We start from the raw sequence: 139,511 nt of genomic DNA on the forward strand, positions 1-139,511 counted from the left end.
TAAATACGGTAAAAGGGTTTTGTAATTGATTATGGTTTAGATGATTTTTATAAGAAATTGAGGGATTGTTAGAATTAAATTACAAGTTCTGTGCTTAGTGATAAAGAAATCAACATGGATTTGTAACTTATAGTTTATTTCATCAAATGTTAAATGTTAAAGGTACTTGGATGGAAAATTATGATAATACTCTAGTAGGGTAAAATTATGAAAATACCCTTAAGTTGTAAGACGTCAAGAATTGTCCATGGAAGTTGATTAATAACTCTGAAAGGATATATTGATATGATAAAACTACATATGTGCTTAAGAAATGCTAGATTTTGCTTACGAAATATGGATAACCGGTTTTTAACCCCTATAGGGTTTGTGCAAGATATTAGAATTCTATTAAGGAATCATTTCAAGATAAGAGAATGTTCGGGAAAGCAATTGATCATAGGATCTCTAAATTATAATTATTTTCGTTAAGAGCCAATATTGAAATTATCTGGTTAAGAAATTACGGAAATACCCTTGAGAGGTAAAATAGTCCTAGTTAACCCTAAATGAGAAAATACTTTGAGGATTCGTACTTAACTCAATTAAGTACGGATTTGATTGTTAAGATCCTGACTTAGTTCAAGAAAATTTCTGTTTTTTCGTTTGTAAAATTTGAGAAGGCACTTGACCTAGAAATATCCGAGTTATGAGTAAATACCTGAAGAATAATTTGTTGGGGTGTTCTGTTATCATAATTGTTCGAAAGGACTGAAATAAATGATAAGATTTAATTTAATAGTAAGATCGGACGGAAGGAAATGATTTAAATACGTTGAATCTGTAAAATAACCAAAATACCCCTGTAATGAAAATGATCCAAGAATATCACCAAGCTTAGGAATGATTGGATACCCTAAAGCTATGTCAATACCTGAATGGCATATATATTACTGGAATACGTATTCATCCTCTCAAGTTGGCTCGATGACAAATTTTGGAAGTATTCAGCTCAACTCAACTCTAGATCGCATTCAGTACTAGAAATTTGACGTTTGTTCGACAAATCAACCATGAAGACCAAATTGAATGGAACGAAAGTACAACATGTATCTAAAATTCAGTAACGTCTAAATTACTCTAAAAAAACCCCAAGATAACTGGAATGGACTTGACTGCTAAATAAGCTAAGTAACCTCAATGATTGAGGATTAAGTAAGTGAATTGGATAAGTCTGTAAATTCTGATGAGTTTATAAGATGTATTGTCCTTATGGAACATGAACTAAAAATCAAGCACGTCAGTATTTCATGATATCGTGGAAGCATGGAAATGAAATAAAGATCATTGGAAGATCTATTCAGCGATGATTCTGAAGATGATCTATGAACAAGAATTTGTGGTATTAAAAAGTAAATACCCTGGAAGGAAAATGAATTGACCAGTGGACATAAATTGTTAAGGTTTTGAATCTTCGTTCTCAAGTTGTTCGATTATCCGATCAATTGACATGGATGTAAAGGATTCTAAATACCCTTCTGATTACGTACAACTTCTGAAAATTGTCCGAATAAGATATGATCCTGATTATTCACATTCTGAATAACTGATGATTCCGTCAGTTATTAAACTTTTTACAATAGTGATTCTAAATTCTGACATTCTATCGGTATACTGAAAATCCGTGTTTCTCTAATTGCTAAGATTATCCAGTACCTCTGAATAATATTTGTAAAGTCTGGTGTGTTCCCTAATCATATAATTATTTTATCTGATTTCCGACTTAAATTCTGTTCTGATACATGACCTGAATTTTATTATGATTTCTGATCTGGATTCTGTTCTGAATTCTATTTTGATTTTTGATATCTCCGTTTAATGACGGAAAAATATTTTAATTGGGGGGTATTGTTGAAGGAAGAAGTTCTGCAGGTTCCTCGGCTTTGTGCTCTGGGCCTTATATGATGTGTTGGGTTGGGTGTATGGTTCTGGGGAACCTACACATTCTGATATGATGGGATGGGGGTATATATATATATATATATATGTTTTAAAAGATCTTTATCTTTTTATTGGTTTTACGGGAACACACTAAATAATCTATTCTGATCTCCTGAACTCAGTCATCCGAAATATTTCTCTGAACTGAAAGCTCATTGTCCGTTACCACCTAAAATATCAGTAGGAACTCTATTCAGCATAAAAGTCTGTAAATGTTCGGAAACAATAAGGATATATAAATATTTATCTGTATCTGCACGTTCATCAGCATCATCTGGTAGTTCTGTATTACTGAGCTTTCCAAAGTTCACTCTATTACTCATCTTTTCAGGCTAAAAGAATTGTACCAGCGCATCTATCGACTTTAGTAATGGAGTTCTTCCAGCGTTGTTGCGGAGTATGATACATGTGACTAGGGGGCATGCAATTGTATTTTGATTTATATACGAGTCTGGAAATCTGTTTTATTTTTAAATAGTGACAACTGATTTTATAAGTTACACGTTTCAATAAAAGTTTTAAATTTTCCGCTATTTTTACAGTAGGTCGCTCCGGTGGCCCAAGTGTGACACCTCGAATCGAATCTGATTACCCTTATCGGTCTTTGGGGGTTACATTTAGTGGTATCAGAGCCATTGTTTGAGTCAAAATTTTTCAAGATAGATCGGCCAGTCGAATGTCAAAATATGTCTGATCAGTACATGCCCCTAGACTGCATTCGTACCTCTCTGAGCCAGAACTCCAAGGTTGAGCCCCCTATATGTATCGAGTAAATCGAAGTTTCTATCCGTTATTCATCTGTCTAAACGTTTTAAAGTACCTCACGAGCCATTTGAGAGTTATTCATCTGAGAAATTCTGACTCGACTCCAAAAATGAAATTGGGATATGTTGCTGCTCTACGAGCCTATTCTCGTAACCAAGGCTGAATTGATTTCACAAGGATAAAGTTGTTTTGATAATTTACTTGGAATGAGAGAGATTTCTGATAAGAATGTATACTCAACTGGTTAAGGATTAGTGGATGATTCATATTTCTATAAGAGCTACATGAAAGATATAAAAAAACTGTTGGAAGTTTTATTTCTGTAATTATGTGATATGAGTGAATTTCGAGAACGAAATTCTTTTAAGGAGGGGAGAATTGTAACACCCCAATTTAGGGGCTAAATTTAAGAAATTGTAAAGTGGTGGATTTAATTGGTATTTTGAAAGAAACTGTAGATTAAATTGTAAATTTTCAAAGTTGACAGACCCGTTTTAAGAAGTGCATGAAGTTCAGTGGCTAAACTCATGATTTGACCATTTTTCTTTAGGAGTTAATATAACCCCCATTTCCCGTGCATTTTCTGTAAAAAATGCTCATAATTCCTCTCCCGATCACCAACTTTCAACTCCGATCTACTCACCGTCCGACCTCCGATTGACGAGTCGAAACCACCATCGTGTTCGTTGTCGAGCGAGGAACAAAACCCCTCAAACCTTTCGTCATGAATCGTCGTCATTCGTCGTTAATTTCAGTCGAAAGTATCGTCGGTAATAACCCGATTTCAGTTGGTTTTTCATCGATTCACGATGATCCGAGCATCTGTTTATGACACCTCCCGCACCATCGTGTTCCTTGCATCATTCCGAGTCTGCCGGTGTCATCCTTGGTCTCCGTCGACGGCGGCGCGTGAGGATGTGAAGCGGTCAAAGTTTTTGATTCGTTGAAATCGAGCTCTTCCCCGTTCAAAAATTTGAACCGAGCTTTGTAAGTATCTCGAAACCACTTAAAATAATTTTTAGGAATTTTTCCGGGAATTTAGCACTGTTCACGCGCTGCCACTGCGTGTGGGGAAGAAAAAATGACCAGTTTGACCGGTTTTGCTCTTGTTTTGACCGGTCATAACCCGACCCGACCCGTTGACCCGACCCGACCCGTTGACCGGTGTTGACCATTGTTGACCAAAACTTTGACATGCTTTGATCGGGCATTAAACGACCTTTGACTTTGGCCGAGTATACCTATCCTGACATTTTTCGACGTGCCAAATCTGATTCCTCAGTCCGTTTTTCAAAATTCAAACCAGAAGGCCTCGAAATTGCCGGTCAAACCCGTTGACTTTGAATTTGACCGAAAATTTCAAATTTCCGAAAAGTCATATTTTTTGCTTTCGACGTCCTGAATCCGAATCCGAAGTCCGTTTCACCAAATTTGAACCCTATAAGTTATTTTTCACTAATTTATCATCCGATTCGATCTGTTTATCGTAATTAAGCTCCGTTTTTAATAAAATTTATGTTAATATGTATCTAAGGAATTATTGGAAGTTTAATTGAAGATCAAAGGCGTTCAAATGGAATTTTTATGGTCGATCAGTATTGTACGGAAATTGAGGTAATACTTTACTACCTCTTTATGCTTTATGGAACATGTGAATATTGGTAAATGCACGATTAAGATAATGTTGGTCTCTTTTGTGTAGTTAATTAGTTTCTACACTCAATCTGAATACAGTAAAAGGGTTCAGTAATTGATTATGGTTCAGATGATTTTTATAAGAAATTGAGGGATTGTTAGAATTAAATTACAAGTTCTGTGCTTAGTGATAAAAAAATCAACATGGATTTGTAACTTATAGTTTATTTCATCAAAGGTTAAATGTTAAGGTACTTGGATGGAAATATGATAATACTCTGGTAGGGTAAAATTAAGAAAATACCCTTAAGTTGTAAGACGTCAAGAATTGTCCATGGAAGTTGATTAATAACTCTGAAAGGATATATTGATATGATAAAACTACATATGTGCTTAAGAATTGCTAGATTTTGCTTACGAAATACGGATAATCGGTTTTTAACTCCTAGAGGGTTTGTGCAAGATATTATAATTCTATTAAGGAATCATTTCAAGATAAGAGAATATTCGGGAAAACAATTGATCATAGGATCTCTAAATTATAATTATTTTCGTTAAGAGCCAATATTGAAATTATCTGGTTAAGAAATTACGGAAATACCCTTTAGAGGTAAAATAGTCTTAGTTAACCCTAAATGAGAAAATACTTTGAGGATTCATACTTAACTCGATTAAGTACGGATTTGATTGTTAAGATCCTGACTTAGTTCAAGAAAATTCCTGTTTTTCCATTTGTAAAATCTGAGAAGGCAGTTGACCCAGAAATATCCGAGTTATGAGTAAATACCTGAAGAATAATTTGTCGGGGTGTTCTGCTGTCAAAATTGTTCGAAAGGACTGAAATAAATGATAAGATTGAATTTAATAGTAAGATCGGACGGAAGGAAATGATTTAAATACGTTGAATCTGTAAAATGACCAAAATACCCCTGTAATAGAAATGATCCAAGAATATCACCAAGCTCAAGAATGATTGGATACCCTAAAGCTATGTCAAATCTTGAATGGCATATATATTACTGGAATACGTATTCGTCCTCTCAAGTTTGGCTCGATGACAAATTTTGGAAGTATTCAGCTCAGCTCAACTCTAGATCGCATTCAGTACTAGAAATTTGACGTTTGTTCGACAAATCAACCATGATGACCAAATTGAATGGAACGAAAGTATAACATGTATCTAAAATTCAGTAACGTCTAAATTACTCTAAAAAAACCTCAAGGTAACTGGAATGGACTTGACTGCTAAATAAGCTAAGTAACCTCAATGATTGAGGATTAAGTAAGTGAATTGGATAAGTCTGTAAATTCTGATGAGTTTATAAGATGTATTGTCCTTATGGAACATGAACTAAAAATCAAGCACGTCAGTATTTCATGATATCGTGGAAGCTTGGAAATGAAATAAAGATCATTGGAAGATCTATTCAGCGATGATTCTGAAGATGATCTATGAACAAGAATTTGTGGTATTAAAAAGTAAATACCCTGGAAGGAAAATGAATTGACCAGTGGACATAAATTGTTAAGGTTTTGAATCTTCGTTCTCAAGTTGTTCGATTATCTGATCAATTGACATGGATGTAAAGGATTCTAAATACCCTTCTGATTACGTACAACTTCTGAAAATTGTCCGAATAAGATATGATCCTGATTATTCACATTCTGAATAACTGATGATTCCGTCAGTTATTAAACTTTTTACAATAGTGATTCTAAATTATGACATTCTATCGGTATACTGAAAATCCGTGTTTCTCTAATTGCTAAGATTATCCAGTACCTCTGAATAATATTTGTAAAGTTTGGTGTGTTCCCTAATCATATAATTATTTTATCTGATTTCCGACTTAAGTTCTGTTCTGATACATGACCTGAATTTTATTATGATTTCTGATCTGGATTCTGTTCTGAATTCTATTTTGATTTTTGATATCTCCGTTTAATGATGGAAAAATATTTTAATTGGGGGGTATTGTTGAAGGAAGAAGTTCTGCAGGTTCCTCGGCTTTGTGCTCTGGGCCTTATATGATGTGTTGGGTTGGGTGTATGGTTCTGGGGAACCTACACATTCTGATATGATGGGATGGGGGTATATATATATATATATGTTTTAAAAGATCTTTATCTTTTTACTGGTTTTACGGGAACACACTAAATAATCTATTTTGATCTCCTGAACTCAGTCATCCGAAATATTTCTCTGAACTGAAAGCTCATTGTCCGTTACCACCTAAAATATCAGTAGGAACTCTATTCAGCATAAAAGTCTGTAAATGTTCGAAAACAATAAGGATATATAAATATTTATCTGTATCTGCACGTTCATCAGCATCATCTGGTAGTTCTGTATTACTGAGCTTTCCAAAGTTCACTCTATTACTCATCTTTTCAGGCTAAAAGAATTGTACCAGCGCATCTATCGACTTTAGTAATTGAGTTCTTCCAGCGTTGTTGCGGAGTATGATACATGTGACTAGGGGGCATGTAATTGTATTTTGATTTATATACGAGTCTGGAAATTTGTTTTATTTTTAAATAGTGACAACTGATTTTATAAGTTACACGTTTAAATAAAAGTTTTAAATTTTATGCTATTTTTATAGTGGGTCGCTCCGGTGGCCCAAGTGTGACACCCCGAATCGAATCTGATTACCCTTATCGGTCTTTGGGGGTTATATTTAGTGGTATCAGAGCCATTGTTTGAGTCAAAATTTTTCAAGATAGATCGGCCAGTCGAATGTCAAAATATGTCTGATCAGTACATGCCCCTAGACTGCATTCGTACCTCTCTGAGCCAGAACTCCAAGGTTGAGCCCCTATATGTATCGAGTAAATCGAAGTTTCTATCCGTTATTTATCTGTCTAAACGTTTTAAAGTACCTCACGAGCCATTTGAGAGTTATTCATCTGAGAAATTTTGACTCGACTCCAAAAATGAAATTGGGATATGCTGCTGCTCTACGAGCCTATTCTCGTAACCAAGGCTGAATTGATTTCACAAGGATAAAGTTGTTTTGATAATTTACTTGGAATGAGAGAGATTTCTGATAAGAAGGTATACTCAACTGGTTAAGGATTAGTGGATGATTCATATTTCTATAAGAGCTACATGAAAGATATAAAAAAAACTGTTGGAAGTTTTATTTCTGTAATTATGTGATATGAGTGAATTTCGAGAACGAAATTCTTTTAAGGAGGGGAGAATTGTAACACCCCAATTTAGGGGCTAAATTTAAGAAATTATAAAGTGGTGGATTTAATTGGTATTTTGAAAGAAACTGTAGATTAAATTGTAAATTTTCAAAGTTGACAGACCGTTTTAAGAAGTGCATGAAGTTCAGTGGCTAAACTCATGATTTGACCATTTTTCTTTAGGAGTTAATATAACCCCCATTTCCCGTGCATTTTCTGTAAAAAAATGCTCATAATTCCTCTCCCGATCACCAACTTTCAACTCCGATCTACTCACCGTCCGACCTCCGATTGACGAGTCGAAACCACCATCGTGTTCGTTGTCGAGCGAGGAACAAAACCCCTCAAACCTTTCGTCATGAATCGTCGTCGTTCGTCGTTAATTTCAGTCGAAATTATCGTCGGTAATAACCCGATTTCAGTTGGTTTTTCATCGATTCACGATGATCCGAGCATCCGTTTATGACACCTCCCGCACCATCGTGTTCCTTGCATCATTCCGAGTCTGCCGGTGTCATCCTTGGTCTCCGTCGACGACGGCGCGTGAGGATGTGAAGCGGTCAAAGTTTTTGATTCGTTGAAATCGAGCTCTTCCCCGTTCAAAAATTTGAACCGAGCTTTGTAAGTATCTCGAAACCACTTAAAATAATTTTTAGGAATTTTTCCGGGAATTTAGCACTGTTCACGCGCTGCCACTGCGTGTGGGGAAGAAAAAAATGACCAGTTTGACCGGTTTTGCTCTTGTTTTGACCGGTCATAACCCGACCCAACCCGTTGACCCGACCTGACCCGTTGACCGGCGTTGACCATTGTTGACCAAAACTTTGACATGCTTTGATCGAGCATTAAACGACCTTTGACTTTGACCGAGTATACCTATCCTGACATTTTTCGACGTGCCAAATCTGATTCCTCAGTCCGTTTTTCAAAATTCAAACCAGAAGGCCTTGAAATTGCCTGTCAAACCCGTTGACTTTGAATTTGACCAAAAATTTCAAATTTCCAAAAAGTCATATTTTTTGCTTTCGACGTCCTGAATCCGAATCCGAAGTCCGTTTCACCAAATTTGAACCTTATAAGCTATTTTTCACTAATTTATCATCTGATTCGATCTGTTTATCGTAATTAAGCTCCGTTTTTAATAAAATTTATGTTAATATGTATCTGAGGAATTATTGGAAGTTTAATTGAAGATCAAAGGCGTTCGAATGGAATTTTTATGGTCGATCAGTATTGTACGGAAATCGAGGTAATACTTTACTACCTCTTTATGCTTTATGGAACATGTGAATATTGGTAAATGCACGATTAAGATAATGTTGGTCTCTTTTGTGTAGTTAATTAGTTTCTACACTCAATCTGAATACAGTAAAAGGGTTCAGTAATTGATTATGGTTCAAATGATTTTTATAAGAAATTGAGGGATTGTTAGAATTAAATTACAAGTTATGTGCTTAGTGATAAAAAAATCAACATGGATTTGTAACTTATAGTTTATTTCATCAAAGGTTAAATGTTAAAGGTACTTGGATGGGAAATTATGATAATACTCTCGTAGGGTAAAATTAAGAAAATACCCTTAAGTTGTAAGACGTCAAGAATTGTCCATGGAAGTTGATTAATAACTCTGAAAGGATATATTGATATGATAAAACTACATATGTGCTTAAGAATTGCTAGATTTTGCTTACGAAATACGGATAATCGGTTTTTAACTCCTAGAGGGTTTGTGCAAGATATTATAATTCTATTAAGGAATCATTTCAAGATAAGAGAATATTCGGGAAAACAATTGATCATAGGATCTCTAAATTATAATTATTTTCGTTAAGAGCCAATATTGAAATTATCTGGTTAAGAAATTACGGAAATACCCTTTAGAGGTAAAATAGTCTTAGTTAACCCTAAATGAGAAAATACTTTGAGGATTCATACTTAACTTGATTAAGTACGGATTTGATTGTTAAGATCCTGACTTAGTTCAAGAAAATTCCTGTTTTTCCGTTTGTAAAATCTGAGAAGGCAGTTGACCCAGAAATATCCGAGTTATGAGTAAATACCTGAAGAATAATTTGTCGGGGTGTTCTGCTGTCAAAATTGTTCGAAAGGACTGAAATAAATGATAAGATTGAATTTAATAGTAAGATCGGACGGAAGGAAATGATTTAAATACGTTGAATCTGTAAAATGACCAAAATACCCCTGTAATAGAAATGATCCAAGAATATCACCAAGCTCAAGAATGATTGGATACCCTAAAGCTATGTCAAATCTTGAATGGCATATATATTACTGGAATACGTATTCGTCCTATCAAGTTTGGCTCGATGACAAATTTTGGAAGTATTCAACTCAACTCAACTCTAGATCGCATTCAGTACTAGGAATTGGATGTTTGTTCGACAAATCAACCATGAAGACCAAATTGAATGTAACGAAAGTACAACATGTATCTAAAATTCAGTAACGTCTAAATTACTCTGAAAAACCCCAAGGTAACTGGAATGGACTTGATTGCTAAATAAGCTAAGTAACCTCAATGATTGAGGATTAAGTAAGTGAATTGGATAAGTCTGGAAATTCTGATGAGTTTATAAGATGTACTGTCCTTATGGAACATGAACTAAAAATCAAGCACGTCAGTATTTCATGATATCGTAGAAGCTTGGAAATGAAATAAAAATAATTGGAAGATCTATTCAGCGATGATTCTGAAGATGATCTATGAACAAGAATTTGTGGTATTAAAAAGTAAATACCCTGGAAGGAAAATGAATTGACCAGTGGACATAAATTGTTAAGGTTCTGAATCTTCGTTCTCAAGTTGTTCGATTATCCGATCAATTGACATGGATGTAAAGGATTCTGAATACCCTTCTGATTACGTACAACTTCTGAAAATTGTCCGAATAAGATATGATCCTGATAATTCACATTCTGAATAACTGATGATTCCGTCAGTTATTGAACTTTTTACAATAGTGATTCTAAATTTCGACATTCTATCGGTATACTGAAAATCCGTGTTTCTCTACTTGCTAAGATTATCTAGTACCTCTAAATAATATTTATAAACTTTGGTGTGTTCGCTAATCATATAATTATTTTATCTGATTTTCGACTTGAATTCTGTTCTGATACATGACCTGAATTCTGTTCTGATTTCTGATCTGGATTCTGTTCTGATATCTGTTTTGAATTCTGTTTTGATTTCTGATATCTCCGTTTAATGACGGAAAATGTTTTAATTGGGGGGTATTGTTGAAGAAAGAAGTTCCGCAGGTTCTTCGACTTTGTGCTCAGGGCCTTATATGATGTGTTGGGTTGGGTGTATGGTTCTGGGGAACCTACACATTCTGATGTGATAGGATGGGGTATATATATATATATATATATATATATGTGTGTGTGTGTGTGTGTTTTAAAAGATCTGTATCTTTTTACTGGTTTTACGGGAACACACTAGATAACCTATTCTGATCTCCTGAACTCAGTCATCCGAAATATTTCTCTGAACTGAAAGCTCATTGTCCGTTACCACCCGAAATATCAGTAGGAACTCTATTCAGCATAAAAGTCTGTAAATGTTAGGAAACAATAAGGATATATAAATATTTATCTGTATCTGCACGTTCATCAGCATCATCTGGTAGTTCTGTATTACTGAGCTTTCCAAAGCTCACTCTATTACTCATATTTTCAAGCTAAAAGAATTATACCAGTGCATCTATCGACTTCAGTAATGGAGTTCTTCCGGCGTTGTTGTAGAGTATGGTACATGTGACTAGGGGGCATGCAATTGTATTTTGATTTATATACGAGTCTGGAAATCTGTTTTATTTTTAAATAGTGACAACTGATTTTATAAGTTACACGTTTCAATAAAAGTTTTAAATTTTCCGCTATTTTTACAGTAGGTCGCTCCGGTGGCCCAAGTGTGACACCCCGGATCGGATCCGGTTACCCTTATCGGTCTGTGGGGGTTGCAATGCGTTCCAACAATTAATTAGTGAGATAGGGTGAAATCTACAGTTCGAACGTATGTCACCAGGCGCTCCTGGCGACCAAGGAGGTCGTCATGCCGTCCCTACGAGCTGTGGTGAGCTGCTGCACTTTGCATGCTTGAAGATCGCCATGTACGCCATGCTGAAATGGAGGTCGCCATGTTTCAGATAAAAGCCTAATTACCGAAATAGGAAATCATTGTTACTTAGAGAAATTTAGGTAATCACCATGCATGAAGGTCGCCATGCAGACCCTGCTGAAATGGAGGTCGCCATGTGATCCCGACGACCAAACTGGCGATATTTTTAATTAGTTTAGGGTTTTAGGTAAAAGTCTAATTACCTATATAGGTAATGAAGCAGCTCACCATAGACGGCATGAAGTAGGACCAAATACCAATTCGACTTATTCAACTCTTTCAATAGATTTTGGAAAAGGAAATTATTTCGAATTATTATTTTTGGAGTATAAATTTGACTTAACCCGACTCGATATAAAATAAGAATATAATTAAAATAATAACATTTTTTTATAAAAAAATACATTATTATCTTCGGATCGGGTCAGATCAGAGTTTTTCACCCCATCCAGACCAGACCCGACCCGACCCGAACCTAATTTGTTTTTAAAAATTGATTTTATCGGATCGAATCGAATCGAAACTCATCTACTTCAAATCAAATTATCATTCCTAATCTATTTTGATAATTCTTCAATATTATAGTAAATTCGCCGAAACCACGAGTTTATAATTCATCGGGTTCATGGTTTAGATAGGTTGGGCTGGAAATTCGCCGAAACCAGCCTGTTAACTAAGTTTTTGAGAATGGTATAAATACCAGTATATTAATCGATAATTTTAAAATTTTAATTAATTTTAAGAAATTTAGAGTACAAATAGAACATAATTTAGATTAAAATAATTTTTTTATCGTAATCAAAACATTGGCCGCTACTACTTTCACCAATGTTTATTCGTTTAAATATATTTATTTTTTTAGAATAAAGTATAAATACATTAATACAGTCTATAACGACCAGTTTTGATAATGTATACATGAATGTATTTATAAATTTATTTGTATAGTGTTTTTATACAAATTATGAGAAACTCTCCAATCTCTAAACGAGAGAAGAATGTATATAATTAAACTTGAATTCATAATTCTTTAAATATTATGCTAACAATAATATTAATCATGTTAATTCTCGATGAACATCCCATTTACATATTTAATTTTAAGTTTTAATTTTATGAATTCGAATCATGACGTTTATAAATGGAGTAAATCGAGTTGAGATGGTCGTCCTTGTCTCTAATCTATAGTAGTTGATCCAGATTAGTCGATCAATAATAGGATACAAGTGGTTATAAAAGAATAAGGGTAAAATATTCAAACGGTCCCCTAACTATATGGTGATACTTTTTTGAGTCCTTAACTATTAAAAGTCATAAAATGGTCACTCGATTTTTAATTGTGTTCCAAACTTGTATGAGTTGAACGTTAACATGTTGATTATGATATAATAAAATATGATTACATAATCTCAAATAACTATAATATCCTAGTCATCATATTATCATCTAGTTCATATGACATTCAAATTTTAAACAAAAAATAAACAAAACAACATTCTATAATCAGAAAATCATTTTATAACTTTTAATATTTGAGAGATTTTGTGAAACAGTACGTTATAGTGTGAGGATCATTTGTGTACTTTACCCAAAATAAATAAACAAAAGGGTCTACTCTAATCAAGAAGACCCCACTTAAGATCCATGGAGCAGGATGTGAAATCTTTCAAAGAGAAGGATGGTGGTGATCCTTACCATAAGTGTCGCAGAAGATCCTGGCCCTATCTATAGGCATGACTAGATCAATCGGGATCACTTTCAGGATCTCGCCACGTATAAACCGCCAACAACCTCAAACATAGTAATAAACCATTGCCATTCACCCGCGTGGGTTGCGCGTGATGATAGACATCTTTCTTCTCCGTGGGCACGACCGTATTAAATCACCTTGCCGGTGGACCCCATGGACCTGATTTAAAGCAATCTGATTTTTTAATTTTTGATGGAAGTCGAACAGAGTTACGATTTTTTTGACACTGGGCATTTCGGTTTAGTGGACCGTTCTTCTCACACTGAACGCCGTCTTAACGGCGCAACCGACAGTCGGACGGAAAGAGAACGGAAAATCACACATGAAAATCTTAGGCATGACATGATTTTGGGTGGTGACATGCTGTATCACATTCAAATGGCTAAAATATCATCGAATTGCATTTGAAAGTCGTACAAAAATCGCACCTCTTTAGCGGTTATTATAAAATATAATTAAAACATTAATAATTAATGATTCACTTCTTCTAATTAAGATAAAATGATATGATTAATGTTAAAATCATCGTTAATCGATATTTTTATATTGTAAAAGGTTATCACTAGAAAAATGAAGAATTAAAAGACTTAACAAGGTCGGCAGTCGCATGTAGTTTCATTCTTTTTTTTAATTGAAGTATTTATAGTGATTTCTAATATGTGTTAACAATAAGATTATTGTGATTATTTATAAGTTAACAAATCAAATAAATTAAAAAAAAATTAAAAATTACATTTAAATGTATGAACGCTAAAAATACTCAAGCAGACCATAGAAAGGGCCATATCTTCACTTTTTTTAGTTTAACTTAAGTTAATAAATATTTGAGTAAATTATGTGTTTAGTACTTAAATTAATATTTTTGATTTGTTTAAGTATTTAAATTTTTTATTTTTTCAAAAACTATATCTAAATTTTATTCATTTTAGTACCCGTTAACAATTTTAATTTTTTGCTTCATTTTTAGTATCCGTTCAAAATTCGTTAAATTTTGAAAAAAATTTGAAAGTTCATGTGTTAAAACAGATCAAAACTAATAGTTTAGGCCGAAAACACATTAAGCTTTTAGTTGCGGGTTACTAAAATGAAATGAAAACTAAACATTAGGTATGATTTTAAAAAATTAAAAGTATAAGTACTAAAACAGAGTAAGACTAATAGTTTAAATACTAAATACGTAATTTATCATAAATATTTTTAAAATAATAATAAATAAAACGGTCCGTAGTTTTTTTAAAATTGACCGAAATGAAATTCTCACGATATATTGTCGGCGTATCAAACAATGCCAAAATCAGACGGCGATTGATGAACCTCCCACAGTCCCACTTTGCCGAGACGGCACCGTGTGCTCTTTCGCCACCGCAAAAATAATCGCCACAGTGGGGAGTGGCGCCCGCTTAGACACCAAACAACCTGGCATGCACTTAATGGTCAGATGTTTTGTAATCCCGTAGGACTTCACTCAACACCAAACCCTAGTCGACAAATATTCATCAAAAAGCTAAAATACAATTTAGACCCTTCAAATTTGGTACTTCATTTAAAAAGATCCGGACAAGTATTGATTTTCATTTCAAAATATAAATATGTAGTGATTTCAAGTGATAGTATTTATTCTAGAGATTTCAATCATTTAATAATAAACACTCAAATCCCTATATTCGTTAGTGCTCGAATCTAATATCTCTAAGAATTACAATCATCTCTTTTAATCAATTAAGTCACTTGGTTCGTGCTAAAAAAATTATGATACTGTGTCACATAAATATATGATAATTTGTTAACCCAGTACTCCAATGGTGATGTTATTTAATGAAAAAAAAATAAGTTGAGTGATATTTTTAGTAGTTTAACCATTTCAAAAATCTTCATTTATATCGTCGGGGGATTGGAATTTTTTTTTTTTAATTATGTGATTTTTTTCTTTTTTATATTAGTTCATCTGTGGGAGTGTATTTGTTGAGTTATTGAATTTGATTTTAGAATTTGAGGCGAAAAGGAAAATAGATTGGATCACGTTGATTGTTGAATATATATATATATATATATATGTTCGTTTGTTTTGCCTGAAATAAAAAAGAAAGAAGGGAAGTTGGTGCTGAAAATCAACCTGTATTGATGAAATTTGGAGGGAGGAAAGCGGATTCGTATTAGGGTAGGTATATTAGGAGGACAGTATAGATTGAGGTTGTTGCTGGAAATGTGCAGTGTTGACGGGATTGGGAAAAAGGGAGGGATGAGAATTGGAGTAATGAGAGGCGGCGGCGGCGGAGGAGGGGAGAGAATGAATAAGCTGAAAAAAGGTTCGAGAATGAAGCTGTGGATCATACGCGCCGCTATATCGGTGTTGCTTTGGACTTGCATCGTACGGTTAACGAGCTTGAGAGAGACATGGGGACCTAGCGTCCTTAAGGGTTGCCCTTCCTGTTTCTGTCATCAAGATTCTTCCGTTTCCGCCATTGAAGACAAAGTTCCTTCCGTTCCCGCCCGTGTAATTCCTCCCAAATGTAATTTCCCCTATTCTTCTTTTTAATAAACAATTTATCTCTGTTAATTTTGAACGTTGTTTTTGTTATTATACAATTTTGTTTGGTAAAATTAAGGAATAAATTGAGCTAATTCTCTTCTGGAAACATGGATTCAACCTTTGTAAGCAATGGGATTCACAGATTTTCGTCTCTTTGTTTAACGAATTTGCAAGCTCCAGAAGTGAATTTCTTTCGATATAGTGATGCGGTTTAAATTCATTTCAAATTTGATGTTTACCTAATGTTTCGATCAAGTGTCTTAGTTTTCTCGAATTATATGGTCTTCTTACATGTTTTGGACAAAGTTTGCTTGAAATTCGATATCTTCTTTCAGTTGCTTTTTACATATGGGATTCACTTTTATGCAGATAATTGTTGTCTTTACATGCATTCTTGTTTTTCATTCAAGTTTCAGGGATCATTAGTACGTGCTGTAAAAATTTCTGGTCATGGAATTTAGATCTTAAAATGATATGATGCTTGTATTTCTTGACTGTAGGGGTTTATAAGAACAATGGATACTTGATGGTTTCATGTAATGGAGGTCTCAATCAAATGCGAGCAGCAGTGAGTCTTCTAACAACTTACACTAAACATGGTTTTCCCCCCTTTTAGTTTCTTTCTAGATTGTCTAAGTTCATCAGTTGTTTTTGTGGTGTAAATCTATGTGGAAATTGATGTCTGTCTTCTGTTTTTTTTTTTGGATTTGCTTGACAGATTTGTGACATGGTTACCATTGCAAGATATTTGAATGTCACGCTTATAGTCCCGGAGCTGGATAAAATATCCTTCTGGGCTGATCCCAGGTGTGTTAACTAAGCTTTGTTCATATCATTGAAGATACTGGATTTATAGCTTTTGAAGGGATGTTCTAAAATATATTTCTGGAATTTTTTTGAACTCGGCTCATAGCTCTTACTTATTTCTAAATGTTCTTTACTTGGCATGCCAGTGAATTTCAAGATATATTTGATGTGAATCATTTCATTACATCACTGAGAGATGAGGTTTGGATATTAAAGGAGTTGCCTCCTAGGCTTAAGAGGAGAGTGGAAATGAGGATTGTGTATTCGATGCCGCCAATTAGCTGGTCGGAATTGTCCTACTATCATAACCAGGTTAATTCTTTGTCATTTACGGGTCATTTATTCAGCTTGAACTTTGTAGGCATACTATAACATAGCTTGGTTCTTTCTTCCCTTCTGTAAACGTTCTTATATTTTCCCAGTCTTTTACTTCCTAATATGACTTCTAAATTCGTATGCATCTATTCGTGCAGATTCTTCCTCTGATACGGAAGTATAAAGTTGTACATTTGAATAGAACTGATGCTCGACTTGCCAACAATGGACAGAGTTTAGATGTTCAGAAGCTGCGATGTCGTGTAAATTTTAATGCTTTAAGATTCACTCCTCAGATTGAGGAGTTAGGTAAACGAGTTGTTAAGCTTCTGAGGCAAAATGGACCTTTCATAGTACTTCACCTTCTATATGAAATGGATATGTTAGCCTTCTCTGGCTGTAACCAAGGTTGCAATGATGAAGAGGTGGACGAGTTGACAAGAATGAGGTGAGCTGTTTATACATCTTTGGCAATTTACTGACCCAGAGGCCTAAATTTAAACTTTAATCTCACTCATCACACTGTCATTTTGGCAGATATGCTTATCCCTGGTGGAAAGAAAAAATAATAAATTCGGACTTGAAAAGGAAATATGGTTTGTGCCCCTTGACGCCTGAGGAAACCACCCTTATTTTGAGGGCGCTGGACATTGATAATAGTTACCAAATCTATATTGCAGCTGGGGAAATATACGGTGGAAAGAGGAGATTGGCAGATCTTGCTGCTGCTTATCCAAAATTGGTATGTAACTAAAAATTCAACAAACTTGCTTGTTTTTCCCTGGTCACGTATCAATAATTTGCCTTTCGCTTGTTAAAACAGGTTAGAAAGGAGACTCAGTTGGAGCCGTCGGACCTTTGTTTTTTTTCAAAATCATTCATCCCAGATGGCTGCATTAGATTATCTTGTTTCATTGGAGAGTGATATTTTTATTCCTACGTATGATGGAAACATGGCTAAAGTTGTTCAAGGCCATCGCAGGTATTGCTTTGCTCTTAGTATGTTCAGAGAGGTTTTCTTGCAATTATTAAATGATTCGATGCTCATTTGTTTGTCAAAGGAGACGAGTAATTTGGAAAGTCTAACTTCAACTTCGTTTGAATATATCAATTTTTATATCTAGCATTAGAAAGGGATAATAGTTTGTTTCTAGCTCGAAATCATAGCCAAACTTTTTCGTTCTTCTTTTTCCGCCTATTTTGTTCTTAGATTTATGAATATGATATTGTTTGTGTTTGATATTGTTGAAGCATGAACTAAGACTAACCATTTTTAAGAATGCTTTTTCTACGGGTTTTCCGCCCTCGAATGATTATAGTTATAGAGTATGTTCTTGTTGTTCATAGCCGAAGCTATTTTCTGTAACTGTCACAATTTAGTGGTGAATGCTCCTACAGGCATCTGGGGTTCAAGCAGACAATTTTGTTGGACAGAAGGCTTTTGGTAGATTTGATAGATCAGTACAATAACGGATCTCTAAGTTGGGACGAATTCTCGGATGCCGTGAAGAAATCTCATGAAAATCGCAAGGGGCAACCGACGAAAAGGTCGGTGATCCCCGACAGGCCCAAAGAAGAGGATTACTTCTATTACAATCCAGAAGAATGCCTGCGACAACAATATGGTCAACTAAGTAGCTCGTGATCCCTCTCTCGTGGGATTTGTAATACTGAAGAGGATTACTTGTATGCGAATTCAGAAGAATGCTCGCGACAACAATACGGTCGACTAAGTAGCTCGTGATCTCTCTCTCCAGGGATAAGTTACATTTACGGGTGTTTTCTTTTTCTAGAGTGCATCATACCTGAAACTTAAAGGTAGTTTCTCTCCACGAGAATGACATCAATGAAGGTTTTCCTTCAAAGGAGGCGGTTGTGGAGAAGATCGGGGACGGAAGAGCTCGAAGGAACCTCGACACGGCTTTGCGAGGCCGATGGAGCACACAGATTTTAAGTACATGAAAATAATGCTGAGCGTGTATAGAAGAGGTGCAGTGCCATTATAGGGTAATATCAGTACAGATGAAAAGGTGTTTCTACACAAGAATGCAAGTATATATTTGGATTATGGAGGCTCCGGATTCATGGAAGGTTAGTCCCTTATACTTCATCTTGCATTAACAAGGCTTTTCTAAACGTTCTACTTAGATTATAGCATATATATGTACACGTGTCTATATATATATATATATATATATATATATATATATATATGGTATAAAATCTATTTACAATGTAAAATTCATTAACTTTACAAGAATGTGATTGCACCTTAGCACTTTGTTCGTTCCATGCAATTAATCTATATTATATTAAAATGATTTTAATTTTTTACATTTTTAAAAAAAACAAATTTTACTTTTTATATAATGGATCTTTTAAATTAAAATTTAATATATATTTAAACACAATTAAATTTAGGATAAAGTATATAAATGGTCCCTGACTATAGGTATTGTTTTATTGAGTCCCCTAATTAAAATGATCTCCTAATTATAAGATGTTGTTCTTTCGAGTCACTGACTATTAAAAATTACAAAATGGTATCTCGACTATTCATTATGTTTTAAACTCATTTTTTTTTGTTAAAAATGATGACAATTTGAGTTGAGCTTTACCTATTAACTGTGATATGATAGTCATTTTAGATTATGAGCAAGGATGGATTCAAGCGGGGTCAGTCGCCCTTTAAAATTTTAAAACTACCATATATTTTTGATTTTTTTTATATATTTTCTATTGAAAATATACTTTCGCCCCTTAAAATTTTATAAATTCAAGTTTGCCATCCCATAACTTTTATAAGTTCAAGTTCGCCCCAACATAAAATCTTATGTCCATCTTTAATTATGAGATCAAATTATATATTATATCAATCAGCAGGTTAATGTCCAACTCAAATTGTCATCATTTTTAACGAAAAAAGACGAGTTTAGAACGCAATTAATAATCGAGTGATCATTCAGACTTAAAAAAAAACAACCTCTTATAATCGAATGACCATGTATTTGATCCTTAAATTTATATTATCTTAAATATTATAAATAATAACAAATTAAAGACAACTTTATATTTTACTACGAAAGGACGGGTTGGCCTAACGATGACGTTTATGTTTTCCAATATTATTCTGCTTTCTCACCTAACATCCCAATCTAAAATTGCAGCGTTTAATTTACTTAGTCTAAATCATTTTTCATTATAATCAATCTTAGAATTTTGCAAGTAAAGTGCCAAAGGATAATAATTAATAAATCTTAATTAATAAATCTGAATTAATAAATAGTCAAATGTTTTTTAATGGTAAAAGAAAGATTGTACTCTTTACAAGTCTTGAATTCGAACAGCTACAAGAAATCTTGAATTCGAACAAATACATTTGTAGAGTGTATGCACTGTCAATATATCAAAAAAATCTAAATAAATAATATCACTAATATAAAATAACAACTAATAATTAGTCAATTTGTTGAGACAAAATACTAAATTCTGAAACAAGTTAACGATTGTAAATTAAACATATTAGATTAGAAAGGTTGTTAATTATAATAAATCTCTCGAAATTTAATTTAAATAATGTATTAATAAATTAAATAAAAAATTAAAACTTAATATTTACATATAGTAAAATTTTTGCAGTCAAGAGATTTTGAGGCATATGGTTTCCGGTAAGAGCTGAATCTCACTAAAATATCATGTTTGACAAATAATAATAATAACATGAAACTTGAGATGGTGGAAGCCTTCAAAGAAACCAGCAGCTTCTCAACATCCATACAACGAATTACGATAAATTATATATATTAGTAACATGTTTCAATGGGAATTCTATGCGTATAATATCAATATTCGTATGCGGCTCATATTCAGATATTTATTCAAATTATAAAAAAGATAAAAATAAAAATAAAATTGAATACCCTTATTGTATACATATTAGTATTGGACACTTACCATCTGAATCAAGGTAACATGTACACTACAGATCTTTTATCTTGACGACTGATTGATTAGGCGAGTGCACAATCCTTGAGCAAGGGCAGAGTAGCCCGCCAAAGAATAATTAATCTATCTTTTAATATAATCATCGATATCCGATTTATTAGTCGGTTAATTACCGAGGTAGATTAATAATAGTAATGAAAATTATAATAATAAAGAATATTGTAAACTTGTCAAGCTAGAAATGTTCATGTTTTAAGCTTCTTCTTTAGAGGTTGTTCAGAATCCTCACCCCATCCAACTCTAGGGCGTGTCTTCCCCGGATTTATGGAGGGAGCCGCCGTGTCCTAAGAGCAAAAATAGCAAAACAGTGAAAGTTTAGGCCGGATTTAGTGGTGTTTTCCGAGATGATATCAAAGTAATTATGCTAAAAATTGATGTTAAAAAATGTAAAATTTGTAGTAGCAATGGCTGACAACCTTAAGAGTGGACGCAGGAGCCGTCGGTTGACTGTTCGATCGCTTCCCAAGCTCAATTTGCACCGAGAGGCTGGCATGTGACAAATCTAATCCAGAAGTTTGTAGAGCTTGTGTTAGTGTACTCAACAACCTGTACAAACAGAGACAAATAACATATCCGAATATGTGTCAAACAGAAGTACGCCGAGAAAATTTGGAGCAGAAATAGAGGCCAATATGCTTAGAGCATGGTGCATTATGAAATGGGAAGGGGAAGCTTGATCTATATACGTTCTAAATGTGTTTTTCAGTTGAGGATCTCCATTCTGTATGCATTGGACAAGACACCATGATAGTTTCCAAATCATTTAACAGAAGAGATGCGTGAAAAAGAAACTCACTGTTGCGAATATGCACATGAGATGCTAATCGTTCCTCCTTCGATTGTCAGCTCTTGTTCTTTCGGCTTCTCGTTAGGAAGAGAACCGTTAGTAGTACATGATCTGGTATGACACGGTATAGTTTGAGGCTGAGATACACTGTTTTCTGCATCAGATGGCAACCTAGGTGCAATCTGAGTTGCTGGAACGGTGTTATGAGCAGAGTTGAAGAAGTTTGGCTGTAGTGACACGGGAAAGGGAATTGTTTTATCCATCATTCCCGGGCTAAGGTCCATTGCTCTGAATGTAGTTGTAGTAGCTCTGCTCGTATTAGGAGGTTCGATTGGGTTCTCTGCACTTTCATGCATGGTAGGGGTGACAGTGTTGTTTCCTTCATCCAACTTTGCGGGAAACACTACAGAAGGAGCAGACACACCGTTTATGGCTCGAGACTGATCAGCGTAATTTTCTGTAGGCCTCTGGTTGCTTCTCTGTTCCAGTTGAGGTGTATGATCGGTCAGTCATTGAAAAAATACCAATACTCGAAAATTACATCACCAAAACAAAATCATCTGTGCTATGTTTGCTCCAACGTCGATATATTTTCAGATGGTCAGACACATGCTCATATCCGAAACTCACTCAAACCTAAGTAACATAAAGTGGATGTGCAATTCTTAGCTAATAGAGCCAAATATAGAATTTACCCATGGTATCAACTTTGATGGAGCACTGCTCCATCCTTGATATGATCCTTCATACTTGTTTACTTTTTCTTGTAAAAACTGAATGTACTCAATAACCTATGGAAAGATCGAATCGAACAAACATGGTGTTAAAACTTCGAAATCGAAGATCCAGAAAACAATAACTATTACAAGGGATCTATGTACCTCTAATAAGAGCGAGGCTTTATCTCTCTTTTGGTCACTATTTGGAATGACATTTTTCAACATCTGAAATCTGCAGAAGAGTAGCTAGATTTTAGTATGTAATGGTGAAATTTGTAATATCAAAATCCAAAAAATGTGAAGCCGGTTAGTGTTAGGCTTGCCTGTTGTTAATTTTACTCCTCCTCCGTTGCTCGGTAGCAGAATGTTTCGACCTCGGCGTGTTGGCCTTCTGATCAGGTGCACTTTTTCCATCCACTTTCACTTTCAATTCTCCTGTAAAAATAATATTAGGAGATCTAATTACTATCAGAAGAAAAAAAAACACATTGCATTTTTATCCAAGTTTACTATGATTAACATTTTGGTGAAAATACAAGCGAATATGTTCGTGAACGTTAAACGAACCGAATGGGTTTGAAAATAAACAAATGAGCATGAACTAGACACAAACACCTTCAAAAATAAACAAATGAACACAAACACAATCTCATTTGTTCATTTACACCCCCTAATTACTTAGATCTAAAAGTAAGTGATGGATACATGAATGTTTTAGATATAGATATAAAGGGAAGATGATCGGATTACCTATATTATGGGTGGAGGTAGAACTCTCTTTCTTGAGAACAAAATCTTCATCTTCTTCAAAATCATCATCAAGTGAGTTACCCTTTGCTGATTTTATCATTTCCATGAAGCTTTGCATTTTCTGCTTCGATGACTGCCTGTTAATAAGATCCCAAATTCACCCTTTTGGTTAACTTATAACCCAGAAATAAGATAAATAAATAAACGCGAGCAAATAGTGACTAACTGAGAGGAAGAGAGACAGCTGAAACTCTTGGGATGGTTGTTGGTCGACGACTGTGACCCTTTGTCCAACGACGTCGTGGCCCACGGCCCCACCTTTCCCGCCGCTTCTGCCAGAAGTAGCCACCAAAGCTTATATAAAGTAAACGAGCATAACACCCTTTTTTGACGAATATGAAATCTTAATTCTGATTTGGCACATACAAGGAACAAAATGACTAGAACACATAAAATTCATCAACAATTAGAAACATATGTAACTAGCAGTGCATGCAAATACAAGGGACACATATTTAACATTATATTAGCATATATATATGCAAATACGACGGGATATAAATCGAATATAATCGTATCAAACATATATTTTTATGACACTCACTCTAAAATCGAAGAAGCACTAATACAAGCAGTGACTAGATCCTAACTCATGCATGACTATGTCAAAAAGAAATACCACTACTAGTAGAAAAGTAATGCATATATATGAAGTAAGAAACTTTTTACCTCTTACAAAGGATGTTTCTCCGGCATTCTCCTTCCTTGTCTTTCCCTTCTTTCCTGCAGATTCTTCCCACAAAGCGAAACCACTTCCAGTGTAAGAACTGCAGTTCGAGTTTTCGTCGTTTCTCTCCGTACTACTTCCTTCAGCAACAGTGAATACGGTTCCCTCTGCCTTTGGAACCCGAGGATTAAAATAGGAAATGTGACTTATACTGTAAGTTCCAATCCCTCCGGGGAGAATACGTTCCACCGACGGCGGCGGCGGTGGATTTTCAACACTCGCTGCCTCGACTGTTGTTTCCTTCCTGGCACTTTGATTCCCTTGTTGTTCAAGTTGTAAGAAATCATGAGTCTTAAGGTATGCACCTGCACATTTAGACTCAAAACAGACCTTATTCTATAGTTCATATATAATAAGACCCAAACATGATATTTTAGTAATTCTATGAACGATGACGACGATGATAATAATTGGAATTAAATTTCACGGATTACTTTGTCTTCTAGAAGAGATGTGCTACAAATGATATTAAGCACTTAAGATTTAATAATTGAAAAGAAGAGGAGTTCAAATTACAGGAAAAAAATGGATTAATTTAGAATTGTTGACCTACTCCATCTTCATCAACTTCACGAGAAAGTCATTCTCATCAAACTGTTTGGGTTGGTGTTGAATAATTATTCAAGCTCTCAATTAATAGATATTTATATGTATTAAATTCAATAATTACATTTCAATTAATAAAATACAATCTAAATCAATTCTACTTGATCAATAATTACTTTTTATCAAAATTTCAATATTCATTTTATAATAAAATAGTTCTTTTTTTTCTCGTAACGCGCGTGCAACGTATACAGGGACAGGTCGGTTGCGATGTGAATCATATGATTTGTCAAATCACCTACGGTATGAATTTTGTATTTTGATATATGATTATCATATTTAATAAATTAATAATTTGCATTAAATAAAATTTAAAATAATCAAAGTTTATATCTTATTTAAATTAAGTTTTAATATCAGCATCATATTTTTTTCATTTTTTTCATTTTTCTACATATTTTCCTAAAATTTAATTTCATACATGGACCTATTATTCGTGAGTAGAGAAAAAATAGTCACGTGCACTACTCTAAATCATGATCCCTAATACAACTCTACAGATGACCACGAAACAAACTTTAAAACATAACTGAAAATATATTCTATTCTATTTTTCTTATTTTTTTTATTATTTCTCCCATTTCAAATTTATGTAATGCAATACTTTTTTTTAGTATTAGAAATCAAATTTCATTAACTCAATTGAAAATAAATAAAACAAATAGTAATAGAAAATCGATTTGCTTGTTTCTATTTCTTTTTCGGGATATTAAATTTTTAAAAAATTACCTTGAGAAGGTGGCCTTGGATCTTGTTGGACACTTGAATGACTGTACAGTGACAGAAAGTCATGCGTTGGTTTTCTTCCTGTTTATCAGAAGAAAATTTATTTGAAAAGGCCTTCTAATTCATAATTTCTTTAAGTTTCAACAAATATCGATCAAGCAAATATTTCTACACTAATCTCTTTCGAATTTGCACTCTTAAAATAATAATACTAGTAACGAAAACGACGCAGTAATATATATGTTACCTTCAGCTCCGAAAGGCCGGGATTGAGGGAGCTCCATCGAAGATGGCAAGTCGGCACCGGATTTCTTTTGGATCAGAAACTATAATTACAATCTATGAAATCTACAGGAAGCTAAAATTCAAAAATTCTACGGCGATTTCAATGAATTCCGACGAGCTTGAAGCCGGAATTTCGAATTCTACCGATAGGTTCGGGAAAAAATTCTCCTCCTCAACAAAGTAAACATGGAGAGGTTATGAGACCAGGCGAGATTAACAAGCAACCGGATCGGAAACAGAAACCAAATCTAGCTGAGTGATGAGATGCAGAGAGCAGGAAACATATACCGAGCCATCCATAACTCAAAAAATCTCATAACTCGAGTAGAAACGTTCAAGTTTTAGGGTTTACCGTACTTAATTTCCAGTTCCCTTGAACTTGAAGTCAATAGAGGAAGAGGACTGGAGGAGGAGGAGGAGGAGGAGGAGGAGGATAAAATAGGAGGAAGAGGGAATAAAAACGGGATTTGTTTGGGGGAGATGGATTTGTATGTAATTTTCAAAACCACATTTCTTTTTAATATATATAATTTTATTTAGATAAAATATTAAGAAATTTAGTTTATTTATTATCAAACTAATTATTATATATTAATTAGTTTTGATTATGCGTAATTGATGAGAAATGCTTTATATTTTAATATGATCATAGTTTATACTCGCTAATATTTATTATATAAGAAGTAATTAAATAATATGTAAATATTTAATAATGAAAAATACTTGTGTTTTCATTATAGTTTTGAAATGGAAAATCCCTAAAAAAATAAAATAAACTACTCGTATTAATTAAATATTCCTCCTCAAACCATTATTGAACGCAAACTAACCATTACATAATAAAAATATAATCATTTATTAAAAGCGTTAAAAACTAATCAAACAATCTCAAAAAATATTAAAAACACAAACAAACTTTATTATTAATAGTAAAAGATAAATACCATAAATATTGATATGAAAATGAATATAACGATGATAACACGGTAATCATTGGTCTTATAACAATTCAAATGCGATCTAACTGTGATGATTTAGAAAATCATGAATTGGGTAAAACTAAATTTTCACTCACTGAATTGGCTTTAGTATAATATTCTTTCATCGTCACTTGACTCGGGTTTATGGAAACTTCACCTTACTTAAAACTCAACTCAATTTTTATGATAAAAATATGCTCTTAGCATGATATATATTTATCATTTATTTGGTAAAATGGTGACCTAATTTAAAAATTATAGAAATAGATATTATAGAAATTATCCTCAAATATATAAAGCTAATTATGCTATTATTTTCAAGTTAGGTCAGATTAGGTATATTATGACCTTAAACATGCACTTGACCTAACGTAACATTATCCTTCAAAAAATCTGACTCAAAATTTAAATTAAAAAAATGATCGTATAAGATCAATCGAATTATAAATCATCAAATTTGAGTCAAATATATATATCTAAAATTGATTATAAACATTTATCAGTGTAGAATTAGTCTGAAAATCTAAATCATTGATAAATCACTAAAATAGCCAAATGAATGTTATTTAAAGACATAATGTTAATTTTTTTAAAATATTTAAAAACAGACAAATATGTTAAAAAAACCAACTATCTTTATTATTAAAAGATTAACAAATTTATTAAATAAAATGATAGAAAATAAAATGTGTGGATAATTTATAAATACAAACGAAAATAAATTTTTTTCTTTTTTCAAATTAGTTAGGTACATATCCTAATTGACTAGATGTAATTATGTAATTTATTTATCTTATTAACTATAAATATAAATATTATATTTACTCGGGGAAATGAATACTTTGAATTTAACCTCTCGATAAAGTTTAATGACAGACTTAATATACGACTAAATAAATGTGTTATCAAAAATATTATTTTTTTAATATTTTCGGTAAAACGTTATTTAAAATATTATTTTTTTACCGAAAATATTAATATTGAGTACTACCTAAAATATTATTTTTACAGGTTTTTAAATAGGAAAATTAATATTTTCGATAAAAAAATAATATTTTAAATAATATTTTACCGAAAATATTAAAAAATAAAAATATTTTTAATAGTGTTTTTACTTAATAATATATTAAATTACCGTATGACAGAACTACCCGGGACAACAAAAAAGTAAAAACGTTTAGATAATGGGGTTAAAAAGTAATAATAAAATAAGCCGCATGCAATGCACTTAATTGTTAGGGAGTTGTTGGTACATCACATACTCGTAATAAAATATTTTTTATATTTTTATTACGATTATAAGTGAAAATGCTTTTAAAAATTTAATTATTTTATTATAAACATTTAAATATTTTATAACCTATTTGAAATCGTAATTTCTAAAGATAATAATTATTCTTTTAATCAATAAAATTATTTTGTTACTCTAATAAAATATTAAATAATATAACTTTTATAATATTAATATTTAAATATATATATATATATATATATATATATATATATATATAATCACGAGTCTAGCCATTAAGTGAACATTAATTAATATTTATATGAAAACTAGTTTAATTTCACTTATTTTAAAATATCATAACCGTATTTAATATATATTTTTATTTTTATTTATATTTATGCATTAATCATAATTAATGTAATTTCTTTGGGATTAGAGGTTAATTTGTCGAATAAAGAAGTATTAATGATTAATGGAGAACAGAGCGCATGAGGGGGGATTGTTGTTAACGTGAAAAAGTGATGTGCGGTCATCTTCATGGTTGTCGTCACAGATGATATAGGGTGGGCCACGTGAGTTGACCCACTCCGCTCACGTGCATTTTTCCTCGACCACATTTCGCTTCTTGCTTCCGACGATAAAAATAAATAAATAACAATATTTTTGTATTCGTATAACAAAGCTTTTGATATTTATGAAAAAAAAGTGAAGTTATTGTAATAATAAAGACGAGTAAATTATCATAAAATAATAAAAAATAAAGATAATAATATATAAATTTATGTAAAAATATTACATAATTATATGAAAAATAATTTTTTAATATAATCAATGCTAAGTTATAAAAATATTTAACAAAGATATATTAAATCTCAAAATCTTAACTAGTATATATAATTATACTAATACAATAATTTATTTTTTATTCAACAAATCGTATTATAGGTTTTTTTAGATTAAATCATAATAGATTAGAAAAAAACATTAGAGGTATGTGTATTTAAAAAAAAAGACTAATGCAATATTCATATTATTTTTTTCAATGTGACTCTCTAACTCATAAAATAAATAAATGTGACATTTTGACCAACGTTTTTTTGTCATTAACCGTTACAATATTAACGTGACAGTTCATGGTACTGACTTGGCAATTCACATTGATAACATGAAAGTTTAGGGTGACAAATTAACGTAATTGATCATATAACAAATTGACTAAACTGGATTGTCATGTCAGTACCATGGATCGTTACGTCAGTACAGTGAACTGTCACACCAGTACTGTAACAGTCAACAACGAAAAACATTAATCAAAATGTCACATTAAATTTATTTTGTGTTAAAGAATCACATCAAAATAAAAAAATAATACGAGGTGATTTTTTTTAGGTTAAGAGACCTTTGATGCTCTTTTCGATTAATAGACTTTGAGTAAATGAATGGGTGTACAAAGGGATTAACGTATCATTGACTACGAGGCTAATAATTACAATTAACTATATAGTTTTTATATATACATGTTATATTGCAGGGTTATCCATTACCATAAATTGGAATATTTTACATTATATATACAAAAATCAATTAACTATATAATTTTTATAATTTATTATGGGCATGCGAGTATGGACGACTACGTAAGGCCATTGAAGTACATCACATGAAGTAAACAACTTTTAAACAATAAATAAAGATCCCTAATTCAAGAGCCAGCACATAAGGTTCATGTATACATACATGCTTTAATTTTTATAATAAAAATAATGAATCATCTTATCAATTTTATTTAATAAATTAAATATCAATAAAAAAAATTATGGAATAAGCAAAAGTAAGCGCGCAAACAACGCAACCGGACAGTACTTAAATTGTCTTCTCCTTTTTTTTTTTTGGCCCACTTACTAAGTTGTCTTTAATTACATATTTTAACGAAAAACTTTGATTTTATTAACGCAGAGTTCCCCCCGTAACATGGACATTCCCTTAGCAAAGGAATCCGTTTAGGGATCAGTTAACAATGTTTTCTTCTTTCTCCTTTGTCTTAGGATACAATTTACTTATGATTAATCAATCGATGAATAATAAAACTCTTTTAATTTCAAGTAAAATATATAGATGGTCAATGACTATAAGATATTATTTTATTAAATTATTGAATTATTAAAAATTATAAAATAATCATATGGCTATTCACTATGTTCAAAACTCGTCTATTTTTCATTATAAATTTAACGATAGTCTAAGTTATACGTTAACCTGCTGACTAAAATATGATAAAATCTAAAATGACTATTATATCTTAGTTAAATTATTAACGTTCATGTTAGACTGTCGTTAAATTTTAAATGAAAATAGATGAGTTTGAAATATAGTAAATAATTATAAAACTATTTTATAACTTTTAATAGTCAAAATATTTAATAAAATAATTATTTATAGTCAAATGATATTTTTTAATAATTGATAAATTTAATAAAATAATATCTCACGGTCATGATCATTTGTGTAGTCTATCTTTATTTATTTTTATCCGCCTAAAATAATTGGGGCCGATGTTTTATTATTATTTTTTAGAAATGTGTTTTTGGAAACGAACAGATGTCAGTATCCCCGTGGAATACGCATCGTATCACGTGATTAAAAATGTCCGCCGTGCCTACTACCACACCTTCCTCATCTTCCCGAGTCACGTGGCCAACTCAGTATGTTATAATTGCGGGGCCCAACCCCACGATGTTACGCGATCCCGTTTTCTCTTTATCTCCGGATTTTTTTTTTTGGGTTCGGCCGAACATATCTACTCATTTTAGAAGAGGTGAGATAGGTTTGAAATTAAAAAAAGAAGAAGTTAAGTTTGAAATTTAGAGATGAGATTGTTGAAAAGAATAATTATAAATTACAAGAACGTGAATAATAAAATAAACGAAAAAAATAAAAAAAACGTTTTTTTAAAAAAGTCATGAATTTAAATATAATTTATAAATATTTTAAATTAAAACATAAATTAATTACGGTTGTAGTTCTTGGATTACATTGGTTGTAACCACGAGTATTGTTATAATTTTTTTTATTAAGGTAAGGTAATTATAATGTAGTGTTATAAATATTATTATTTATTTAACAATAAATGTTTAAGCATCTTTGTTGCATTCGTTGGTGTTCGAGTTCATGCAGTGGTAAATACAAAAAAAAATATTTATTGGATGGGTCAATATAAATATAAAAAATGGTATAAAATTAAAATTATCCCTAAAATTTAATTTTGGGATAAAATTCTGGTGTAAATAAAAATTATCAGTTAACAAATGATTAACGTCCTAAATTAAGATCCATTTTTAAAATAAAACATTTGATGCTTAAATACTCTATAAAAAAGGGAGAAAAATGATTATTTAGTCAAATGCTATAATCATTTTCTCTAAAATAAAACGTTGAGAGCTAAAATACTCAAAACAAAATATATAATAAAGACCAAAATGATCATTTTGATAAAATATTGGCGACTAATTTTTTATACCTAAAAATTTATCTAACATATATATATATATATATATATATATATATATATATATATATTATTGTAAAAATACAATAACTATATATTTAAAGTGTGTCTAGAAAAATATATCAATAAGACCAATATAATTTAACAATATAATTTATACATACTATTATTTAAATTAATAAATATTTAATAATATATATATATATATATATATATATATATATATATATATATATATATATATATATTGGGACATGAGGTGGGGTATGGCCTAAGTAAATCCACCCCTAGATACACCACAAACCACGTCCTCAAACAAATAATAATCATTCCTTTAATTATTTTAGTAATTCAATTGATACGAATATTATTATAATTGTATTTGTAACGGTTTAAAAAAATCTCAAAATAAAAATTATACTTAACGAATTTTAATATGACCCAATAAAATAAAAATATATATTTTTCGAATGAAAACAGAGTTCTGAATAGATGAGGTTTCTTTTTAAGAATGATTGAAAAGTCAAATTTGAGTTTTAAAATAATATTTTTTGCGTAATTATTATAGAAATATCAACTAGTGTTGATACAAATAGTTATAATTCAGAAATTTGAACTTGTAAGGTCACATTCTAATCCTACTATAATTACTCTTAGTGTGTAATCTGTAAATTCCTATATAAATTTCAATTGGATCTTAGGTATGTCATGGCCAAGTATTGAGGGAGTCACCCCTGACCTAAACTTTAATGTACCAAAATAATTATTATATAAATACTTATTTTACTTATCTATACATTATTACATAGAATTTTTTGAAGAAAAATCTAGGTATTAAATTATATTATATTTGAACTTTATGTTGTTAAATAATTTCATATTTTGTTTGATTATTTTTCTCTTAGAAAATTTTTGGAAAACTAAAAATTATATAAATTGTGTAAAATAAATTTTAATTAAATAATCTTTGTAAAATTGACTGAAAAGAGCTGTAGTAGCTTGGTGGAGAAGATCAAAATTTAGGTAACATAAGTTGCAGTTAATTGAGGTTGTTTTATTTAACGTGGCAAACTTTTGGTGTAGGCAATTGTTTTTGTCCTTTGCTGTGGTGAAAAGAGTGAAGCAGGTGTGCTCTAGGTTTTCTGGAATGGAAATGATGTCCCTGCCAGGGGTGTAGGGTGAGTTGAGACAATGTTTGTATTCCCAAATCTGAGGATGGACTAGGAATTAAGAGTTTACATGGTTGGACTAAGGTTTGCATGATCTCCTTAATTAAGAGCATTGTTGTTGGTAGTGGCTCTTTTTGGACTGCTTGAGTCCAGGTTTATGCTCTTAAATGAGTTGATTTTTGGCAAGTTGAATGTAAGTCTTGTTTAAACTGGGTTGAGGAAACTTATGAGTTTAAGGAGTGGTTCATCCTCTGTTTAGTGCTGGAAATTGAATGATGATTCAAGCTAGATGAATGTTTGATGACAAATCTTGATAGGTTGCCTAGTGCTGATAGGCTAAGCAGGATAGGCATTGTTGTGAATGAAGATCGTAGGAACTGTGGGAATGTGCAGGAGTCGAGAAATCATATATATTTTTGCTATATGTTTGTTAGAGAAATTTGGGAGATTGTTCTCAACCTGTGCAGGGTTCACCGCGACATTGAGGGACAAGATGAGGAGCTTGGATGGGCAGTGTTTGTTCTTAAGGACAATTCTTTGATTGTGTACATTCTAAAAAATAATTTTTTAATAATTTTAAAAACACATATTCAATTTACCGGGGTGGTTCTTACGCGTTTCGTGTAGCACGTGAGACGGGGTGTTTGAGAAATCGGCAATTACTCACGTGCGCCCATCACCTGTCGTTCAGCTGCCCTCATCACGTGCGGTGGGGTCCCCACTATCCCTTCGGGTTTTATCTTTAGTTGTGCCGTCGAGGGAATTGGGCAGCGGCACTTTACTCGACGTAATGATTTTTTCTTTGCATATTTTTATATATATTAACGGATTAAATAGTATCATATTTATAAAAATAATATTATATTTATAAAAATAATATTAAATAAAGTATTAATGTTTTATGTTCTAAGACTATCCGTTGATTTTAAATTTATATGTATGTTTATTGATATAATAAATAGAATACTATAAAATCAAATATATTTACATATTATTAATCATTAATTAATTCAGTACGATGGGATATTATGGGAAGGGGAAAAAAAGAAAAAGGAGGGTACGTGGAGAGCAAGTGGAGTGCGTCACTGGGGGGCTTTCATCTTTCTCGTGACGGCGTCACGTGGGGTGGTGGGAAAGAGGAATGTCTCATGGACCCCACTCTTTGAACCTTTCAACCACCTTAGTGGGGGGCATGTGCTATCCTCTCCCGACTCTCCTGTCGTTTATGTTTTTTTTTAATTACGCGTATAATATTTAAATTACTAATTTTAATCCATTTTAATATTTAATTTTTTATTTCTTTTAATATTATATTTAAAGTACACTTTTTATTTTATTTTAAGATTCCGTCATTAAAAATGTTAGTTTTTATTTAATTTTAATATATTGTACAAAATTTAACATTAAATTTTGAAAAAAATAAAAATTTAGGTATATAACGGACTAAAATTAATAGTTTAGAAACTAAACGTGTTAAATTTTTAACGGCGATATACTAAAATGAAGTGAAAAATAAACGTTAAATATAGTTTTAAAAAAATTAAAAATTTAGATACTAAAATAAATTAAAACTGATAATTTATATACTAAATACGTTGTTTACCTATTTTTGTTATCTTATCAGTTCAAATATTTTGTCATTATTAATTTGGATTGGCCAGTGTAACGTAATAATTCGAATTGGCCCATATAATATATATAATTTTAGTGTACGAGTCTCCTAATATAGATTTTCTACATATATAAAAACTCGAACACGAAATATACTTAAATAATATCAAATTATTTATTACATGAACTAACCTCCTTATTCTTCTCTCCCCCATTTCTTCCTCTATTTCCATCATTTTTAAATTATATAAGTTATTTAAAACATAAAAAAAATAGATCTCAAAGATTTCATAGCATAATTGCAGGCAAAACTTTCGAGATAATATTCTGGAAAAAATTAATTCACGATATAAAGCACTCTCAAGATTAATTGCTCAAATAAGGTGAAATCCACAGTGTTGGCCGTAGATCGCCATGTCTTCCCGGCGAGCTACAAGAGATTGCATGTGCCATGCACGTCCCAACACACTGGGCATCCGAGGCCATCCGACCGAGGCCATCCGAAAGCATCCGAGAGCATCCGAGGCCATCCGAATGAGCTATGCGAGGGAATCTGAGGGCAACCGAGCGAGGGTAGGTCGCCATGCACTCCGGGCGACCTACCCTCGCTCGGTTGCCCTTGGATTCCCTCGCATAGCTCGTTCGGATGGCCTCGGTCGGATGGCCTCGGTCGGATGAAGACATGGCGACCTAGTCGCCCGGAAGGCATGACGACCTACGACCAACACTGTGGATTTCACCCTATTTGAGCAATTAATTTTGGAAGTACATTAACTCATAAATTAATTTTTTTCAAAACATTATCTCAAAAATTTTGCCCATAATTACATTTATTGTAAAATAAAGGGATGCATGTTTTTTATTTATTGTAATATTTTATTATTTGAAAATTTAAATAAAAAATTCTTTAAAGAAAATCTACGTAATTTAAAAGGTTAGTCATAATTTACCCAAAGGGACAAGAGAAGGGAGGTCCCTGGTTTGCTTGTGTGTTTCTCTCACACGATGTGCTCCCGTGGTCCCCCTTTTGACTGGTTTTAACATACGAGACGTGGCCCCACTCTTTCTAGGACAAGTGTATATTTATCTTGGGGCTAAAATCTGATTCTCATGCGTCCTACTGTTTTTTATTTCATTTTTTTGATTAACAAAAATAAATAAACTCTTTTTTCTTTGGCACTTTTAGCATTTTGGGATTGTTGGCAAATCATTTCAAAATTACTAGATTTGTAATAAACCTTAGATCTTTAATTTTTATACTTTTTAGAAAATAAAATCAGTTTTTTTTTCAATTAGGGATGATCATGAGATTCGAACCCAGTAAATTTCAACTCAACCTGATTCGATCGGGTCAAATTTAAAAAAATATATTCGGATCATGTTTTTAAAGTTGTATTTCGGTTTGGGTGGGGCCAGGTTGGTATTTAGAGTGAAAAATACTCGATCCGAAAAAAATTATAATTTTACCTTATATATTTAGAAATAATTATAATAATATCCCTCTATATATTATTTTCTTTCGATTAAATCTATATTTTTATTGAATAAAAATAATATTTTTAATAAATATATTTTCGGGTCAGGTCGGGTGGAAGGGTATATTTTTTGGGTCGGATGAAAGATTAAAAATTTTCGAATCGAGACAAGTGGAAGGGTATATTTTTTTGTCGGATAGATGATTTAAAATTTTCGAATATGGTCGGGTAGACTGAAAATTCGACACGACCCAACCATGCCCATCCCTAATTACAATATCAAAGTTTTTTAGGTATGAACTAGATAAAATTTAACAAAATGAAAATCATTTTGAATGTATATACACTCTCATATTCTATGGTAATTATAGATCATCCATAATAACAAATTATGCTTCACAACTCATAAAATATTTGTTAAACTTTTCAAAATTTATTATTATTTTGACGTTATAAGTGATCATTTTGTAATCTTTAAAAAATTAAATAATAAATTTGGAACATTTAGAAAATTATTGAGAAAAAATATTTTATAGTATAATTCAATAATTCTGGTGTAGTTTACCCTCAAATTTAAAAATAAATAATAAAATAATATTAGTTGCAACTTGCCGCAACAGTAGGCTTGGCGGGAAATTCTGTAGTGAAAACTATTTCGAACTCGAGATAAGTGAGAAGCAATAACCCTAAAAAAAGCGGGAGGGGGGAGAGATTGTGAAAATGGAAGGCAGCAGAAGCGAAGAAATTTTCGATTCTTTGAACCTAAATCCACAGCTTTTCATCAATGAAACGCTGAACACAGTCGATGATCTACTCAACGATGCGTTCGATTTCTATCTCCAGTATATTTCTGCCTCTCTCCGTTTCTCTTCATCCTTTTATTACTTTTTCCCTCCGCGATTTCTGTCAAGTTGAAGGTTTGTAAAATTTTGGTGAAAACATGCAGAGAAGCTTCCAAAATTTTGAAAGTCGAAGGTACTGACCGTTCCCATGATCTAACTAAGGTAACCTGCAATCTTTTTTTTTCTTCATTTTGCAAAAGAGTTAAGTTATTGCTATTTTGATTTTTAGACTTATTGACTTAACAGAGCCGACAGTGATTTATAGGCTTGAGAATTTTGTTAATAATAGTTGCTGCACAAATTAATCTGCTTTAAGTTGAAAATTTAGATGAGTTAATTTCGTTAATCATGCATCACATGTTGATTGCTCTTTTTTAATTGAATTCAAGCTTGTGCTCATATTTTCCCCTAATATTCTTGAACGAAGACTACTTAAACATAGTTGTGGAGTACTAGGAAATGCAGGAAACGTAACAATTTTGTCATATTTGGAAGAGCGAGGAAGGTTGAGTCTGTTATAGTAGCAGTAAAAGACCTGACCCTTTTCCGACTGGCAGACTAATTTCTTGGCTTTTTGTTTCTCTTTTAGGGAGTTAATTATATTCGCAATATGATTCAATCAAGTTTGGACAAGCGGCTTGCTATGTGGGAGAAGTACTGTCTTCGCCACTGTTTTTCGGTTCCTGAAGGTTTTTCTTTACCAAAAAATGTAGGTTTTTGTTATGGTTCTGTTCAGCATAACTTGTATGCAAATCCTTACATGTTGAAAATTGGGTTTTATTGTAGCATCATGCATGTCAAGTTTATTACTTAAATAGTGTAAATGTATAGAATGCCAGACAAAACTGAGACTAAACTATTGGAGAGACATGGAGCTTTTCTTCTGTTTCTTTTTTATACTAGAGATGTGTAGATGTTTGTTATCATATAACATGTAACATAGATGGCATAGAATCATTTACAGAGTTGGAATTCACATTTAGGTTGCTCTGGGAACTTGAATTTCAAAATAGTGCAGTTCATGTAACAAAATACATGTAATTATAATATCCATAAACATGGATTTGTGAGATGCCTATTTAGCAGTTATTTGAAGTCCTTAGGGATATTTCTAATTCTGTAATTCATGTATGTGTGTCTAAAAAAACATAGAATTAGGAAAGTAGGGATAGTCGAGTTAAAAGTATACATGATATATATTTCATTCTCACAATTTATATAACAAATGAAATCTAAATCCAAATTCTCAAAAGTATTTTTCCAAACATAGAATTAGGAATAGTCAAGTTAATATTGTTGCAGAAAATTGCAATCTCAATGATCTGTCTTTTAGTAGGATTGGCAAGAGGCAACTACTAGACAATAACTATCTTCATAATAGCGAAGTTGAGAAAAAGATAAAAATGCGTATCATGAAAATCATCAGAAGCAAAAGATGTTGAAAAATTGCTATGTGCTAGCAAAATACAGAAGTCTAGAAAAAAAAGAAAAAAGATGGAAAACTCTTCATAAATGAACGCTTAGCTTGTTAGAAAAATTGTTGTACTTTATTTATACCTTGTTAAAATTTTCTTTATTTTAGTTATTACTGTAAATTCTCATGCGTTCTCCTTTCTAGGATGAGCTAATTGCTAGTTCTTCAATGATTCAAGATGCTCTATCTGAACCAGATGTGGATGCAGAGTTGGATTCATTAAGGAATAAACTTACATTGGTGAGAGGGATTCTTAATGTGTGTGTATATTTATATATCTATATGCCAATGTTGCCGGAATGTTTATTTGCATGAAAATTTTCCCCTCTATTGAATCTGTCTAAACGAAAACTTCTCCGTAGGTTGGGGTAGAGACTGATAGGCTCAACGGTGAACTTAAAGAATTGGAAAGACAGTCTGCTTCAAGAGTGCATTGCACTGAACTTATTAGCGAGACACTGCAATTATATGAAGACCCCTCTATGCATGACATGTTCCAAGGTACTTTAAGTTGCCTAGTACTGCATTACATCGGTCAGATAGTGCTTTCTGGTATTTGAACTGTTAAGTTTTCAGACTTTGAGCCCTAGTTGTTTGAGTTGATGATCCAACATCTCTAACCAACAGATTGTGCAGCTGTTGGCAAGTTAGTGCTTTGCTTGCACAAGAAACAGGATTCTCGTTTAGATGTTGTACGTGTGAAAATTAGGGGACAAGAAGTAGCATAGCTGTGTATAGAAACCTTTCTGCTTGCATCTTCTTTTCTTTGTTTACTTATTGTTTGTTCCGGAAATAATGTGCACATAAACTACTCAGGTTGCAATGAAGAGTGATGAGCGTTTTCGTCTTTATTTATCTTATTTTCATGCATGTTGGTATGCAAAATAAAGTTGCTCCTCATATTTTCCATATTCCCATCATCGTGGGATTCAATTAATCCTTTTGGATGATGTAAATCCTATCCATGGGTAAATAAGAAACTTTTCCCACCTAATATCATCCAAGCACCAAAGAAGCTCTCAAAATATATTGGTAACCGAGTTATATTGACTACTTTGATAGTTGTTTATGTTGCTTTGAATCTTCATTTTTCTTAAAATAATAATATCCAGCAATCGTGTCTGACATATCCTGGCATGGTTATTAGTATATGGCCATTAAATGACCGTATACATAGTCCAAGTAACAAAGGCAGATGATACCTAGAATGCTATTTGATGATTAGAGTTCTGTTCTTTGAGTTTCTTTTATGCATCAATTCTTGAATCAGCCTGAACACTGCCACAAGTTGCCTGATTATAGGGTTAGTTGTATTATGCAACCAGTCTGAGCCTTTAGTTAATCAAGAAAACTGTCACAAGCCTTTTAACTAATGACTTGGAAACTACTTTTGTTGCAAAGAGTGGTTTCATTACTCCGTTTCTCATCAGTTTCACATATGAGGTTTGATTTTTGAAGCATTAGTTTTCAAGTAAATTAACCTGCTCGTCATGATATTTTCTCTTTCTGCAGAAATGATGCAAACTGCGGCCGAACTCCGTGTTAAGATGTCGGGATTTAACTCCAGAAAGGCAGAAAAAATGGAACACGAAGGAGCGGAGAGTGTATGCAGCTCGCTTACCGATTACTTCACCGCAAATCCAAAGAACGGTACAATTTTTTTCTGTGTCAGCACGTGCACACTTACTAGATCCCTTTATTCCTCGACTGTCTTGTAAAGTAGTTTTCATGTTCTCTCATTGAAATGCAGCCCTTTTGAATGCGAAGTTGGATGATCTTGAAGAATTTCTAGCGGAACTGAAGAAGACTTAGACGTTATGCATATATATCTGTGTGTGCGCACGCGCGTGTGATAATATCTTGTTGCCTACCTGTGTATTGCTTCGACTCTTGACGATCACATGGCATATTGGGATATAAGCTTAAACCATATAAACCCTTACATATGGGAGAGAAAAGATCTTCTAACTCAGCTTTTTTTATTCAGATCTATACTCATTTACCTTAGCTAATTCGGGACACCATAACGACTCTTCAACTCATTCAAGTGATAATATTAGAGAATCTATGGGTGATAATATGATTTTAGAATTTATGTAGTAGTACTCATTCTAAGTCACTGGCCCAACTTAAATATAATACATGTGTTATGTGACCTAATTTAGATTTAAGAAGATTTCACTTTACTTGAAATCAGACCTAATTTATAAGTTAAAAATTTGCCTCCAACCTGACATATATACTTACATATAATTTATATTTTTATCGGATTAAATAGAAATTTAATTTTAAAAAATTATAGATAAAAAATATTATAGTAGTCATTTCTAAATATATAAATGTAAATTATACTACTATTATTTTTAGGGTAACTTATGAGTTTAGTACTTAAAATATTAATTTTGGTCTGTTTTAGTAGCTAAATTTTTAATTTTTATAAAAGCATACCTAAAGTTTAGGTTTTGTTTTATTTTAGTATCATGCCATTAAAAACTTTAGTTTTGTTTCATTTTAGTACATTGTTAAAAATTTAATGTTAAATTTTAAAAAAAAATTAAAAGTTTAGATACTTAAACGAACTAAAATTGATATTTTAGTGTTTAAACGCATTAAGTTTTTAAGAGTGGGTACTAAAATGAAATAAAAACTAAACATTAGGTATGATTTTAAAAAAATTGAAAGTTTAGGTACTAGATCGATCAAAATGAATAGTTTAGATACTAAATGGTAGTTTGCCCTATTTTTTAAATCGGATTGGGCATTTTTCATAATAAAATTGAATCCAACCCAAACCCAATGTAATCCTTCAAAATACCCGATTCGATTCAGCCCAAACCAAGCTTAAAAAAACTATCCTATAACTCGAATGTGATTAAAATCCATTAGGTTCATCCTTAAGAAAGTATAAATCCCCGAAAATCTCCTCTTCAGTCTTCATCTTGGCCGAGGGGTTTTGCGAAAATTTTAAGACAAGGGGGATTTCAAAGATGGCAAGCAGCAGTCTCCATGGGAGTTGTTCGATAAGGAAGCTGAGTAGTAGCATTTCCCGTGGCAGCAATTTCAAGCTTTCCTTTAATGGCTTTACCCACCTTCCATCTCCCAGAGCCGCCGCCATTCCTTCACTTAGTTTAATATCTGTACAACTGGTTACCGTTTTCCCTTTTTCTTTTTCCTTACTGGGTTTCTCGAATCTAACCAATTTTTTCTTGCAGAATCTCGCCATTCTCCTGTTCGTCGCGCTGTCAGTTTTCGTCCTTGCATTGATATTCACAAGGGGAAAGTGAAGCAAATTGTTGGGTCAACTCTTACAGATTCAAAGGAAGATGGATCAACCCTTGTAACCAATTTCGAATCGGATAAGTCGGCAGCCGAGTTTGCGGAGTTGTACAAAGATGGGCTAATGGGTGGTCATGTAATCATGCTTGGAGCTGATCCTCTAAGCCAAGCAGCAGCCATTGAAGCATTGCGTGCATGTCCTGGTAAAAACTTGCATTTAAGTTTCACATTCGGTGATCGGTTTATTCCGGTTATAGTACTTTGTTTGAAAATAGATGCTTTACCTCAATAGGAGCAGTCAGTTAATTGACAATACTAACTTGTTGGAACATTGTTTTCATTTGTTGTAAAAGCCAGGTTATTCTTAGGTAAATTGAGACCTTTAGATGCAGTGTTTTGCTTTATTTCGTACTAATTTTGGTATTCTTAGCTTAATACTGCAGACTAGTTCGGTGTCGGTACAAGCTGTTGAAATTTATCTTTTGAGTCCAATGTTCTTATACCTGCGGCTTAATTTTCTTTCTCTGGCCTAAACATGCTCGATATCATTGTGAAAACTTTGAAGGATAGATGTCAATCTTGGTTTATCGTATACCTTCTACTGGTTGTTCTGTAATCTCGAATGGAGTTTCTTGAGAGTGGCTGTCTCATCTTTGTTCTCTATCTTCGGTAATTTGTTTAATACTTACCGACTTTCCCTCTGTTGCACGTATTGCGGTGACCGGAAAAATCTAGGTGGCTTGCAAGTAGGAGGTGGGATCAATTTAGACAATTGTTTGCGTTACATTGACGAAGGAGCCAGCCATGTCATTGTTACTTCAGTATGTTTATCGAATTTTAACATTGCTAGTTGCAAGGCTTTGAATCCTGACATGTACGGGGTTCGCTTAGAGAAGACACCTTCGCCTAATCTCCTGTATATTTTCTTGTTGGATTTGTTACAGTATGTATTTAACAAAGGGCAAATGGACCTTCAAAGGCTCAAAAGTCTCGTCAATGTTGTCGGGAAGCAAAGACTCGTGTTGGACCTTAGCTGCAGAAAGGTGGGAAATATTTCTGTCGTCTGCAAATCTCTTTTGAATACGAGTATTTCCAGAAACATTCTATATCGTTCTCCTCCCTTACTTCAGACTGTCATCCGCTGAGTTGATAGAACGCTGGCTTTTGATTTTGGCTGTTGTTTAAACCATAAGATGCTGGTTTCAACTGCAGGATGACAAATATGCCATCGTCACCGACCGGTGGCAAAAATTCAGCGATATCTATCTTGATGAGGAAATATTGAACTTTCTTTCCGGATACGCGGATGAATTTTTGGTTCACGGTGTAGATGTAGAAGGGAAAAAGTAAGTCCTAACCGTGTTTATGCAAATTGCTCTTAATGCTAGTTCTTATGCTCTTGTAGTATTATACCTGGTTGCTCTTTAATTACAGGCTGGGAATAGACAAAGATCTCGTGGCCTTTTTAGGCAAGCATTCTCCGGTTGGTAGCTCATACATTTGCGTTTCGGGACGTATATTTCATTTGAAACATTCTGACATATTACGGTCTTGGTTTTGCAGATTCCGGTCACTTATGCTGGCGGTGTCACGGTAATGGATGATTTAGAGACAATCAAAGCGGCAGGGAAGGGATGTGTGGACGTTACCGTGGGAAGTGCCTTGGACATTTTCGGGGGCAACTTGGCTTACAACGATGTTGTAGCATGGCATGAGAATAACAGGAGAGGCATACCTTTGATGCTACGAATGATAGATGATGAGCGCAAGTATAAACTTTTGTATCAAGTAATAGAGTGAACATAAATTAATGTGTCGAGTATCGAATCTTACAGAGACCGTTGACAACATGATATTAAAATGTGTGCATATGTTGTGACAAAGATAATAAATGTTAAACAACCACATGCAATTTAACGATGCTATAGCAACTAAAGTAGCGTGTCGAACATTACTCAAACAAGTTATTCTTTTCTCAAAGTATTCACTACAATATAACAAAGTATGTATATATCTTTATACACTAACTAAACATGCTTTAAAAACTTTAAAAATAACTCTTTTATAGAGTTATCAACGTTAAACTTTTAGAGCTAATTGAGGCCTTTCTCCGGCGAACAGGCTAACAAGTTACCCGATGAGCAATCGGTGATAGTTGATAACTTCAATCAAGTTAGAATGTCGGATTTCGGAGGTTGCTTCCTGTTAAGAGCCAATCATTGATCAGTCCGACTTCTGAAGTTGCTTCCCGGATTCTCTTCTTCTCCGGTGGATGATTCTAGCTGTGTTGTGTTGTATAAACTTTTACAGGGAAATCCGAGGAATTGCACTCAAAATGTTCAGATGAACTTGATTCTTTCATAATGCAACAAGTGAATCCCAGCTGCATGATGTAGTCAACAATAAGCATTAAACATAGATCACAAACATTGACAATTAGAAGCATTAGTTACAAAATATACCAAAAATCATACATATTATAAGACTATATTGATAATTTATTTTTGGGTAAATTCACGCTTAGTACTTAAACTATTAGTTTTGGTTCGTTTTAGTATCTAAACTTTCATTTTTTTCAAAACGATACCTAAAGTTTAATTTTGTTTCATTTTAGTATATGCCGTTAAAAACTTTGGTTTTTCTTTCATTTTAGTACCCCGTTCAAAATTTAACGTTAACTATTGAAAAAATTGAAAGTTTAACTACTAAAACGGATAAAAACTAATAGTTTAGGTATAATTTTGAAAAAATTGAAACCTTAGGTGTTAAAACAGACAAAAACGGATAGTTTTAGTACTAAATGCGTAGTTTACCCTTTATTTTTTTAGAAAAAAGTAAAATGGTATATTTTATTAACCACTTCTATTTTCACTCTAATAACCATGTAGTACCAGAGACAGATTATGATGGCCCCCATAAAAAAATTAAAATTGTTATTAGATATTTTCTCAAATCCCTTTAATTTTTTGAAAATTTTAATTAAGCCCCTCCAAAACATAGTACCAAGACTAGCAATGTGTATATGCTAGGATCAATAAGATAATTTATCAAATATAATAAATATCCCTTCAATAAATTTATAAAAGAAAAATAATTTTTAGGTTTCCTTGAAAAATCATGCACATGCATTTATCCACCGACGTTGACTCGCTTTCTATTTTTAATTTTACTCCAAAAATCAAACGAATTTAAATCTCACACTTGAAACAATTTCCACACTCCTCTCCCAAAAATACTCCAAATTTGAAGTTGTATAAATTTATTTCCGTCGCTGCCGCCTGGAGCCGTCGTTGGCGTTGTCTTATTCCGTCGTTTAAGACAACAACAACACAGGCGGCTTCTGGCTTTCTAGTTTAATAAAATGGCGGCGTTACGAGTTGATCAACTGAGGGAGTTAGAGGAGATTTTTGCAAGGTTCGACATGGATTCCGAAGGCAGTCTCACCGAGCTCGAGCTGCCGGCGCTGCTCCGGTCGCTGGGGGTGAAGCTGTCGGGCGATCAGATCCGTGTCCTGCTAGCCAGCATGGACTCCAACGGCAACGGTGCGGTGGAATTCGACGAGCTGGTGAGCGCTATACTGCCTACATTTAAACGAGAGATAACGGTGAACGAAGGAGAGCTCATGGAGGTTTTCCGGTTGTTCGACCGCGACGGAAAGGGGTTCATCACTGCGGTGGAGCTCGCCGGTTGCATGGACAAAATGGGTCATCCGTTGACGCACAAGGAGCTGAGGGAGATGATGAGACAGGCGGATTCTGACGGGGATGGTGTTATTAGTTTCAGTGAATTTTCATCTATAATGGCTAAGTTGGCCATGGATTTTCTAGGCGTTTCTTTTTCCACATATTAACCGAAAAATATATAAGTTTTTGTTAGGCTGTTTTTCTCCCCTTTATTCCTGTGTAAACACCATCATTTTTGAAAATCAATATTATTTCTAATAAATATTTAAATCTATTCAATCATGTTCGATTACGTTTAGTATCTAAATTATCAGTTTTGGTCTGTTTTAATATCTAAATTTTTGTATTTTTTTTTTCAAAATCATATCTAATGTTTAGTTATTGACTTATCATTTCATTTTAGTATTCCAACGTTAAAACATTTAACGTGTTTAGTACCTAAATTATCAATTTTGGTCTGTTTTAATACCTAACATTTCAAATGTTTTCAAAACTTAACATTAAATTTTGAACATGGGTACTAAATGAAGCCAAAACTAAACTTTAGGTATGATTTGAAAAATTGAAAGTTTAGGTATTGAAATAGACTAAAACGGATAGTTTAGGTACTAAACACATAATTTATCCCATTATTTATTGTTTTAAATGCTTTTTCAATTTTTGAAAATTTCGTTGCATTTTGGGTTAAGTAAAAGGTTGTTTTGCTTTAATTTTATTAAAATATATAAAACAAAAAATATAATCATTATTATTGGTAAATTAATAAAATATTAAAAATAGATTTTATTCTTGATTAAATTTTCATTCTATTTGAAAAGAATAATTAAAACAGTTAAAACATATTACGAATAGAATGGGATGGCATGAGATTACATATTTCTCATAATTTTAGATTACAATCTATTTGTAATATCGTTAGGTATTTTTAGGGTAAACTACGAGTTTAGTACTTAAAGTTTTACAGAAATTGTGGAATTTTAATGGTAAGAGAGAAAAACGTAACTAGTCTAATGTTATTTTTTTATTGAAGCTGATGTTTGATTAAGCTTATGTTTATGTTAAATAGGGATATCGGTTGTTTAGGTATTGCTTTGAAATATTTGTTTTATTTAGGGATAATTTTTATTTTTTGTTTTTCAGCAAATATTTTCGCTCTGTAACTGATTGATAAATGTGAAAATTAATTAAAAAGTTGTGGAAAAAGTTGAACAATTTTAAACAAAAATCGGTTGGTTGCTTCAGCTTCTTCATGAACTCGGTTCGGTTTTAGTTTCTAAAAAATCGTAGGTCGCTTTTCGTAGGTGTTTGGTTTTTCTGCACTGACCTGACTGATTGCTCACCTATAGGAATATTTATAAGTTATTTATGCTCACTTTAAGTAAAATATAAATCAAATCATTGGTTTCTAGCTGTTGGCCTAAAGTTAAGTAAGATAGTGTTAATTTGTCTTAAAATCCTATTAAGTAGTCAACTAGGCTTCTTATTACCCTTCAATTCTCTAGCGTTTTATTGGTGCATCTTTTGTCTTCTTTGAATTCCTTGTTCATAGTTCCCCAAAACTTTGACTATAGATGATTACTTGAGGTCATGTCCTTCTTTAAGATCCCATAGGGCGTATAGGGGGAGGGCCCGACAGAGTGGTGTCAATGAGACTAGACTTAGAGTTTGTTCGTTGAATGTAGGCTCATTAAATGCTAGGTTACTGGAGCTGACCGACATACTTAGTAATAGGAAAATATATTTTACATGTATTCAGGAGACTAGGTGGAAAGGGGCACGCGCCAGAGAGTGTAATGGGTACAAGTTGTGGTATTCAGGCGTAGATAAAGCTAGAAATAGGGTGGGTGTCTTGGTATCCTTTAGGCTCAAGGAAAATGTTGTTGAAGTTTGTAGATACCGGGATAGGATCATGATGATTAGGGTTATTATAGAAGCGGAAGTAGTGAATGTTCTTTCAATGTACGCCCCACACTTTGGCCTAGGGGAGGGGGAGAAACGTTGCTTCTGGGATCAGTTAGATGATGTACTTAGGAGCATTCCAGAGGACTAAAGAGTTTTCATAGGGGGAGACTTTAATGGTCATATAGGTAGTGCAACCGACGGGTATGACGGTGTTCATGGGGGTTTCGGTTTTGGAAGTAGGAACAAGGAGGGGCGTACGTTGCTTGAATTTGCTACTGCACATGATATGGTGGTCACTAACTCTTTCTTTAACAAGAGAGATGTGAACTTGATTACGTTCCATAGCGGGGGACATTGTACCCAAATTGACTACATCCTGGTTTGAAATCGGGATCGATGGGCTTGCATTGACTGTAAGGTGTTCCCTGAAGAGGCATGTGCATCACAACATAAATTGTTGGTTTTGGTGTTCCGTATACTCCACGGGCGGGGCACTCAAAGGAGGGCTAAACTTGGTAAACCTATGATCCTTTTGAAGAACTTACATGGAGTGACAACTGATGACTTTAGGAGTAAGGTTTTGTCTTATACAAGTTTTGGAAATACAAACTCAAATAATGCAGATATGTTATGGAAAAATATGGCAAATTCCATCAGAGAGGTGGGAAAAAATACCCTTGGGTTGTCGACAGGAAAGGTCAAGGAACATAAAGAATCGTGGTGGTGGAACGACGAAGTCCAAACTAAGGTGAAGACAAAGCAAACTTGCTTCAAGGAGTTTCTACAATGCAATGAAGACAAAGAAAGATCGAGAGCTAAACAAAGATACAAGGAGGCAAGCGGGAAGCCAAGAAAACAGTGGCTAAATCGAAGGATAAGGCATACGAGGAAATATACAAGAGATTAGACACCAAAGAAGGACAAAACGAAATCTTCAGGCTTGCAAAATCCAGAGAAAATAGGAAAAATGATCTAGGTAGCATTAGGTTTATTAAAGACAACAATGTTGTTCTTTTAGTGAAAGATCATGATATTAAGAGGGTTTGGGGTAGTTACTTCTTTGGCTTGTTTAATGACGGTGCTTCTCCCGATATAGATAGTACCGTTGATGGGTAAACCGACCATCATACTACGGCCAATGACTGCACTACAAGTAGGATTGGGTTTGAGGAAGTCAAAATGGCTCTTCGAAAGATGGGGAGGGACAAAGCTGTCGGTCCAGATCAAATTCCCATCATTGTGTGGTTGACCCTAGGAGAAGAGGGAGTTAAGTGGTTGACTAATATCTTTAATATTATTTTAGAGACTATCAAGATGCCAGAGGAGTGGAGAGAGTCTACGGTGATACCAATATATAAGAATAAAGGAGATCCCCAACGTTGTGGCAACTACAGAGGTATTAAACTACTCAGCCATACCATGAAGCTATGGGAAAGGGTGATAGAGGCTAGGTTGAGACAAGTTACTAGGGTTTTGGAAAACCAATTTGGCTTTATGCCAGGAAGGTCTACTACGGAGGTGATTCATCTACTTCGACGGCTTATGGAGAAATATAGGGGAAAAATAGAGATATTCACATGGCGTTCATTGACCTTGAGAAGGCGTATGATAGCGTTCCCCGCGATACGATCTGGAAGACCTTGGAAATAAGACGGATCCCAACTGCGTATATCTGGGCGATTCGTGATATGTACTATAGATTTACTACATACGTTAGGACTACAATCGGCGACACCGAGGTATTCCTGGTGGAAATCGAACTCCACCAGGGGTCGGCTCTCAGCCCTTACATCTTCGCCTTGATTATGGATGACATATATTGTGCGACACCAGACAGTGTCTCATGGTGTATGTTTTTCACTGACGACATTATCTTAGTTGCTGAAACAAAAACTGAGCTGAATAGTAGACTGGCTACCTGGAAGACTGCTTTGGAAGAAAAATGTCTAAGGATCAATATTGAAAAGACAGAGTATTTATGTTCAAACTTCAGTGGGAACCAAAACGATGAAGATGTAGAAATATGCATAGAAGGACATGTTCTCCCCTCAAAGGATTGTTTCAAGTACCTAGGGTCTATGATACGTAAAGATGGGGGTGTAGATGATGACGTTACAACCGTATAAAGACGGGATGACTAAAGTGGAGGGATGCTACTGGAGTTTTGTGTGACAAGAAGGTGCCTCTAAAACGTATGGGAAAATTTTATAGAATGACAATAAGACCAGCGCTGTTGTATGGATCAGAATGTTTGGCAATCAAGAAGGATCGCGTAAGGAGGATGGAGGCCGCAGAAATGAGAATGCTTCGATGGGCATGTGGTAGGACTATGTGGGACATGATACCAAACTCTGCTATTAGGATGTCCTTGGGGTGGTGCATGTATCTGAAAAATTGAGGGAGAGAAGACTACGGTGGTTTGTACATGTCCTTAGGCGTCAACCGTTGGATGCGGTCAGGAGGGTAGAGTCGATTACAGTCGACGGTACTAGAAGGAGAGGACGACCAAGGTGGAAGTGAGAAGACTGCTTGAGATCTGATTTGAAGGATTTAGCCCTTACCGAGGACATGACCTCTGATAGGAAAGTATGGAGACTTAAGACCATGGTAGCAGAGTAGTGCGGGTCACAGCCATAGGGTGTAACATCTATGTCTTCTTTTTAATGCCTTCATAGTAATTTCCATGACTTCTACTTTTTATACGTTTCTGTCATTGGAATTTATGAAGGCTAAGAAACTAGGGTCACGGAGTACTGTTGCCTTAGCTTAGCTTTTAACCATTTGACTTTATTTCTTCTCTTAACTTGCTATCGTTGATTTCTGTGTATCATTCTCTTCATGTTTTCTCTCTTTAAATTTAGTCGGGTCTTGCGTTTCTGTCTATATGCATAGATTTTTACGCAGAGATTTATTTGCGGAGATTTATTTATATATTTATTTATTTATACATGCATTGCATTTTATATTTACTTTTAATTTTCTGACTGCCGGAGGTCTTCCACGGAAGCTGTTCTCAAACTGGCGTTGGGAGCATCCTACTACCCTACCTCCCCTTATCCCATTGCATATGAGAATAGGGTTTTGTTGTTGCTGTTGCTGCTGCTTAAAGTTTAGCTTTTGTTTCATTTTAATATCCCGCTCAAAATATAATATTAACTTTTAAATAAAATTGAAAGTTTAGGTACTAAAACGGAATGAAATTGATAGTTTAGGTACTAAATAACATGTTAATTTTTAATAATGTATACTAAAATAGAATAAAAATAAATGTTCGATATTATTTTAATTTTCTTTTAAAAATTTAGGTATTTAAACCGGGCCTTATTTGAGTTATCCGGGGCCTTACTTGAAATTACAAGTCAACCTCATTTGAAAGATCATATATGTTGAATTTGATTGCTTTAAAATAAATTTAGACATTAAAATATATTTATAATATATTTATGTATATATATTAAATTTAGATATTAAAATATATTTATGTATGTATATATATATTAAAGAGGGATTATAAGAAAATATTTATTATATTTTTAATTTATGACAATACACCCTTTTGTTTGAATCTGGAATAAAAAGAAATACAAAATATACATTTATTTGTTTACTTATCTTATCTAAAATATAAATCTTACTTTAAAACTCGCGTTGAAAGGTTTTTTTATGTTTTTAAAAGACGTATCACAAATACAATTAATTAATTAATTAATTAATTAATGCTTGAGTTAGATTAATTATTTATTTGTTTAACGATTTATGATGTTGAATTTCTTTATTAAGAGTTTAAGTTCTGATGCTTAATTAATACAATTAAATTAAGAGGGTCATTTTTTATAATAATTTGTTATAATGTTTTATCTAAATCAATTAATTAATAATTCGAATATATATAGTATGACAAAAAATATATAGGGTAAATTACATATTTAGTATATCAGTTTTGACCCATTTTAGTATTTAAACTTTTAATTTTTTCAATATCATATATAGCATTTAGTTTTCATTTCATCTTAGTAAACCGTCATTGAAAACTTATAGCGTTTAGTACCTAAACTTTTAATATTTTCAAAACTTAATGTTAAATTTTGAACGGATCTTAAAATAAAACAAAAACTAAAATTTTTAATTACGGGTACTAAAATGAAATAAAAATTAAACTAAAAATAATTGATTAGTTATAAAACGGCTAAATCTATGAGATAATGTGTTGGAATTATTTATTTCACGAGATAACATTCTCCCAAGATTAATTGCTGAAGTAGGGCGAATTACACAGTGTTGGCCGTAGGTCGCCATGCCTTTCGGGCGACCTACGACGTGGCATGCACAACCCAACCCATAGGTCGCCATGCACTCCCAGCGACCTCCTAGGTCGCCATGCACTCTGGGCGACCAAGGAGGTCGCCATGCACGCCCGGCGACCAAGCTTTTAACCCTCTGCACGCCCTGCATGTCATAGCTGGGAGATTCCTGCCCGACGACCAAGCTTTAACCCTTTGCTCCCTCATGCATGTGTTGCATCAATAGAGCGAGACGTGCAGAAATATCACATGGCCATGCAAGGAGACAAGGTCGCCGGGCGTGCATGGCGACCTCCTTGGTCGCCCAGAGTGCATGGCGACCTAGGAGGTTGCTGGGAGTGCATGGCGACCTATGGGTTGGGTTGTGCATGGGATGTCTGAAGCTGCCACGTCGTAGGTCGCCTGGAAGGCATGGCGACCTACGGCCAACACTGTGCAATTCGCCCTACTTCAGCAATTAATCTTGGGAGAACGTTATCTCGTGAAATAAATAATTCCAACACATTATCTCGTAGATTTAGCCGTTATAAAACGTGTAAGTTACCCGAATATATATTACATCAATTTAGTGCTTCATTACTCAATCAAACATGGAAGAAAAAAACAAAGTCAATACATATACACAGCTTTAAGACCCCAACCTACCATCGTCAACATGTTATAATGTAATTTCCCTCCTCTCACCTAAACTAACCCAAACCACTAGTAAAATTATAACCCAAGCTTCCGATTTCTCCCCTACAAAGCAAACCTTGAACAGAAACTAGAAGATTAGCTCTCAGATCTTCCATGGCGGAAGCATCAAACTCTAAGCAAATAAACACTAAGTTCAGGAGCACCGTTGCTGTCGGGATTCATCATGTAAAAAGCTTCAGAATCTCTCGACCCCACGATTCTCTCGAACGTGGCTCTCATGTACATGAGTTCGCCACCTTCGGCTTCGGTCGCCGGTAGAACTCCGGCTCCCATGGAGATTGGTTCCACGGCTTTAAGAATTGTACGTTCATTAGCTCCGGTGTCTCTTCTGGTTGCGAACCCGCATTTCTTTCCGTTGCAATACGTTCTCCAAACGGTCTCTTCGAGTAACCTCACGTTACGGTCTCCTTCTCTGCGTTTATCGCACTCGAGGGCGATCCTGACCAGCCCGGACGCCATTTCTCGGACCAGACCGCTTATCGGCGTGGCGAGTTCGACGAGGAACGCCGGCGGGGAATTGGGTTCTTTCTGCAAAGCGAAATGAACGTGTCCACGGCGGTAACCGAAGAGAGTGCCGATCAATCGTGAACCGAGGCCGAACAGCAGCCCCGAACGGCTCCTCCGAAGATCCGACACGACGGATCGTAGCCTGGCGATGGAAACCGAGGCGGCTGAAGGAAGCTTCTTCTTCCGCGGTGTCGGCAGGGAAATTGCATGGGTTTTAAGAGCTGTTCTTCTTCCGTTGGTCTCTTCCTCCTCGGACTTGAAAGACCGGGCTTGGTTTTCTTCGGTTCCGACTTTTATGGTCCAATGGAGGTGCCTTTTGGAGGTGTCTTGAGAGGTTCTTCTCGTTGCCATGACTGGTTTTAAGATATGGAAAAGAAGGAGAACAAAAGAGCCTTGAAGAGAAAGAGAGGAGGGAGAATCAGGCTTTTATTTGTTTTTTCAATGCTTTGGATTACATTGATCTGTGGGACTTGTTGCTATTTAATTCTTTGTTTCTAGTTCTTTGGTTTAGTGAAGAAGAATCCTCTAAGAAAAAAAACAACAACATTAAAGCTGACCCCACACAGCCGATTTAGGAAGTGGGATTAACGTTTATATTGTTTTTTTAAATAATTTTAAGAATAAATCACACATTTAATACTTAAATTATCAGTTTTCATTTGTTTTATTATTTAAATTTTTAACGTTTTCAAAACTATATCTAACATTTAGTTTTAGTATCTAGCTGTTAAAAACTTAATGGATGATCTGCACGTGTCACCTTTTTATAGGTAATTGCATCATTAATCATTTAATTATCTTCTCCCTCCTATTTAGTCACTAAAGTTTAATTTTTTTAATTTAAATACTTAAATTTTAAATTACTCCTAACTTAACCACTCTTATTTTTATTTATATTAATAAAATAATAATAATAAATGTTATGTCACAAAAAATATTAATAAAATAAATTAGAGTGATTAAAATATGAGCAATTTGAAAGTTTAGTAGTTAAATTGAATTTTTTAAACATTAGTACCAAAATAGGAGTGAGAAGATAGTTGAGTGGTGAATGGTGTAATTTTCCATAAAGAAACTTAACTGAAACTTAACTGTATTTAGGTATGATTTTGAAAAAATTGAAAATATAAGTATTAAAACAGATAAAATTACTAGTTTAAGTACTAAATACATAATTACTACTTTTAATTATATTTAGATATTTATCCTAAATATTAATACACATAGTTCTACCTAATTTTCTACTCAGCAACAATTATTTCTGTCCTGAATTAGACTCAGCTCTTCAAAGCAACTCGGATTATTTTTTTATTAATTTGAGTTAAGTACAAGATAATATATGTTCAAATATAATTTTCAACATTTTAACATTGAATACTCATATTTCTGACATCTATGGTGCTCAAACCCAAGTCCTCAAGAATAACAACAATACATTTATTACAGAGACCATTTAATTCGTACAACTCAGATTATATATATATATATATATAACCTATAAGTTATCTAACTTAGAATAAATCATAGCTTATTTCACATGACTTGAAAGCTTTGAATAGGCAATGTAATTAATTTGCTTGGGTGATTAAGTTGTGGTAATAGCTAATAAAAATGTGGATCAAATGATTGATACACATCTTTTGGTGGTGCATCATGTGCCCTAATCCTATGAGCTATCACCCTAATTATCTCACATACACTAAATCCAAAACAAAGTGTTTATTTCTTTAATCATTTCAAGTTAATGTAGGGGGTGCCCTAATTATCTCTGCCTAATTAATATAGTTATTTTGACCGATATAAACTCGCCATTAATTATTTCAGAATTGATGTGATAATTTATTTGTAAATAATAACGGAATAAATGAATTTAGTTGGCTTTTTAAAAAGTTTAAGAGTTTTTTTTATAAAACTTAAAATTTATTTATTTTTTCAATAAAAATAAAAATAAAAATTAAATTTTTAATTTTTTAAATATTAAAACATGTTATAAATAAAAATATTATTAAAATTTTAAAAAAATAAAAAATTATTGTTGTTCTTATTTTTTTTTTTAAAAAAATCAAACTTAATTTTTTTTATCGATGACTTTTGAATTCTTTTATATAATAGAGAATTCGACTTATGATGATTGTAATATAATAAAATTAAAATTAATAAAAGTAAATAAAAATATAAAAATTTCAGGGTCTGATAAAAGGTGGAAGATGTCCCAAGTTCTCCCAATCATTGCATTTGGGTGACCAAATTTTGTGGGGATTGTTGCCCATAAATTCTTTTAGGGTAAAGTATAGTAATAGTCACTGAATATTTTTGAAGCTTGCATTTAGGTTTCTCAACTTTTAAAACTTGCAATACAGTCCACCAACATTTATTCCGTTTGCAATATGGTCCCTCAACTTAAACCACTATTAGAAAATTAGGGTAACGGTCATTGAACTTTTTAGGCACTTGAATTTAGGTCTCCCAACTTTTAAAACTTGTAAAATAGTCCTCAATTTCATTCTAAACCCCAATTTCTAAAGTAATTCAATTTCATTATAAACCCTAAATTCCAAAATAATTCAATTAAATTTTAAACCCCAAATTCTAAAATACTTCAATTTAAGGTTTAGAATGTAATTGAATTATTTTGGAATTTAGGGTTTAGAATGAAATTAAGGTGTTTTGAAATTTTGAACATGAATTTACTATTTGACAATATTTATTTCAATATAAATTTGAGGTTTGTTTAACTATTTATATCAATTTTGAATAACAATATGCATTGGTTAAACATCCCGAATAGCAAAATGGAAGCACTCTATTCGGTATTTCAACTTCCCATAAACTCTGCTCATTTCTTCAACTTTTGACTATATAAAATTCGGAACGCTAATTTGGAGCATTATGATTTAAGTACCACTATGTTCTTGCATGCTATTTTTTTATCAGATTTGAGTACCTAACCCTTCAGTGCTTTACAATGCGATCATTTATGATTCACCTGAATTTTCTCATACAATGATCATTTATGATTTAGTAGAATCAATGGTTTAGAATGAAATTGAATTACTTTAGAAATTGGGGTTTATAATGAAATTAAGGATTGTTTTACAAGTTTTAAAAGTTGGGAGACCTAAATTCAAGTGTCTGAAAAGTTTAATGATCGATTATATAATTTACCCTAATTTTCTAACAGTGGTTTAAGTTGGGGGACCATATTGCAAACGGAATAAATGTTAGGGGACTGTATTGCAAGTTTTAAAAGTTGGGGGACCTAAATGAAAGTTTTAGAAATGTTTAGTGACCATTACTATACTTTACCCATTCTTTTATTTGAACCCTAATCATACAAGTCATAAAAAAAAGAAAAATATTTTAAAACAATAAAAGTTCCAATTCCTGCCCCAAGAATGACCTTTTCCACCATATCTTGACTGCCTCTCACTTTAGAATTTCTGCCTCTTTTTGTTAAATTTGAAAACATATGTGTCGACATTTTATTTTATAATAATTAATTATTAAATATTAATAATTATATTTTTTTGATTAATCCGGGCTAAATACATGAGAGTATTTGTTTAAATATAACTTTAAAATATTTGAAATTGAACGCTCATACCCTTAATATTTATGGTAATCGAATTCGATATCTCAAAAAATAACAACAATTATTTTACCATTAAGATCGTTTGATTCGTGATTAATAATTATATTTAAAAGAGAAAAAAAGGGGTTAAGTTGTCCTAGGCTACCTTTCCTAGTTTCATGGCTTTCATACCCTCTGCACGGCAAATAAAAAGAAGAAAAACTTGAGAAACAAACATTCAGTAGTAGGACCTAGGGGCATTCTTTCAGTGGAATGCAGCGGCCAACGCCTAAACATAAAAATATAGTATGATATAAAATATAATACGGAATAGAAAAATACGTTCAAAAAATAATATAAAATATAAATACATACGAACTTATCTACCTCAGTAGTTAAAATAATGTTATTCTAATAGGTTCCAAGTTCGAGCATCAGAGACTTTAGAGTATTTGAGTGTTCGTTGTCGAATAATTGAGAGTTTTTATAACATATACTGCTTTATTGAGTCCCCCGATTATAAGATGATACTTTATTGTGTCATTCGACTATCAAAAGTTACAAAATGATCTCTCGACTATAGGATGTTGCTTTGTTGAGTCCGTTGACTATTAAAATTTACAAAATGGTCACCTGGATATTCACTATGTTCCAAACTCGTCATTTTTTCGTTAAAAAATTAACAATAATCTTAGCTTAACGGTAACATGTTGATTGAGATATGATAGTCCTTTGAGATTCTGAGATCAAATTTTATTATATCCAGTCAGCAATTTAACGTCCAACTCAAATCGTTATAAATTTTTAATAGAAAATGACGAGTTTGGAACATAATGAATAGTGAAATGATCATTTTATAACTTTTAATAATCGAGAGACTCGACAAAGCGACATCCTATTGTTAGAAGATCATTTTATAACTTTTAATAATTAGAGCTTTGGTGATGAGAAAAATAGATAAATCAAAACAGAGAAGGAACTACATATAGTTCTAGGGTTACTTTCGTCCTAAATTTTATATCATTAAAATATATATATAAATAAATAATTTTATAGACTTTCAAGTTTTAATTTATTTTGATTTTATATTTTATATTTTTTATTACTAATTATATTTTATTCTCTAAACTAAAATCCTGATTCCGTATCACAGCATGATTATACGAAGAAATCGACGTGTGGTGCATTGTTTTTTTATCATCAACTATATAATTAGATCATAACGAACATGATTCAATTACATCCAGTGTAAAACTAAGAGCTTTTTTAGGATAGTTGGATGATAAAAATTGAAATCAACAATAGTAAGTGATGATATATTCACTGAAAAAAAAAACAAATAGTTAATATCAGTCTTTTATTTTCTCTCCTCCAATAATCCTAAAAAAGTAAAAAAGGTGTAAATTTTTTTAGTTTTACACTATATAATTTGATCATAACTTTTATAAATAAATAAATAAATATATATATATAATACGGGGCATTATCTAATTGCACCCAATGTAAAATTAATAGTTTTATATTATTTAGGCAAAAGGGTATTGAAGGCTCTCATACTTTAAAAAAATCAATATGGCCCTCAAAGTAAAAAAAAAAAAAAAAACTCAATATAAATCTTTGACCAAAGATTTCATTACTTTGTGCTGACGTGACAGATTAAGTATGCTAAAATCCTTTTTTTCCCTTCCAATATGGTCTTCCAACTCAAGAAAATAACTCAATTTAGCCCTCTTATTTTTTCTCTTCTATTTTGTTCACTAAACTTTAAAATTTTTCAATTTAATCACTCAACTTTTGAATTACTCTTGTTTTAATCACCATGATTTATTTTATTAATATTTGTGTATGATGTGTCATTTATTATTCTTATTTTATTAATATATAATTAAAATAATATTAATTAAATATTTTTAAAAAATTATATTGAAACAAAAAATATTCCCAAAATTATAATTAAATTAAAAGATATTCTCTATGCTTTATATATTTCGAAATCTCCACTCTCCCCCTTTATCCTATCATTTAATTTGTCTTCCTTTTCAACCAAAGATTTTTTTTTTCAACCCGATCAAGTAGCTCATACCCAGTTTTTTCAAAAATAAAAAAAATTCTACAAGTTCAATCTGGATTCACTGAATCTGATAATGAAAGAAAAAATAAATCTCTGGCTGAAAAGAAAAAAATGTTGCATCATACATAAATGTTACATCATACATAAATATTAATAAAATAAATCATGATGATTAAAACTTAAGCAATTCAAAAGTTGAGCAATTAAATTGAAAACTTTTAAATTTTAATGACCAAAATAGAAGAGAAACAAATAGGAGGGCCAAATTGAGTTATTTTCTTGAGTTGGAGGGCAAAATTGAGTTATTTTCTTGAGTTGGAGGGCCAGATTGAGAGAGAAATAGGATGTTGGCATGCTTAACGTGCCACACCAGTACAAAGTAACGAAGCCCTTGGTCAACAACGGAAAACGTTGGTCAAAGGATCATATTAAGTTATTTTTTTGTTAACTTGGAGGGCCACATCAGGTGTAAAAAAAGGAAAGGGCCGCATTGGTTTTTTTTTTGAAAGTACGAGGGCCTTAGGTACCATTTCCTATTTTTTTAAGATCGTTGGACAAGAAAAAATCAAAGGCTGAGATTAATAGTAAGAAATAAGAAGATATTCACTGGAAAAAAACAAATAATTATTCTCAATATTTGATTTTTTTTATCCAACGGTCTTGAAAATACGCAAAACTCTTAGTTTTACATCGGGTATAAGCATATCCTAACTTATATATCCTTTCTCCCACGATCTTAAAAAAATGTACAACTTTTTTGTTTTATATTATGTAATTGAATCTTAATCATATACATTGAAGAATTGAAATCAATTCGGAAAATAACTTCAAAGGTTGTGACAAGGGATACAAATATTAAAATAACGACAAACGTTAAACATAGAAAAGGAAATTGCCCATGTATACAAGAATTTGATAACGTTTGGTTATTGTTTTAACAGTTGAAAGCCTAAGCATTCGATCTCCATTGGTTTTCTTTAACACCGGTTCCGATCCATGGGTACACAAATTGCTCATATTTTGGGCTTCATTTAGGCCCAATCCAGTATGAAAGAGCAATGGGTCTAGGAGATTTTATGCCTTCAAAAGTCCAACAATTGTTCAAATATGAACTTTTTTAATTTTAAAAAACAATAATATAGAAAGACAATTACTTACTTTAGACACAACAATTTTTCTTAATTAGCCTCTAAATAATGAAAATAACTAAATAATGAAAATAAGACGGTACAATAAAATTTAACAATTCAAAAAAAAAAAAAATACACTCTCTACTCAAATCCGATGATGGAGCGGCGAAGGTTCTATCAAGATGATGAAGGTTGCCGATGATCGATAGTTTTGGCACGGACAGAGACGTATTCCGGTGACTGCATTGGGCTTCATTAAAAACTTAATCCGTAAACTATCAATTTTAATATATTTTAATACCTAAACTTTCATTTTTTATTTTCGTAAATAGATTAATGATATACCACAAGTGGACCATAACCAATGTATTTTCTACCGAAATTTTAACGTAGCTTTCTTTAAACCTCATTCCAAGTCAAGCTAAGCTTCAGCTCTCAGCTGGATATGACAACACGAACATTAAAACACCTTTTTGCTGGAAAGACCAGGGCAGATCCATGCATGCTACTGCCGCCGATATCTTTAATTTGTCGTGAATAATCATGGCTACTTGGATAAACTCTCTTTTCATTTTAAAAACTACGGTCCTTTAGCTTTACCAAGACTCGTTTCGCAAGCAAAGGCAAGATACCAATTCAATGGGGGCTTTTATTCCATCACCCCGTCACTATATAAACCCTAAACAAATGCTCGTTAAACAAGCCACAAAACAACTACCAATCGCTAAAAGAAAACCATTCCTTCGTTTGGCAAAATGATTCCAGATGTGGCAACCCAAGGGTCACACTCACAGGAGCAACTGATGAGATCGAGTGACAGTGTGATGATGAAACAAATTCAGTCGATTCATTCGCCCGACGGTCGATTTATCGACGTCAAACCTATTCTTCGAATCATCGACAATGTTCTGCGTCATCTCACTCCGAACATCGATCATCATGCTCTCAACATATAGTTCTAAGTTTTCCCATTTTTAATGTCGTTGAACATATAACTTTTAGTTGGTAGTTTAATCTGTAACTTGATTGTAGGGCGGACAAGGGCAAATGGATGCCATTGATGATAAGTCGAGCTCGGCTGCCATAGATGGAAATTGCATGCTTGATGGATTGGCTTATGTCATCCACAAGATCTCCTGCGAGGTAGTTTATACGTGCATGGTTCCGAGTATCACAGTCATTAAAGTATCCTTTTACCGCACTTTCTTTTCTTTTTTCAACCGTGATGAAGCTTGTTTGTGAATGTTGTTTGTAGATATCATGCAAGTGCTCGGGCGGAGGCGACGCTCATGCGACGACGATGGTGCTTCTCAACACGCTTTCGAGCTACTCATGGGACGCGAAGGTGGTGCTAACATTGGCGGCTTTCGCTGTGAATTTTGGCGAATTCTGGCTGGTTCTTCAGCTCTGCACCACGAATTCGCTGGCCAAATCGGTTGCCCTCCTTAAACAACTACCGGACGTGTTAGAGTATTCCCACACTCTGAAACCCCATTTCGATGCACTTCACCAGCTCATCAAGGCAATGATGGAAGTAACCAAGTGCATCTTTGAGTTCACCGACCTACCTTCTCAGTACATATCGAGCGATGTGCCACCAATGTCGGTTGCCATCGCTCATATCCCCACCGCTGCTTACTTGACCATACGAAGCGTTGTGGCTTGTGCTGCGCAGATTACCAGCCTTGTCCGCATGAGACATGAGTGAGTTAACTCGATCTTATTGTTACATTTTCTACATGCCTGACTCGGAATCGAAATCGAATCTTTTTTTCTTTCTCTCTGGTGAGTTTTAGGTTTAGTACATCGACATCGGAGGCTTGGGAACTATCAAGCTTGGCTCATAAAGTCAGCAGTATACATGAACACCTTCAAAAGATATTACATCTTTGTTACCAGCATATTGGTCAGTACTCGAAATCGAATTAAAAAATTCTATATATTCGATACGTGTCTGACACGAATATACTCGATATTGCAGATGAGAAGAAGCAAACAGAAGCTTACGATGGCCTAAAACACACATTCGGAACGCCTCAACTCCACAACTCGAAGATCCTCCTGAAAATTTTCTCACTCAGCAAGGAAGACCCTCACTCTTAGGTCCAAACAAGTCCAAGGTTCATATCGACATACTTAGAAGAAAGCATGTTTTACTGCTGATTTCGGACCTCGGTATCATCCAAGACGAGATCCAGGTTCTGGATGCTGTTTACAAATACGAACGAGGTTCCGAGGTTAACTACGAGATCGTATGGCTCCCGATCGTGGACGGTTCGGCTTGGAACGATGGTTATCAGCAAAGGTTTTCGGGTCTGCAATCGATGATGCCGTGGTACACCGTGTGCCACCCTTCGACTATCGAACCGGCCGTCGTTAAGTACACCAGGAAAGTATGGAACTTCGTTAAGAAGCCGATCGTAGTGAGACTGGATCCGCAAGGAAAAGTGACATGCCTCAATGCACTCAACATGCTGTGGATATGGGGAAATGCGGCCTTCCCTTTTACTACCGAGAAAGAAGCAAGTCTTTGGAAGGCCGAGTCTTGGACCATCGAACTACTTATTGATGGGCTTGAACCTAACCTATTTAACTGGGGTACATCCTTTTATATATATATATATATATATAGATAAGTATTTTGATTCAAGTTATTGATTGTTTTTATTATGGTCTTGCATGATTTATCAGATGAGACAAGAGAAAGTGGTATGTTTATATGGCGGTGAAGACATTGAATGGATCGAAAGCTTCACTTCCGCAACAAAAAAAACTGCTCATGTTCTCAGCATCGACGTAGAGATGGTTTACGTCGGAAAAAACAACGCCAAGGAACGAGTGAAGAGGATAATCGGTTTGATCAACGAAAGACAGCTCAGCCACACATGGGAAGACACCAATGTCTGGTTCTTCTGGAAACGACTGGAGAGCATGTTATTCTCCAAAACACAACACGGATCATCACCGGCGAAGCCGATGTCATAAAACCAGTGGCAGATGCACTAAGCCCTCATAGGGGCCAAATGCATCCCATTATTTTAGAAAAATGTTTAAATTTAATTTAATGTGTTAAGGAAAAAAGAAAAAAATATAATTTTTACATATCCATTATTTTTAAGTAAAAAAAATAAAATTTTAGACTCTATTCTTTAATTTCTGGATCCGCCACTGCATAAAACAGGAAGTGATGACGTTGCTCGGATACGACGGCAGTGAACAGGGGTGGTCGGTGTTCTTTTCGGGGAGCCAGATGGTCAGAGCTAAGGGAGACAAAACCCTAAACGCCATTCACAGCTTCGAGCAATGGGAGCACACCGCACGAGAGCTCGGTTTCGTGTCAGCGATCCGCGGACACTTGGAAGCGGTCACCGACGAACATCACTGCACTCGGCTTATCCTGCCGGGGAACAACGGCGGAATATAAGAGAAAGTGGTGTGTGCCGAGTGCGGGCGTCCCATGAAAATGTATTTCATGTATCTATGCTGCGTTGAATGAAAGTCTACATGATCGAAGAGTATAAGAAAGATTTATCATAATAAACAATCACCTTTGGGGTTTCATTTTACTGTCTGTATGATAAAATAGTTCATCGACTATTAAAAGTTATAAAATGATCATCCGACTATTGAAAGTCTACAAGATCGAAGAGTATAAGAAGATTTATCATAATAAACAATCGCCTTTGGGGTTCCATTTTACTGTATGATAAAATAGTTCCTCAACTATTAAAAGTTATAAAATGATCGTCCGACTATAGAATGTTGATTTATTGAGTCCTTCGACTATTAAAAGTTACAAAATGATCACCCGACTATTCATTATGTTCTAAACTCGTACTTTTTCATTAAAAAAATTGATGGCATTATGAGCTAAACTTTAACATGCTAAATGTTATATGATAAAATATGATCCTAATATCTCAAACAACTATCATATCTTAGCCATCAAGTTAACGTCCAACTTAGATAATCACTAATTTTTAAACGAAAAAGGATGTGTTTGAAACATAATTAATTGTCGGGCGATCATTTGCTAACTTTTAATAGTTGAGGGATTTAACAAAGTAACATTCTATAATCAAATAACCAATTTGTAACTTTTAAAGTAGACTTAATAAAGCATTACTCTATAGTCATGAGGACCATTTGTATACGTTACCCTAGATTATAATACTAACATTATTTATAACTTTTAATTTTTAGATCAAAATTAATTAAGTATATTTAAGTACACCTAATTTACAATCTCTTGAACGTTGTTACATAATAACTTTTTTAACGTTGGTTTTCAAAAAAAAAAATCAAATTAGTACTTAAATTTTTAAAAAAATCAAACTGATATCTAATGTTGATATATTTAACAATCAATACTATTGTAACACATTACACTTAATAACAACATTACATCATTGGATCAGTGTCACGCTAACAAATTAATTGTCTGTTAAGATGTAAATCAACACAAATATTAATTTGAGAATTTTCAAATTATTTTTTTTTATTTTTTGAATTAATTTGGGATAAGTATAATACAATATCTGTTCAAATATTACTCTCAATCCTTTGATATTGGACGCTCACACCCTTGACATCTATGATGCTCGAATTTGGATCATCAAAAAATAACAATAATTCCTTTATCACGGAAAGAACTTGATTTGTGCGAGATTTTTCAAATTTAAATACTGATTCAAGATAAAATAAAATTCACGTACCGAAGTGTATAATAAACGTAAAAGGTGTGTCGAATTTCAAACAGAATAACAGTTAAAAGTACTTTCCAGAAAAGCAAAAAGTAAAAAAAAATATGATATTGAAAAAGGTTTATTATACAAATTAGTACTTGAATTGATAAAGTTTTTCAAATTATAACTTGAATGTAGGCCTGAAAACGAACAAAGGAATATTCATGTTCATTCATTTAATAAATAAACGAACATAAACGAACAAAAATTTTTTTTGTTCATGTTCGTTCATTTAAATGATAAACGAACGTAAACGAACGCAAACGAACGAACATAGTAAATGAACATAAATTAACACAATAAACGAACAATACAAATACAAAAAAACAAACTTATTCAAACACAACAAATAAATGTAAAAAAATAAACAACAAGAATAACAACTTAAAATTCATTAATATAACCTGCAAATTTAGAGTTAATTTGTTTGAATACGATAAAAGCATACATAAATCATAAATAAGCTATATGAACATAATAAAGTCTTAAACTTAATTTGTTCAACAAAACAATCTTCTTGAAATCCAAACAACTTCAATAATCTTGGTAATATATTCAACTTGCCCTCTCTTCGAACATAAATGAACGAACATAAATAAACATTTAATCGAACGTTCACGAACGTAAATGAACGAACGAGCCCTTTGTTCGTGTTCGTTCATTTAATTAAACGAACTCAAAATCTTGTTCATGTTCGTTCATTTAATAAATAAACAAACATAAACGAACTTCCCGCCGGCATGGTTCATGAACGGTTCACTGAACGTTCAGTTCATTTACATGCCTACTTGAATGTAATTTTGACTAAAATTAGTATATAATCTTAGAAAACAAAATTTAAATTGATTTTTGTGTTGTTGTTGACATAACATTGGTCGGTAAAAATGATGATAACATTAAATTTCAAGTGTTATAATATTATTAGTAGTTGAAATACTACATCAGTACTATGTACCGTTTGAAATTTTTCTTCAAATTTAAATATTAATCTGAGAATTCTTTCCAGATTTAAGTACTAATTTGATAAGAAAAAAAAGTTGAGGTACCGTTTTAAAAATAAATTCATGTTCTGGTACTGTTTTGTATAATAAGCCGAAAAAATACGGCAGAAAGTTTCTTTTAAGTTAATATATATTTTAATTTTACTCTCTATTCTCTTCATTGCCTTTTTGTTCACACTATCTTTTGCTTCTATTTTTTCAGGATAAAGCTTTGATCTTTACCGGTTATTCTCTCATTATCTCTTTCCTAATTTTCTGCAGAAATTAGGGTTTTGAAATGTGGATTGACAATGTCACAATCTGAAGAAGCTCCGATCTCCGAAACGATTGCTCTAGCCGATTCTGTCCTTAACGTTTTAGGGCATAACTCTCCCGATCCGACTCCGAATCCCGACCCGACTCTGAATCCCAACGAGGCGCTAACGCTGTCTGATCTTAATAAGAAGGCTGAGGAAAACGGGCATGACGAGAGCAATCTCAAAGAGCAGTTGCAGGAACTTGATTTGAAGAAGGACGAAGAGGAAGAGGAGGAGGCTGCTGAGACGAAAGACGATGGAGAGAGAAAAAGCGACAATGGTTACGACGATGCTTCTTCCGGAGCTGCCGGAGACGAAGAAGATGAGGAGGAGGATAAAAACGAGAGCGAGAATGATGGTGAAAACGTGAAGAGGTATGAAGGAGTGAGGTCGCATTATCCGGTGAGACCAGACGCAGATGATTGCGCTTATTATATGAAAACCGGACTTTGCAAATTTGGATCTAATTGCAAGTTTAACCACCCTTTTCAAAGGAAGAATCAGGTTCTTTTCTCACCTTATTTTAACTTCCATTTTATTATTATCATCTTTATATGTTATAGAAATGTTCTTCCTTTAGCTTAATTTGAGCTTTGTTAGCTTTCTATTGATTTATTAATATTTGTTGCTATACTGCTATGATATTTGTTAATTATGATATTAGCTTGTTTGCCACATACATGTACTTATTGAATTCGTGCTGACTTTTTAATTCTGGGTATTTTGGATTTTATGATGTTTGAAGTATGATCAGGAAAAAATTGAGGAAAATGATGAACCAGATCAGTATAAAGAGAAACCCCAGACAGAATGCAAGGTCAGTATTCTTTCCATCATTGAATTTTGTGCAATTCATAATTCTTTCAATGAAGGTTAGTGATCTCCTAGCATTTTACAATGTTTCTCGATATTTTTGCAGTATTACCTAAGAACTGGTGGATGTAAGTTTGGTAAGGCATGTAGATACAATCACTCAAGGGCTATATCAGCGGCTCCAATTTTAGAACTTAACTTTCTGGGACTCCCTATCCGACGGGTACCATGTCTGTTTTTGTTATAGTTGTTAATTGATTTTTCCTGGACTCCTTAACTCAAGTCCTGGTCCTCATTTGCATTTGTTCTACAATCAACTAAGTCGTAGGAGTTGGGATTTTAGTGGCTATTTGGAGGAATCATTTTGGAAATTTGAAAGTTTTGATTTATTACAGGGAGAGAGAGAGTGCCCCTATTACATGCGTAATGGGTCCTGCAAGTATGGAACCAACTGCAGGTTCAATCATCCTGATCCTACCACTGCTGGAGGTTGTGACCCACCTGCAGCATATGGTAATGGTGGATCTGTTTCATCGCAAGCTGCTTCTCAAGTGAATATGGCATCCTGGTCCTCACCAAGGGCATTGAATGAGACTCCTACTGCTCCCTATATGCCAATTATGTTCCCGCCAACTCAAGCTGTTCCACCTCCAAATCCAGAATGGAACGGGTATCAGGTACTATCATTGCCCGTATGCTGTTTTAGCTTATGTTATTATAGTCTATGGCATCCATTAAGTTCATCTTAGAATACTGTAGTGCACGACATCTATTGAGTTTATCTTAGCATTACATGGTCCTCGTCTTCATCTTGGCATCTATTCAGATTATTAATGAATATTTTCAATTCTTAAGATCAGATGGTTAAAACTAGTTTTTTTGCGTGTTTGTACTCTATGGGTTTTACAAACAAGTGCCCTATTAGCCATTAGGCGGCTTATTAAGGTTATTATTTGAAATAATTTATTTTTCAATGCATTGGAGTTCAGACAATAACTGTCAGTCACTGCATTGAATACAAAAGCATTACTATGAATACTTGAATAGTCTTTTACCTAACTTGAAGAAGTGGCTAGCATTCATTAGGCTCATTAGCAGAACTCGTACTTTTGGCCATCTTCAGAATATTTTGGTTGAAATTATGTTGACTTTCAAGTTTCAGCCTTTCTCGATGAAACTAGGTCACTTTGTGTATCAAGTTCTGAAATACATGTGCATGTAGGCATAGACATAGTCATATACAGGCCAAGTATAGGAGACTACAAAAGCACTGTTATATTCATTATTTAGCAGAGTAAAAAATGGTGAGACTTGCACCAAAGAAAGCAAAGTAGAACCTTGACATTGGTTCAGTTTCCCACACGATGGATTGCTTTGTGTGGTTTTATCGAATATTGCTTTTGCATGAAGTGTTTGAAGTTGGTAGATAAGATATACTAATTGCTGTGACAATCTATAGTGTTAATAGATGCATGAAGATGGAGAATCAAATGTTTTCCACGTAATATATTTGTTCTTTTGTTCTCCATCCAACACACATTTATTGCTTCTGTTGCAATTTTAGCTTTTATTTATTTCACTGCATTAACTCAAGAAGCTCATGTTTAAAAAGACTGATGGGTACAAAAGCTGGGTCTGCATATAATTTTCTCCAATAAATCAGCTTTTCGTTTTCATTACTTATAACCATTATGGTCCGAACAATGATTTGCTCTTGTTTGCCTTGTCAAGGCCCCTGTTTATCCCCCACCTGAAAGGAGTTTGCATCCAACCCCAGCATATTTCATGAGCAACCCCTCAACCGAAACCGGTGTCTATAATCAACATCAGCGACAGATGGTGTTTGATGAATTCCCAGTACGGCCTGGCCAACCCGAGTGCACTTACTTCCTGAAAACTGGGGACTGTAAGTTTAAATCTAATTGCAAATATCATCATCCAAAAAATCGATCTGCAAAGCCGGCCCCATGTGCTCTCAGCGACAAGGGATTGCCACTAAGACCTGTAAGTTTGTACTCCTTTAGGCTATTGATTGTTGTCAAAAAATATATGAACTTGGCAGGTGATTATTTTTTTTCTAAAAAAAAGCTTTTTTATGCACACTGGAATTGAAAACATGACTTGAAATCCAGGATCAAGGCATCTGCTCACACTACAGTCGGTACGGCATTTGCAAGTTCGGACCAGCCTGTAAATTTGACCATTCAATTCAGGCAGCTCCAACAACGGAATCTGAACTAGATCAGCCTCCACCATTCAGCCATTCTGCACCATTAGAGCAGCCTGTGTAAAATTATTTTTCAGTCTAAATTTTCGTTTTCCAAACTTGAAAACTCTGTTTAACTTTCACTTGTTCCGTTGCCACAAGCTTTTTTACGGAATGGCATTATACACATATATGATGGGTTGTGCTGGTAGTGCCACAATGCTCAAATTGGAATCAGGGTATGTAAATTATCTCAGTTTCAAGTCATGTTAGGAACTGATACAAGTAAAATTAGGGATGTGTTCTACTTACCTGAACATGTGCCCCAAATGTTGCATGTCGGTCTAGTTGATTTCCGACACATGGATTGCCGGGTTATGGTCGGATTATTTCTTCCCTATTTGAACCTGACCTAATCCTTAACCCTCGATTAATATGATATCTTTTTCCAAGAAACAAATAAATATTTTCTTGTAATTATTTAACCCGTTCTTAAACTTTATCTTAGGTTAATATTTTAAGATGCATATGACTTCTAGTTGGCTATGAAATACAACATTACATCAAGTTACATGGCTCCCAAACTACACTTTTTCTTTCTTCTTCATCTCAAGGTAGGGTTTATGTTTCTGAAAATTCAAGATTGCAAGCACCAAGTTCCAAAACCCAATCTTTGGCCTAAGTACCGACATGCTACATAAATGGCTACCACAACTTCGCCACAGCATGAAATTGCTCAGTCGGTCTTCCCCAACGGTCCTGATTATAATATATGAATCCGGTGCAACAACCATATACATGTTCTTCTCAAGTTCCATCAACTTTATAATATGATCACTGTTGCCGTCGATCTCTCGAACACGATCGATGCACTTTTCTTCACAAGATTCTTCAATGGCATGCAAGATATCGTCTCTGGAAGTGTAAGCAACGAATTGGAATATCCGGCAGTAGCTTCCATTAGTTTCATGGCTGAAATCCTGAACTCATCGCTCACGAGCCCCAAATTCCTGCGAAATGAACCTAATGGCGAAACGTTCGACAGCCTTCTCCAGGAGATGGAATTTCCGCAACACCAAATCCATGAGTGTCTGAACTTCAGTTTTCGTTTGAAATTGTCGATGCTGAAGGCATAGGCAGTGACATATTTCACCCCGAGCTCATAGCAGTACAACACCATAACCAAAGAGAGCCCAAAAGCCAGCATCATGGCCACCACCGACGGCAGCCCTCGGGGATTCTGTTTGTTAGCATATCGTCGGTTTCGGTCCATGATGAAAGCAATGTGGTTGGGGATTGGACCAACTCTAAGGACTCCAAAGATGCATTCTCTGATGAAACTGCTGACACCGCATAATACATTTCCTACCCTTGTCCAACCACTCATCACTTCTTTCGCCATTCCTTTTGTTATCGGAAAGTGAGATATACATATACATATAGAAGGACTCTCGTTGTTCCTGTTTCTGTTATCGGAATTCGAGACGAGTGTTGACTACGAACGTCCGCCCGTAGCTATGGCTTTAACTGCCAACTTTTGAGTAAACAATGATATAGTGGTTTTGTTTACTGTAACTGAAACTGGAAGGAACCATTTTCTTAATAGGTAATTTTGATGCCTACATCCGCAAAACCTAGGAGGAAGCGTCTGTTAAAATAATAAAATATAAAATAATAATTGTGTTCAGTAATAAACTTATTCAGTTTTTTGAAGTCAAAAAGACATTAGAGATATTGTACTTTTAAAAAAATCATTGTTGTCCTCAGTATTTTTCTCTCAAGGTTTTCTAAAAAAAAAATAAACCTAATATATCCCTTTGACCAATATTTTTCATCATCGGCCGTTACGATACTAACGTGGTAGTTCACGTGTTGCCGTGGCGATCTACGGTGCTGACGTGAGTCAAAGTGCCACATTGGGTTTGTTTTCTGAGTTAGAGGGTTACATTGAAATAATAATAATATGAGGACCAAATTGATCTTTTTCAAATGTACATATACCTCTAATGTATTTTTATCTTTTTTAATAAAAGTTATAATTTAATCATCTAATTAAATTACTATTACAAACAAATCATTAATAATTAAATTTTTTTAATAATATGAAAGTAATTACAAGGTAATATATATTCATAATCTTTCTTGATTGTTGACATCACACACACTACACAAATGCATGGACCTCGAACGAAAACAACACTAAAATTTATTCCTTCAATAAGTTCACTAATAGTTAAAATTGAAACACACATTTGATGACTTAATATAATAATACTTTTCTTAAAATTTAAATATTTTTATTATTTCCATTTTAATTTACAAATATAACCTTTCATATTTAAAAATTTCAGCAATTTAATTTTCATTTTTTAATTAATCTGGAGTAAGTACAAGATAATATCTATTCAAAGATAACTCTCAACTATTTTACATTAAACTCTTACACCCCTAATATTCCTGGTGTTCGAACTCGAAATCTTAAATAATCCAAATAAAAATATAAATTAAATAACATTCCATCATAAAATAATAACAAATTATTTAACTACTAATTATATGTTTGTAATAATAATTTGAGTGATTAGCTTATTGTTTAGAAAATAGTGACTCAGCGTATACGAATTATCTATAATCACTGATACTATTGCTCGGTTGAGAAATCCATGTTTATCTTTCAATGGATAGAAATACTCCAACTTTTTATCAAGAAACTGTATAAATCTCCATGATCTGACTAAAAGGAGAGCATACAAACGGCAAACAATTTGAACAAAAAATATGATTTGTGTTGGCAGAATTTTACTCTATTTTTATCTCGAAACTAATCTTATCAGACGATATATTTCACCATGTAAGGGCCTTCAAGCTCATACCCTAGTTTTCTATAGTAATGTCGGGTTCCTACACCGGATATAACAGCTAATTTTGTCGATCTATGCTCTTTGCTGGCTATCCGCTCAGCTTCTTCCATCAGAAGTGTACCGTAACCCTGCAAAGACGGAACCGATGATTACTTGATGATCTGGTTAGTCCGGACATTTTAAAGGAATGTATCCACCTCGAATTAGGGTAACTTCTGGTCGACTGATTCGACCATTACCTGATGTTGCAGTTTGTCAGCATCCCTGCCGTGCACCGGAACGGCGGTTCCATAAACATGAAGCTCACGGACGATAGAACATTTCCCCATTAGTTCAGGGCAAGTAGTGTTCCGGCCACATTTTCGCAGCCGCAACAGCCCGACAAGAATATCCTGTGTCCAAAACAAGAAGGCGTGTTATGATTTAGCACAGACAACTCTGTATCAAGATGTACGAGCGGTATCAAAATCGATGGAGACAGATTCAAATTAGATATATGATATTATTAATATACACGAACGGGGAAAGATGCTGCAATTAGGCCAGTTAACAACAGTGCATGAAATAGCTATCCACATGTTACAAACAATCAACTTTAGACTGACCACCCACACGGCCACGCCCCAATAGAAAGAGAGGGCCATAGCAGTACCTGATGTGTATCTTCATAAGACAAAAATGTTTCCCAACCTTCATTTGCTGTATAATCACGTCGAACAAGCTCAACCTCTTCAGGTTTAATTTTGTGGTGGATGTCCTGTATCAAAAATAAACATGTCATTAGATTTCCGAAAGGTTAATGCTTTTCAGTATTGAACACATTCCCGAGGAGCAACATTGTTTGTGAGTGTTTCCTCACCTGGATTCCAGCTTCACGTGTTCGAACATCTCGACACTTCAAGCCCAAGTCATCCATACGTGCTAAAGCTAGTTCACGAAGATTTCCTTTCTCAACCCCAGAAGTAACCAGAGGCATCGGAATATCCCGCTGGACCCTATAAACACGTGTCCAAGGAGGAACCATGGCCAAGATCCTTGCCACAATGTCTACAAGTTGCTCAGGCGGGTAATTTCTATACCTGAAAATAAATAGTATAATTAGTACTTCCAGTTAAACCAGAATGGACCCAAATATCCGAAGGAAAATAATGAACGAAGGAATCTCAGACAATAAACTAAAGAAACCATACCTGCCAGTTTTCCAGAGCTCATATAGCCCAGTTCCACGGATTACAAGGGTAGGGTAAATTTTAAGCCCATCAGCTCGAAATAAAGGGCTCTCAAAAAACTCCTTAAAGCTTTCCAAGTCTCTCTCAACGCCAACATTAGGAAGATCAGGCATCATATGAGCAACAACCTCCAGAAAAGCAATGAAAATTTCAGGAAAGAGAGTATAAAATTGATAATAAAAAATAAACGCATATTTTTTATTTGTTCAATGGCTGTGCTACATGTTAAAGGCAAAAAAATAAGAAAGAGAACAATGAAGAAGAATAAGAGATCGGGGGATTCTTTCATATAGAGAGACAAAATAGAGGAAAGGAAACAATCTTCTTTTCTTTCTCTAGAAAAGAGTATGTATGGCGTGGTTTTTAAGATACCTTGAAACCAGCATCCTTTGCCAAGCAAAAACAATCAGCTACCGCAGCAACTGTGTGTCCTCTATTGGTGTCACGAGCGACATCCTCGTACGTGCTTTGGACTCCAATCTCCAGTCGTGTACAACCATAAGAAAGCATTTGGCGCAAATGAGGGCCGAGGCAATAGTCTGGCCTACTGCAGATTAGAATCAGAAGAAGTCAACCTTAAATTAATCATGCACAGTGTGTGATGACAATGAGATGAGCCAACAATTCATGTTACATGTTTCTGAAATACAAAACTGCAAGAAAAAACATATTTTTAACTCATTACCACACAACTACTGCCATCCCTGCCTAGTTTTATGCAAGAGCATACCTAGTGGATAGTAATCCCATTTCTTGAATAACTATAAATGCATGAATAGTTGAATACTGATAAATGCCAATATTCATTTTCTGAGTCCCAATCATTAGAAAATAAGTTAAACCTGATAATTCTCAAAAGATTAAATCTAGTCATAACACAGGTGAACTGAAACATATGCACAGACAACTGCATGATAACTTACGTTTCAATTGTCATTCCAATGCACTTCACTGCACTATGCTCGGAGTAAGAAACTGCCTCTTCAACATTGGCAGAGGTATGCCCTGATAAAGCATCATGAAGATTCCTAATAAAATAATCTCGGTAATCTGCAGGAAGTGACATGAAAGTACCACCCATCAAGATGAATTCAACCTGCAAATCCCATCAGCATACTGTTAAGAGCACCAAAGGTCGGCTTCTAAGTTCTAGCTATACCATAGAACTGAAAGCCATAAAAAAAAACAAATACTTAATATGGAGAAGATTAAGACCTTGTCGACACTATGACCCAGTCGCTTCAGCTGATCTATCCGGCTTCTCGCCTGGACATATGGGTTATACCTGGAATCATTATAGATCAAGTTTTTGCCTCAGAACTTAATCCGACCGAACCGAACAAATGCAACAATCTCTTCTCTCTCTCTCATTGTCAAAGATCATGAAACATCACTACTGCTAAATTTGGCATGACATGTGGGTTCTCAAAAGCTGGTTCAAGCAAAAACCAGAACGCCAAACCAATTTGAGGAAACAAAAGAGTGCTTTTCACCCTTAGGGTGGGTATGGGACACTTATAATTGCAAGCTATTTGGGTTCAACTTGAAAAAGAAAAAAAATTGGCTCTTTAATCAAGTCAAACTCGAGAGATCAAGCAAACCGAATTGAGTATTGTAATGATTGAATCAAGTCATCCACAAGCCTAATAGAGTGTTTTCTTAATTAGCATTGAGAATTTTCAATTTGAACTTGAACTCAAACATAACTAATCAAGCTTGAAAAAAAACATAGGAATGGAGTTCATTTTTACTAGGTAAACAGCTTATGCCAGCAGGCTCAAGCTTTAAAATTAAAACTTGATCAGGCTTGATTCAAGCTTCAAGCATCAAATTTTGAGCGTAGCTCAAGCTTCTCACCGTTTGAGCTTGACTTGATTCAATTAAATCCCATTCGCCTCTAGTATTCAAACACAATCTATCGCTAACAGGCAGCTCCTATTGATTTCAATGAACAAAAATGAGTACACAGGGTTCCAATTTTAACTAAATATTCGTATTTGAGAAGTGTCCAAATATCAAAAACAGAAATAAACGACTTCAGTGCCTCAAACTAAGGTAATTAATCACCCCAAAATGGAAAAAAAGAAGAAAAAGCTTACCTGGCTCGAATTGCCCGCATGCTAGTTGGCTCATATCCAGTATACGACTGAGTACTATACTCAAAATCCGAGTCCGGTCCACCGGGGCAATATACACAGATGTTACCCGTAGTCGCAATATGCGGGCACCGATGCGGTTTCGACATAACCGCCACCACAGCGATTCCGGAGGCGGTTCGGACAGGTTTGGCTCGGAGTTTAGGGAGCAGGGACTCACGGTCCGCCTCAGGAAGTGCAGCGATCATCTCCACCAGCTTAGGGGCGCGTGCGAGACCGTATTTTCGACACGCGGCGGACTTGATGGCGTTCAGGTCTACCGTTTGGTTATTCCGTGACAGTTCCACCATGGAGTTCACGATTTCGGCGATAGCTCGAACTCGTGCCTCTTCTTCAGTTAGTCCATGAGCTTGAAAACCGCCCCGACCCGGGCGCGGGAGCGTTTTCGGGTCCGGAGCTATGACGGCGGTGGCCATTGTACTGTAGAGGGAGAAAAGAAGAAAGTTACCAATATGATAAACGCGAAGTGCAGAAAGGGATTCCAAAGTCAAGTCTAATACACATAAGAACGACGTCGTGTTATGCAGAGCAACCACTTGAACCTCAAACTGCTCTTCCGTGCTAAACGTCGGCGTATCGAAGGTATAAGCAAAGGGATGTTCGAGTAAAGCCCATTCGGCTGAACCGCTAAATCATCGTACAGGCCTATAGATGAACAAGCTTTCTATTTTTTTGATTAAATAATATTATAATTTTTTATAAATTATTTAAATAAAATAATTTAAAATTAACAGAAATGTATACATATTTAACAAGTATTTATATAAAAAATTTATAATTCCTCATATAAACACTTGTAAAATAAAATTAATTTTTGTATTTTTATTAGTATTATGAATATGATATAATCTAATATTCTGTATTGTTTGTATCTTATATTAAATTTTGGGTAAATTATGGATTTAATACCTAAACTATTGTTTTTGATATTTTTTAGTTTCTAAACTTTTAATTTTTATCAAAATCATACCTAAAGTTTAATTTTTGTTTATTTTAGTATCTCGTTACAAATTTAATGTTAAGTTTGAAAAAAAGTAAAAGTTTAGGTACTAAACAAGTCAAAACTGATATTTTATGTATAAACGAATTAAGTTTTTAACAGAGAGTACTAAAAAATGAAAACTAAACGTTAAATAATTGTTTTAAAAAAATTAAAAGTTTAGATATTAAAACAGACTAAATCTGATAGTTTACGTACTAAATACATAATTTACCCATAATATTATTGGTTATTTAGCACTTTAACTCCTTTCGGAGAAGATGATAGTAGAACAATCGTCGAAATAAAATACAGTATTATTTTGGTTGGATTGTAAGTAAGCTCTGATTTAGATCTTTGCATGGGGTTCGATCGATGAGCCTTCTATTTCTTTGTAAATGTGTTGCATGATCTGAATCTTTGTTTTTTTTGGTTTCCTCTTATTTTTGCATTAATTGTTTCTATAAAACAGATAAAAGGATTTTCATTTGATTTATTTTCTGGAGTTTTTAAGATAACAGATATGTCAAGTGGTAGAAACAGGTGAACAAGGGAGACAATGGTGTAACTGTAACCTCCCTGATGATATTTTAAGTATGATCCTGTCTCGCCTGATTATTTCCTGGGTGTCTGTCGCTCATGGAGGTCAGCTCCACCTCCACGTACACCCATCCCCGATCCTTATTTCTCTACTACATCCCACTATCCGTCTCTTTTCCACCTGTCGGGTAACAGCTCCAAGTGCAAATTCTATGACCCTTTCTACAATGGCTCTTACGTTGCTCAGATTCCCGATGATTTGATTGGTTCAAGGATTCACTTCTCCAGCCACGGGTGGAATCTGCATGTACGACTCTTTCTCTTTCATCCCTTCACACATCAAAGGATCATTATGTTACCCAGAAGAGTATGTCAAAAATGTGCTTTCGGCTCCACCAACTTCGCCTAATTGTATGGAAATGGCAGTCTTCTATAATTGCGTGAATGTAAACTTCTATTCATCTCATAGTGATCCTGTTTTCTATCGGGCTGCCTTTTACTTCAACGGAAGACCATGAACGTTGGAAGATAATGAAGAAGCTAAAATATCCCAGTGAGTCACTCCAGGAGAATTTTTTGGTTGAGTTTGATGGACAACTGATTTCGATATGCATGGGCCGCATGGGAGAGTATGTCAGGATTTTTAGACTTTATGAAAATAGATGGGAGGAAGTTTACAGTTTGGGAGATAAGATGATATTTGCCAGTCGAACAGGCTGTGTATCTGTGCAATGCCCAATACTAAATATTTTCCAAACTTGCACAACCAAGGAAATGGCTTGTTCTATCCAGTCGCTCGATATGGTTATCATTGGCTAAAAAGGATTTGTATAATACGAAACGGATGTTAAATTGCGCTTGGATTACACCAACCTTGTACACATAGGAAGAGGAGTCAAGCCTAAGACAGCTTCCAAATCCTGAAAACTTGATTCCTGTTTGTAGTGCAAGATTAGCGAAAGTAGAGGAGGCCCTTCCCCTTCATCCATCATTTATTCTCACTTGTCTCCATGACACCAACAATCAACTCATCTTTAGCATGTTGGATACTTCTCCTCGGGGAATACATGAACAGCAACATGTGCTTTTGGTTGGTTGCTCCAAGTTGATTGGGATTATTCACACTGTCTGTTGCTTAATCCACAAACCATGGAAAAGATCCGCTTACCTCGACTGCCTTGAACATTCGATATATGTGCAATCTCATCTCCTCCTAATCATCCGAGTTGCATTGTCTTGCTTTACCATTTTGATGTAGATTTTGGTAGCAAGTTCATTTATTGTAGGCCGGGTAAAACGATTTACATGGTTGAATCTTGTGGTGAACTTTTTGCTATACGAATAATTTATCATGATTACGGCGAGAATCCAAGCAAAATCACACAAGTTGAAGTTCTCAAGTTGGATTTGTCAGGAAAGAGATGGGACAAGGTGGGAAACCTAGATGATGATACTGCCTTCTTTAGTTATGGTCGTCATTGCTGCTTTTCAAGGAAACCCCATCTATTTCATTGCTTCTTTTCCAGATCATCAAAATGTTTATACATTCAACTTAGAAGATGAGAGTATTTCGGTTTCTTTAGCTTTTCCAGATGTTGACATTGGTGGATTTGCATGGACTGCTTTACCATTAACTTAGCTATTATATACTTACACGGATACCCTCATCTGAATTAGATTCTAGGTATTATTTATTTCGTAAAGCACACATGATCTCCCACTATAAGGAGTTGTTTTGTTGAGTTCATTGATTTTTGAAAGTTAAAAACAATCTCTTGACTATAGGGCGTTGCTTTGTTGAGTTCCCCGACTATTAAAAATTACGAAATGGCTGTCCCTTTTTTTCCCATATGTATGGGGTAAGGGGGAGGTAAGATAGTAGGCTGCCCCCAACACCAGGTTGAGAGCAGCTTCCGTAGGAGACCTCCAAATTATGAAATGCCCTCCGTGGGACTTGATCCCACGACCTCAAGGTTTAGAACCTTGTGCTCTACCAACTGAGCTGGATGGTCATTTCTAAAATTACGAAATGGTTACTCAATTATTCATATGTTCTAAACTCGTTCTTTTCGTTAAAAAATTAACAGTCATCTGAGCTGAAGATCAACTTGCTGACTTGATATGATGAAATCTGATCCTAGAACCATTTGGACTATATATTGTTTGATATTCTTGAATCAGATTTTATCACATCTCAATCAGTAGATTAACCGTAAAGCTTAGGCTATCATCAAATTTTTAACCGAAAAAAACAAATTTGGTACATATCAATAGTCAAATGGTCATTTTATAACTTTTAACAACCGATGACTTACTTAACAAAACAATACTATATAATTGAAGGACCATTTTGTAACTTTTAAAAGTTGAAGGACATAACAAAGCAACACCCTATCCCTATAGATAGGGGACTTAACGAAATCAGTTGCATTTGAATCATAGTACTTATCTGAAAAACGACAAGCTGTATGTTTTCCGTATATTTTTACTTAATATTCTAATAAGCTATCAAATGATAAAAACAGAAACAATAGAGAAAAGGGAAGAGCAATTTATTTCGAAAAGAGTTCCAAAGTTCATCACATCACATCCTCTAAACTGATGCTTAAAGCTTAACTGAGTTCATCACTTGTGAATTACATCTTCTTCACAATGGCCTCAAGCATTCCGTTAGCCAAATAGCTAGTGGCTTCTTGGTTATTGACCGGACCAGGTAGCTGGAATGAAACGGTGAAGGGTCCCGGCCGGCATAGATTTTGTGTCAGCATATGAAAGATTTGCAAGTTCTTGCATACTATCTTCTCACCGGTTGTTGATATCCCCTTTATTTCTACTTTTCCATCAGGTTCAATGTCACAATTGAAATCTTCTGCACTCATAAACTCGAACGTCTCAATTTTCTTCCCAGAGAAATCGATAACAAAACAGACAGAAATATATGTATATACTGATTCAAGCTTTCCTATCAAAGAACTCAATATCAATTAACATGGCAACTAGATTAGCTTCAATAAAAAATCCAGGAAAAAACAATCTTTGAGAGATGGTTTTTATTTCTACGGATTTCCAACCACTGGATGTTAGAGCATTTCTGATCTAATGAAGAAAGCAAACGATTCTATTTAAAGCGAGTCAAGCAATCATGTCATGAGCAGAGTGGTTGATCTTAAACATTAATGGAACTTACTTTTGTCCATTGATGCCCCAGGAAGGGAGACACGGAAATAGTACGAATCGTCCAGTTCACCGATTTCCACTTTTCCAATAACAGGTCCAACTGATCCTGTGGCTGCAGCACCAGTCAGAGCAACTCCATTTTTGGCAGCTGCCAAGATAGTATCCAACTCATCCCTGGTTGATTGTGAAGGCAGAATTATCATAGCTGGACCAATAGCTTCTGCAGCCTCGGTGTTCTCTTTGGTTGGTGATGAAAACATATCTGGATTAGTTGGACCCATGTATGGAACGCAATTCAGAGGAGCCACATCGAGAACTGGTTGATGGGGATTCATGTGATTAGGCTCGTAATTTTCGCCTTTTGTCCTTTAAGACCTGCCAGAAGACAAGTACACTGTCACGTTTATACATGAACCTAGAGCCGAGTCTACGAAACAAAAGCTACCTTTCATGAGCAATGCTACAACTTACATGTATCGATATCCCTCCAGCCCAACCATTTCTATCATATGTTATTGAGTTTTTTTACAAGATGTCGGCAACAAAACTTAGGCATGTTTACTAATCCATTGATAGAACATGTAAGGGATCTTATGGAAACTGAACACGGAGAAACACATACCACTGAAATCAGTTACCGGTTATTTAAGGAAAATCATCAGTCACAAAAATCAAATTTCTCAAACATTTGAGAAAACGATTATTGAATCCAGTTACAGGGTATTATACTGCAAAAATGGTTTTTTTTCCTAAATAATACAAAAATCCTAAACTAAACAAGTAAAGGAAACATGCATCAAATCACCAATAACATACTGAAACAGAAAACCATCACATTTTGAAGAGTTTTGCTCAGACCTTAAACCCCATTATTGAGACTAAGGGCTCCAGATTTTTCTAACAAATAATGTCCATCTTCACTGCTCTCTAGGAAAGTGTGTTTTCCTTAAAGATGCAGCTTACACTTATTGTAGGTTTTGGCTGGAAACAACAACCATGGTTTATCAATTGTCACTGTCCTAATGCAAGACCACCTTCCAAAATGTACTCATCTCTCGCTTTCATAAATGTATAACATGTGCGTAGTATGCATATACTTTATCAAGAACTCTTCAAACCACACAATGAATGCTTCACATCTATCATTCTAAAAAAAACCTCTATGATACATTTAAGGTTAATTAGGAAAATGATGAAGGAAAGACAAGTAATACAGAAAGCAAATAATTTATGAAGTTTTAATTTTCTCTAGACAGCATATAAAGAGTGAACAAGGTTAGGCTGTGTATGACTCAGACATAGCGATTTATTAATGTTGACTCAAAGGTATTTAAACCAAATTATATGCACTTATGCATTGCAACCTTCTACACACATTTTACTTCACACGTGTGTCTACCTATTTAAGAGAAATATCATTTTCCAACTACAGTTTTTATTTTAAAAACTGAAACGTCTGATTTAGGAAGTCCTTCAACCTACATTCTAGGTCTCACATAAACTATATTACAAGAAATCTCTTCCTTTTAAATAGGAATAAATTTCCACACTTTACGAACACATTAGATCCATAACGGTATAAGAGATATAGAGTTGCCCATAAGAAGTCTTAGGCACTTGTACTACGGTGAATCCAAGGATTTCATATTCGGGGACCAGGATAAAAGGAATAATTTTCTTTTTTCGGGTGCCAAAATGAATTTTTCACAAGTTCTCAAATATAAAAACACTAAGAAATTAAAGGCAATCTCGAGGGGAAGAGGGTGCAGGGTCCCTGGCCTTCCACCTTTCCTTCATCCGTCTATATCATGGATAATGTCAAGCAGCAATATTAGTTATTTTACCTCAGATATCCTGTTTATAACTACATGCCCTTCTGAATTTTTCTTTTTTATCTTTCGTTTTCTTTGAGCTTTTATTCAATAAGACACATCTACCACATAACTACAATGAGTTGATTGAATATAACTACCATTCAAAAGTGAGGTACTGCCTGCTTTAGTGGTTATATATCAATAACCAAGTCTAAAGAATATCAACGCTTCATCATATGCCTTAACGGAAGCAATGCAAATGCTTATAGCATTCATCAACGGGGTGCAAATAAAGAAGTCGGGTGGGTACATAGGCGCAAATATAGTGGGGTTTTCGAGTTGTTTGGTAAGTTTCAGTTGTCCATAATGCAGATGCTGACTTCATGGGTGAATGCATGTTGGAAAGAAAGTGGTTGATATCTACCCGGAAGGGACAACTAAAATAAACATTTATGTTGCTCTCATTCCTTATTGTTCTTGCAGTACCCACGTCCAATGCATATTTGGACATGGGTATGTAGGTATAATCCTCAAATATAAGGAAAAACTTCAATAAATATCCATGACGAATGCATATCGACATACAAGATTCACACGAGTCCAAGTAACATTGAACATTACCCTCAACTTTTCTGAACAGGAGAATGTTCATATGTTCAGAGGGTTTCAAATAACGTTATAGCGGTATCACACCAATAGCGGTATCACACAAATAGCGGCCGCAACTTAACGCTATTCCCGTTATTTTCCGTTACACCAAGTCAGCAGCAAACTCAAAATCAAACTTCACATTTTCTCTCAAATTTCATTGCCCAAACTCAAAATCAGAAAAAAAATCACTTTGAGGAGAAGTTCATATATTCAAGTAAGTAGAGTACCTGATTATTTTATCTCGCTTCTTGCTTTTCTTTTGGTGTAACATGTAGCAGCAAAGTAAGTTTTGTTGTTGTTATTTTTAGTAGGAATCAAGCTAGCAAGCTAAGGAAATTTAAGAACATGAAAAACAAAGAAGAAAAGGGACGAATTTTAGCCCAAACCCCCCCTACTTTTCTCCAATTTTGCCTCTGCGTTTCTGCCTCTGCCTTCCCTCCGACTCTCGCACGATATAGAAGAACAAAAGGAATTTAGGGATTGAATAATTTTTACGCTAAACTACGCCAATGGTCATTAATTTTTGAATTAGTGTTTGTTTTTACGACTAATGTTTCAAAAGTAATAAATAGATCACTAACGTTATCATTTGTTACAAAATGGTCATTCGATGTTAACCAACGTTAACAATCGTTACTGCAATAACGGAATACTGACGTGACACGTTAACCACTGACTCAGCATGTTTGACCGATCGATTGGGTTTAGATCAAAACAGACCCAATAAGTTAATTATATTTGTGTTATAAACTTATCATGTAATGGGTTTTATTAAAATAAATGATGGGTTATTTTTAATTTTATGAGTTTTAAGTTATAATATGTTGATTTTGGTAAGTGAATAATAATGGATAATTTATCTTTACCCATTTCAATTTTTAGAATTTTTAAAGTCTTCTATTTAAACTATATATATATATATATCATTTTCGATTAGAAAACATTCTAACAATATTCAAAATAACTATTTATAATTATAATTATGTTTTAGGTAAGTTATGCGAATTTTAAAAAAATTCCCGACCGCGATACCCGCAGTGACCATAATGACATCCGTTATATCTGTAACCGTAATAAACGCGACACAACTGAAAACGCGATAGCGAACGCTATTTAAATCCTGGCCATGTATCATCTGTGTTATTTAATCTTATTTGCTACACAAAAAACTGTGGATGGTCCATCAATGAAGGACTGGAGAGGAGGAAGAGCTGCTTCGTTCAACATCATTCCTAGCAGTATCCAGAGTGATGAATTTTCTTTTCAGTGGGCTAGGGCGCTAGGCTGCTTAGTTTCCTTCACAATACAAACATCTAATTCAGCAATGCTAATACTTCTTTAGGGATGAATTCTGTTCTTGTACGCTGTTGGTAGATGCAATGCTTATTAGCTCTTAACATTAGCTTACAATTAACCAAACAGTTATTAAGTTATTGTTCCATGTAAAGATAAAATGCATATCTATCATAACATTAGGGATGAAATCCTCTGCATCGTGCCAAACGCCTTTTGGACATCGTGCCAGCAGCAGTAATGGTATAGACCCCCAGGTGCATCAAGGGCAAGAGTCTATGATGCATATGTGAAAGATATGAGTGATCATTTAGTTCTTGTGTTTTGAACAGTCAGTGTTATCGTGACAATCATCGGTACTGACGTGACAGTCCATCTGTCATATTATCATATATGAGTAACTAATTTAGCTAACATGTCATGTCATCCGTCATATTAATTTTGTCATCCTGAATTGTCATGTTAGTACTGTGAACTGCTACATCAACGTCATAAACTGTCAATCAATATTGTAACGATCAACAACGGTAAAACGTTGGTCAAATGGTTACATTTGGTTTATTTTCTAAGTTGAAATATCATATTAATATAAAAATTATATTAATTTTTTTTAAAATAAAGAAACATATGATGTCTTTTTACTCATAAAATATAAGTACAAAATAAAAGTATGCAATATTGTGCTCGTAGACTCTTACAAAACTATATTTGGACTTAATTTAATGATTTTTTAATTTCGAGATTTAAAATTTTAATCAAAATAAAGTTTGCTTTGATTGTTGCTGTCATTGACTTTGAAATAATTTGAACTGTTTACTATTTAATTTTTCGCCTAATTTATCATTCGTTCTACTGTTTACTTTTAATTTTGATATACGAAATTATCAAAAATAAATAAAAAATAAAGTTGACCGTAAAGTTTCACATGGTCTACAGACTTTTCCCCACTACATTTATCAGTTTGCTATTCTAGGTTTACATACATATCAATTATGTTCACAAATCACATGGCACTACAAAATAATAATAATAATAATAAAATAAATTCAAACCATCCATCATTTGTATACAATTTAGAGTAAACTACGTATTTACCATCTAAATATCAGTTTTGATCCGTTTTAGTATTTAAATTTTTATTTTTTTTAAATCATGCCTAATATTTAGTTTTTGTTTTATTTTAGTACCCTACCGTTAAAAACTTAACGCGTTTAGTACTTAAACTATCAATTTTAGACCGTTATAGTATCTAAACTTTTTTATTTTTTTTTTCAAAACTTAATGTTAAATTTTGAATAAAGTATTAAAATGAAACAAAAATTTAACTTCAGGTATGGTTATTAAACAATAAAAACTGAAATACAAAGTGCTTACTTTGTGAAGTTATGAATCCAGATTCTCCCGAACACGAAAAGCTAACCGCTCGATAGACTGATCATCGAAAGAACCGTCCATCTCCTTAATTTTGGACACAAAGTCCATGGCTTCTTTGTATCTTCTTGCTTTACAGTAGCCATCCACCACAATCTTGAAGGTGAGTTCATTGGGTCTGCAGTTGTGCTGAATCATATGGTGAATAACGTCATCCATTTCGGCAAACATTCCCTGTGCGGCGTAACCTGCCACAAACGTGTTGTAAGTAAAAATACAAGGCAGAATTCCTTTCGTCGTCATTTCTGAAAGAATTCTTATGGCCTCCTGCATCAACCCTTTCCTGCAAAACCCTTTTATCACAGTGTTGTATGACACGACGTCTGGTTTTCCACCGGACTTTTGTAATCCTTTGAGGATTTCTTCAGCTTTCCAACACTCTCCCACTCGGGCATACATATCCATCAAGCTGTTGTAGGTCACAAGATCAGGTGTCAACCCACTTTCGCGAATCATGTGTAGCAACTTGTGGGCCCTTTCATGCATGTTGTTCTTCGAAAAAACAGAGAGCATTGAATTGAATAAAACCAAATCAAGTTTGTATCCATTTTTCTGTAATTCACGAAATGCTCTCTCCATACCCTCTACTGCTCTACATCTGCAGTTTGCCAGAACAAGAGTTCTTAACAGCATCCAGCTAGGATAGATATGACCATCGCTAATTTCTTTCTCAATCTTCTCTATTCCTTTCACATTCCCTCCCTTGGCATAACATTGAAGCATCAAAGAGTATGAGGTTTCACTAGGCCTGAAACCCTTATTCTTCATGTCTAGAATGACGGATTCCGCTGCTTTCCAGTCCCCCCTTCTAGCTAAAGCATTGAGAAGAGCATTGTAAGTTGTAACACACGGTGTGAACCCTACTCTAATCATCTCCTTGTACATTTTCGTAGCATCAATATCCACCCCACACCGGCCATAGGCACTAATCAAAGTGTTGAATGTGTCTCTATCAGGCTCAAAACCACAGTTCTTCATCTCCCGAAAGACTCGATTGACATACTTGTGCATTCCCTTATTACCACACATGGCAAGCATTGTATTCCATGTAATACGGTTAGGGAAACAACCACTTTCTTTCATGTCACAGAGTATCATTATCATCTCATCAGATCGTGACTTCTTCCCTAACATCCCAACCACTGCATTATAAGTACATACATTAGGGACACAACCCGATTCTTTCATCCTATGGAACAATCTCAAACCCTTGTCTTCCTTTCCAGCTTTACCATACGCATTGATGAGAGTAGTGTATGTGATAGCATTTGGCCTTACACCATTCTTCGTCATTGTTTCAATAACTGCAGCCCCTTCATCGTAAAACCCAGCCCTCACATAAGCAGCTACAAGTTCATTATATGTCACAGAGTCAGCTGGGCAGTTGTTATCCTCCATTTCCTTCAAAATGCTTACGGCCTCCGAGTAGACCCCTGCCTTCCCAAACACCTGCAGTAAAGCATTGTAGGTTACCGTCCCGGGTACATAGCCCTGCGACTTCAATCCAGAAAAGAACTCTTTTGCTTCATTCAACAATCCTTCTCTCCCACAAGCTGATATCACAGTACTGCAAGTAAACTCATCAAACTTAAGTCCTTTGCTTCTGATTTCATCCAAAAGTCCTAAAATCTTATTCCAAGACCGACCCATCCTACCATAAACATCAAGTATGACATTATAGGTGACTAAGGTAGGAGAAAGGCCCATCTCCTTCATCTTCTCAAACATGGATATTGCCCTTTTGTATTTCCCTGACCGTGAATATGCATGAAGAATGGTAGTATAAGCTCGAACATCGAGCGAGTATTCCTCTATGTGAATTAAATCAAACAGCTTCAACGCAATTGCATACTGCGACTCTCTCCCTAGAATTCTAACCATTAGTTCAACAATCTGATTGTCTAGTTTAACATTACGGGAGCCTATGTCTGAAACTACCCATTGAAACAACACGAGAGCTCTTCCCCAATCCCCTGAAAGGTCTAAACCCTTCAACAGACTACACATATCAATTTGAAGAAGCTCAAACTTAACAGAATCAAAGAAATCAGGCAAGGCGTTCAAAGGCTGTTCCTTTATGGAATTAAGCATAAGCATACCCTTCCTTGTCAAAAATTCAAGCGACCCATCACCGGATTGAGCTCCCTCTTCCTCTCCACTGTTGTCTAACTGAAGCTTTGAAGTAGATTGTGAAGAAATGTAAAGGGGATGGGAAGGGGGATTAATTGGTTTGGGGTTGTGGGGAGTGGTGGTGGGTGATGAAGAAAAGTGAAGGAGGTGCTGGAGAAGAGAGTCCAGAGGGACTGAAGGTGGAGAGTGAGAATGAGATTGAGGGAGTGTTACGGAGCTGAATTTGACGGGCTTGCTTGATTGAGGTGGTTTCGGGTAAGGAGGTTTATTGGGAAAGAGAGCGCCCTCCATTGATTCTGTGAGAAGAAATTGGGTTGTAGGGAGGTTTAGAGAAGAAGGGTTGAAATTGAATGGAATAGATAGATTAGTTGAAGGAATGGTTGGTTGAAGATGGAATTTGGGTACAGAACAAAGGAATCGGCTCAAACATTTTGTTATCTTCCGTCTCTCAATGGCCACTCAATTATGATCCCTCCTGCCGCCGATGCGCTATCTGTTCGCATTCAAAATTATGACCCCCTCCTTAAAAAAAAAAAAAAAAAATTCACAAAATAAGTGTTATTCTAATTTGAATAATTGAAAAAATATACTTTTTTATGTCAATTAAAGCTACTCATATGTGAAACGAAATGTTGTTATTTTTAAAAGCTTGAAATTTAAATATCAAGAATATTAGAATATTAATCTTCAATGTTAAATGATTGAAAATTAATTTTAAATAAATTTTACGTTGTCCTTGTCTAGACTAATAAAAAACTACTTAACATTTTACCAATTTAATTTAAGACTTAAAAAACAAACGCAACAAATGATAAAAATCATAATATTTTTTATATTTGAAACTGAAGATAACCTAAAATGTTACATTTTTCAAGCTACCTTGAATTTGATTATCTCCTTCATAAAAAAAATCATCTGCAATTGGATTGATTGATTGATTTTAAAAATGTTTCTTGTGTGTTAAACATGTGAATGGAGGCTTCGATTTAGGCCATCAATGACAAACATGTAATCATATGACAACTCGGACAAGTGTTTCATAAAATTTGAGCCAAACTTTGAAGAAGCCCAACTCAAATTCCACTCATTGTCTGAAATACTATTTCCAAAATCAAAGACTTCCGAAACCTAGAAGTTAATAGAATTTTCAAAATAAAACAACTATTAGCATTTGATTATATGAATTTCAGAAAATAGAGATTAGATTCACTCTTGGGTCTTCTTCTTCTTCTTCTTCTTCTTCTTCTTGGTTTCATCTGTAGCTGCTTCATCTTTACTCTTCTTTTTCTTCTTCTTGGCTGTTCCTTCATCCTCGTTTGCTCCATTTGTCTTCTCCTCTTCGTGACCCATCTCTTCCTCCATCTTCCGTTTCTCTTTTTTCTTCTCCGATTTAGATTCCTCCGGGGCATCTCCATTTGTAGCAGCAGCTGGGGCATCATTGGTTTTTGATTTCTTTTTCTTGCTTTTCTTTGCAGAGGTTTCATCAGGCTGCATTTCTTCCATCTCCGTATCTGTACAAGACATGCAGTAAAATAATCGATAAGAATGTCATACACAGAAAGAGAAGACGTGCGGCATGATCAACCTCCAGTAAAAAACAATGAGTTCAGCATATCGAATCAAAGACTTGGATGCGAAGTATTGTAAACGGAGTCATAGATCGGTGTACCTTTGCTCTGAGTACTTTCAATCGCAGATTTCATCACATCAATGTTTTTTCGAGGTGCAACGCCCTTGTCATAGAATTCAAGTCGTTCCTCCACTTGTTCCCGCAGTTTCTCCCCAAAAACAGTGCTGCCCCTCTCTGAAAACAAGACAATCGACATGTATTACAGGGAAAAACATGCAGTGTAAGAGAAAAGAAGATAAAAGATTACCTGCAAAACAATCTATACGAGATGCAATTGAACACTTATTTGCAAGATAGCGTGCCATTCTGCCCTTGTTTTTTGCAGATGCTCGACCAATGAAAGATGAATGGAAAATTAGACCATACTTGGGTGTGTTTCCACGTGTTTTTAGTGCCCTGAAGCCAGTAAGCAACGAGTGAAGCAAAATCTTAAAACATACGATTAGGGGAAAAGTCTAGATAAGAGCATGCACTTGGATTAGTATACAGGATTTTAAAAGAAGCATTGGTTCAAAGAGGGCCTAAATTAGCGTTCCATATGTTTCCATACTGAATCACTTCATAAGAATAGAGAGTAAGAAGCAAACTACCTGAAGAGGGCCTTCTCTGCACCAAGAATCTGAAGAGTTGAAGAGGGGCACTTAGCCAAATTTGTGAGACTACCGGCATGAGATATCAAACGGGCCCCGACAACTTCCCCAATCAATGATGCCAAATTTGGTGCAATGTCATTCATCTTAGTCACGAGATAGTCATAAAGATTTTTTCTGTACTCGGCAAGATCCATTACCCTCTGAGCAAAAAGCTGAACATTAATCAAATCAACTGGGGTCAAATCCTGTCCTGCAAAATGAGTACGAAATGAGTATGAGAAAAGGAAAAGGTAATTAGGATTATGTGGAGGAAAAAAAAAGGTTGAACTGAAACATAAATGCAAGAGGTGTACCCATTGAAGCTTTGCCAGCTTCTACAATTTCTTTTGCTTTGTCCTCATCCCCGAGTATCTCAGTTAAGGCAGGGAAATGTTCTTCAGACAACTTCGACTTGTCCTCTATAAGCTTTGCAACTCTAGCATACAGATAATTATCATTGACAATCTTTACCAACTCGGGGAAATGCCAAGAGTACCATTCCCTGCAGGAAGAAATCAACCAGGGGATAATTGTTATATAAAATGATGCCAGTGAAACATCTGTGCTAACTAGTTAAGAACACTCATTAAACTAAAAACGTTGCTAGCTTCAGGGTCAAGTGAATACGAACCTCACTCTCATGGAAAAGGAATTGATATCCTTGTCAAGAGTATCAAGAAGGAAAATAGCTTGAATAACCATATTGTCAACTCGATTGACATTGAACTTAACCTTCGCTCTACTGTAACTGTGCGCCAAACCGAGCTGAGCTTTCTCTAAGTCCCCAGACTACCATGTTTAAGAAGAGACGTGAAGAACAACTCAAAACAAATGAAAAAAATATACACTTGTAGCCATCTTGTTGAAAACATAAATAAATATGCAAACCTTTAGGTCCTTGATAAAATTATCGAAATGCAATCGCACACCGCGAAGAAGCTCGAGGACAAACTCCCCACTCTGACATGGAAGTTTAGTTGTCTCAGAGATGTGGGAACCAAGCTTAGGCTCTGCAACTCCCAAGCTGAACTTTGGCTTCTTGCCTTCCTTCACTTTTGGGAGATTCAGCTCCAAAAAACTCCTCAACTCATCAGTCATAAGCCCTGCCAAATGAAAACAAACATAACCCAATAGTTAACCTTACCTGAAAAACAAGCAAACTCATTTCAAATGTTTCATACAGCGACACTAATTCGATTAGTTCAGAATGATTATTAAGCATTAAAACTTTAAGAGGAAAGTATCTTCATCAGATATCACAAAAATCAGCAAATGAAAATGGGAAAAAAACCCTTTATTTCTAGTATCCCAATAACCCACCGAGTAAACACGATAACTAATATAAAAGAGCAACTAAAGCTTTGCAATGTTGAACTAACAGATGCCTTTGCAGAAGTAATACATATCCATAAAAAATAATCTTGAAGAAAAGGTAAAATATTATGATACCTTCGGAAACAGAATTGCATTGATTGAGACCATCGAGAGCGGACTCAAAAGGCTGAAACGCAGTGAGTTGGACCACTTTACCAAACCGGTTCAGATCCGAAACGGAGTTCCTGACGGCCTCTGTATTCTGACCGATTTCATCGAGCCCGTGAGCTTGGAACAGCGCGTACCCGGAAGACGACTCGAACAACAAGTAGAGAGCCATTGAAGAAAGGCTCCAAAAACCCAAACCACAGTGAAGAGAGAGCTTTGTTAGCTTCAAAAACAATCAAAGCTAACTGAAATAGGCGTGTCTTGTTGTCTAGGGTTTGGGAAATGAGAGAGACTAAAGAGACATGGAAGTCGGAACTAGGGTTTAAGGCTCTCAGGCTTTTATACCGCCTGCAATTCTTTTCCAAAACTTCGGATTAGACCTTGTTTGTTTTTTATTTGTACAGTCTAGTCCTTATTGCTTGCAATTCACTTTATAATAACTTTTAAGATAAACTATAACCATAGCCACTTAATTATTGTTTATTTTTATTTTGTACACTGATATTTTAATTTTATCAAATAAATCACTTAACTGTTTAAGTGTTGCCAACTAAACATATGTCATTAATATTTAACATAGTAACTAACGGGGTAGTTAAAAATTGATATAATTGCAAGTTATCATTACTCACACATTTATCAATTTGATCATAACTTTAATTTAAGGGTAAAGTATAATAATGGTCACTGAACTTTTTTAAAGCTTTCATTTAGGTCTTCCAACTTTTAAAACTTGCAATACAGTCTTCCAACATTTATTCCGTTTGCAATATGGTCCCGACGTTACATTGCCGTTAGTACATTTGCAATATGGTCACTGAAACTTTTCGGGCTCTTGCATTTAGGTCCCCAACTTTTAAAACTTGCAACACAGTCCTCAATTTCATTCTAAACCCCAAATTCCTTTTCGATCTTGAATTTCCTTTAGAAAATTTATTCATCGAAGGAGATAGATCTATTCAAGGTGCATTTACTTATTTTTATCGTGTTTGTTTATGTAAAATACTTCTAGTTTACAATTCAATGAAAAATGCTTAAAATATATAAATGACCTTTAATTACATGATATTATTTTATAAAGTCTCACCAACTATTAAAAGTTACAAAATGATGTCTTAAGAGTTTTGTTTTATCAAGTCTCCGACTATTAAAAGCTACATAATGATCACATTATTATTCGTATGTTCAAAGTTGTCTCTTTATATTAAAAAAGTAATGGTCGTTTGAACCAGACACTAGCCCTTTGAATGAAATATGATGAAATATGTTCAACATCCGTAAAATTTTCAAGTTAAAAAATTGTTTATACAAAAAAACGAAGCTCCTTTATTTTTGAAAGAAAACAAATATACAAATAAATTTACAAACTTAACTAAAATATTTCATTATTTATATGCCCACTTAAGTAATCGTTTATCGTACTCGAATGATTCATTGAGACTCTTCCATTAATGTTGATATCCTACCACGAATAAAGAAACTTGTAACGTGCACACAAAAGCAATCTAGACGTTTAGCTTATAAAATTCAATAGTATACATTTAGTCTATACTATTTTATGAGGTTCACATACATAAACGTGCTTGTTAAATATGAGCATGTACGCATTAAGTATAAAGATCTATAATCCTTAATTAATTATTAGGGATTATCATACTTACGCAAGTACAAAGAGTAGCATATTTCAAATCAAATAGGTACATACTAAAGTTTTATAATCCTTAATTAATTATGAACATGCGCATTAAGTATAAAGATCTATAGTCATTAATTAATTATTAGGGATTATCATACTGAAATTGTTATTTTATTCATGAACTTAATGACTTTATTTGGAAGGAATTTCATGGGGTTTTTATTATTTAGTATCTGAATTTCTAAAGTTTATTCTCTCTTTTATTTCTCTTATAATAAGTTTTGTAGGATATATCTATAAGCTTTGATTTTATAAGACTATGATATAACAATATTTAAGATAATTTTTTCATATCTATTTTCTAAGGAAATTCGAGATCGAAAATGAATTTGGGGTTTAGAATGAAATTGAGGACTGTGTTGCAAGTTTTAAAAGTTGGGGGACCTAAATGCAAGCACCTAAAAAGTTCAGCGACCATATTGCAAACGTACCAATGGCAGTGTAACATCGGGGACCATATTGCAAACGGAATAAATGTTGGAGGACTGTATTGCAAGTTTTAAAAGTTGGGGGACCTAAATGAAAGCTTTAGAAAAGTTCAGTGACCATTCCTATACTTTGCCCTTAATTGAATTAAAAAAAATGTATATTATTCAATGATACCATATTTCATCATCTTATTGGATAATGAAAAATAAGTTCTAGAGTTTATGAGAGTTCAAACATAGGTTTGTGGAAGAAACGTGAAGCACCCTTATTACTAGGTTAAGTATCATTTATTAGTTATGATTTACATAAGGTGTCTATATCTTGTATAATAAAATGTAAAAAAATGAAATAAAAAATATCAAAATCATTAAAGGGGTGGCGATAGAAGTAAACAAATGTGCTGATTGTTTGGCTAAAGGAGGGGAGGAGCATGAGAATGTTAAAAGATCCACAACATGAAGTGAGGCATCTGATAGAAGCATATAAGCGTGGAAATGAAACCCTGAAATTGTAAGCCAAAAAACGGCGTCGCTTTTCAATCCTTTGTACCAAAAAAATAAAATAAAATTTGAATTGACTGATAGATTATATAATGAAAATACTCTACGTGAGATAATAGTATATTGAATTTTATGTATTTGAAGATAATTATTATCAAATTTTTTATATTTTTTAAATTAAAACTTCTTTTTGTTAAATAAAAATATTGAGATAAATATTAAGCATAGATAAGAGAAGGGATGACAACAGGTCATGTTAGGATCAGATTTTTAATCAACTAGTCATAATCTGAAAGTATGTATCGTCTATCCAAACCCAATCAATCCGAAAATTATATATCTTCCATCCGATTTGACCTAACCCAAAACATATATATTTTTCATCCGATTTCGACCCAATTAAATTTTTTAAAGTATAAATCCAACTGAACTTATATAAAATAAGGATTTAATTTAAAAATATATAATTTTAATAAAATCATATTATTTATTTTCACCTTTTATTGAACTCGACATGATGTCACCCCTTAAAATATTCGATCAACTCAATCTAAATTTATTTTTTTTAAAAATCAAATCTTATTAAATTGAACCGAATTAAAACCCATCAATTTCAAGTTAAATTGCGGGCGGTCCACGGGCATGGCTGGTTTCCATTCGATTTATATCATTTTTCTCCGGCGGATAATGCTGGTATGGCGTCCCATCATAAAACCACATAGCGTGGTAAACGTGTCATATAATATATACTTTTTTCTCAAGGCAAATTACTTCATATCTTACATCATTTATCAAAATTCACTATTATAATCAATTTCAAATGTTTACTTCATTTCCATCTTATATTAAACAAAATTAATTCAATATTTGACTCCACATTATATATATGGACGACACGTGTAGATGCACATATTCGTCTTCTATTAATTCCTTGCTAAAATTGGGAATCTTCCTTCCTTCCAATTGGCCATTATATCCGGATTCAATATTAAAACTATTATTTTTATATAATCATTATTATTTAATATATTAATTGACTATTTAAATTTAATAATTCGAAAATTCATTTGTTAAAAAAAACTTAATAAATATTTTATCTTATTAGATTAATCATCATTTAAATTAGGGCAAATACATAAACGATTCTCCGACTATATGATATTACTTTATTGAGCCTTTTGACTATTAAAAGTTACCAAATGGTTTCGACTATAGGATTTTACTTTTTTAAGTCTCTTAACTATTAAAAGTTACAAAATGATCACTCGACTATTCGTCGTATTTCAAACTCGTCTTTTTTCGCTAAAAAATTATGGCAGTTTGAATTGGACATTAACCTGCCGACTAAGATATGATCTAATATGAACCCATAATCTCAAACGACTATCATATCTCAGTCAGCAGATTAACATCCAACTCAAACTACTATCAATTTTTTCAATTAAAAAAAGAGTTTGGAACACAATGAATAGTTAGGTAACCATTTTATAACTTTTAATAGTTGGAAGACTTGAAGAAGCAATGCCTATAATAAAAGGATTGTTTTGTAACTTTTAATAGTAGGATGATTCAATAAAAAAATATTTTATAATCGATTAACCATTTGTGTACTTTATTAATTAAATTAAGTTAATCCAGTTAAAAAAATCTTATATCTAGACTGATCGAACAAATAATTTGATTATTGAATAAATGTATTTAAAGATTAGCATTTGAACATGCTATTATTTTTTGGTTAAAAACAGAAGGAAAATAAAATTGGTTTTGACGGTTAAACGAAATTTTGAAGTATCTTTCGTCCTTGTTTCCTTTGAAGATTCTATTTAAACCAGAAAACAACACCCAGAAATTCAATAATTCAACCCAGTTCCAATGCTTCTTCATCCTCTTTCGTGTTTTGAAGACTTTCCCGGCACTTTCTCGGTAAAATCATAGACAGAGTCTCATTCTATCTATATATAAACTTGGTTTCCCATCACCCATTTCTGCAAATCAAACCCAGAATTCAACTGTTTCATCTTTCTGCAAATTTTCCAGGAATCCCAAAAACTTCCCGTCCATTTCCTTAGTGAAAAAATAAAACATGATGAGAAGCGAACAATACGAACGTGTTCTTCGTTACTTCGACAGAGATGGAGACGGGAAAATCTCGGCATCGGAGCTTAGCCATAGGCTAGCCTTAATGGGCGGCGAACTGAAGTTAACCGAAGCAGAGGTGGCGGTGGAATCGTTGGACTCGGACGGCGACGGGTTATTGGGGTTGGAGGATTTCATAGGGTTGATGGAAGCAGGAGGGGAAGAAGAGAAGATGAATGATTTGAAAGAAGCGTTCGAGATGTACGATGTCGATGGGAACGGGTTCATCTCGCCGAGGGAACTTAAGTCAATGTTGACGAAACTCGGTGAGTTTAAATCCATCGATGAGTGCAAGACGATGATCAAACGATTCGATCTTAATGGCGATGGTGTTATCAGCTTCGAGGAATTCAAGCTGATGATGCAATGACTCCATGGCCGAGTCCGTTGCTTCTTCGATCTATAATTCATCATTGATTTGATATTTGTATTTGATTTTGAATTAATTCTTTCGGATCTCATGTATCTGCAAATATTCATATGAGAACACAATTCTTTAAAAAATAGTTTACATATTAAAAGCTTTTAAAATATTAAATATATTTATATTTGATACTCATCAATATCGAATTAGAGATGTTCATGACTTGGGTTGAGTTGGATCGGTTTTTAGCTCACCCGAATTTAACTTAAGTATAACATCCTCATCTATCATTTGATCCGGGTTTAGAAAACTCTATCTAACCTTTGATTAACCTGATATTTAGGATGAAATTAATATCTAATCCGACATAAAAACATATATATATATATAAAAAGATCAATTATACTATCGTTTTCAAATCGAGTTTTTTACCAACAATTTAAATCTAATTCAAACTCAAATTTGAAAATAGTAATCTTATAGAGTTGGATCAAAATTCTCCGAATTGATTTCAAACATCAATCACTATATCTAATGCTCACGACCAACTCCGAAAAATTCTAACCTAAGTTACACGTTTAATGTTTGAGTGAGACGAATTGAGCGACGTCAGTGATAAATGAATTATTATTATTCGTTGAAGTCTCAGATTTAACCACAAAAATGTCATGAATATAAATATTTAATATCAAATAATTAAAAATTATCTTTAAACATATATTATCTTGTTGTTACTCTATATTAATAAGAAAAAAAGTCCGAGCGGGAAAAACACGGGGAGAAGAGAAGACCTTGATGGAAATAAAGTCGGTCTCCCGCGTTTGCTGCTGCTTCAAATTCAACACAAGTAGCCCATACATATTTTGTAGGTGAAATTTCCGGATAGGTCCTTCTATTATAGGAATATATTCAAATTAATCCTTACGTATTACATGGAATAATTTAATGATTCTATTATAGGGATCCATTCAAAATTGTCTCTCTATAATTAAATCGATCAATTTAGTTATCGTATGTGTGAAGAACATCAGATAATATTAGATTTAATCCTGTTTGACTATTTCTATTGGTATAGATAATAAACTAATCCATTTAATTGTAGGATGAATTTGAACTGATTCTGACAGTAGAAGAATTTGCCAAATACTTTCACTATAATATATATATATATATATATATCAAATTAAATAATAATTACATCATAATTTTAAAAAATTATTAATGATTTGTCGTCATTTAATGTATTAACAAAATTAGTTGACCCTATTCCCATATGTAATGGGTAAGGGGAAGGTAGGATAGTAGGTTGCCCCCAACACCATATTGAGAGCAGCTTCGGAGACCTCCGGCAGTTAGAATTATGAATTACCCACCGTGAAACTCGATCCCACAACCACAATGATAAGAGCCTTGAGCTCTTACCAACTGAGCTGGACGGGCAATTTCATTTAATGTATTAACGGAACATGTAAATGATTAAACACATACGGAGGTAAGAAATCCACCAAACCTATATAAGAAGATTATAATACATTTCATTTGTTTGTTGACCTAGGAATGGAGCTTTATAAACTAGAAGGTCAAAACATACAGCAGCTCTGCCGAAGCTTCCAATGTCGATATGTCATTGTATACGTTCTCAGTACAAAATTATGTATAATTTTTTGGGTTAATACAATTTTAGGTGTCTAAACTATATTTTAAATTGGCTGTTGGTGTTTAAAAAAACGTTGAAAATAGGTGTCTAATACTTTCTCCGTTACACTTTTAGGTGTTTTCTGTTACAAATTATCAAGTAACACATGTCACATCTATTTTTAAAAAATTATTTTAAATAATTTTTATTTAAAAATATAAATATGACACGTGTCACTTAACGAGTTTTTTGACAGTAGACACCTAAAAGTGTAACGAAAAACATTAGACATCTATTTTTAGCGAAAAAAATATTAGACACTAAAAATCAATTTGAGGTATAGTTTAAGCACCTAAAAGTATATTAATCCCTAATTTTTTAGGTTTTCTTATTATATGTATAATATCATATTAGATGACATGGTTTTGCAAATGACATCAAAGATTACGAAGTGATTGTGGTATAGGTTGTTTTGATGGTGGAATGGTATGAGAAGTTTGAAGCTTTAATTTCCACATTTTCATATTATTGAAATGTTGTGATAATTGGAAAGATAACATATAGTAAAATAAGAAGATAAAATATTAAAATATTTAAATTTAAAAAAGAAAATTAAATATAAGTGAGAAAAAACCATTACACGGATTTGTGCCTTAACAATAATTTTAATGTATTTCAACTATTTATAGAGTTATATTTGTTGACAAATTTTTTTTTAATATTACATTAAAATTTTGTCAGTATAATTTTTTTTGCCATTGGTTAAAAGTAAAATGAAAAAGTGATAGTAGATTTGACATATATAATTTGTTTCTTATATTGATTATGCATGTAGTTTTAAGATATATGTTTGATCGAAGAAAATGACAGTCATTTCCTAAGATGATTGACAAATTTAACAGATATATTTTGATAAGTGTAAAATAGTGGGACATAGAAAGGTAAAAATGAAAATATATGTTGTTGTATGATGACTTCTCTATTATGACATTTATGACATTGTAAGTGAGATAATTTTAAAAATCAAAAGAAAAAATTTAATGGGTATAAAAAAGTACGAATCAAGGATACAATAAGATCGCATTATGAGTTTACATTAAAATAAGATTTAAATCATAAACTCTAACACATAATTTATTTAATCAAACAAATGATAATAGGTTTTTAAGGTACGAAAACAAATAAAATGAATAAATGATAAAAAAGGTGGTCGGATATTTGCAATGTAAAGTGTGATCTATTTGATAGGCTGTAATTGGTTTTTTGAAAAATAATTTACGTAAAATAAATCACATGAAATTGTTTTACGTAAAATGAATTACATGAAAACTGTTTGAAGTAAAGTGAATTATCTAAAACTGTTTTACGTAAAATTCATTACATTTTTCTGGAAATAATTCTTAGAAATTATTTTACGATGTTTTGATGATATTGTGTAAATTATTTTCACTAATTGTTTGGTACACTATAATTAATTTTATAGAAACTGGTTTACATAAAATGAATAAAGTTTGGTTCGGTTAATATTTTTAAAAAACAATGATTCGATTAACGATTAAAGAAAAAAGTTTGGTTTATTTGGTTAACGATAATTCAATTCGATAGGTGGTTGAATTGACCATTTGAACACCCTTAATTTTAATTATTAGTGTTTTATAACATAATACTAAATTATTATATTAATATTAAATATATAAATTAATGTTACTCGTTATTAATAATTTAATAATATTATATTATAAAAATAGATAAATATTAATAATTTATTTAAAAATATAATATCATAAATATTATAATATATATGAGTATATATTAATATAATATTAAAAATATAATATTATTAAAATTATATTATATGTATACTAAATATTTTAATAATTAATATTTTATTAAAATGATATTAAAATATTAATTTAATATTAAATGTATAAAATAATTTTTTTGAGTGCTTATATTCTAAAGTGAAAAGTTAGGAAAATATTTTACAAAAAAATCAGATGGTAAAACAATTTATAGAAAATCAAAAGAACTAAGAAAATGAATTACATTAGAAAAATTAATTAAAACTATTAAACAATAAAAAAAATTCTATAAAACTAATTATAACTATCAAATACAGAAAATGAGAAAAATATTTTTAAGAAAACAATTTTCAGCTATCAAACACACTAATAATGTAGTCTTACTGTACACGTGCTAAATTATGTGGCGAAGATTTCAAAGAGCAAGTGGGAGTTAAAAAGCACGTGGTTTTCCGAACAGTGGGGAACCCCCTAGATCTTGGCATCAACACATTGTCTTTTTAATAAATGCCGACATCAGTCATTCAATTACTGCTGCGCCCTTCGCTTTATCAACACGTGTTAAATATTCCGATTCAATTTTTGTTCAAAAGATATTCCGATTTAATAACACAAAAGATTCTCGACGATTAAAGAATACTAAAAAGTTACACGTGATGCATTGTTTTTATTATTTTTTACTAGTCGGAAATACATCAGAGGTATTGTATTTTAAAATATATATATAATGTGACTTTGTTGATATTCGATCAAACTCAATTAAATAATCGAATAATTTTATCAAGAGGAGGTGAATAGATTTTTTTTAGTTTTGGGAGTAAATAGTATAAAGATGAAATAATTTACACAATAATTTATAATGGTTCGACTTCTCAACCAAATCTACATCTAATACCTAAACTTTTTACTTAGGATTTTCTAACAATTCACTAATTTGTTAATTCTTTCTTTCTCTATGACAAAGAAATAACTTTTACAACTCCCTAACTTTTCAAAGGCTAAACTATAACCAATCCCTTTACAAAATGAATAAAAGATGTAAACAAGAAAAGATGTTAAAGGAAGGTGTTTACAAAAATAAGATCACTAAAACACTAATATTTACAAGATAAAGGAAAATAAAATAAAAATCTTTTCTCTTGTGTTTGATTACTTGGATAGGTGTTCCCGACCTTCTTCAAATGTCTTCAACTTGTTTTTATATGTTGGAATGAGTTTGTGGTCATTTCTAGTCGTTATGAATGTTTTGGAGACGTTGGAGAATTAATTTTCTGTAAAATAAATTTGCACAAGACAGAGAGTATCGATAATCCTTTAATGAGTGTCAGTATTACCTTTGTAATATTTAAATAAACTAACATTTAAAGACCGTTGGGCTTAACCAGTATCGACACTAGGCTTCATGGTATTGATATCACTATGTAAAGTAGTATCAGTACCTATTTTGCATTCTGTAATTTGAGCAATTTGGAAAACATCTTGTAGTATAATACCTAGAGAGTATCGATACTTCTTTACCTTTGATATCGGTACCACACGAACAATATCGGTACTGTTAATGTATTATCGATATTGTTCTTAAGTATCGATACTATACCTTTCTCGCTTCTGTAACCTACGTGTGAAACAATCACACGCTAAGTCTATGACTTAGTGAGGCATTACATTTATAAAAGAACTCTAATTATTTAAACATGCAGGAACGCATCATCTCATGATGTCATACCAAAACAATATAACATTACATACAATGTAATACACACATATACATATCTCACACTATTTCCATTACCAACCTTATTCTACTATCTATATTCTTATCATTTATGTCTTATAACCATATACTCGTATGTCTATTCTTTTAAGCCACATATGATTCATTTAACCAAGCAATACACATCATCATATAATCATATAATGCAATTCATATGACAAAAGCATATAATTTACATGTAATATATATATATATATATTTATTGTTATCTCTTTGTTAGCCCATGTACATATGTGAGAACTTAAGATATGTGAGTACATTGAGGTTGTGCACTATTATGCTGTCACCACAGCTCGTATAATTATCCCGAATGACCTATCCAGAGGTCATAAAGAACCCCGACAACTGTCCATATGATCCAAAGAACCTAGGTAAATTGTCCATATGTTCCTCAGAACATAGGTATACTGTCCATATGTCTCAAAAGACATAGGTAATTATGTCCATATGTTCCGTAGAACATAGGTAAACCCTCGACTCTTGGCATGCCAACTATACCCCTAGCTCTCATATCATATAACATGAGCATTATCATTTATAACAGCTCACATATTTACATATTCATATCACATCATTCTTTCACATATCTCTTTATCACATTTCATGTAATCACATATTTATTCTCTTCTGTCACATACCACATGTATGTGTAAACATTTATCTCATATCATATAACATGTATCACATATTGCATATTCATGTAATCATATAGATCATGTCACATAGCTTATATTATTTCTCATATTCATATATATATATGGTTCATTTTCATATATCAAATATATCACATTCATATAACATATTCATATAGGCTCACGGTTTTATCACCTATCATGTCATTTCACATATAAATCTACAAACACATACTTCTATGAATTCATGAATTTTACTATTGAAAATAGACTTATCATAAGTCTTATTTTCCATTGAACATCATATACTAAATAATGTACACTCACCTTGGCCTCACTAAGTTCCAATCCCATTTTATGATTCCTTTATTTCGATCGAATTTTAACCTGATAGTCGTCCCGAAACTTGTTCGTGCTCGATATCTACATAATCATACATTGATACATATCAGTATTCAATTGATGTATTCTAATCTATCATTTCTTAGACCAAAAGAAAGGTCTAATTCTATTTCCCCTTGAAGTGCATCGGTACATTCTACAGTGCATCGATGCATTCCTTAACATGTGCATCGATGCACTATCCATGCATCGGTACATAAATTACATTCGATGTTTTCATTTAAGGGAGTGCATCGATGCACTCCTTATAAATCGATGCACTAATTGCATTCGATGTTTATTTATTTAGAGTGCATCGATACACATTGAAGATGCATCGATGCACACAACCCAGAAATTCCATTTTGAGCACGAAAATGTCCTACTTTGTCCTCAAATTCCACTTATTAACCCCTCCTTATACCTTAAAACTTATCTATACATACGTAAACCTTTTTATAACACTATAACACTTCACCATCTCTCATAATTCACCATAATTATTGAATCAAAGAATTTTATCAAATTTTTCATGTGTTCTTAATTCAATTCTATCACCTATAACTTCTTAATTAACCCTTTGACAAGTCAAATTTAACCTCAAATTATACTTATCAACTCTTTTCCAAAATTTCATTTAAAAACTTCAAATCTTTTATCTCTCTTAACTCCTTCATCTTATGGTTTTAAGACAAATTAAGCTTTCCTTAAGCTTAATTATCATCTCAAGAATTAAACCCAACTTCAAATTGAAAGAAAACAATCACTTGACATAATCTTATCTTACCAATGGAGCCACGAGAAGAAAGGAAGAAGAAAGCCAAGCATCTCCAGAGTCTTCTAATTTTTCTTCTCCTCTCCACGTGTCTACTTTTATAAGGGAAAATAAAAATATTTATTTGTCAAATAACCATTATACCCCTTATTCCATTAGTTATTTACTGAACAATAAAATAAATCTTTCAAAATCAGACTTCAAATTTTCAAAACTTCCATTTTAGTCACTAACCCCGATTTTGGGATATTACAGTTTGTCTAAGCTGGACATTAGAATGATGATTGTGATATGAAAGTCATTTGAGATTATGGAATCAGTTTTTATCATATCATAATCAACATGTTAACATTCAACATAGAATATTGTCCGTTTTTTTGAATGAAATAGGACGAATTTGGAACATAATGAATAGTCAAGTGATCATTTTGTAACATTTAATAGTAAAGGGACTCAACAAAATAACGTTCTATAGTCAAAGGATCATTTTATAACTTTTAATAATCGATGGACTTAATAAAGTAGTAGCCTATAGTCGAGGGACCATTTGTGTACTTTACCCCAAAACTTTTAACATAATAACAACTCACACTCAATACTAAGGAGTATTTTATTTCAAGTGAATTTGGATGCGGTGATGGTGTCGTGTTTAAAACATGTCATTGCGCCGTTGTATTTTTGGTTGCAGCCGAAACCAGGACCGCGCCGCAATAAAAACAGTAGTTAACTGGAGCCGTCTCCGAAAGGAGATAGATAGGGGCGATCCTGTCCGATCGTGACCATCGGCTCCGTTTTGGCCTTGCATCATTCTTTTGTTGGGACCTTGCACCGTCCACTTACCCAATCATCGGTCGACATTTTTCTTTCGATCCTTATTCTTAATTTCAAACCAAATACTTTTACTTGCATCAACTTCAACCCCATACAACTTGATGTTTGTTTTAGTATGTTACTGACTTTTTTATATATATATAAAATAGTTTATATAATAAATTAGTACCTAAAGTATGTCTTCTTTTTCATTAAGTACGTAAAATATAATTTTAGTCAAAATAAATACCTAAAGTATATTTTGATCAAAATAGATACCTAAAGTACTTAGTTTTTTTTTCATCTAAGTACCTAAAATACTATTTAATTAATGTCACATATCAACTTTTTAGAACTTAAATGGAAATTTTTGAATAGTTTAAGTACATATTTTACCATAAAATATTTTAAGTACTTATTTTGATAAAAAAAAAAGATAACTTTATATACTTATTTTGATCAAAAAGTACTTTAGGTACTTAAATGAAAAAGAAGATATACTTTAGATACTTATTTATGATATAAAATACATAAATTTGTATATTATTTAAGAAAGCATTTTGCTATTGAATAAATGAGACAATACAAATTGTGAATTACTCGAGATCTACTCGGTCAAAGCTCGATAAATACTCGATTCAAATAGACTCAACTCGAATTATTGATGAAAATTATTGATGAGTTGAAACAAACTACTTGATACTAAATTCGAAAAACTCACAAGCAACTAGAAAATATAATACATTAAGACTTCATTTTCTTAAAATATAAATTATTAATAATATTAACATTTATGTATTTCTTCTAAAAAAACATAGCATAAAATTTTCATTTATTTAAGGTTTCAAGTTTGACTTTCAATCGAATCAAGTTAAATTGTTTTCATTTCAAACTTTTTCGAGTTTCGAGTTCAAGTTGAGCTTAAAAATTTTAAGCTCACAAGTTTTCAAACCGAATCAATCTTCATTATAAAGTTTTCAAGTCGAATTCAATAATACTTGACTCATTTACAACCCTAATTGTATCAATAATAACAAACGAATACAATGAATTCTCACTCTATACAAAGCCTTCAACTGTTATTCTTTCCTCTCTATCTTAGAGAGAGTAGATTTTTAATGCTATATATAATTTGGTAATATACTAAATGAATGCCTCCAAACGACTTTGCATTTCGTTGCCTCCAAACCAGATAATTAAATCCATTAAAGCTGAATTTTTTTACATCATCTAGTTAAATACGATTTTATTTAATACCGATTCTATTAATATTTAGTTATTTAGTACGAACCAAATTATCTTGGTAATTAATGAAATGGTTCTTATTCCTAAAAGTCATAGGTTCAAACACCAACGACTGTAGCAAGATAGTTGAACATTTATTGTCAAATGGTTGAAAATATACTAAACATTATTGGTTCTATCATTCATGTTAGTGTAGGTTTGACTAACAAACCACTTTCTCTAATACCAACCGTAGGCTGAGCATAATATCCCACTTCCATCCATTACAAACTTAGTAACCATTCATCAATATTCATAAGAGGAACGACTAATATATTGAAATAATATACTAAATAATAATAAACTAAATCTCAACCATTCGAAAATAACACTAAATATTAACCCCCCAAAAGAAAAGGGTTTAAAATTACTCTGAGTCATTCTTATTTTTTCAGAAAACACTAATCTTAAGTAAATTCCATCTTTTGGGGATCACTTTCCAAAATTACATCAAAAGACAACATGAGCACCTACTTCTCTTACCTCTGCGTGCGTATACATTGCGAGTGCTGCAGCATCAGCCCGTCTTCTGAGATGAACTATTGACACATTTCAAACGAGCAATCAGTTCGTCCTGCACAGTTTGATGTATCATAAAATGGGTCCAGAATTTAATAGTAATTAGCTCAGCATGTAAGGAAATATAATCTATGTTATTCAGATATAAGTTCAATAGTTCATTCAATTCTATCCATGAATTAGGAGGGTCTTCGGAGAGCAATATCCCCATATCCATTATACAAGAATGCATCAGATATGGATATGGAAAAATGAATATTCAGAACAACATAAGCTTGTGGTGGTGTCATCGTGTCAATGCATCTAAAATGCAAAAGAATCACCACGTAGATATCTATTCCTGGATCATTAAATATGGCCAACTACCCAGAGCATTTAGATTTAAAAGACTTTTAAAAATGGCATCCAAGAAAGCTTTCAAGAGAACATGCCTTCTTCCCCTTGGGAGAGAGTCCTCTTTCCCTCAGAAGGGCACGGAGTCTCTCTACGGTTAAACTATGGTACTCCTCAGCTGCACGACTGCTTGATCCCTCTGCAAGTTTTTAAGTTGTTAGAGGAACTCGAGATATATTTCTCCGAATAATAAATCCATGAATGGTTGAGACAATTTTAACAAGATAAATCATATTGATGCCAAAGGACAATAAGGTGGTTTGGTGAAAATAGAATGGTTTCAATCGCATTACAAGCCAATTTATTAAATAGAGCATGGAAAATCATCCCTAGAGATCAACCAGAGAAAAAGAAATTTGAAATCTATAACACTAATCAGACAATTTAACCCAAAACGTCATATTTTGCTACTTTTACTAATTGAAGAAATTTCATAAATTCAATTGTATAAAAAATAGCAGCTACAGTGACTGCAGTGACACTGTAATTTCCTGACATTTTTGACCCCATATATGGAACCATGCACATGAATACATACACAAGGAGTAAGGATTAATACAAAACATCTTATCGACTGACCTGATTGAGGAGTACCTCGTGTATTGGCTTTCTTTGCAGAAATCCTGCTATCCATGACTCTTTCAGCAGCCCTGCGGGAAAAAGATTGGCAAGCATCATAAAATCTACCCTAGTCATCTGGTATGATCGGATGCAATAAGATGAGTGCAATAACACATGACGTAATCCATGTATTTTGCTAGAAACAGCAGGCTAAACAAAGATACAAAATAAATCTTGCATGAAGGTTAACAGTGAATAGTAAAAAAACTAATATTAACACAGGCAATAAATATAAACAAGATATTGAACATCATTTACCCAAGACAGAAAATCCATACCTCTTTCTAGGACCCTCAGCTGCAGCTTTCATAACCTTTGAACAAGAATCACCATTCTTATCATTAAGCGTGAGTGATCTAATAAGTATGTTCTGCTGGTTTGTCTTTATGAGCTGGCTCTCTGGAGATAGAAGAGAAAATAAGATTATCTAGTTTGTTAATAAGAATAAATCTCAAAACTATTTCTTGCAACAACAGAGATCTTGAGAATAAACAAGATAATCTGCAAAAAACGCATGGATATTAAAATCATAAACAAGACAATTATAAAATACAAATAGAAACAAAATGGCACATTAATCACCATCCAATACTGAAGATACTTTCATACAATCAATATGCGACTTAAGTAGCAGTAGATAAGAAATATTTAGGGCGTCAAATTAATATCCTTAAGATGCATTATAAATTCCATATATGCTTTGAATTACAAACTCCCAAACTGTTGCAACGAGTATGAGTTACATGTCTTAAATTTGTAATGAATTTCTCTCTTTCCTGCTAACTATTTCACTCGATAGGTGTTTCAAGCCTTCAACAGTACATGCTGATTATAACTTAGTGAAACAAGACAAGTAACCCATAAAAAAAAAGGTGCCAATGATCGCAGCAGATGTAAACCAGGCACCAGAACGCAATTAAGTGTAGTCAGCCTTACAAGTTGATTTTTCAACAATGGTAAATAGAAATTAATATACACTAAAAAGACCTTGTACATTAAAATAGATGTAATAGCAGTAATTTTTTTTGGATAAGAAGTTATAGCAGTAATTAATGGTTCTTAAGTGGAAAAGGCATAGATTGAATGGAATGGTCATGCATGTATTTAAATATTTAAACTAAAATAGAGAAATTATTTGCAAACTCTCAAAACATATAGAAATCCTCAAGAAGTTGAAGTTTACAGCAACCTGGTGGAGAAGTGTCGTTCTCACAAATATAAACTCGCATCCCCCCCTGCAAAAAGGTTTGCAATATAAGCAACATTTTGTAGAAAATTATATGCTCTAGATAAAAGGAACAGATTATTCATTGACAAGACTAAAAAATTATTCAGTTCAATATACAAAAGCAGGAAAAAATATGCCAAGAAATAAAACTAAATGGAAATAACTATATTAGTTAAATATGTGATTGCAGTAATTCAAACAAGACAGCCACCCAGTTTCCCTTTTACTAATCTGATCCATTCTAACCAAATGAGAAACTCTCAGCTTGCATCCCTCGAAGAATTGCATAGTATACGACTGGAATTGAAATACAGATTTTACATTTTTATATTTTACATGACATATTCTTGTGGCAAGATACGGTTAAGGTAATTGGAAAGGAAAATGGTATAGCGAAACAGACAGATAAACTAAGAAGCAATTATTTGAGAAGTATTCATGCTCTACTGAAATACAAAACACGTGAAAATGACTCAATTTTGAAGAGTAAAGCAGAGTACATTGAGAAACAAAAGACCTCCACATGTCCAAAATCCTAAAACCACTGCAAAGCATAAGATTTCCCAAGGTGTAACTGGCTATATCCTAAACCCCCATAACTTACACATGGCAAGAAGAATCAAAAGTCAATGAATAAAGGCTATGCTATGTCAAAAGGCATGTGCAAATGGAATCATTCTTATAAAAACGCTAAATCAGGTTCGTATTTGGTTAGTAAAATCAAGTGTTTGGCAGCCAAAGATGCAGGAATTCATTCCAAGTTGAAAAATAAGACCCCCTAAAATAGCTCGACTAAGGACAGCCTAAAATACTAATCCCAAAGAGATCATATTTCAAAATATATCTCTACATGCAAATTCTGGTTCTGTACCAAAACGGTGTATTTTACTACTAAAGAATTTTTCATTAGCTCAAATAACAAATTTCTCTCCACTTTCCAAGTTAAATTTCTCACTGCAAAAACCTACCAAACCATCCACCAGACATAAATTTAATCACATTTGAAACATTAATCAATACATCCTAAAACCTCGAATCAGAACCATAAATGGTTTGCATCGCATCTAAAATTAAACTAATCCTAAGCTAATATCATAATTATTTACTTTTTCAGTCTGAAATCAGTAAAACTACTTTACTTCCACAAACAGTTCAAGGCTTCGTTCACTTATCACACTTTATATGCGACGAATGGACAAAAACAAAGTTATAATAACAATAATAAGAAATTAAATTAATTAAATAAATAAGAGAATGAAAAACGCAACCAGATTGGAGGAGATGACGGTGGAGGAGAGGTGGCCGCAAGAGGGGAGATTGAAGAGGAACTTGGAAGCGCCGGAAGACGGTTTATCAAAATGTAAGTGTTGAGAAGAGGAGCCCTCCATTGGCCTTTACAATAACCCTCGCCCCAATTTTTTTTTCAAGTTGAAAACTTTTTTAAAAAAATATCAAGTTGAAATAAGTAGAAGACGAAGCGTGAAAAGTCGAGAAAGCCCGCCACTACTCATTTTCCCGCTATATATCCGGGATTTCCCCCTTTGTGTGGCAGGTTAGAGTGGGTCTTTTCGTATTTTTATTTTTTGGGATTTTTTTTTGGATAATTCAAAAATTTATTACCCAAACTAACAATATTGCTACAATTAATCAAACAAAGAAACTATGAACAACCTAGAAAAAAAATGATTGGTTAGACTATATTCCAAGCATTACAAATGCTAAAGTTAATACTATCAAGTCTATTAATAGGTTTTCCCCTAAGATGAATAACCACAACTTCCATGATTTTTTTGAGCAAGGCTTCGACAGTTCTTCGACGTCCGAGGAAGATTCTACAATTTCGTTTTTGCCACAAAGAGTAAATGAAACAGACCATGCAAGCTTCAAAATGAAAGTGATTAGGGACTTCCCTTTCCAAGAAGAACTTGCCCAAGCAATCGTTTCATCCCAAGACATGAAAGAGGAATTCATTCCATTAAGAAGCATAATTGAGTTCCAGAGGTCGACTGCCAAAGGGAAGGGAGAAGAGATGATTCCGAGACTCTTGGAAGGAGCTGCAGTTGACACAAATACCATCAGAGTAGATTCTCATTCTTAGGAGACGATCTCTAGTAGGAAGTTGTCGAGAAGGGTCATCCAGGCAATCATATTGTGCTTAGGAACATGCATTGGAAACCAGATTAACCTATGCCAAGGAACCTTTTGCTTTTGCATTTGAGTCATTTCCCAGATTTCTTTAGTCTGCAATTGACCAGTAGTGAAGAGAGGATAAGCAACAGTCCTCAGTTTAAGAATCGTTTAATGCTCCAACTTACAGTTGCTCCAGCTTGGAAATGCCAGAAATCTTGGTTCTTTAGGACATAATTATTAAGCCATGCTACCCAAAGGGATCCATTTCCTGCTAGGATCTTCCTGATAAGATTAAAAATACAGACTCTACACTAATCTTTTAGATTTTTCAGTCCAAGGCCTCATTCTGATTTAGGAAGATAAATGTGTTCCCAGCTTACTCTGGCTCCAGCTTTTTATAGCTCCTTTCTAGAAGAATTGGGAGCAGAGCTGTTCAACCTTATTTAAAATCGAAGCAGGAAATAAACTGTCTACACCAATAATTGTAGACATTGTACAAAACAGTTTTAATCAATTCGAGTCTGCTTGCATAACTTAAATTCTTCCAGACCAGAGCTGCAACCTTTGTTTCATTTTAGTAAGTAAAGCTTCACAATCTTTCTCAGTGAGGTTACGAGAGACAAGAGGAATGCCAAGGTATTTGACAGGAAGAGAACCAATCTTAAAGCCATAGATCCTTTTGATGTTATCAATCATGCTTAAGGGAATACCTGTAGCAAAGAGCTCAGATTTAGAGGAATTGAGCTTAAGACCTGAAATTTGATGAAATTGATCAAGCACACTAAGCACACCAGTCACAGAGTCCAAATTACCTTTACAAAAAATCAGAAGATCATCCGCAAAAGATAGGTGAGTAAGTCCTATCTTCTTGCATTTAGGATAGAAACAAAAAATTCCTTTATTTGTAGCCAAATTGAGCATTCTAGATAAGATGTTCATTGCAAGAACAAAAAGATAAGGGGAAAGTGGATCTCACTGTCTAAGCCCTCTAGCCCCTTTAAAATAACCAATTAAGGTACCATTGAAAGAGATAGAGTACCTGACTTGAGAGAAACATTCTTCAATCCAAGCAATAAACTGTTGGGGAAACTCAATAGCTTTGAGAACAACAAAATGAACCTCCAATCTAATGAATCAAATGCCTTGTGAAGGTCAATTTTCATGGAGCATCTAGGGGAAATGTTTTTCCTACCATAACCTTTAACCATCTCCCAAGCAAGCAGGGAATTATCAACAATGATCCTCTCTGATGAAAGCAGAGCGATTCAAAGAAACGATCTCAGGAATGTAAATATTCAACCTATTAACAAGGATTTTAGAGATAGTCTTATAGATCACAAAACAACAGGAAATTTGCCTAAAGTCTTTAACAACACTTGCGTTAGGGACTGTAGGCACTAGAGCAATAACCGTGGAATTAAAGGCTGGATTTATGAAGTTATTGGAAAAGAAATATTTAACAGTTGCTATGACATCCTCTCCAACAATTGACCAGGTTTCTTAAAGAATAAGAAAGTGAATCCATCCGGGCCAGGAGCCTTATCATTTCCTTGGCAGAAAACAACATTTTAGATTTCTTCATCAGTAACATCCTTGATAAGATTGTTAGAAGCTTCATAAGGTAATGAGTAATTTAAGAGGTCTTTGACAAGGTTAGGATCAATCTCCTTTATAGATGTATCAGCAGAACCAATCAGCTTGGATTAATAGAAAGAAATCACTTCTTGAGTCATGGAATCAAAGGATTCTAATCTGTTTCCTTGATCATCCACAAGAACCCTTATCGTATCCCTTTTATTTTTATAGGCCACTATAGAATGGAAAAATTTAGTATTTAAGTATGAATTCTTTTAGAAATAGTTATTTATAATTATATATCAATATTAATTATTAATTTAAAGTAAACTCTAGTTTCAATTATATATATGTTTGATGTATACAACAAGAGAAATAGTTTCTTCGGGAGTTTCTTAAAGTTACTTTATTTTGGCCTTAAGTACCAACTCGTCCATGGTCACCATGGTGACGGGCGGAAAATGGGGAAGAATCCCTGAGAAGGAGCATCAAGAGAGTCAGAGCCACATATTTTAACGATAACAGTGAGGGTATCCATATCACAGTTTGAAAATCCTGGAGGGACAAGGTGGTGGAATCATCACCTTTTGCAGGAATACTTCAAAACTCGACAGAGATCGAGGAAGGGGATGTAACCTCAGATTAAGATGACGTAACAGACGAGAGAGATATTCTGACGCCGGATAGGATAATGATTATCCTGTAGGCTGGTTTCAACAGATGATTCACAAGAGAAAATTCACCCAAAACCAGAGAAAACAAGTCTCTAGGGTTTAACGAAATATTATAAAATCAAACCATGTCCAAATCAGTCCACAAGCCGGACTGTTATAGCTAAAAATCATGTTTATCCGAATTTTACCAAAAATATAAAAATCCCGAAAATCACTCTAAATTGAAATTCGAAATAAAATAAACAATCTGCAAAAAATTCGGCCCGAATCGGATTTAAATTGACTTCTTAACTGACAAGTGAAATATTATCATAAATAGTAAAAAATAAATAAAGCTAGTAATTCGGAGGGGAAAACGGCAGAATTCGAGGTCGAAGAAAAGGCCATATGGAGTCATGCTCAATGAGGATAGCGTGCGCGTCAAAATGAGCTTTCCGAATTGGGGTCTTATGCGTTATTCCGACACTCGTAGCCAAAGTTATAGTCAAAAGACTGAAACACACTCAAAACGGCCCCAATGAAGAACATATCACAATCAACTCCCGTCTTTGTGCTGATTTGCCAACTCATGGTATCTTAGCGCCATCAAGGTGCAATCTGACAGCTCAACATCATCTGTCTCGGATCCCCTGCATCATATTCCAACAATGAAAATTTCAACAAATTTAAAGAAAAAGATCCGTGAGCCTTGGAAGAAAGCTTTGATATTCAAAGTGTTAGGGAAAAAGGTTTCCTACAAGATCTCGATCAATAAAGTGACTTCTTTATGAAATGTTGATGGTGAGTTTGAATGTATAGAATTGGGAAACAACTTCTATGTTATGAAATTTCAAAACATGGAAGATAGAATGAAGGTTCTAATTGAGGGTCCTTGGAAAATCATGGACCACTACATGACGGTGCATAAATGGAGACCGAATTTTATTGCACCAGATATGGTTTTCAACGTAGAATATGAAGGATTGCACCAGATATGTTTCCGCTGTGGAATAGTTGGCCATAGGACACCCTCATGTCCTTTGAAATTAATGGATACGGAGGAAGCGCATGTGGACAAGAGCGAGGTAAAAGAACCTCAAGAAGAAAATCGGAGGAAAACGAACAAGTGGAAAAGCAATCTACGGAGGAAGGAAAGTTTGGTCATTGGATGCTGGTTCAACGGAAACATAGAAACACTAGGAATAATACAAAGGCGAAGGAGCTTGGGAATCAAGAAAATCGAACAGGGAATAGATTTGAGGTCTTAAATTAAGAGGGTATTAAATCAACATCAAATGCGATGGAAGGAAGTGATAAAGAAATAGAAGACAATCACAACCACCAAAGAATACTAGAGGAGTTAGAGAAACCCCAAAAGATAAAACAAAGGCCACAAGCACGAAATGGAGAAGATGCAAAACAATAACCCTAATGAAACCGGATGGGGGGGGGGTCGAGGTAACAAAGCTCCCGACATTCTGTGAACACACAGGAAATCTATAAGGAATGGGGATAAAGAGCAGGACCGTACGTCTAACACATCTAAAGAAATTTTGTTTTTCCAGAAACATCATGGATCGACGAATACGATCACTAACGATAACCCAAAGAGGGTTACAAACGAAAAGCCAAATGAAGAAACCTCTGAGAATATGATTGTGGACCTCGAGGGAGAATCAAGTGAAGCTGTTTCTGAAAATAACATTAATGAGATGGAACAAGTGGACACCGAATCTGATCATAACGCAGCCATGGAGATAACCTAGGTTATTGGAAACGGAGTTCATACCGTTCAATTGAACGTCCACCAATCAGCCTCAAACCAATGAAGTTAGTTTCATGGAATTGCAGAGGGGTTGGGAGCAATGATTTTAAGAGAAATTGTAGATATCTCATCCGTGAAGAAGCTCCTGGTGTTAGGGTTACTGGAAACAAAGGCGAAAGCAGGTCTTGCTAATTCACTTCAAAAGACCTTCAAGTTTGACGGAAATTTCGAAGTTCCTTCCCAACGTTTCCGAGGTGGCATCATCATGCTTTGACATTCTTATCAGGTTAAGATTAGGATTAGCTATACTACGGATCAAGCCATTCATTGTGAGGTTCAAGAGGGAGAGAAGAGTTGGCTTTTATCGCTGGTGTATGTTCAACCCCATCAAAAATAAGTAAATGGAATTTTGTGAGGATTTGGAGAATTTTGCGAATAGAGTTGACAAACCCTGGATGGTTATAGGGGATTTTAATGATATAGTTTCCTTAGACGAACGTGATGGTAGTAACTCCGACTGTATTGAGCGCATTATGACCTTTCAGGATTGTTGGGACAAATGCAAGCTTTTAGACGCGGGTTATTGGGTAACATGTTTACTTGGGTGTGCAGAAGCCAAGGAAACGTGGTCCTGTAGGAAAGACACGATAGAGTCCTCCATAACGTAGAGTTGGTCACCCTTTTCCCAAATCTTCGTGTTATTAATGGTACCAGGAAACATTCCGACCATAATCCGATCTTGGTGAATACTATGTTGGACTATCATATGGATAAGGAAAAACGCCCCTTTAGATTCGAAGCGGGTTGGCTAACTCACGAGGAGTTCAACCTTGTTTTCAGCAATGCTTGGAATAGAAAGAAAGACGGTATTGTAGATGAGATTGAAGAAACTAAGAAAGAAATTATATTGCTTGGAAGGAAGAAGCCTTTGGAAACATATTCAGATGGAAAATAACGTTATTGAAGCGCCTGGGAGGTATCCAAAGAGCTCAAATTTATAGACACCCTAAGCGGCTTCAAGCTCTGGAAAAAAGTTTAAATGATGAGTACCAGTTGGTTCTACTCAGGAAGAAACCTTGTGACTCCAAAAATGGCGTCTGGATTGGCTTGTTAAGGGGGAAAGAAATACCCGATTTTTTCACCTCACTACCATACTTAGATGTAGATACAATAGGGTTCAAGGTCTTTATATAGAGGATGCTTGAACTACTGATAAACGTCTTCTAAATCAACATGTAGTCAATTTCTATAATAACCTCTTTGTTAAGAAAGAGCAGTTTGGTTTCCGAAGAACGTACGATAGGTTTTGCTTAATTTTAAGTGAAGATGAGAAGCGGGATATGGGCCGAGAAATTACAATTGAGGAAGTGCAGATAACTCTATTTTCGATGAAGAGAATGAAAGCCTTCTTCTATAAGAAGAATTGGGACACAGTCAAAGGAACACTCCTCGCTTTTGCCAATGCTTCTTTATGCTCGGGGAGAATGGACCCTAAGTTCTTAAAGCTTTCCTGGCCTTGATCCCAAAAGCAAGTACGACAAGTTTGATAAGTCAATTCCGTCCCATTAGCTTACTGAACACTTCGTACAAGATTTTCTCCAAGATTCTTGTGCAACATTTGCGTCCAGTCCTCCAACGGATTGTGAGCCCATATTAGAATAGCTTCTTGGCCGGTAGATGCACCTAAGATAATATACTGGTAGTTCAAGATATTACTCACTCTATGATGAATTTAAGAGGTAGAAAAGGATAGGTTACTCTGAAGATCGATCTCCAAAAAGCGTACGAAATTCGTGAATTGGAGCTTCTTGAGGAAACTCTTATTGAGCTTAATCTCCCTAAGAAAGTGGTTAATATTATCATGTTCTGCCTGAAAAGCGAGTACCATTGTTCCTTTGTGGAATGGTGAAACCACTGAAAGCATTGAACCGAAACAAGGTCTCCGACAGGGAGACCCGCTGTCCCCCTACCTATTTATTATTGTGATGGAGAGACTCTAATATGATCCTCGAAAAAGTGGAGGAGCATGGAAGGCTATCAAAACTGCTAGGGGAGGGACTAAAATCAGCCACATGTTCTTTGCTGATGACCTCTTGCTCTTTGCCGAGGCCAACGCAGATCAAGTAATTCAAATCCGTGATAGCTTAAAGGAATTCAACTTTGCTTCGGGTTTGGAGGTAAACTTACAAAGATCCTAACTTTTTGTCTCTCCAAATATTAATCTTGGGACTTCGAATTACTTGAGCGATTTGTGTTGCATTCCTTTAACAGACGACTTGGGAACTTATTTGGGAGTCCCAATAATCCACAAAAGGATAAATGCAGCTACGTACGTCCCTATGGTGGACAAAGTGATGAAAAATCTCGTTGGATGAAAAGGGAGGGTCCTCTCGACAGCGGGGAGAAGAACACTAATACAATCCGTCGCTTCTACAATATCAGTACATACGATGCGGTGTCTGCAACAAATTGGATAGATTGAACTGGAACTTCAGTGGGGTAGAGATACGAAATTCACCCATAACCATTTGGTGTTCTGGGATAAAGTTTGCAAAGCTAAGAAGTACAAAGGATTGGGTCTGAGAAAAGTGAGAACAATGAACATGGCTTTAACGGTAAAGAATGGTTGACGTATGTATAAGCATCACGAGGCGATCTGGTGCAAATTATTTAGAGAGAAATACTTGAGGCATGCTGATTTCATGATTGCAAACTAACGAACTAATAGATCCACTACTTGGAAGGAATTTCTAGTACTTGGGATATGATTAAAAATGGGTGTAAATGGCGTATTCACTCGGACACCCAAGTAAAGTTCTGGCACTATTGGTGGTTGGTGGATAGGCCTCTTGCAAAATCATACCCAGCTGTGGAAACTCCAGACAGAAACGAGACGGTGAGTATGTATATATCAGAGTCTGGAAACTAAAACCTTCATGGGATACAAGGTTTCATTACGAACGAAACGAAAGAACACATCCATGGAATACCCGTTCCTGCTGCTTATCATACGAATGAAGGTGATCCAGTCTAGGGGTTAGCGAAAAATGACAGGTTTTCTGTAAGTTCCAAGGCTAGAGCTATAATGGAAATGAAAATAGAAGGCCAACCAAGTTTCAATCTGTTTGGCACAGCTCGCGCAGGTTTGATCCCTGCTGTCGACGTGTCCTTTTTGCTGTGTGTTTTATTTTACCCTTTTCTGTCCACCGGATTATTTTAGGCGACGATGATAAGACTGGAGGTGGCGGCGATTGTGCTCCCGATGAGGATCGCTTGAGGTATAAGAACCATGTTGATTCTCTTCGCGCTGTGCTTGCCGCCATTCCCAATTTTCATAAAGTACTAAAACGAATTGCATCAAGGTGTCGATATGTCGGAGTGGTTTAGGAGACAGACTTGATTCTCTAGCTTCAGATACAGCCCTCTCTACTACTACTAACATTTCGCGCTATGCGGCTATTCCCAATTTTCAAGAGGTACTACAAACCCAGATTTCATTGTTCAAACTAGTCACTCTCTGCAAATTGTTATTCAGGAGAGTTTTTATTTTAAAAAAAATCAAAATTGTTATCTAGTTTTTCATTCGTATGAATTTTGAATGTGTTTCTATTAGTTCAAGGAATATGGATCCCTTTTCTGCTCTTCTTTTCTTTTTAATCTTTAAATAGTTCAAAGACATTTGAAACGGGTTCTACTGCAAATTCTCCTGCAGATGAAGCAGAGCTTGAAAAATTAGAACTCCAAGCCTCGAATCTCAGAAAGGTATTGTGCAGTGTAATAAATGCTCAAATTCCTTTTTACAGTAGTGGTAACGCCTTCCACTCTTTAATGGAGTTGATTTGGCCAACTGCTGGGATTCGAATTCGATCCCCAGCCTAACAGGAGTTCCCTTCTGAAGCTGAGCTTGATGAAGTACTCGGCCTAAGCCTTGGATATGGCGGTTTTCACTTTTTAAGTAATGGTTTTAGTGTGATTCTATCTTGGTTTAGAAAGCATAGAAATTTGGAATGTTTCATGTTATTCTTGGAAGTGTTAACAGTGAGGCCTGTAGCTGATCATTTTCTTTCAGTTGCTGTTTAATTTTGAATCTTAATCCATGAAGAAGACAATATTATTTAGTATCTGCAAATGCAGCTAATCTGGTGGTTATTTTATAGGAGCTTGCAATCGAGAATGAATGCATCGAGCTTATAATAGATTGACAATGTTAATTTTCATCACATGGAGATACTGATCAGACATTCATGATTCAGAAACGGTTCTTTCACACAAAAATCACTACTTAGTTTCATTACATGTTACTAGACATTTCTAAAACCTGTAAGGAGTATAGAGGCCCTTAGATGAACTAGTTGTGGGTCGAAGACGATCGAGTTGTAAGTGATGCCCTCATATCAACGATGGCGGATTCATCGGCACCCAACTTTATGGCCTCTTTGCTTGCTCTTATGAACCTCGAAACCGTGCCTTTGACGTACTCGTGAGCTTCTTTTACACTCATCTCTATACTTGCCTTGTCAGCAAAGCTGCTCAAGAAGTGGTCACCGTTAAGAACGGAGGCTAGTTGAACAACCTCACTCTGAAATTCGGAGAGACCGGCGTTCTCTTTTGCTTCCGTTGTCCTCAAGGGAGCTACTTCTGGTAATGTCTCTGCAATTATTTCGGATGAAAACAAATTACTGCTAATAAATATTTTTTCCCGTTCTTCATGCATGGATGATACAACTTTGATGATCTTATTAGTAAAATTAGTGTTGTTTGCACTTTTCAAATAAGCATACGCATATGTATCTGTTTTACCTGGGCAATCAGTTCTGGGAGAGGTTAATTCCCTGACAACGTTCTCGAAAGTTCCGGCCCAAGCATCTCTGTGAGTCAAGAAATTGGACGAGAGATTGAACATTTTCTTTATTGTTGCAACTTTGATGATCTTATTAGTAAAATTAGTGTTGTTTGCACTTTTCAAATAAGCATACGCATATGTATCTGTTTTACCTGGGCAATCAGTTCTGGGAGAGGTTAATTCCCTGACAACGTTCTCGAAAGTTCCGGCCCAAGCATCTCTGTGAGTCAAGAAATTGGACGAGAGATTGAACATTTTCTTTATTGTTGCAGGGATTGATGAGTGCTCATATTCAGAGTTTGGAAAAGGTCCTTTTGGACCACTAATCACTGCAACACCACAAAATTCAGCCAGCCAATTAGGAGAATACTTTAACATTCTAGTGTAAAAGATTATCAATTGATTATACATGCGAATCGGACTTTACCGGTGCCTTTCTTGATCCAAGGAGAGACCATGATCGTCGGCACACGAACACCGAGCCGGTCGAACTTGAAGAAAGAAGGTGCGGGGCCAGTGTTTCCATCCGGGTTGGGGACATTAACATAGGGAGTCTTCACATGGTCGTAGAATCCACCATGTTCATCATAAGTAATGACCAAAAGTGTCTGGTTCCATTGAGGGCTGGCCCTCAATGTCTCGTACACCTCCTTCACAAGCTTCTGGCCATTAGCAACATCATGGGACGGGTGATCGTCATTCGCCGGCATTCCCTTGAGATCGAAATAACTCGGCTCGATCACCGTCAAGCTCGGAAGCTTACCTTCCCTTGCATCTTTCTTGAACTTCAAGTTATATTGATGGAACTTGAAAACGTACTTCAATTTCCTCAGGTTCCTGTAAAACAAAGTTGTGGGGATGTTCTGGAAATAAACCCCAAAGTTCTTGCCATTCTCATGGAGTGATTCGAAGATCGTTTTTTGCGGGTAGCCATGAGCTAACTGTTTCTTAACATGGCAGGTCGAACCATGGGAAGTGGCCGAATAGGCGAACAGTCTATTCGGTTGTGTTGGACCGGGGATCGAAGAGAACCACCGGTCGAACACCGCGAATTCCTTCACCAGAGCAGCGTAAACCGGCACCGACTCCGGTTTGAAGCCTTTCATGACGGTTTCCGATAGGTTCGGGGACATGGACAATGCTTGTTCGACAAAGCCGGTCATGGAAGGAATGGTGGAAGAGCCGAATACCTGATGTTCGACGGCTTCGAAAGAGTGACCGGGATCCGGATCCACGAATTCGGCATCGTCGGTGAAGCAAATGGACTGTGGGTTCGGGTTTTGGGTTGAAACCGGGTTGCATTCGGATCCGGTCACGCCATTGATTGATGGGTTGATGTGTTTCTTCATCCAGCCGAGCATGTGATCGAAGGATCTGTTTTCCATCACCAGCACCACTATGGTCTTAATGGGTGATTGCTGCTGAGCTCCCAATGGCGTGAAAAGACATGAACCAGTGAGAAACAGCGAGAAAATGAAGGAAAACGAAGCCATTGGATTTGATAACTCGGTGGATTGGGAGCTATCCTTTGCCTTTTAAAGCTTTGAACAATAACTTCTAAAACTTTGAACAAGAACAATCATAAGTGAAAACTTGACTGGGAATTCACTGGATTATTTGCATAAAATCTGTGTTTTTTTGCCTTTATAAAACTTCCAGTGTAGAGAAAAGAGAAGAAGACAGACCCACAGAGAAGGAAAAGGAAAGGAAGTGATTGTTTTTTTTCAAAGGGAAAAGCAACAAAGTGGCAAAGAAATTGACATTTTTATTTATGAAGTTTTCTTGTATTACATTTTTTATTTGTTTTTTTTAAGTGAATTAGAAGGTTAATTGGTAAGTGAGTTGGATTTTATTTTAGTGTTGTATTGAATTCATAAAGATTCTTTACTGTGTTTCACTCGGTTTCCAACTCATCATCTTTCAGTTTCCTCCATGGAAGCTGCCTTAGTTTTCTCAGGTTGCAAGATCGGAAATAGTAACGTCGTGTCTGTCATTTATAATTAATTAATTAAAATAAAATAATATAATATAATAGTTAAAAATAAAATTTATTTTTAATTTAATTTTCTAAAGTAAATTGTATAATGATAAAGGAATTGTCATTTGGCCTTTTTTTTTTATTTGTCTTTTTTAAAGATTGATTCGACATCGCAACGATTTATTAAGATAACGTTTATCTATTATCATGTTGATATTCCCTATTTTGGACCATCAGATTAGATTTTGATATTTGATTTCCGTTTGCGGATAATTTTTTTATGTCGCTCGACTCTGATTTGTTGTTTTGTCAGTGATCTTTCAATAGTTTGATCATCTTTTGTAGTTCGTTTGCTGATGCGATCAGATCTGTTTGTATCAATCATTGTTCAAGTATTGATTAGATTTTTTAATCGTTCCTTGTATGGCTTTCGTGTGATCTTAAATTATTAATTTTATGTTAACAATTTTTTAAAAATATTATAATTATTTTACTTAATTTATTATTATAATTGTAAATCTCAATTGTAATTTGAGATATTTTTTTATAATAAAATCAATGAATTCTATAAAGAAAAATACAACACATCCAAAAGATAAAATCCGGATTGTACAAGAGAAGTATGGTAATTATTTATTTTTTATTAATATTTTTTAAATTTTAAAAATTAAATTAATTAGAGAATAATTATTAGTTCAACTGATTTTATTATTTTAAAATTTAAAATACTACGAGTTCAAATAAATTTAAATAAAATTATTAAAAAAAAATTCAAAGTATATTTAATTTAGACAGCCATAATCTCTATTTTAAAACTAAAACAAAAGGAAGCTCTTACTTTAATCTAATTTATTTATATTATCTACGGTGGAAAGTTGAGTCATCTTTGGCTTTATACGGGACAATGACTCAACTTTATCCTTCCACTAACCGAGCATGAAATGATGGGATGAGGCGAGCACTATTAATTAACCAATAATCAAGATTAAGAGTGGTTTAGTTTAGGGTTTAGAAGAAAGTAAAAATGACCAACAGTTTGATATTATTTAAGTAAAGTTTTGGGTTCGAGTTCTTATGTACGTATAAAATCTCCACTAAGAAACCCATCCATCAAAATTAGATGAGTGATGAGAATCAAGTTGGATTAATTAAGACGAAACCATAGAACCGAGTAAAAGAAAAATTAATACTTCTGAAGTGAGATGCACGTGAAGCATTTTATAATCTTCTCCAAACTGTGAAGTAAGTAATTTTGATTTTATGTGATCAACATTGGTCACGGGTGCAATTCCTGCTACTAAGTTGTCATGATCAAAGGCTGAATATGGTCCATCATTCTTCCTACTCGTGACGAACCTAATAGAGCTTACTCAATTTTATAAATCAAAAGCTCGTTTTATCACACACAAAGGATATGTCTAACATTTTGAAAATTTCCGAAACTAATGTAGCCATTATATTCGATTTGATTCGAGTTCTTTAATGAAATAAATAAATAAAATTGTATTATGTAATTTTTTTAAAAAAATAATTGAAATCAAAATTCAATGATGTAAAATTAAAATATTTAATTTATTTATTTTAGTTTTTATCTATTTATTGTTTTTCAAACTTAAAGTAAAAATGATAAGAATTGTCAGTCTAGCTCAGTTGGTAGAGTGCAAGGTTCTTAACCATGTGGTCGTGGGATCGAGTCTCATTGAGGGCAATTCATAACGGAGGTCTTCCACGGAAACTGCTCTCAACCTGACGTTAGGGGCAGCCTACTACCCTACCTCCCTCTTAACCCATTACATATGGGAATAAGGTCAGCTAAAAAAAAAGTAATTATGTTTTAAATTTACATATGGGTAAGAATGGCATCAATTCTTGGCTTACAGGATGAGGAATGTGGGAATGACCGACTTTTGTCCAAAAAGAGAGTTGAAGGAATTGAAAAAGAAATGGGTAAAATACACAAGTAGTCTCTCAACTATAGGATAATATTTTATTAAGTCATTCGACTATTAAAGTTACAAAATGATCATCTAAATATAGAATCTTTATTGAGTTCATCGACTATTAAAAGTTACAAAATGATCATCCAACTATTCATGAGTTCCAAACTCGTTCTTTTCTATTAAAAATTGATTGTAGTCCAAGTTGAATGTTAACTCGTTGAGTGAGATATGATAAAATTTGATATCAGAATCCCTTACAAGATGAGGAAGGTGGGAATGACTGACTTTTGTCAAAAAAAAGAGTTGAAGGAATTGAAAAAGAAATGGGTAAAATACACAAGTAGTCCTTCAACTATAGGATAATATTTTATTAAGTCATTCGACTATTAAAGTTACAAAATGATCATCTAAATATAGAATCTTTATTGAGTTCTTCGACTATTAAAAGTTATAAAATGGTCATCCACTATTCAAAATGATCATCTAAATATAGAATCTTTATTGAGTTCTTCGACTATTAAAAGTTATAAAATGGTCATCCAACTATTCATGAGTTCCAAACTCGTTCTTTTCTATTAAAAATTGATTGTAGTCCAAGTTGAATGTTAACTCGTTGCTTAAACGAACGCCAATTTTTAATGAAAAATGATAAGTTTAGAACATATGAATAATCAGATAATCATTTTATAACTTTTAATAGTCGAGATATTCAACAAAGTAACACCATATATACGAGGATCATTTTGTGAACTTTGCCCAAAAGGAATTGTAGAGCATTCACATCAAACGCCCCGAAATCAGGCTTTTAAGTGAGAAAAAAGTAAACCAACCACCAGCCGACGGTGGAAAACTTTTGAACAAATTTGGGCGTTTTAGACTTCGCCCCCTCTTGCTTTTCCTTCACATTCTACAATGAAGAATGAATGATTGGTTCCGATTTATGAATTCCAATAATATTTTGTTTTCAGTGAAATCTCAAAACTAATTTCATGAAATGCAACTCTGTTTATTTTCCATGCAAAAGGTGATTTCACCCTTCAACAAGTGTCAAAATTTTCAGAGGTAAAACCGTGGGAGAAGACCGCAGTTTTGAGTCCAATGTCCTAAATTATGCAGGCAGCAAAGAAGAACCCAGAAAACGAAAGGACTTGTTCATCTCTATGCTATTGTATGTTGGCCTAATAAATTAGGGAAGAAATCAAGCACAAGAAATGCCTTGAGCCATTTTATGATTGGGAAGTTTCTAACAACGCTCGTTACGGCTTTCTTCAAGTATGACATACCCCAGCCCAGCAACAACAGCAGCCCCGGCTGCCACCGCACTGTACGCGGCAGTCCACGCCTCAGATTGAGCATAATCCAAGTTCCTGAACCCGAACCCCTTCGATGGTTTTGTTTTCCGGAATAATCTAAATGCAACCTTAAACCCTGCAAAAAATCATCAACCAGATTTTAGTTAATTGAGTTGAATGAAGTTGTTATTGTTGAGGAATTTCACCACCAATGACTAGGTATTATATTCTCGGAACGGTACTACCGTGTAATGTCGGAGGGGAAGTTCGAGCAGGGTGTAGAGAGGTTGATTCAATTCACCTTAGCATCACTTTACACCCAGCTCGACCTCCCCTTCGAGGCGATATAGTGGACATAATATCTGGTTGTTAGGAATTCCGACTGATCGTGTAATTAGAAGATCCTTCAAACATTACTACGGGAGGAACATAGATTCAGAGTAACGGTGAATTCCACCGTAAAATGCTATATCGGATTTCTATTCATAAAAGGACAGTTCAGTCATACCTTCCAACCGACTAATTTTGCATGCTCAACAGCGGCTGCGAGATCACTGTCCGATGTCAGGACAACTTTGTCATGGTCTTCATCTTCATACTGCATAATATGCCCACCAATTATCAAAACATACATATTTGACACACATCGTCTTCATCTTCATTATTAAACTAGTAATTTTTTGCCAAAGGCTTGCCAGAATTTGAGGCACCCTGTTCCTGTCTATGTCATCCTCCAGTCTATGAAGGATTGCAGTTTTAGATCTGTCATACTTCGCGTATCTGCATTGTGAAACAGTAAGCAAACCACCTATTAATATACGATTTTCCTGGACATAAAAGAGGTATAAATGCAGGTTGTTGATGAAGGATAAGGTCCCTCCTCTACTATCTACCGAGCATCATGCTCCAGAAAGGCGGAAAAGGGCCCGTATGCCCGCTCGAATATTGTTTTCAACGGAGCACCATGCACCACTAACCAATTGTTAATCACACGGATATTAATCATAGATTAGAACTTGAATCAAAAAAGGTGAAAGATCAATTCTTGGTGCTAGTGTCATTATAAGATTCATGAACAGTACATACCACAAAAGAATCTATGCATTCGACCCCTTTTGTCTTGTATTTGAAACCGAATGTATTTGGCAAACTGGTAGAATGATAGGGAAGAATTCTCCCTGTCTCAGCTACTTCAGAAGCCAGCTTCAAAGAATTATCACCGAGACATCACTATCACTTAGTAACGGTAACAGCAAAAATCACAACTATATCAAGAGGAACATCAATATAGGAAACCTTTGAGCGTCATCATCGACTTCATTGGGTGGTAAGGCCAATGCAGAATCCCAAAACCTTTGCATCATCGTCGTGGAAGTCTCATTATTGATTCCAGAGGCAATACCGACCTAGTTATTGAAGAAGACACCAAGACCATTAAAAAACCATGAATTGCAAAGGAAATAGGATAAAATAACCATATTCTTCTTTGATTCTCAAATCCATCTACAAAATCACCAGTCTTGGAACAATACTGACTTGACTTATTGTGGCAACCGCGGCAGCACTCTCCATCTGCATCCGACCATAGAAACTTATTAAGAACTAGTTTGATGGACATACAACATATATATTCTTGCAAGGTAGCAATTCATATCACCTCTATCTACCATAGGAAGGTGTAAAAATTTCCCATCATGCATGGTATGCAAAGCATCAACAATTGGTGTCAACTGTTGCACATTCTGTGTTGGGAGTCATGACCTATCCAGGAAATCAAAGTAAAATGACTAGAACTCAACATTACACTCATTATATAGGTTAAAAACTGATAAGTTGCTACTAGTGTGCATACGACCAAGTCATGAGAATAAAATACTGCTGACATGGGAACATAAAATGGATCAAGGCAAAATTTACTGTCTGTACGGTAGTAGTCTCCTGAGGCAGATTTTGCACTATTACCCGCATCAATATATCCTTCGAACTGTCAGAAATTCAAAGGCATAAGTTAGAATACAGGATATGCCAATGACAACTGCAACAAGTAAAAATAACAAAACAGATTAGTATAATACTCCTTCCTTCCTTCCCTCCCTCTGCTATGTAGCGAACAATATTGAAATACGATTTGATTCATAATAGACTCACGTTATAATTGTTAGGAAATAAACCGAGTACAAGTAATTTCCCTATAACCAGATTAGTGAGAATACAAAATAAAAGCGGAAAAATAATACCCGAAAAATTGATAACGGAGTTCAGCCAATTGTGCTTACGTCTCCGGACTGCTACAGATCTTTTACTAAAGAGAAAAATTACAGGTGTTTACAAAACACACTTGAGAGAGAACTGGAAGATTTTGGGATGGTTTTGAAGCTAAATGAGCTAGGGTATTTATAGTTGAAACTTAGGGACTAATCTTGTAATTACCCTAAAATACAATGTCTAAATGTGATTTATCCATTATTATTTTCAACAAATGATCTACCAACCCATTGAAATTTTGCACCATTCGGTGCCTACCCTGCCTACATTTGAATTTGTTAATTTCATTTAGAAATTTAGGCAGTGCCCACCGTCCTTGACTTTACAATCTCCCACTTGAATATTGATTTTAATCTGTCTTCACACCTTGATCAATACAGCAGCATTTCTGGTCTTGTTATTCTAGCATGCCAACTGAAGCTGAACTCAACTTCAGTTTTTCCGTGGTCACCGTCTTTGTCAACATGTCTGCCGGATTTTGAGCTCCATTAATCTTTTCAAGTTTCAAAATCCATCTTCCAGAAGAGACCGAATAAAATGATATCTCAATTGTATGTGCTTCGTTCTGGAATGAAAAGACGGATTTTTTGCTAGATGGATAGCACTTTGACTGTCGCAATATAATACATTGTTTTCTTGTATCTTGCCTAACTCTTCCAAGAAACTTTGGAGCCAAACCATCTCCTTGCTGGCTTCCGTAACAGCGACATATTCTGCTTCGGTTATGGAGAGAGCAACTATCTTCTGTAGTTGAGAAACCCAACTCACTGCAGTACCTCCTAGAGTATAGACATACCCTGTAGTGCTCCTTTTGATGTCAACATTTCCGGCTAAGTCAGCATCTAAATAGCCTGTCAGTATCGTATCTCCACCTTTGAAACAAAGTGCTTTGTTTGTGGTACCCCGCAGATATCTGAGGATCCATTTGACTGCTTCCCAGTGTACCTTGCCCGGATTATTAATGTACCTGCTAACAGCTCCCACTGCATGAGCCCGGATTATTAATGTACCTGCTAACAGCTCCCACTGCATGAGCAATATCTGGTCTGGTACAAACCATAGCATACATCAGACTTCCAATTACTGAGGCATACGACACATTCACCATGTGTGCACGTTCTTCTTCCTCCGTCTTTGGTGATTGGTCTTTGGAGAGTATGAAATGAACACCTAAAGGTGTACTTACTGGTTTAGCATCTTGCATGTTGAACCTGGAGAGTACTTTGTTGATGTACTCATCCTGTGATAACATCAAAGTCCCCGACTTTGTGTCTCTTTTGATCCTCATCCCAAGAATCTGCTTTGCAACGCCCAGATCTTTCATAGCAAACTGCTTCGACAATTTTTGCTGCAAGTTTATAATATCTTGCATATCTGAGCCTGCAACGAGCATGTCATCAACGTATAATAATAAAATAATGAAGCTGTTGTCGAACCTCTTGATGTAGCAACAATGATCTGCTTGGCATCTGGTAAAACCATTGCTACCCATGAAGCTATCGAACTTCTTGTACCACTGTCTAGGAGCTTGTTTTAAACCATACAAGCTCTTCTTCAACTTGCATACCAGGTTTTTGTTTCCTGCCTCTATGAAGCCTTCTGGCTGCCTCATATAGATTTCTTCCTCCAAATCACCATGAAGAAAAGCTGTCTTTACATCTAACTACTCAAGATGTAAATTTTCTGCAGCTACAATTTTCAACACCAGTCTGATTGTAGACAATTTTACAACTGGAGAGAAAATTTCATTGTAGTCAATACCTTCCTTTTGTTGAAAACCTTTGACAACCAATCTTGCTTTGTAGCGTTTGCTCCCATCGTGTTCTTCTTTGATCCTGTAAATCCACTTGTTGTGGAGCGCTTTCTTGCCTAGTGGTAATTCAGCTAATTCCCACGTTTGATTTGACATTGCTTCATTATAGCACTCTGGTTCACCATTGTCAGTCAACAACAAGTAGTGCAAAGAAGGAGAATACCGTTGGGTTGGTTTAGGAATTCTGGAGGAGCGTCTCAGTTCTGGTGTACGTGGTTCTTCTTGAACTGCTTCAGGATTGATCTGAACATCATTTCCAGAAATCTCCTCGAACTCAGCAAATTCCTTTGTTTCAGCTTCGGTATTGGAGCTACTTGATTCTATGGTTGACCTGTCTTTGTACATCACATTCTCATTGAAAATGATGTCTCTGCTTCTGATGATCTTCCGATTTTCATAGTCCCAAAATCGGTAACCGAACTCATCACCACCGTAACCAACAAAGACACATTTGTTAGACTTGGCATCAAGTTTACTTCTTTCAGCAGAGTTTATGTGTACATAAGAAATAGTATGAAAGGTTTATTTCTTTCTTGCTCCAAGCTTCCTCTGGTATTCCGCCATCCAAGGGAACTGAGGGCCCACGGTTGATCAGGTAAGCTGCAGTGTTGATAGCTTCAGCCCATAGCAATTTGGGCAATCTGGCATGTATCCTCATGCTTCTGGCACGTTCATTCAGAGTTCTGTTCATGCGCTCTGCTACGCCATTCTGCTGCGGTGTTATGGGAACTGTTGTCTCCATCTTGATCACATTGTTTGCGCAGAAATCTCTGAATCTATTGTCTCTGTATTCTCCTCCATTATCAGACCTCAATCGTTTGACTTTCAAACCAGTCTCATTTTCAACCATGGCCTTCCATTTTCTGAAGATATCAAAGACTTCTGATTTCTTCTTCAGAAAATAAACCCATACCTTCCTTATTGAATCATCGATGAAGGTGACATAATATAGTGAGCCTGCAAGAGATGGAACTGGGGATGGTCCCCATACATCAGTATGAACCAATTCTAACCTTTCTGCCTTGGGAGTCTTGCCAATCTTTGTAAAGCTGACTTTCTTTTGTTTGCCAAAGATGCAATCCTCGCATAGTCCGACATCTACATTCTTTAGATCTGGCAGCTTCCCTTTTTATAGAAGTATCTTCATTCCTTTCTCGCTCATATGGCCAAGCCTTTGGTGCCATAGGTTTGATTTTCCATCAGCATCTGCTACTGCAATGATATTCTCTAAATTTGAGGTTACATAGAGACTACCAGTCTTCTTACCACGAGCAATGACGAGTGCTCTTTAGGTAATCTTCCATTCACAGCCTGAAAAAGTTGTACTATATCCTTCTTCATCAAGCTGTCCAACAGAAATCAGATTTCTTTTGAGGCCAGGAATATGTCTCACTCCTTTCAGCGTCCAGGTGGTTTGGTTTGGCAACTTTAGTCGGATGTCTCCTTTTCCGACGATCTTTAAGGTTTCATCATCAGCTAGATGAACCTTGCCAAAATCACCACTGACATAATTTTCCATGATTTCTCGGCATGGGGTAGAGTGGAAAGATGCCCCTGAATCCAAGATCCATGATTCAATCAAATTGTTGACGCTTAGAATCATGGCATCACCTGTCTCCTCTGTCATGTTGGCAGATTCCTGTGCGCCGGTATTTTTCTTCAGTGCTCGTCAATCTCTTTTAAATTGACCCTTCTTGCCACAATTATAACATGTAAAATCTTTCTTTCCCGTTGTGGATTTTCCCCGTCTGGATTTCGATCTGTCATGATTTGAATTTCTTTCTGAAGTTCTCCCTCTGGACTCCGTGTGCAAGGCTGAGGAGGTTGATGCTTCACCCAATTCTCTCCGTCGAATTTCTTCGCTCAGTACCAGATCCCGAACATCGTCGAATTTCAATTTACTATTCCCCGATGAGCTGCTAACTGTTGTAACAGTAGCATTCCAACTGTCTGGTAGAGATGATAAGAGAATTAAAGCTCGAACTTCATCATCGAATTCAATTTCCACGGAACTCAACTGGGTTGTGAATGTGTTGAGTTCATTCAGGTGTTGAGCCACTGATGCCCCTTCCGTCATCCGCAAATTGAATAATCGCCTCATCAAATGAACTTTATTTGAGGCCGATGGCTTCTCATACATACTGGAGAGAGCCGCCATAAGACCCGCCGTGGTCTTTTCCTTTGCTATGTTGAAAGCAACATTTCGGGATAACGTCAGTCGGATAACTCCGAGGGCTTGTCGGTCGAGAAGAGCCCAATTTTCATTCTTCATACCCTCTGGTTGCTTACCTGAGAGGGGTTGATATAGATTTTTCTGGTACAGAAAATCTTCGATCTGCATCTTCCAAAAGCCAAAGTCCACACCATCGAACTTTTCAATTTTCACTTTCCCTTCGTCTGCAGTCATCGCTCCCACTCGAATCTGGCTTCTTCGGATCGTTTCTGACAATTTGTGCGAACCATTGTGTATTATAACACCTCCGTCGATAAATTAGTATCGCCGATAAAATTTCACTATTCACGAAATTTACTATTCACGTGAATAGTAATGAATAGTAACCTCGTAAAAAATTGACAAAATAACCCAAAAGCTTTGATTACCAGTTGTTAGGAAATAAACCGAGTACAAGTAATTTCCCTATAATCAGATTAGTGAGAATACAAAATAAAAGCGGAAAAATAATACCCGAAAAATTGATAACGGAGTTTAGCCAATTGTGCTTACGTCTCCGGACTACTGCAGATCTTTTACTAAAGAGAAAAATTACAGGCGTTTACAAAACACACTTGAGAGAGAACTGGAAGATTTTGGGATGGTTTTGAAGCTAAATGAGCTAGAGTATTTATAGTTGAAACTTAGGGACTAACCTTGTAATTACCCTAAAATACAATGTCTAAATGTGATTTATCCATTATTATTTTCAACAAATGATCTGCCAACCCATTGAAATTTTGCATTATTCGGTGCCTACCCTGCCTACATTTGAATTTGTTAATTTCATTTAGAAATTTAGGCAGTGCCCACCGTCCTTGACTTTACAATAATCCCTCGTGGTTTTTTGTCGACTGTCACAACTGCAGAGTTAAATTGAGATTCGAGCATCTTTTTTGCAGTGGCTAAAACTGTGTCATCAGGTGAAACCGTTACAAGCCTGACAGATGGGCATCACGTTAGGCAAAGCTACTCATAATATCATGTGTGAACAGAACAACATTAGCAGATATGTAAAGAGAGAAAGTATTACCTACGTCGGATTGTCTGTAATAATCGTTGACAGTAACGGCCTGAACATACGCTCCCGAAGTGTCTCAATGAATGTACTCTGGCCTGCATCATATCACCCCATAAGATTGCAAGAAAAAAACTCCATCAATCCACCAACCAGATAAAGATGTTCCCCAATTTTTTTTATACACCCTCAACAGCTGCAACAATGGCTTTTCCTTTCTCGGCTGCCCTTTCCATTCAAGCAATAGCATCAAACAAACACTTAGCTATATCAAGTACAGCAATGGCTTCCCCATTCTTTACAACAGGCAGTTGTCTAAATTTTCCTGTTTGTAATGAAATCAGAACAACATTAGATGATAAGCTATAAGGAAGTACATTACATGGAAGGGTGGTTGTCAATAACAAAAGGCCAACCTTGCACCATCTTCTGGAGTGCCTCCACAGCAAGAGAGTCGGAAAGAACAAATACAGGATTCCTAGTCATCACCTTGGAAACTGGTGTCTCCTCCAGACTAGCTCCCGAGCAATCACTCTTAGTGCTATGTCCTTCAGGCATTAAAAAGATGAAAACTCAATAATAAGATACATCATAGTTAGACTTATAGTTCTAAACGACTGAAGACAGTGAGTACAAAAGCCACCTCCTACGTTAGAGTCAGTGAGCAATAAAGCATCAACCCTACGAGCAGCCATCCTGACATTATATGTTAAAAATAATTATTAAGTTTTTGATAATAAAAACTTACACTCCTGACATTTTAATGCTCGAATTAAGAGTTGCTCAATATGAATACATATTTGTCATAATAAGATAACTAAGTTCAATTTTTTTGATTAATCTGAGGTAAATAATGTAATTTCTATTTAAATATGACTCTAAATCTTTTGACATTGAAAGTTCACATTTCTGATATTTATGGTGCTCGAATTCAGATCCTTAAGAGTAACAAATATTCTTTTATTACAGAAGTCACTTAAGAATAACAAATAAATTAATTAGTCAGATTACGCCAGATCAATGAATGGTACGTAGCTTTATTAAATATTTTATTAAAAACAAATAAATATTAATAATGTAATACTATAAAATACTACATCTAGGAGCCGGGTTTTCTGATCTCTGAATCGACGTTGCGTGGAAAGAGCAAAGGTGAACTTCGTTGTGAAGAAAAGCACAAAACACCAATGTCTCTTTCATGGAGGACTTAAAAGCAAACATCTTTTTATTATTTTTTCTTGAAATTTAAAACAAAAGCAATAGCCTTTTTTTTGGTTGGTTTATTTTTCTCAAACTTAACTTATCCTCAAACCAAAGACATCAATTTTTCGAAAATCAAATTAGGGTAAATTACACATTTAGTACTTAAACTATCATTTTTAGTACCTAAACTTTCAATTTTTTCAAAATCATACATAAAGTTTAATTTTTATTTTATTTCAGTACTCGTTCAAAATTTAATGTTGAGTTTTGAAAAAAATTAAAGTCTTGGTACTAAAACAGACCAAAATTGATAGTTAAGGCACTAAGCGCGTCAAGTTTTTAACGACAGAGTATTAAAATGAAATAAAAACTAAACATTAGACATGATTTTAAAAAAATTAAAATTTTGGGTGTTAAAATAGGTCAAAACTGATAATTTACGTATTAAATATATAGTTTACCACAAAATTATTTAAAATTTGGCCATCCCATAAAAGTTGAAGAGCTAAAATAAAATGTTGATAAGTTCTTATTTACAACAAAAGGTAGATAAAGCTTTGACCGACTTAAAGCCCCTCTTAAAGTAGAGTAAATGGGGAGATTAAAATTAAAGAAACTTACACATTAAGAATCTTTCTATACTCTTATATATATATATATATATATATATATATAAAAGTAAATATTAGATGCATAAAAACATATGACCATAGATTAAAATTAAAAATTTAATTATTATTGTATCAAATAAGAATTTTATATATTCTATTCATATTTATTATATAATACTTAAATGATAAATTAATTTAAACAAAATTAGGGACCATGCTATAAAATTTATAGAAGGGACCAACACGTTAGAAATCTTCCATAAAAACACTGGATGAACTATAGTTTTATTCTACATTATTGACAAAAGTCAAGAAAATTGATTTATGGGTTAATTTGATTCGATAAACTTTAACGATCATAGAGGGACCATTGATGTGTTATCCTTCATCTTTTTGGCCTATAAATGCTTTCAACTTTCAATGGACATTGCTTGACACTGCTTGCAGCAGAAGAAAGGGAAGATTTAGGGGTACTAATTGACTTAAAGAGGGATATGAACAATCTGACGCTGAATGGCTGAAAAATTGCCGCCGGGGTTCCGATTCCAGCCGACCGACGAAGAGCTGGTGTTTCAGTACTTGAAATGCAAGGTCTTCTCCTATCCTTTGCCTGCTTCCATCATGCCTGACCTCAATGCCTGCAACTTTGATCCCTGGGATCTGCCTGGTAAGCTCTTTCTAGCTTTGCATGCATTATCTATGGAGGGTTATTAAATATATTCGTGACGCATCGACACCTACACTCGAGTCAGAAATGTTTATTTTCTATTCTTGTATGCACGTCGATAAGAGGTCACCAATATGAATATATCTGTGTATACTTTAGGAAAAAAATGAAGGATCGAAATAATGTAAAAGATTTTCTTCTGTAGGCGAGATGGAGGACGAGAGGTATTTTTTCAGCACGAAGGAAGCGAAGTATCGAACCGGGAACCGTATAAACCGAGCGACTGTTTCGGGATATTGGAAGGCAACCGGTTCCGATAAGCAAATCATATCAAGGAGAAATGAAGTAGGAGGGATGAGAAAAACCCTAGTTTTCCACATGGGGAAGCCTCCACATGGATCAAGAACTAATTGGATCATGCACGAATATCGCCTACTTACTCTATCAAACGACTCTCTACATGCAAACAACCAGAATTATTTGAATCACGAGATGGAAAAGTGGGTTCTGTGCCACGTATTTTTGAAGAAAACAAGTAAGAGTAGTGAGGACGAGGAGATTATGCAGAGTTTTTGCAATAAAATGAAGTCAAACTTGTTTGATTGCATGAGAGAAAACGATGGCATAATAGCCGAGTCATCATCATCTTCTTCAAGTAGGAGCAATGATATTCATGAGGTTTCTTCAAGTGCATGCAGCAGGCAGTATTGAAGATAGCAGTCACTGGAATAACATTGTACGCTGTTTTCTGTAATATTTAACTTTTTAATATATATTATTGCCTTGTCATCCAGAATTCATATCGATGGATGCACTAAGCTCCCATATTACAAAAAATATGATTAAATTTAGTTTAACGTGTTAAAAAAATTAAAAAAAATTACATATCTATTATTTTAAAAGAAAATAAAATGTTAGATCTCCATTGTTAAATTTTTTAATCTGTCATTGCGGTAGAATATCTGCATATATATTCACTTCAGATTCCTTCAAGGTGATAGGAAGAAAGAAAAGAAAAGAAAAAGATTGATGTTAAAAATTAAATATGTTTTTTTATTGTGTATCACATCATTGATATAATGAGAATTAATAAATGAATATTTTATGATAAATCAATAAAAAATTAATAAAAATTGAATAATCAAAAATAAAAAAAACCAAAAGTTATGCCATCATAAAAAAATAGAATAACAAACAAAGGCAATATTAGAATCAGAATTTTATTATGAGAGAATCGCCTCAGTGACCAAAAAAAAGTTATAATATACGATTTTAACCAACTTTTTTTGGATTTGCCAAAATGACCAACAAAATCGCAACGCGAAATAAAAATCGCAACGCGATCCCCAGAATCGCAAATCAGTTTCCAAAATCGCAACGCGATTCTTGAAAATCGCGATGCGATAGTACAAATTCGCATTGCGATTTTCCATAATCGCAACGCGAATATGAAAATCGCAACGCGAACACATAAATCGCAACGCGTATCCGTAAATCGCAACGTGTATCCGTAAATCGCAACGCGTATGGGTAAATCGCAATGCGTATCCGTATATCGCAACGCGTATCCGTAAATCGCAACGCGTATCCGTAAACTGCAACGTGTATCCGTAAATCGCAACGCGTATCCGTAAATCGCAATGCGTATCCGTAAATCGCAACGCGTATCCGTAAATCGCAACGATAATCCGTAAATCGCAACGCTTATCCGTAAATCGCAACGATAATCCGTAAATCGCAACGAGAATCTGTAAATCGCAACGATAATCCGTAAATCGCAACGAGAATCTGTAAATCACAACACTTAAATTTTGGGTATATAACACTGAAATCATAAACTAAATCCCTAAATCGCAACTCATTCCATCTCCATCTATCACTCTCTCCGGCGACATCCGTTCCTATATCCAACGACATCCTTCCCAATCCGGCAACAGGTTTTAGTTTCGCAGCTCGTCTGTTTAGTAAATTAATTTACAACCATGAAATCATCTAATGTTGATCATGTTTGGATAGATTTGTGTTTTGGAGGGTCATGGGATAATGTTCATGGTGTTTTACAATATATGCCTTTACCCATGAATCTTCAACTAAAATTGTCTTTACAAAAGTTAACTTATGAAACTCTAATGCTACGTGTTTCAAATAAATTGAATTTAGAGCCCCTAAGTGGATTTAGGCTATCTTATCAGAGAAATGGTAAAGTTTATTTGTTAACCGACAATGAAGATGTTGAACGATTCATTGCTTACATTAGTGTTTCACAAGATGATGTTACATTGTATGTTGTTGAACCTAGAAGTAGTATTGTTGGGTCAGTAGCGGGTAGTAATCAACTAAGTTTTTCTCAAAACCCACAACCTTTCTCTAATCCAAATCCCAATCAACTTTCAGCACCAAATTCCGGTTTTCGTATTGACCAGTTAGACGATGATGAGCCAACAGAAAAAATTGTGAGTACTAGTCAGTATTCGAAATTTGGTCTTGGTCAATATCCGGACTTTGATATTGGTCAATACACGGATTTTGATGATGTTTCAGAAGAAGAAACAGACCATGCGTGTAATGATATTGATATTGGTCAATACCCGAATTTTGATGATGAAACAGCCGTTGCCGAAGAATGTAATGTTGATGATAATGAGGAGGAGTTACGACTGTGAATGAACATGTTGAACATCCATTCTGTAATTCATATAATCCTGAAGAAGAAAAAGAAGAAGAAAAAGTCCCGAAGAAAAGAAAATGCCACGGGCGTATAACTGGAATATGCCAGAATTACTTCAGATACCGGAAGAAGAGTTGATAAAGAAAGCAGTTGATTGTTACACAAAAGTTATTCGTATCAAGAAAGATGATTGTTTTGATACAAAGGAAGACTTGAAGATAGCTTTATATACGAAATGTGTGGAAGATGGCTATCAACTAAAAGTTAACAAATCAAGCAAAGATCGTTTCGAAACAAGGTGTATGATTGACAAAACTGTACGTGGCGTATGATTGCAAAGAGAATAAAAGATTGCAAAATGTTTCAAGTTAGGACTTTTATTGATAAACATACATGTTCAAGAACCCAAGTTTTTCCTCACCATAGACAGGCAAACAAAAAGGTGTTGGGTGGTTTTCTGGCTGAGTTAATGTTTTTGAATGGCAGGGTATATCGGGGACATGAAATTATGACTGACATGAATGCTCGGTTCAAGATTAGTATATCATATTCTCAAGCTTGGAGAGCCAAATGTTATGCCTTGGAATTGTTGAGGGGGTCGCCAGAAGCATCGTTTGCCCAACTGCCGGCTTATTGTCACAATTTAAAGCTGAAAAATCCTGGGTCGGTAACTCATATCAAAACAGATAGAGATGGACGCTTTGAGTTGCTGTTTATCGCCATTGGTGCTACGGTTAGTAAATCAATAATTTTGTTGACTCATTTTTGTTAGTTACATGCATTTCACATTTAAATGATTATTTCTTGTGTATATTATTTTGTAGATTCGTTCGTTTATTACTTGCATGCGCCCAGTTATTATAGTTGACGGAGCACATTTGAAAGGTCGATACCTTGGAGTAAACTTATTAGCAGTAGCCATGGATGCTAACAATGGGATATTGCCAATAGCTTACGGGGTTGGCAAATCTGAAACCTCTGATTCATGGACATGGTTTATGGGGCATCTTAGGGATTGCATAGGTCCTATTAGCAATCTGACAATCATATCCGATAGGGCAAACTCAATTGACAACGCTGTTAGAAGGTGTTTCCCAGATGCTTTTCATGGACTTTGTGGTGTTCATTTGTATAGAAATCTAAAATCAAGGTCTGCTGGTATAAAAAGCACAAATGGACATACTGGAAGACTGTAAAAGCTTATCGGGAAGTGGATTTCAATAAGCATATAAATTGTTTAAGACGTGTTTTGCCTCAGTGTGCTCAAACACTAGAAGATGTCGGGTTTGAAAGATGGTCAAGAGTACATCAACTTGGAGCAAGATATGGTTTCATGACGTCTAATAGTGCAGAATCAATCAACGCTCTAAGTCGTCATTCCCGGAAATTACCCATTACTATGTTAATGGAGTTTTTTCGAGCCTCTATTCAACAGTGGTACTACAAGAAAAGAAACCATGCAGGTATTATTTCTTTGAATTCGTAACTTATCATATTTATATATTTTACTAAGTATTGTTTATTTAAATTTACAGGAACATTGGAACATCGTGTTACACCATGGACTGAAAAAAAGATAACGAAACGTGTTGTGAAGTCAACGTCATGGAGAGTTGAACCATGTTCAAACACTTTGTTTCAAGTACTGGATAATAACTTAAATGGGCTAGTCAATCTAAATGCAAAGACGTGTAGTTGTATGAAATGGCAAACATCTGGTTATCCGTGTGGCCATGTTATAAAAGTGCTCTTCATTTAAACCAAGATGATTCAAGCGCATACGCTATGGATTGCTACACTACAGAAGTTTATCGACAGACTTATGCCGAGATTGTCTACCCTATTCCACATCCTTCTGAGTGGGACATACCAGATGACTTACAAACAGTTTTGCCACCAGCCATGGACAGAAGGCTACCTGGCCGACCAAAAAGTCACGATCGTATACCGTCTAAGGGTGAAGAGAAGAAGAGATCGACATGTAGTCGGTGCAAGGAAAGTGGTCATACAAGGTTGACATGTGGATCACCAGTGCCATCAAAATCATCTTTTCCTCTACCAAAATATGGATCCTCATCAAAATCCAAAGCTCATATGGTGTCAAGCAAAAGGCAATCATCTTTAAAATCCCAATCACGATTGGCTTCACCTTTTGAGACTGTTAACTTAGGTGATTTTTAAATGCAAACGTTGTATTATGTGGATTTTATGTGTGAACTTTTAACATTTTCAGTTGAATTAATGACTCAGGCCAACCATTTTGACTTAACCAACTCTTGTTATTCAGTTGTTATCACTATTAGGCATGCATTTGACTATCGCAACACGGAAAATACAATCGCAACGCGAAATGAAAATCCCAACATGAAAATCGCAATGCGGAAATGAAAATCGCAACGAGAAATCGCAATGCGAAATGAAAATCGCAATGCGAAATGAAAATCGCAACGACAGAATCGCAATGCGAAATTAAAATCGCAATGCGAAATGAAAATCGCAATGCGAAATGAAAATCGCAATGCGAAATGAAAATCGCAATGCGAAATGAAAATCGCAACGAAAGAATCGCAATGCGAAATGAAAATCGCAACGAGATAATCGCAATGCGAAATTATAAACGCATTGCGATTTTCATTTCCGCATTGCGATTTTCATTTCGCATTGCAATTCTCTCGTTGCGATTTTCATTTCGCATTGCGATTTTCATTTCGCATTGCGATAGTCTTTTTGCCTTCAACATAATGCAGATTGAATCAACAAAATCAACCATTACATTTCAATCAATTAAACAAGCACAAATAAGAATTATGTTCGCATCAATTACACAAATCAACTTTTACAAATCATCTTTTACAAATCAATTAACAATCAAAAATAAGCAATAATTCTTATTTCCGATCATCTACTATTGAATCAACTTTTACAAATCAATTAAACAATCAAAAAAACAATCAATTAAACTATTGAATCAACTTTTGCAGCTCGACATCATTTTCACGCAGTTCACTTCTGAGATTAACCTGCAGAAACCAAACATTTGTTCAAACAACACTTTCTACGCAAATTATTGAATTCTAGTTAATTAACCAAACATTTTCATTTATAAGTATATAAACTTACCAATTGTTTATGGACATTTTTATAATGCGGATGCAGGTAGGCAGCGTCTCGTATATATCGATTTAGCCATATAATGCCGAAACCACAAGCCTACTGCAGCTTTATCTCTATCGGTGGGAGGTAGATACTTGATGCTTCCCGTCGTCAAACGCTCCAACGCCAAGCATACGAGAGGACCACAATCTCCTCTGGCTCCGCTCGTTTGTTGTGGCGCGGTCTCGTCTCTAATAACTGTAATATTGAGCTTCTTTGGCTTCTTGTTTCCAGAACGAGTCCAATAATTGATCGCATCCAAGAATTTAGCCAAATGAGAGCTCCATCCCTTAATAACATCTCTTAAATCAGCCAATGATATGTAATTTATCATGCTGTCATACACTATTGTCTTAAGGGATGGGAGCTGAAGCTCGACGAGAATCCAATGTTTACGTTCCAAAACAGGGATAACACCTGCAATCATAAGTAATAATTCATTCATTTGCGCACTTATTTCATAAAA

At 34.4% G+C, this 139,511-nt stretch overlaps 16 protein-coding genes and 3 pseudogenes across 21 annotated transcripts; 8 read left to right on the forward strand and 11 right to left on the reverse strand.

Moving 5' to 3' along the window:
• Nucleotides 1-15,504: 15,504 nt before the first annotated feature.
• On the forward strand, nucleotides 15,505-19,256 carry LOC120181314 (annotated as a pseudogene).
• Nucleotides 19,257-21,248: 1,992 nt separating this feature from the next.
• LOC120181312 (transcription factor BIM1-like) lies at nucleotides 21,249-26,240 on the reverse strand. Of its 3 annotated transcripts, XM_039186477.1 has the most exons (12): nucleotides 25,749-26,240; nucleotides 25,505-25,582; nucleotides 24,112-24,474; nucleotides 23,609-23,714; nucleotides 23,383-23,519; nucleotides 22,956-23,067; nucleotides 22,795-22,864; nucleotides 22,609-22,704; nucleotides 22,296-22,392; nucleotides 21,923-22,259; nucleotides 21,543-21,672; nucleotides 21,249-21,410 (listed from the first exon to the last, which is right to left on the reverse strand). In XM_039186477.1, exons 1-12 carry the CDS (start codon nucleotides 25,783-25,785, stop codon nucleotides 21,312-21,314), a joined length of 1,662 nt encoding a protein of 553 aa, XP_039042408.1. In that variant the 5' UTR covers nucleotides 25,786-26,240; the 3' UTR covers nucleotides 21,249-21,311. The 3 variants fall into 3 exon arrangements, with proteins under 3 accessions (XP_039042408.1, XP_039042407.1, XP_039042409.1); XM_039186476.1 differs by having other exon boundaries at nucleotides 21,923-22,392; nucleotides 25,749-26,234; XM_039186478.1 differs by lacking the exon at nucleotides 23,609-23,714 and having other exon boundaries at nucleotides 21,923-22,392; nucleotides 23,383-23,505; nucleotides 24,142-24,474; nucleotides 25,749-26,231.
• A 10,225-nt stretch (nucleotides 26,241-36,465) lies between these two features.
• On the forward strand, nucleotides 36,466-39,955 carry LOC120181316 (protein MIS12 homolog). Its single transcript, XM_039186481.1, has 7 exons — nucleotides 36,466-36,602; nucleotides 36,707-36,764; nucleotides 37,192-37,311; nucleotides 38,221-38,316; nucleotides 38,439-38,577; nucleotides 39,589-39,726; nucleotides 39,827-39,955. Exons 1-7 carry the CDS (start codon nucleotides 36,481-36,483, stop codon nucleotides 39,886-39,888), a joined length of 735 nt encoding a protein of 244 aa, XP_039042412.1. The 5' UTR covers nucleotides 36,466-36,480; the 3' UTR covers nucleotides 39,889-39,955.
• A 1,084-nt stretch (nucleotides 39,956-41,039) lies between these two features.
• On the forward strand, nucleotides 41,040-43,167 carry LOC120181315 (1-(5-phosphoribosyl)-5-[(5-phosphoribosylamino)methylideneamino] imidazole-4-carboxamide isomerase, chloroplastic-like). 2 transcript variants are annotated; one of them, XM_039186479.1, is made up of 7 exons: nucleotides 41,040-41,208; nucleotides 41,289-41,555; nucleotides 42,088-42,173; nucleotides 42,297-42,395; nucleotides 42,562-42,698; nucleotides 42,787-42,835; nucleotides 42,916-43,167. In XM_039186479.1, exons 1-7 carry the CDS (start codon nucleotides 41,064-41,066, stop codon nucleotides 43,150-43,152), a joined length of 1,020 nt encoding a protein of 339 aa, XP_039042410.1. In that variant the 5' UTR covers nucleotides 41,040-41,063; the 3' UTR covers nucleotides 43,153-43,167. The 2 variants fall into 2 exon arrangements, with proteins under 2 accessions (XP_039042410.1, XP_039042411.1); XM_039186480.1 differs by having other exon boundaries at nucleotides 42,565-42,698.
• A 1,546-nt stretch (nucleotides 43,168-44,713) lies between these two features.
• On the forward strand, nucleotides 44,714-45,229 carry LOC120181337 (probable calcium-binding protein CML15). The gene has a single exon (XM_039186499.1). It carries the CDS (start codon nucleotides 44,714-44,716, stop codon nucleotides 45,200-45,202), a length of 489 nt encoding a protein of 162 aa, XP_039042430.1. The 3' UTR covers nucleotides 45,203-45,229.
• A 6,592-nt stretch (nucleotides 45,230-51,821) lies between these two features.
• LOC120181293 (protein MIZU-KUSSEI 1-like) lies at nucleotides 51,822-52,848 on the reverse strand. The gene has a single exon (XM_039186458.1). The coding sequence runs from the start codon at nucleotides 52,790-52,792 to the stop codon at nucleotides 52,040-52,042; it is 753 nt and encodes a 250-aa protein (XP_039042389.1). The 5' UTR covers nucleotides 52,793-52,848; the 3' UTR covers nucleotides 51,822-52,039.
• Nucleotides 52,849-59,968: 7,120 nt separating this feature from the next.
• On the forward strand, nucleotides 59,969-62,731 carry LOC120181377 (annotated as a pseudogene).
• A 2,376-nt stretch (nucleotides 62,732-65,107) lies between these two features.
• Nucleotides 65,108-68,572, forward strand: LOC120181240 (zinc finger CCCH domain-containing protein 67-like). Of its 2 annotated transcripts, none has more exons than XM_039186406.1 (6): nucleotides 65,108-65,759; nucleotides 66,001-66,072; nucleotides 66,175-66,291; nucleotides 66,464-66,745; nucleotides 67,800-68,072; nucleotides 68,201-68,572. In XM_039186406.1, exons 1-6 carry the CDS (start codon nucleotides 65,250-65,252, stop codon nucleotides 68,357-68,359), a joined length of 1,413 nt encoding a protein of 470 aa, XP_039042337.1. In that variant the 5' UTR covers nucleotides 65,108-65,249; the 3' UTR covers nucleotides 68,360-68,572. The 2 variants fall into 2 exon arrangements, with proteins under 2 accessions (XP_039042337.1, XP_039042338.1); XM_039186407.1 differs by having other exon boundaries at nucleotides 66,010-66,072.
• A 286-nt stretch (nucleotides 68,573-68,858) lies between these two features.
• On the reverse strand, nucleotides 68,859-69,676 carry LOC120181378 (annotated as a pseudogene).
• A 1,348-nt stretch (nucleotides 69,677-71,024) lies between these two features.
• Nucleotides 71,025-75,077, reverse strand: LOC120181291 (elongator complex protein 3-like). The gene is made up of 9 exons (XM_039186456.1): nucleotides 74,464-75,077; nucleotides 73,580-73,649; nucleotides 73,288-73,460; nucleotides 72,737-72,911; nucleotides 72,326-72,492; nucleotides 71,995-72,214; nucleotides 71,788-71,892; nucleotides 71,375-71,527; nucleotides 71,025-71,263 (listed from the first exon to the last, which is right to left on the reverse strand). The coding sequence occupies exons 1-9, from the start codon at nucleotides 74,934-74,936 to the stop codon at nucleotides 71,105-71,107; spliced, it is 1,695 nt and encodes a 564-aa protein (XP_039042387.1). The 5' UTR covers nucleotides 74,937-75,077; the 3' UTR covers nucleotides 71,025-71,104.
• A 3,583-nt stretch (nucleotides 75,078-78,660) lies between these two features.
• LOC120181298 (alpha-crystallin domain-containing protein 22.3-like) lies at nucleotides 78,661-82,095 on the reverse strand. The gene is made up of 3 exons (XM_039186463.1): nucleotides 81,909-82,095; nucleotides 79,227-79,591; nucleotides 78,661-78,908 (listed from the first exon to the last, which is right to left on the reverse strand). The coding sequence occupies exons 2-3, from the start codon at nucleotides 79,549-79,551 to the stop codon at nucleotides 78,676-78,678; spliced, it is 558 nt and encodes a 185-aa protein (XP_039042394.1). The 5' UTR covers nucleotides 79,552-79,591; nucleotides 81,909-82,095; the 3' UTR covers nucleotides 78,661-78,675.
• A 2,215-nt stretch (nucleotides 82,096-84,310) lies between these two features.
• On the reverse strand, nucleotides 84,311-86,983 carry LOC120181451 (pentatricopeptide repeat-containing protein At2g18940, chloroplastic-like). The gene has a single exon (XM_039186574.1). It carries the CDS (start codon nucleotides 86,824-86,826, stop codon nucleotides 84,358-84,360), a length of 2,469 nt encoding a protein of 822 aa, XP_039042505.1. The 5' UTR covers nucleotides 86,827-86,983; the 3' UTR covers nucleotides 84,311-84,357.
• Nucleotides 86,984-87,726: 743 nt separating this feature from the next.
• LOC120181251 (nucleolar protein 56-like) lies at nucleotides 87,727-90,604 on the reverse strand. Its single transcript, XM_039186421.1, has 8 exons — nucleotides 90,247-90,604; nucleotides 89,686-89,900; nucleotides 89,429-89,586; nucleotides 89,112-89,299; nucleotides 88,756-89,008; nucleotides 88,413-88,561; nucleotides 88,205-88,339; nucleotides 87,727-88,046 (listed from the first exon to the last, which is right to left on the reverse strand). The coding sequence occupies exons 1-8, from the start codon at nucleotides 90,449-90,451 to the stop codon at nucleotides 87,742-87,744; spliced, it is 1,608 nt and encodes a 535-aa protein (XP_039042352.1). The 5' UTR covers nucleotides 90,452-90,604; the 3' UTR covers nucleotides 87,727-87,741.
• Nucleotides 90,605-94,856: 4,252 nt separating this feature from the next.
• On the forward strand, nucleotides 94,857-95,410 carry LOC120181274 (putative calcium-binding protein CML19). Its single transcript, XM_039186440.1, has one exon. It carries the CDS (start codon nucleotides 94,988-94,990, stop codon nucleotides 95,408-95,410), a length of 423 nt encoding a protein of 140 aa, XP_039042371.1. The 5' UTR covers nucleotides 94,857-94,987.
• Nucleotides 95,411-104,881: 9,471 nt separating this feature from the next.
• LOC120181297 lies at nucleotides 104,882-108,727 on the reverse strand. 2 transcript variants are annotated; one of them, XM_039186461.1, is made up of 6 exons: nucleotides 108,528-108,727; nucleotides 107,221-107,266; nucleotides 106,310-106,430; nucleotides 105,990-106,060; nucleotides 105,449-105,549; nucleotides 104,882-105,072 (listed from the first exon to the last, which is right to left on the reverse strand). In XM_039186461.1, the coding sequence occupies exons 1-6, from the start codon at nucleotides 108,645-108,647 to the stop codon at nucleotides 105,016-105,018; spliced, it is 516 nt and encodes a 171-aa protein (XP_039042392.1). In that variant the 5' UTR covers nucleotides 108,648-108,727; the 3' UTR covers nucleotides 104,882-105,015. The 2 variants fall into 2 exon arrangements, with proteins under 2 accessions (XP_039042392.1, XP_039042393.1); XM_039186462.1 differs by having other exon boundaries at nucleotides 104,885-105,072; nucleotides 106,005-106,060; nucleotides 108,528-108,715.
• A 626-nt stretch (nucleotides 108,728-109,353) lies between these two features.
• Nucleotides 109,354-110,597, reverse strand: LOC120181379. The gene is made up of 4 exons (XM_039186527.1): nucleotides 110,429-110,597; nucleotides 109,940-110,201; nucleotides 109,575-109,671; nucleotides 109,354-109,500 (listed from the first exon to the last, which is right to left on the reverse strand). Exons 1-4 carry the CDS (start codon nucleotides 110,595-110,597, stop codon nucleotides 109,354-109,356), a joined length of 675 nt encoding a protein of 224 aa, XP_039042458.1.
• A 7,001-nt stretch (nucleotides 110,598-117,598) lies between these two features.
• LOC120181472 (non-specific phospholipase C6-like) lies at nucleotides 117,599-119,948 on the reverse strand. Its single transcript, XM_039186588.1, has 4 exons — nucleotides 118,653-119,948; nucleotides 118,378-118,554; nucleotides 117,732-118,032; nucleotides 117,599-117,700 (listed from the first exon to the last, which is right to left on the reverse strand). Coding segments are annotated over exons 1-4 (1,545 nt in total). The 5' UTR covers nucleotides 119,719-119,948; the 3' UTR covers nucleotides 117,599-117,699.
• A 3,225-nt stretch (nucleotides 119,949-123,173) lies between these two features.
• On the reverse strand, nucleotides 123,174-130,979 carry LOC120181380 (CBS domain-containing protein CBSCBSPB1-like). Its single transcript, XM_039186528.1, has 12 exons — nucleotides 130,931-130,979; nucleotides 130,763-130,841; nucleotides 130,539-130,665; nucleotides 125,288-125,419; nucleotides 125,103-125,177; nucleotides 124,951-125,007; nucleotides 124,732-124,841; nucleotides 124,131-124,215; nucleotides 123,944-124,033; nucleotides 123,755-123,839; nucleotides 123,427-123,571; nucleotides 123,174-123,246 (listed from the first exon to the last, which is right to left on the reverse strand). The coding sequence occupies exons 1-12, from the start codon at nucleotides 130,977-130,979 to the stop codon at nucleotides 123,174-123,176; spliced, it is 1,107 nt and encodes a 368-aa protein (XP_039042459.1).
• A 2,091-nt stretch (nucleotides 130,980-133,070) lies between these two features.
• LOC120181381 (NAC domain-containing protein 83-like) lies at nucleotides 133,071-133,945 on the forward strand. Its single transcript, XM_039186529.1, has 2 exons — nucleotides 133,071-133,224; nucleotides 133,430-133,945. The coding sequence occupies exons 1-2, from the start codon at nucleotides 133,071-133,073 to the stop codon at nucleotides 133,933-133,935; spliced, it is 660 nt and encodes a 219-aa protein (XP_039042460.1). The 3' UTR covers nucleotides 133,936-133,945.
• The last annotated feature ends 5,566 nt before the right edge of the window (nucleotides 133,946-139,511 follow it).

Source organism: Hibiscus syriacus, unplaced genomic scaffold (assembly GCF_006381635.1).
Source record: "Hibiscus syriacus cultivar Baekdansim isolate YM2019G1 unplaced genomic scaffold, ASM638163v2 tig00112523_pilon, whole genome shotgun sequence".
Lineage (NCBI taxonomy): Eukaryota > Viridiplantae > Streptophyta > Magnoliopsida > Malvales > Malvaceae > Hibiscus > Hibiscus syriacus.

What these genes read in the sequence shown, in the direction of transcription:
- LOC120181274 (XM_039186440.1), top strand. Translation starts at nt 94,988, where the DNA reads ATGATGAGAAGCGAACAATACGAACGTGTTCTTCGTTACTTCGACAGA.
- LOC120181297 (XM_039186461.1), bottom strand. Translation starts at nt 108,647, where the DNA reads ATGGAGGGCTCCTCTTCTCAACACTTACATTTTGATAAACCGTCTTCC. An exon ending in CCGTCATCTCCTCCAATCTG is followed by an intron (nt 107,267 to 108,527) that starts GTTGCGTTTTTC and finishes ACCTTTTTGCAG; the next exon opens with GGGGGGATGCGAGTTTATAT. An exon ending in GAACGACACTTCTCCACCAG is followed by an intron (nt 106,431 to 107,220) that starts GTTGCTGTAAAC and finishes TTCTATCTCCAG; the next exon opens with AGAGCCAGCTCATAAAGACA.
- LOC120181381 (XM_039186529.1), top strand. Translation starts at nt 133,071, where the DNA reads ATGGCTGAAAAATTGCCGCCGGGGTTCCGATTCCAGCCGACCGACGAA. An exon ending in TGATCCCTGGGATCTGCCTG is followed by an intron (nt 133,225 to 133,429) that starts GTAAGCTCTTTC and finishes TTTCTTCTGTAG; the next exon opens with GCGAGATGGAGGACGAGAGG.
- LOC120181337 (XM_039186499.1), top strand. Translation starts at nt 44,714, where the DNA reads ATGGCGGCGTTACGAGTTGATCAACTGAGGGAGTTAGAGGAGATTTTT.
- LOC120181315 (XM_039186479.1), top strand. Translation starts at nt 41,064, where the DNA reads ATGGCAAGCAGCAGTCTCCATGGGAGTTGTTCGATAAGGAAGCTGAGT. An exon ending in TGGACCTTAGCTGCAGAAAG is followed by an intron (nt 42,396 to 42,561) that starts GTGGGAAATATT and finishes TGGTTTCAACTG; the next exon opens with CAGGATGACAAATATGCCAT. An exon ending in GTAGATGTAGAAGGGAAAAA is followed by an intron (nt 42,699 to 42,786) that starts GTAAGTCCTAAC and finishes CTTTAATTACAG; the next exon opens with GCTGGGAATAGACAAAGATC.
- LOC120181240 (XM_039186406.1), top strand. Translation starts at nt 65,250, where the DNA reads ATGTCACAATCTGAAGAAGCTCCGATCTCCGAAACGATTGCTCTAGCC. An exon ending in CTTTTCAAAGGAAGAATCAG is followed by an intron (nt 65,760 to 66,000) that starts GTTCTTTTCTCA and finishes TGATGTTTGAAG; the next exon opens with TATGATCAGGAAAAAATTGA. An exon ending in TGGGACTCCCTATCCGACGG is followed by an intron (nt 66,292 to 66,463) that starts GTACCATGTCTG and finishes GATTTATTACAG; the next exon opens with GGAGAGAGAGAGTGCCCCTA.
- LOC120181293 (XM_039186458.1), bottom strand. Translation starts at nt 52,792, where the DNA reads ATGGCAACGAGAAGAACCTCTCAAGACACCTCCAAAAGGCACCTCCAT.
- LOC120181251 (XM_039186421.1), bottom strand. Translation starts at nt 90,451, where the DNA reads ATGGCTCTCTACTTGTTGTTCGAGTCGTCTTCCGGGTACGCGCTGTTC. An exon ending in AGCTGGCAAAGCTTCAATGG is followed by an intron (nt 89,009 to 89,111) that starts GTACACCTCTTG and finishes CTCATTTTGCAG; the next exon opens with GACAGGATTTGACCCCAGTT. An exon ending in TGAAAGTACTCAGAGCAAAG is followed by an intron (nt 88,047 to 88,204) that starts GTACACCGATCT and finishes TGTCTTGTACAG; the next exon opens with ATACGGAGATGGAAGAAATG.
- LOC120181298 (XM_039186463.1), bottom strand. Translation starts at nt 79,551, where the DNA reads ATGAATCCCCATCAACCAGTTCTCGATGTGGCTCCTCTGAATTGCGTT. An exon ending in TGGGGCATCAATGGACAAAA is followed by an intron (nt 78,909 to 79,226) that starts GTAAGTTCCATT and finishes TTATGAGTGCAG; the next exon opens with AAGATTTCAATTGTGACATT.
- LOC120181472 (XM_039186588.1), bottom strand. Translation starts at nt 119,718, where the DNA reads ATGGCTTCGTTTTCCTTCATTTTCTCGCTGTTTCTCACTGGTTCATGT. An exon ending in TTGGATCAAGAAAGGCACCG is followed by an intron (nt 118,555 to 118,652) that starts GTAAAGTCCGAT and finishes GTGGTGTTGCAG; the next exon opens with TGATTAGTGGTCCAAAAGGA. An exon ending in TCCCAGAACTGATTGCCCAG is followed by an intron (nt 118,033 to 118,377) that starts GTAAAACAGATA and finishes AAATAATTGCAG; the next exon opens with AGACATTACCAGAAGTAGCT.
- LOC120181316 (XM_039186481.1), top strand. Translation starts at nt 36,481, where the DNA reads ATGGAAGGCAGCAGAAGCGAAGAAATTTTCGATTCTTTGAACCTAAAT. An exon ending in GTTTTTCTTTACCAAAAAAT is followed by an intron (nt 37,312 to 38,220) that starts GTAGGTTTTTGT and finishes TCTCCTTTCTAG; the next exon opens with GATGAGCTAATTGCTAGTTC. An exon ending in TATGCATGACATGTTCCAAG is followed by an intron (nt 38,578 to 39,588) that starts GTACTTTAAGTT and finishes CTCTTTCTGCAG; the next exon opens with AAATGATGCAAACTGCGGCC.
- LOC120181379 (XM_039186527.1), bottom strand. Translation starts at nt 110,597, where the DNA reads ATGGTTAAAGGTTATGGTAGGAAAAACATTTCCCCTAGATGCTCCATG. An exon ending in GAATGTTTCTCTCAAGTCAG is followed by an intron (nt 110,202 to 110,428) that starts GTACTCTATCTC and finishes TTTTTTGTAAAG; the next exon opens with GTAATTTGGACTCTGTGACT. An exon ending in AAACAAAGGTTGCAGCTCTG is followed by an intron (nt 109,672 to 109,939) that starts GTCTGGAAGAAT and finishes TAATCTTATCAG; the next exon opens with GAAGATCCTAGCAGGAAATG.
- LOC120181312 (XM_039186476.1), bottom strand. Translation starts at nt 25,785, where the DNA reads ATGGAGCTCCCTCAATCCCGGCCTTTCGGAGCTGAAG. An exon ending in TCCAAGGCCACCTTCTCAAG is followed by an intron (nt 24,475 to 25,504) that starts GTAATTTTTTAA and finishes CTAAATGTGCAG; the next exon opens with GTGCATACCTTAAGACTCAT. An exon ending in AGGAGTAAAATTAACAACAG is followed by an intron (nt 22,865 to 22,955) that starts GCAAGCCTAACA and finishes ACTCTTCTGCAG; the next exon opens with ATTTCAGATGTTGAAAAATG.
- LOC120181451 (XM_039186574.1), bottom strand. Translation starts at nt 86,826, where the DNA reads ATGGAGGGCGCTCTCTTTCCCAATAAACCTCCTTACCCGAAACCACCT.
- LOC120181291 (XM_039186456.1), bottom strand. Translation starts at nt 74,936, where the DNA reads ATGGCCACCGCCGTCATAGCTCCGGACCCGAAAACGCTCCCGCGCCCG. An exon ending in GAGCTCTGGAAAACTGGCAG is followed by an intron (nt 72,215 to 72,325) that starts GTATGGTTTCTT and finishes ATTTATTTTCAG; the next exon opens with GTATAGAAATTACCCGCCTG. An exon ending in CTGACAAACTGCAACATCAG is followed by an intron (nt 71,264 to 71,374) that starts GTAATGGTCGAA and finishes CCGTCTTTGCAG; the next exon opens with GGTTACGGTACACTTCTGAT.
- LOC120181380 (XM_039186528.1), bottom strand. Translation starts at nt 130,979, where the DNA reads ATGGAAAGGGCAGCCGAGAAAGGAAAAGCCATTGTTGCAGCTGTTGAG. An exon ending in TTTATTCTCATGACTTGGTC is followed by an intron (nt 125,178 to 125,287) that starts GTATGCACACTA and finishes CTCCCAACACAG; the next exon opens with AATGTGCAACAGTTGACACC. An exon ending in CGAAGGGGAGGTCGAGCTGG is followed by an intron (nt 123,572 to 123,754) that starts GTGTAAAGTGAT and finishes GATTTTTTGCAG; the next exon opens with GGTTTAAGGTTGCATTTAGA.